We start from the raw sequence: 122,023 nt of genomic DNA on the forward strand, positions 1-122,023 counted from the left end.
CCTGATTACCCTTTTCTCCCTCTTGTTACTCTTTTTCCCATCAGCTGCCGGTTTATGGGTTTTTTCCTAAACACAGAGTGACCCCTGTTGGTGGAGGATATACTTGCAGGGAGTAATGGCACATCTTTCTCTTCTCTGGGGGACATCAAGCGTGAAATCAGCCTGGCACTGGCTACACTGTGACAGACCCTCTGTCTCGGGGCCATATTTGCCCCCTGCTCTCCCTCCTCTCGTGGGAAGTAGCACCAGTCAGCAGGTGGGGTTAGTCTCCTTGCTTCACATCTCCACAGCGTTTCCTTCTTCTCTTTTATATCTAATGTACAGCTGTCATTAAAAAGGCTCTACTCTAAATGTTGTAGCTGGAAATCAGTGCCTCCTCAGGTTTTTATTTTGGTCTCAGATAAAAAATGTCTATAAATGTGCAGTTGTGTAAGAAGAACTCAGATGATTCACTTCATTACCCATAATACAACGCATTAGAATATCTTTAACGAAGATATACTTGATGAATAATATAAATATTATGTGTGCACACTGGCTGTTTTTTAAAGAACATTTGTATTTATTTGTTTGTATTTCATGCAAAGCTGCAGCCCAAAAGATCAGACAAAAAAAAGCAATAGCAATGTAGGAGAAAACAAACGATACAATAATCACACAACACATAATAATGTTACCAGCAATTTAACCCAAATAAAAAGCCACATTAAAAAGATACCTCTTTAATTGATTTGCAGGCTTATTAAAAACCAATGTAATGCCACAATGTAAGCTGCAGTTGTGTCTTAATAAATTAATGTTGTTTTGTCCCTATCTCATAGTTTAATTTGTTAATGTGAAAGCACCTCTGGATAAACAATAATGTAAAATGGTGCCACCATTTTTGATGACTATTGGCTATAGCTTAGAAATTATTAAGTCTGTCTATGTGTGTGTCTTAAGTTCATTTAGCAGTACAGATAAACGTCATCTCGCTTTAAAGGGGCCCTATTCATCTCTTTGGAGTTTTCCCTCTTCTGTAAATATAGGTTTTTGTGAAATGAAATGGTTTGCAAAGGCTAAAATCCCTGTGTACCCTCCTTGGGGAGTTTCTCTCTCCCCCCGCCTGAAAAGCCTCCTTTGGACTCCTTTGTTTACTACCTTAATAGTGCTTCAATTGTCTCGCTCCAACTCATTGTACGTGATAGGCTATGGGGCGGGACATCTGTAAGCAGTTGACCAATCACAACAGAGCAGGCCAGCTAACCAATCAGAGCAGACTGGGCTCTGGTTTCAGACAGAGGGTGAAAAGAAGTGCTGCATCACAGGCAGTTTGAGAAAAATAAAGAGCTTTTTGAATATTATGAACAAAAATGCAAATATGAACCTGAACATTAGCATAATAGTCCAAGACTTTGTAGAATGGATTTACACTAATTCAAACAGATTGGACTTTACATTTGCTGCTGAAACCACTGAGTGACTCACACACTGTGAGAACAAAGTTGATATCATTGTATTTATCCTGCCGTTGCAAGTCAAAACAGAGAAGAGTGAATCATCTTACATTTTCAAAAACGCTTAAGTTATGATAGAGGCAGCACAGATTTCCTTTGAAATGTGGAGTGCAGGGTGCCATGCTGTCTACACTAAGTGAAGTGTAATTGGGTTTCAGTGTAGAAAAAATGTCCCGAGTTTGACTTCAAGTTTAATTTGCTACATAGTGAAAAGAATGAATAAGACGTATGCATGCAGATGGGAATGTTAATATGAACTAGGGTTTTTTTCTTGGCTTTCATCATTCACTAAAGGCATCATGACATTACCGATTTTGTCAAGTGGATTCAGATGTTTTCTTGAAAAAGGTGAGGAGAAGGTTTGTAGGGAGCATCTGATTTCAACAGCACTTCTAACTTCTATTAGGCAGGACTCAAAGTTACTTAAATGAACTTATTTCCTTTTTCAGAAGGTCAATTATTAAAAGGTCACCTATTATGCAAAATCCACTTGTTCATGTCTTTTATACATCACCACGTGTCCCCTCTGTGGAAAGAGATTCGGAAAGTTTCAGGAAAAAAGATTCTCTCTCTTTTTCTCCTGATCCATTTCTATACAAACTGAAAATGAGCTGATCAGATTTTGGCCACTTTATGATGTTGTAACGATGTGTGGGCTTGTGTAACCATTAGCCAATCAGCAACCAAGGTAACCCCCCCCCACCGTATCACCTGAATCTCCTCCTAGAGCACCATTGAGTTCTTTGTAACCAAATATCTCTCAGAGGGGCGTGGCTCCTTATTTTCATCTAAAGCAGGGGTGTCTAACTCAATTTAATCACGGGTCACATCAGCATTATGGTTGCACTGAAAGGGCCGGTTGTAACTTTAAGACTATATAAAAATACATATATAAATATATCATATATATAAAATAATGTATTATATTACATTATTGCCTCTGCATTGGATTATTATCGGATAGGGTAATAACTTCATGATTAACTACGACTGAAAGCAGAAGTATAGGGCGAATGTCACAAAATGATTTTAAAATAAAAGCCAAATTCTGGACAAAAAAAAATCACAATCGAAAAAAAGAAGTGACATTTTGAAAAACAACGTAACATTAAAAAAAAAAAAGTCTGTCAAATTCTGAGAAAAGGGCACATTTGAGATGCATTGTGCTCCATATGGGCAACGTGTCTCTGTAAATCGGCATGCAACCTTATAATAAATATTATATTCTTTGTAAGCTCTTGTGGGCCACATAAAATTAAGTCGCGGGCCGGATTTGGCCCCCGGGCCTTGAGTTTGACACCTCTGATCTAAAGTAACAGACAGAGAATCAGCACTTTGAAACAGGGCTGAAACAGAGGGGATTATGGGATGATCTGTTTGGTATTTAGATCCAAACATTTCAGAGACATGTTTTGTATATATCTGAGACCTATAATATATTATAGGGGACCTTTAAATAACATGCACCTAATGGGTTCAGTTGGAAGTTACTCCGGACTTCCCAGCTGCCACCACGCTCTGCTGAGACGACATGTTTTGTCACCAGATGAGACTCTCACAATCTCAATTACCTGACCTGATTTATTTCACATTTCATTTGATGAGACAGACCCTTCGCTGCAGCCACAGAGAAGACTGAGTTATAAACGTCAGCCATGAGATTTTGATTTAGGAAGATCCAAGTGATTAAAAGGTAATTGTTGAAATGTGTCACGGTGGAGGTTTAATTATGGCGAACGAGGCACTCATTTGGGCTCCGACTTTAAAAAGAGCTCAGCGGGTAACTAACACTGCGAGGCTCGCCTGTGTGCATGCGGCGCTGCTTTATTTACTTTTCAGAAGTCACCGCGATGACCCCTGGGGAAGACAATTAGGGGGAATCAACATTTTATGCCACACGTGACGAGCGTATCAACACAATTACGCTCTTTAGGAAATGGACAGAGGAGCTTGAAGCAGGAGAAAATGCTGATAACCAGAGTTACGCAGGTTTAAATTGCGAGGTATAACAGACAGTTTTGAGTATTCAGATGTAGCTTATCCCCAAGCAGCTGCTTACCCGGGATAATTAGGTCCAATGTAGTATCTGGAGGAGGAAGCTGCTGGAGTGGGAGTGCATGGATTCAATCAGCCTGCGTTTTTTACCGTATTGTTAAGCACTTGAGCTATTCCCCAGTTCCAGCCGATGTCACTGGGGAACCAACAGAACGCTCTACCATCTCCTTTAGATTTGTCGGGCACGTATTCACCGCCATTGATTTTTGTGTCAGGTCATAGTCCTCCATTGGCATTAATGTATTCCATCTTTTCCGCTGGATTTGAGAAGAAGAGAAGCTATGAGGAATGTTCTCGCTTCCCGCAAAGTTTGAACTGGGTCACGATAAAGACCCCGCAGGCCATTTCTCTTTGCATAAGTATTCCTTTAATGGCGTGCCAGTTACACAAGGAAAGTTCATTTTCATATGAACTATTGCCTCGTTTCTCTAAGCACATTCGACTATCAGTCAATAACGACACACAGCGTCACTCCAGCACAAGATGCCGAATTAAACAAATAAAATCAATGTACGCCCCTGCAGCTCTGAAAGCAGCGCCTCCTGCAGGCTGTGAATACAACCCTACAAATGCTGCTTTAGTTTCCTCTCAATATAATGCAACTAAAATAAAACTTATTTTCATTATCAGCCATTTTGGTTGAGTATATCCCTGGTTTAATCGATAAAACATTATACAAATTTGAAAAAAATTGTCCATATAATATGTATTCATTTCTGCTGCAAATTCAGAGACATTCAGTTAATAATTATATAATATAGAGCCAAGCTAAAACTCTGAGATGTTGGAGTGGCTGGAACCAGATCATTTAGTATCATAATTATTTTAAAACACAAATCTTGTTGGCATACTTTCTTTGTAAAATGACTCCAAAGGAATAGTGGAATATCATGAAAGCTGATTAATCGATTAACCAATTAATCTTCCATTTAATTAATCAACTAATCGAACAAGCATCAAACTTGGGACCTGTGCATAAAGTAAGCATATGAGAAGATGATGGACATTTCTACAATCATCATTCTGTGTATAATAAATAATGATGCTATGAAATTAATCTAGTACAAATCTGTTGTTTATAAGTACTATTATTAAATCTGAACCATCTCTCTCTATTAGCCGTTTAAGCTAACTCTGAACCTTATTGCAGATATTAGGAAATGGAAATACATGATAAATCACATTATATGAATAGAAAACCAATCATAAAAGTCCCAATTTGCATGTTTCAATGGCATGAAAACACAAACACACGCACATAAACTCATTCAATATAATTGCAAAGCTAATTTTATGGTGGCCATGGGGAAATACGAATTATTTTATGTGTGCTGTACTCATTTCACGCCTGATGGAGTTTCACCTTTAACCGGGAATGTGCATGTCTTTCAATGCAGTTTCAGGCACGGGTCTTTTAATAAATGAATAATGGAAGCATTCTCCCTTTTTAATTGGACATTGTAAGAATGACATATCAATCCTGCTGCCGAGATGCCCTTTCCATGTATACTGTAATTGAAGCGTTCCCCATTTCCCCCTCCAGTCCCGCTACACACGAGATCGAGACTGCTTATGTCTCGCAAATCCGTACCGTCGGCATGATTGTTTATTGTTTATTCTTTCTTTTCTGAGCGTCGTATCATTGTATCAATTTCGATTTATATTCTGACTAATATCTCGATGCTCATGTGATTTATACTTCTGGGTCGTAAACATTACTTGCGTAGAAACACATTAAAGTGCCATTCTATTTGTATTCCCACTGATATTAGCAAATGCTATTGCACGTTCATCCGCCCTCATATTATTTGTTTTCTGCAATTTTACATTTGAAAAACTCTGATTCCCATTAGCATTGTTTTTGCAATTATCCAAAAATTCTATTAAAGTTATTGGCAATGAAATGACAAGAAATCATAATCCTAATAAGCCCACGGAGCTGAAGACAACATCATGTGCACAGTATTGTTTGGTAATCATTTTCATTAGAGGGGAAAACTGTGAATTACTACCTGTGTTTAACCACTCAAATTCCATTTCAGGTATTCATGGCATGAGGCTGACAAGCGAACTGAAGCCGAGCAAATAAAAACTGGCAGCTGCCGGATAAATGGCTGCATGTTTGGGTCATGATAAGGAAGAATTACATTTTGTACACATCACTGAGGAGAGAAAACAAAGCCTGGTATGGGGTTAAAAGCTGTTTAAACTCTTGGATTGAACACCCAGGGAAAGAAAAAGCATCATTCTTTCTTAGCGGTTTAAGCCTTTTTCTCAGTGGAAGACAAGTGATTTAGAGCTCATCAAAATCACTCAGTATGACCCTCCAAAGCACACATAGTAAAAAGCATGATAGTGGTCCGCAGGAAGGGTGAGGTACTGTATCAATCTTTTTGGGGGGAGATCCTAATGGAGCTATTAACGAGTCACGAGTCATATCCGAAGAACTTCATCAATCATGACATAAAACACCTTCGTTTAGCACTAAAACTCCCAGCTTCTGTTCGATAAAACACCACTTGTTCATTAAAGACCATCAGTTCATGCTTTTACTCAGGAAGTCTGACTTGTATTCCCCCTTGCCCTGCTCAATGTCAATCTGCCCTTCACACATGTGTACAATTAATGCGGAAATTCAGTAGCAAATCATAAAGAAGCAATTCCAAACTCTGGCAGAAAATATGCCATCACATTAAATCCTTTATGCGTTTCAAAGTTTAGTAAAAAATGAAAAAAATACCCCAATAAAATTAAAGCAAAACATAAACGGAAATGAGCATTTAGAAATAATAAAAATCAATCTTAAAGGTTGACAAGGTACGCTTATCCAGTATCAACAACCAGTTAAAAACATGTATTTTAAAGCTAAAACATGTTATATTAGTTGTTAAAAAAGCATTTGATAAGCTGGAACCTTTATTCTTATCAAAATGTATTTTTATTGACTCAATTGTAAATTGAATTTGTTTGTTTTTTTGACTATTTCTCAGAAAACAAGACATACTGTAGAAAGACTCAGAAAATAGTGATGAATATTGAATCAAAACAATCCCCCGATTATCCTTTATTAAAAATCTTTAGCTGCAGCTCTAGTTTCGGTCAATGGTCATACAGGACAAGAGGGGGAGGCCTACTGTGCATGATCTCAGCCAGTTGGCAGCCTGGCTCCTGAAAGCCCACTCCCACTGGGTGTGAATCAGAAATCTAACAGCTAATGGCAACAGTCGCCCCATGGAAGCGCTACTGACAGCAAACTAATGCCCACACACACACACACACAGAGTGCAGCACAAGGGCTGTCAACACCCCACCATGACCCCGTGGGTATAAACTGGCAAAAGAAAGAAGGAGAAGAGAGAAAGATCAGCGTGAAAATGATGGATGTTATTTCTTTTTAAAACACCTCTTTAGTCTTTTACATCTAACAATCGTTTCCCTCTTCAGCGTTTGGCTTCCGATAATTATAAGTGAAAGAGGGAGCGTATTGAATTGTCGGGGAAGGAACATTTTAATATCAGCCTTGTAAACATAATTAAAACACTTATTTCAGGCTCTCGCAGTCATAAGGGCCATAACATATGATTCACATCATTTTTATACTCATACTAGTCAGTGCCGCCTCGTGCTCGGTATGAAAACATCTGTTTCTGTTATGTTTTGCCACTCTTTTATTCAGGTTTATGATGATTTGGACAGATGTTGCTTTAAGCACAGTTTGTTTAAATCTTTTTTATGACATCCCTCTGCATGTACCACATTTCCAAATCCATATTTTAGGTTTTATAGCTATCCAAATATTGTCCTTATTTACATATTTTGCTCCTTTTAGAACACTTGAGTGATGCCCACACCAAAGGCTTTGTTAGCGCTGAGTGAAAGCAAGACAATGTAATGTATGATGACCAAATGCTCAAGACCCTCTGTTACAAGCTTCCTTAAGGCTGGCAACAAAGAGGGAGGCTACACAGAGTTACTTCATATAGTAAACAAATCTCTTCACTCAGGTCTTTTTCCACAGTAATGAACAATTACAGGCCCATATCAAACCTCCCATTTCTAGGTAAAATCATTGAAAAAGTTGTTTTTCAACAGTTGAGTAATTTCTTGCATTTAAATAACTGTTTCGATGTGTTCCAGTCAGGCTTTCGTCCAAACCACAGCACTGAGACTGCTCTTGTAAAGGTCTTTAATGACATCCACTTAAACACAGACAGTGGCAGAACTTCAGTGTTAGTATTATTAGATCTCAGTGCTGCGTTTGACACTGTTGACCACAGCATATGACTAGACCGACTGGAAAACTGGGTGGGACTTTCGGAAACAGTTCTAAATTGGTTTGAATCCTACTTCAACAACTTTCTTTCTATAGGTAAATACACATCTGAGTTGACACATCTGAGGGTTCCTCAAGGCTCCATCTTGGGGCCTCTTCTCTTTAACATCTACATGCTACCACTGGCTCAGATAATGAAAAACAACAAAATAAGTTACCATAGCTATGCGGATGACACACAAATGTATGTAACAATTTCACCAGGAGACTATGCTCCAATTCAAACACTGAGTAAGTGCATTGAACAAATCAATGACTGGATGTGTCAGAACTTTCTCCAATTAAACAAAGATAAAACTGAGGTAATGGTTTTTGGAGCCAAGGCAGAACGTTTAAAAGTTAGCGCCGAGCTTCAGTCTGCAATGTTTAAACCAACAGATAAAGCCAGAAATCTAGGTGTAGTCATGGACTCTGACCTGAGTTTCAACAGTTACATTAAAACAGTTACTAAATCAGCCTACTATCACCTAAAGAACATATCTAGGATTAAAAGACTAATGTCACAGCAGGATTTGGAAAAACTTGTCCATGCCTTTATCTTTAGTAGACTCGACTACTGCAATGGTGTCTTCACAGATCTCACTAAAAAATCTATTAGAAAGCTGCAGCTGATTCAGAACGCCGTTGCTCGAGTCCTCACTAACACTAAGAAAGTGGATCACATCACTCCAGTTCTGAAGTCTTTACACTGGCTTCCTGTGTGTCAAAGAATAGATTTCAAAATATTGCTGCTGGTTTATAAAGCACTGAATGGTTTAGGCCCAAAATACATTACTGACCTCCTGCTAAATTATGAACCATCCAGATCTCTCAGGTCTTCAGGGACTGGTCAGCTTTCTGTCCCCAGAGTCAGAACTAAACATGGAGAAGCAGCGTTCAGTTATTATGTTCCAAATATCTGGAACAAACTCCCAGAAACCTGCAGGTGCGCTGCAACTCTGACTACTTTTAAATCCAGGCTGAAGACTTTTCTTTTTGTCGCTGATTTTAATTGAACTATTCACATCTTAAACTGCACTGTAACTTTTATCCATGTATTTTTCCTTTTAATGTTTATTTTATTAGCTTTTCTTTTTTAATGCTTAATGTCTTTCATTTTTTGTAAAGCACTTTGAATTGCCTTGCGTTGAAAAGTGCTATATAAATAAACTTGCCTTGCCTTATATGCCAATAAGTTACTTATTTAACACAATTAACTTAAAGTACCTCTTAAACCCCGGCCACACGAGGACTATAACGGTCGTATCTGCTACAGTTCACTATCAGATTGACAAAAGTTTGAGAACCACTGGTCTATCATGTACCCCCTTTGGAAAATAAAATCAGCCAAGTACCCCCTGATCAGCGCAAAAACAATTTGTTAAGGAAAAAATGCCTATATAAAGAGGTACAGTACAGCGCTGCACCATCAGTGTCTGATTTATTAAAACAACAACATTGTACATCAGAAACACTTAAATGCTACATTTCAAATATTTACAATCCATCACTAAATTCATGGCAAAACCAATTTTAACATCATGCAATAACACTAAGACGACATTAGTTGCATTGAACTGATCTTTTTAATAAGTTGTACTTACAATTTAGTGAGAAACATGGGCTTGTGCTTCACTGAGGATCTTTGTTATTCTGACAGGGAGGCAACTGCGGTTATTACACTTTGCGTTTTGAAATATGTGTAAGTCTGTTCATATAAAACCCACACTGCTCAAACTTCGTTACTTTTCCTAAAATTTGTATATTTATTTATTTATTTATTTTGGGGCGTGGGGAATGAAGAGATGAGATATGAGCATGGGATTTTGACCCCTCATATAAACATATGCATAATGCTATACTTTGCGGCCACACGCCGTTGCCAAGCAACGCTTATTGTTTTGGTCCTTTGATAAGCAGGCAGTCATATAATTAACTAGAACTAGCTAGATCTGATAGATTTGGACAAAAACGCGAGTGAAGTCTAACGGCCCGTCCACACTACAGCGTCGACAGCGTCGAAAACTCCAGTCTGCCCATTCACTTTCAATGGGGTGACGTCACGTTGCCTCGCTTTTTCGCCGAACTGAATTGTGGGTAGAAGAGCGGTCCGTCTCCGCCGTCTCCGGCGTCAGAAGTTGAACATTGTTCAACTTCTGACGCCGGAGTAGCCAGCGCCAGCCAATCAAATCCCGTTTTTGAAAATCTGACAGCTGAAGCCGTAGCCAATCAAACTGCGTCTAAGCTGGGAGAGATATCCCGCCGTTCATTTCTATATTTCAAAAAAAGTTGGAGGAGAAACTAACTATCGCCGTAGCAATCACCCGGTTTTGTATGACCAGACCCTCTTCACCTACCGGGATACAAACCGGAGGAACCAGGCATGGAGGGAGGTGGCAGAGACAGTGGGTGAAACTGGTAGGTTTTCGCCTGTTTGGGGAGTTTATATATATATATTCCTCCCATAAAATCCCCGGGGTTTTTTGCTTTGTATGTCGGGGGCGGGAGATTCATGTGATTGGTTGTTGGTCGTGTTGCTTGAATAAAATCCCCAAGCTCCAGACACGCCCAGCTCCAAGCTTTTTTTGAAGCTGTAGTGTGGACGGGCCGTAACCGGACGCGAGAGAGATCAGATATCAGATCAGCTGCTGCTGACGGAGAACAGGCAGCTCTGCATGATCACAGCTCCCCCGCTGTGATGGACCGTTGAGTGGAGCAAAACACACACTAAGAGTTAGACCTAACACACTTAGCTAGTTTATCTACTCTGGAACTAGCTAAACTAGTTATACATATATTTATTCTTTACTGTCGGGTCACTTATTACAGGTTCAGCGAGCTGCACGAGACTGACGGGCTGTGAGGAGAGGGAGAGGAAAAGAGAGCACCCTGTTTATTTTTCCCATTATATTATCCAGAATTACTGTAAACCTTTGAATAACGTAGTTCATCTACTATTAGTAGTTTGTTTAAATGCATTAATTATGTTTGTTTTTTTCATTAAAATAAATCTCACGTACCCCCTGCAGTACTCCAACGTACCCCTAGTGGTCCGCGTACCCCCATTTGAGAACCACTGAGATAGACGGTTCGGCCACACCGCCAGCGGCGCCGTCTGCAAACAAAATGCTCTGGGGGGGCAAACTGCTCCGTGTTTACGCCATAGACTGTGTATAAGGTTTACGCCACAATCATTTCCTGATAACGTTGAAGCAATAACCCCACCTCTCCTGCTCAGAGATCAGCTGCTGGGCTGTCAGAAGAGGGGGAGGAAAAGAGAGGCTCCGATTTTTATTCTTATATTATTATATAGAGTCGTTATCAATTTATTTTAAAGACCTTTGACCGGCACTTTTCAAATTTTGTTCAATGTTGACCAGCGGAAAAAAATCTAACTGAAACTCTGCCGCATGGTCCCCTTGTCCCTTGGAAGAGGCGGAGAGGTGGATGTTTTTAATTTGCTGGTGGACTACCGGAGAGATTTACAGCAGCAGGAGCAAACGCTTGCCTCGGGGAGGGAGAAAATGAGCCAGAGCGTCCACAGCGGAGAATAAACAGAAGGGCAACCATGGCAACCATGGCAACCATGCGCGGGAAGTCTTCTTCGCTGCTTTTGTGGCAGGACTACAGCGCCACTTACAGGCCTGGCATATGTACTACAGCGTCTCCAGCGCTTTCGAGCGGTCTCGTGTGAACGGACACGTTTCTGGTGCCTTTTGCGTTTGGACGGAAGACTTTTTTGATAACGATTGCGGTCCGTTTGCGTTATCGTCCTCGTGTGGCTCCAGCCTTAGTAAGTTGGGTATGTAAGAATAAGATTGTCAGTCGTTTCAGCAGTGTGTGGATGTGTGAAAGTGTGCTGTAGGCATGTTGGATGGTGCATCAAACCCAAAACAGGAAGAAAGCTGAGGTTGCTGCAGCTGGCCAGGATCAGAGAGTATAAACCTTCAAATTGGGCAGACCTTTATGCCTTCTTGAAGCTCCGCCCCTATATGGGCGGGCACAAACAGGACGACACTCCCAATACCTGCCAGAGGACAGCAAGGCAGGGAGCACAGACTGGCAGAAGGGGGAGGAGTCGTCACACCCTCTTACGTACATCTGACCTGTGATTTAACATGTGCCTTTAATTTGAGGATCGGCTGGTGCACAAAAAAGGGCTTTAGTCTAACCTTGTATCTCCGATTTGATGGTAACAATTCATATTCACTGTTCAATACATGGTTGGGGTCAGAGATAATGTTGGGCAGCCTTAATATGTTATTATTTTGACCATCTATATTGCATTTATTTTACAGGTGTTGTGCCGTAGATTGAAGGCTTGCCGTGGATTGAAGCCCTGTTCGCGGGGACGCGCAAGGCTGACGTCATTTCAATTATTGGCTGTTTCGTCTAATTTTCTAAGCGGAAGAACGAAATAAACTAGAGAATGCAATTCCTGAAGAAATTGCTAGTGGGAATGCTTTATGCTGAAAAGCTGACGCTGAATTGCTATGCTGAAATGTAATGTGTAAGAAGAAAGTGAATAATTTAGATTGAAATGATACATGAACACTGGGGGCTTGAATGTGTGATGAGAGAAGAAATTTACATTTATTTGTGTATTGTAAAGTGACATTGAATGTTTTGAAAGGTGCCCTCAAATAAAATGTATTATTGTTATTGTATCTGTGCCTGGTGTCAATAGGGAAGATCTGCACGGTTATCTACAGCCCATGTTCAGCTGAACAGTTGGAACCCCCACTATAACTTTGTCAAGGGTGGTCGTACTGTCACCAAATTCACACTTGTGTTTGCTGTTCACCTGTAGTTTGCTCACAAAAGCATTTTACTCTGTGCTCAGCAGGTGAAAAACTAAAGAGGGGCTTCCACATGTGGCAGACCAAGTGTTGGTGCTGCCGAATTTGGAACCCTCACTATAACTTTGTCCAAGATAGTCGTACTGTCACCAAAATCACACTGGTGTTTGCTGTTCACCTGCACACGCCTACCCTAACCCAAATTGTCTACATTTGTGGTATCTTCTCCATTGATTACATTAGGTTTGTAAAGCTAATTATAATACTAATACCAATAATACATTTGTATTGTTCTTAATATTAGTGTTCATCATTGTTGACATTGGTATTTTTGCACAATAATTTATTATGCATATGCTGAATTATTATCCCGGCAATCGTAAAATAAAGGTGAAATGTACATATTTTTTTTTGTAATTATCCTTTGCCTTTCCAAAGCATTACATCATTATTTACAAAACACGAAAATAACTTAATGTAAAGTATTTATTTCACCTTTACTCAGAACTGCTTAAAAACATGTTAGCCTACGTCATTAGTTGACAGCAAAACAATAAACAGCTGCACCACGTGTTCTGCTGAACATGGGCTGTAGAGAACCGTGCAGATCTTCCCTATTGACACCAGGATTAACCTTGTCTAAAAAAAAAAAGAACATTACCAGTGTGAGAGAGGCACAGATACAATAACAATAGTAAATCATTTATTTCGTTCTTCTGCTTAGAAAACTAGACGAAATTCCCAATAATTGAAATTACGTCAGCCTTGCGAACAGGGCTTCAATCTACGGCACAACACTGGCGTGCCCCTTTCTCTTATCATGACTTGCTTTTCTGGTACAACAAAACAATATTCAAAGATTATAATGTTTGTAAGCTATTGCTTATCGTGAGAGCAGAAGTAATAAGCTATCACAATGTATTAAAGCGTTGTTTAATCAACAACAAAGCTACTAACACTGCAGGCTTGTGACAAGCATTGACTGGAGTGAACAGCTGCATTCGCCAAGATGAGCAGTATCTCCAGCGTTCAGCAGCACCAGCTCGCCGACTGAGGTTTGTGTTATCAGTAACACCAACACTGAGCACCGTCAGCAACAAACAGGAGTCCTGAGGGGAACAGGCATCAAAGTAATCACCCGATGTGTGAAAGAGAGAAAAGCTGTCACACCAAAGAACAAATCCACCTCTTTTTCTCTATTTAACATCCATACAAACATTACTTATTTTGCCATAAAACACGATCCACCACCATGATAAACCCGTAACAATGATACAAGACCGAACAGGCATCAGCAGAATCTATCTTGAGCCGCACACATGGCACAATGCGACACGTCATGATTTTCAATTTTGTTATTTTTCAACGTGCACATAACGTGCGACTGAATCACCAGCACAATGTGAGCGAAACACTTCAGCAGAAACTCCAGGTTCTTTTTCCCTGAGATCCCAGCAGAGAGTGCATTAATCATCACAGTCTCCTTTCTAAGTGAAGACAGAGAGCAACAGCTGGGGGAGAGGAGCTCGGCTTTAAACAGTACAGACTGCAGGAGGTTCAGCCATCACTTCTTGTTGTGGATTCTGACATCAATAGTAATGAATACCTTGGAGCGTTGCCTGGCTGCCTGAGCATGAATTGCGTTCACACATGAGGCCGGCCTTTGGAAGCGGTTTTGTTTGTCGTCTTAGTGTGTGCCAGTGTCCATGTGTACTTGTGATGTGTGCACTGCTGTGTACCTGTACGTCCTTCTGCACTGTTGTGAGCGTGCGCCTTTGTTGGAGTGGGTATGAGTAATATGCAGAGTAAAAGGAAGAACAAATGACCTAAACTGATAGGAACAATTAATCAGAGCGTTGTTGGTGCTCCTGGACGAGGATGGACCTCATGCTGAGGTTACACCTGCAAGCCAGTCAACACACAAGGATCTCTTAATGATCTATGGCCAGCTGGACCACATTTGTTTCAAGCAAGGAAGCAAGTGTTTGCATTGTTGTTGAATAGATAAAGACTCAGTTCACTCAGGGTACAACAATGTATTTCCTCATGAAGAAAACAAGATTTGACATAGAAGCCACAAATGGGTGTAAGTTCAGAGGTTAAACATTAGAAAAATGTGATGACAATACACACATGGGCTACATGCATAAAATAAGTGGACACAGGGACATAACTTATTGGTTTGAGGGCTATGGATAAAACACTTGGTTTTGGCTTTTTGGCCATCACCATCTTGGTTTTTGGCCGTCGCTTTTTTGCAACCAGAAGTGAGGGCTGCTTGTTTACCTTTTTAAGGCAAACAAACACAACTTACTACCACAACTCTGTGGTAGTAACCTGACAATCACAAGGTTTTCCTGCCATAAAACACACTGTATGACGTTGTCGACTATCTATTTTACTCCAAATGGGGCCATAATTTACGAAATCAAAATCATGCCGTATTGAAAAACACTTAAAACTAGCCCCTCTGTACATGCTTATTCAAATTCCTTGCTCTATGATCGTCTTTCTACTCCAAATATCGTTAAAGTCAGCAACCATGAAAGCCATTCCTGTGTCAGGGTATATGCAGGAATCCTGAAGTCAAATTTAATACCTTTTAAGACCTTTTTTAAGACCCTTTCCATACATTTTAAGACCTCATCGCAACTTCGAGTTCTAACCGGTTACATTGGCGACACAATTTACCTCACATTTACTATATTGATTGTAAGATAGCACAACTAAACAGAGTGCAGACAGACTACTGAAGCCTCCTCTCCACATAAACTTCAACCTCTCGGTGAAGGTCAGGTTTAATTAGGGTGACCAGATGTCCCGCTTTACGCGGGACTGCACAGCATTTTCACGACTTTTGGTGCGTCCCACAAATTGAGACGATGTCCCGCATATTTCATTTTGATTGGCTAAAACGCTTTTCTAAAATCAGATGTATCCAATGGCTGTTGAGAAAGCAGGGAAGGCTATCATCACGGGGGTGTGTTTGCTGTCAATCAATCTGTAACACAGGGCGGGTGCTGGTCAAGTGTTAACCAATGAGAGTAACTCACTCACACACACACCCCCCTCCCGCGGCCCCGCCAAACAACAACAACGAAAGTCAGTCAATAATGCAGGCGACGCAGCAGGTTATGGAAAATGGAGGAAACTGAAACTAACTACAGCTAAGAAGAAAAGAAGATGCACATACAACAAAGACTGGGAAGACACTTATCCGTGGGTGCAGCCAGTGTAGGGTGACTCTCAGAGAGAGTTTTTTGCAATCTTTGCAAGAGTAATTTTTACAATTTCACATGGCGGTGAATACGACGTCAAAAGACACCGAGAATGCAATTCTCACAAGAAACGTGTCGCTCAAAAAGAGACATCCCACTCTATGGAGACATTCCTACTCAAACCAAAAAATGATGGCCACTCAGACAAGGTAACAGCAGCAGAAATAACCAGTGTTTACCACACAGTGCAACACTCCCATTCATACCGGTCAAATGACTGGTAACAAGCTAGCGCCGACCATTTTTCCAGACGCTGAGATAGTAAAGAATATGTTATGTGGTCGTACAAAAGCAGCTTGCCCCTGCCTCTGTGGAGAGTTGTTTGGCAGAGTCAAAGACACCAGTGGTTCTAGGTGGCAAAATAGCCCACACACTGTGGGGGGGGGGGGTACTAAATTGTTACTGCATTTTGACTTCACTTTCTGTCATTGTTTATTGGATGCTGTTGAATAGATCAAATGAAACAGAATAGAAATAGGGATTTTTTTTTCCGGGGGGGCGTGTGCTGTTGAGAGGGTGTCCCACATTGTCCCACACAAACATACTCCTTGTCCCACATTTGGTTTGTTGGGACCTGGTCACCCTAGGTTTAATGCAGTATGCTGCTTTGTTGCTTCTGTACTCTTTCATTCCAGTAAAACTCCTCAGAAACCATTAGAAACCAGTATTTGACCAATAAACAAAACAATTGACAAAACTTTGAACTATGAAATATATTAAACTTTGGTGAGCTTCAGCGGGGTAATGCCATATAGAGCTCCCTCACAAATAATTTGGCTGGGGCTGTCCGGGGCTAAGCCCGGCACATAGGACGATGCTCTGACGTCATCACCCTCACACATTTGTCATATGTTTACAAAAAACAAAATATATGTTAAGACTTTTCTCGTTCTTAATAGAGACTATATTTAGGGTCGATATGTGTTGACCTTACTTTAAAATAGCAGATCTCTGTGACCGGATATAGTTTGGCTTAGACCCCGGCCCCACGAGGGGCCTCATACAGTAAAACGCAAACGCAAAAAAGTCTTCCGTTCACACGCATTCGATTCATTAACGTGTCCGTTCACACTAGACTGCTGGAAATGCTGTAGTACATATGCCAGGCCTGTAAGTGGCGCTGCTGCCGCCACAAAATACACCAAAAGCAGCGAAGAAGACCCCAAAGCATGGTTGTCATGGTCGCCCTTCTGTTTATTCTCCGCGGTGGACGGCGTGTTCTCCTGCTGTATATCTCTCAGGTAGTCCACCAGCAGATTAACCCCCCCCCCCCCCAGAGCGGCGCAAGGCAACGAAACTTAAAATAAGAAGCAGCATTTTATGGCACGCTATGCATGGGGCCGCCTTGAGGGGGTTTCCCGACATGTTGTTTCAGTAAATTAAAGGGTGTTTCATGTTGTCGTTGCTGTGGACCTTCTTAATACCTTGGAAAATGGCGTTTAATACTCTTTAATAGCCTTAATTTTCGCTAAATTGATTTATCAACTTTTAATACTTTTTAAGACCCCGCGGACTGTTCCTGTTCTTGCTCTGAGGGTACATCAAACGGATCTGCATCACAACATGCCCAGCACTTTCATTTTGAAATGGACATACAGACACTTCAGGTACAAAAGGTTTTAGATTATATTTCTTCTGATTCAAAATCTCTATATGAAGAAATTGATCCGTTTTGTCCAAAGCTTGATTGTATTTTTGTTTAAGTGTATGCCTCCTGGGCAGTGGGCAATAGCTTTATATGCAACTACTCTTTGCAGGTTGACCCTTTTTGTTTTGGGGTTGGGAGTGCTGGCAATGTAGTGCCATTGTAAAACATATATATATATTGATTTTAGCACCAATCTTATTAAGTTACCTTTCTATTAAAGGTGGGGTAGGTACGTTTGAGAAACCGGCTCGAGATCGCTAGAATTTGAAAATACACAACCGGAGAAAATCTGCCCCTTCCTTACAGAGCCCCTCCTCCAACACACACGAACGCGCACATGACCAATGAGGGCACGAGATAAGTTTGTGCCCCGATGGAAGGCTGACAGGCAGGTAGGCCATCCAGTTATTTTAGCGGCCCGGCTAAACGGATTGGTTGTACTTTTGACAGTATTACGGCTTCTACAGATGACATTTTTTTATGGATTTTTTGTCAAAGCACTTCAGATATTCATTGCTATCGGGATGTTAAGAGCATTCCATGGAATATAACAAAAAGTGTATCTCGAGCCGGTTTCTGAAACTTACCTACCCCACCTTTAAGTCTGTATGATTGACAGTGTGGCAATGACTCGACATATGGTCAGTAAAAATAATATCTCAAAGAGGCACAAGAAATAAAAAAAAATGTAATTGATTGAGATTGCCAGTAAGGTATAAGCCACTCACATTTAGAGAAACCAGTCGGTGTATGTGATGTGAGGATTAATGAAAACGCTTCAAGAGTATATCAAAGCGGGTGAATGTCTATGATCAGCAGACTGCAGTATTCAATAAATTGCGATCACATCCTGCTCAGGGAATGCAGTTGTCACTAATCAAAGCAAATGTAATTAAGCATAGAGTTAAAAACCTGAGTCCTATCCATTCCACTGCTCTTTTGTCTGATCTTGTCCGATCAATCAGTGCTACAGCCACGCAGCTTTTATGCCTTCTCTGCAACCCCACACAATACCAGGGGGTCCTTGCTTGCTGATCTATGTAGGACAAGCAGAGGGTGTCTTAAGTAATAAATGAACAAGATCAATGTGGGGGATATGTTAGTTTGAAAGCTCTTGTCACTGAGGGTTTGTCGTCCGGCTGCACAGAGGGTGGAGCCGTCCTGTCTGATTTACTGCATTTAGATTCAAACACGGCTAAATTGGAAATCGTGAATCACTTTGACACCATTGGTGCAAGATGGATTACTCCAGTTAAAGGCTGCCTTTTCTTTACTTTGGTTATTTTTAAGGAAATCATACAAAAATTAATTTTGCTGACAGACGGATAACCCGGGCAGTCATCGAGAAAGAGAAAGCAAAGGGAGGCTATCACTGAGGCACTACAGCTGTTTTCTATCAGCACTGTCCCGGAGACATCCAAAAGCTCTCAATGAGCACAATGAGCCTGGCTGAATATTTGATCAACTGTCTCGGGTTTAACACGCCTTGCCAAACTACACCTGCCTGGAGGAAAAAGATATGCCTTTGAGAGGGGCAATGCCTCCCCCCAAGATGTTAAGGAAATAAGCGTTTGATGTTCACAATACCCAATCTGGACTAATCTCGTCCGATGTTGGGCACCTGGATTCTCAGCAAGGGTTGAAATTTGCATTACTGAACAAAAGCTTTTTGGATGCCAATGATGGCTTCCAATATAATCTTACCACACAATTATAAAACAATACACAATGCTAGCCGGAGCTTTTGTAGATCGGATTAAAAAAACTCACCAGTACAAAACTGATCGTGACTGGTTGCAGCTCATTGCCCTGCAGTAATATCAGGCCTTGCAGACACCTGGGGACGGTGGTGTGGCCCTCAGAGGAGGCAACCGCCTGGCAAATGGCTCCTGATTACTTTCTCCACTCTCCGGAACTCAACTCTGTATATGCCATTAACCAGCTGCACGCCGTGTGATCCCAACTCGACCATGCAATCAACCCAGTACACAAAGGGTTGTTTACAAACGTGCGCGCACACACACACACACACACACTCACACACTCACGTCTCACACACTCCCACAATCGTACTCACACAGAACTTCACAGCTTAACCAGAGGCATACTGAGACCACAACCATCTGCAGGCCAACGTCTTCCATTAACTCCGCATTGAGTGTAAAGTGTGTTCACATGAAGCGTGTGTGACATCTAGTGGCCAATTTATAGAACAATCGCGTAAAGGGTCGTTGGTTGCAGTGTGTCATGAATACAAACAGGTTAAAAAGGCTAAGAAGATGCCCTCAAATGTTAAATATGGAGGTGTTTCAATGTGATTTCAGTACAGTATGGTTTTGCATTACCCAGTTTGGGAGACAATGTGTTGGTATTAACCTTTAGGATTTGGTCAGATTTACTGTATTTCCTCTTTTCATGTGGTCCCATTGGCTCCATTCTGTATTTGTAAAAGTTATATTTAGGATGACAAAGTCATAAATGTTTTCAATATTGTATTTATGGGAGTAATTTATGTTTGAGTATGAGGCAGTAAGTAATTTAAACAAAGACATGTAAAGTGTATTTAGTGACGTGTGTGTGGGTTCAGTTACATCACAAAATAGTCTTACCCAATGTTTGACCTTTAATAATACATATGACTCATTTGGGTTTAATACTGGTAGTGCTTTGTTAAATAAAACTGTTGTCACCAGTAACAGATGGAGTTACCCTATTCAGAGCATTGTGTTCCTATGTGTCATCTGAATGGGTTGTTATTATTAACAATGCATTATTGTGTGTTCTTCCATGTTTGCCCTGATCCTGATAAACTCTGGGTGGAGCCACAGGTGAACTTAATCTGCTCTGAATCAGTGTTTTTATAACATCAAAAAGGAAACATTTTGCTTTTCCACTTTGTTTTTCCACTAACCCAACCTGTGTTCCATGCTGGTTAAGTGTGTCTAAAGGTGAGCTGTGGTTTATCAGTTTGATAGTACTAGTGTTTGTTAAGCCATTACTTAATGAGAATACATTAATTAATTAATGAACTACAGAAAAGATAGGGAGAAATCTGGTTTGGTTAACTAAGGCTACAATGTACATGTGATATGAAAATTTAACAAAATAAAATATAAACAAGTCACATGGCAGCTAATAATACGAATAATTATTAAGAAAAATTCACGTTTTTTTCCATAGGTCATACATAAACCCACATAACAATTATATAAGTTTAAAAAAATGTAGCCTGTTTGAGTTATGAAACATCTGATTTATTTAATCTTTACAACCAAAAGAGTGTTACACTTATAACCTACCTTTTTACACTGTATGGACAGTCGGAAACTTGTATTAATAGCGATCAAAATGGTTGAAAAGCAAGAAACGGTAGTATACAAATCATTATGTATCCTTGTATGGCCATTTTTATAGTTTCAAGAATGACATACACGAAAATGGCTAAACTACTGGTTTAATGAAATGCAGTTCACAAAGAAAGTTAAATAATTAAGAATAATTAGTATAGATGAGTTAATACATAATAATAATAATACATTTATTTTGGGGGGCGCCTTTCATAACACCCAAGGACACCTTACAGGGTTACAGCTAGAAACTAGAGACTGTGTAAACACATGACTTAAAGTTAAAGGGGGAAGTTCACATCAGGTTAAGTCCCTCACTCTCTCTGACTCTGCTTCAACATGTCTGACGCTTCCTCTACAATTACGAAACACCTCAAACAAACAGTACTTTAATCATGTGCTGTTGAGAAGTGGGTTGTTTTTTCCAACTGTTTAGAATACAATTTCTGCCAAAACACCTGCCACATAAAAAAGCGGAAACATACAATATTATAATTATGTTACCATTTTCATTTTAAAGAAAGGTGTATGACTAGATTGTGATGCATTTTTCATATATTTCTCAATTACTTTTTCTTAGAGTATAATTTACAATTACTATTTGTATCAATTTAAAATAATATAATATGTCTTTTTCACATTAACAAAAATCAGAATACTAACAAATAAAAAATACGTTGGATGGATTTTGTCACTATACCCTGAATCCACAAGGGGGCGTCGTATATATGTTTTTTCTTTCGCAATATGAAAAGTTGAAGAGGGGATTCACAGATATTTAATATAGAGGTTACTCTAAAAAAAACGAGAGAAGTTTTGTTCCAGTAACAAACTTTGAGCTTAACTCCAACACCACCAACCATTTTATAATATGCCCCAAACTAATGGTTCCTCACTTGAATCTTCCCATCATCACAAAGTTTAATCCATAAAAGAGGTCAATCAAAATATATTATAAACTAGTGAACATCATACATCCCAAATATAACCTCAGTATATTATATATAGTGTTTAATCTTTTTTTAATGATATTTAAATGAAATAAATTAGTTTTTTATATTTTTAATTTGGTCTGATGTGATTTTAATTGGGGTTGCTACATCTATAATACTTCAGATTCCTTGCTTTCATTTGTATTTTGTTTTATTCCGTATATCGCCTGAAGGGTCAACAGCAACAACAAAGACATAGTAAAACTACACACGCACGCACACACACGGAGTGAAAGGAAATAACCAGTGTACTACTGCGTTACTGACAGCCAAAAGGAAAAGCAGCACCTTATCTTATCTCTGATATGCAAATATCAAGGCTCAGCATGCCTCCGTCAGCAGGAGGAAAGGGGAAGAAATTATTCTCTAAGAGGGAGGCGCTACAAAGTCTGAACCGTGTCAAAGTTACTGTACATCCAAACACTAATGGGACTTGTGAGGGACTTCTGACTGACTGAGAGACTTCTGCGAAGATACAGGACACGAGGAGACAGACACGAGCAGTCAAGGTGAGTTTTCGGTTTAACTTTTGTTCACGGTATGAGATGTTACCCAGAATGCCTGCCGGTTAGCAGCGGAAATATCCCGTTGGAAAACGTACCTGAGTCAGGTAGATTCCTCCTTGTAGGGTGTGTATTTGTCGTTTAAAAGTATCATAGCCGAGAAAGGATACGGTGAAGCGGCGTAGAGTTCCCTGTTGTTCAGCTGTCACTTTGTAACATGAGAGGGAAGCAAGTTTTACAGTAAAGTCTAAGCACGGTCTAACAACTATTTGGTAGGTGATGTGAGCTATTTGCATGTTATTTTAATCTCTCATTCTCAAATGTGACAAAATACACTTTTTAAGACATAGACATACAATTAATTGTTATTATGTGGAGATTATGCATATTCGTACACCCACAAAATAACATAAAAGCCAATTGATTATTATCACAAGAGCATGAAGAAGTGATGGAAATTATTTGTAGACCTTTACAGGAAATTATTTATGGAAATACTTCATTTAAAAAAAAAAGAAATAATTGAAAGTATTAAGTGATATTAGTTTTATATTATGTTAATCAGCCTATTATGTTCTTGATCAATCAATAATATTTGTGTCTATACAAATAAATCTGTATCCTTGAGCCGGATGGTGACATCATGAAATGTCTTGTGTTGCTAAACACTCACAAACAAAATACAAAATGTACTTTAATATAATACTAAGAACATCCAAATCAAAATGATGATTAATGGACCTGGCAGAATTGGGGGGGGGGGGGGTGTATAACATGATACAAAACTGGATTCAGTCAAATAAACATTTAACCCTAATTAAATGTAATTTTCCTCCAGTCAGTCCATGAGTATCCACCACGTCTTCTATGCTGATGAAAAGAGGTCCAAATGCTCCAGGATGGATCAGACACTTCCCAGCCAGAGCCCAGCGTCCGACCTGCTGGACGCCGACAGTGAGGAGCTGAGTCTCAGAGTGGACTTCTTCAGGAAGCTGGGGTACTCCTCAGCAGAGGTTAGGGCTGCTCTGAAGAAGCTCGACCTGAACACAGACACTAACTCGGTGCTGGGGGAGCTGGTTCGGAGCAGGACCGGCACGGCACCCTGTGGCTCCGACAGCGAGGACAGGAGCCATAAAGACCCTCTGCTGCCCCCCAGTTGGGCTGTTGGACCCTCCCGAATCCCACAGAAACCAGTGGAGTGGAATCATTCAGATGCCGAATTGAGACCTATTGTTATTGATGGCAGCAACGTTGCTATGAGGTAATCTAAAGCTTTTTTCTTCTTTTATTGGATTAATTATTATGATTTAAATCCTAATTTACAAACTACAACATAAATATGACAAATAAAGCAAGTGTTGTTAACCCTCGGCCTGTCAATTGTTTGTGGAATTTAGTTGAATCAATCATTGCCTTGCTGTCATTCAACCCTGACCCTGAAACATGCTTTGTTGTGTCACTTTAAAATGGGCGTTTACCACCTTGCCTGTGCATGTCTTTTTTTCAAAGACACTGCTGCAATATGCAAATTCGAGGCACACACCTACAAATCTCCACCCTCCAATACGTTTTAATTGTTTTAAAGGAAGTTCGCTTCATGATAGCCCAGAGGGAAGGTTCCCTCTGAAAGAACATTTGAAGGCGTGTGGTGTTTATTGTTTCCACAGATCAACGGAATTTGTACTTCTCTCTTTCAATTTATTTATAAATGATGTGAGGTCATCCAACCCGACTTCTTTCTTTTACAGTCATGGCAACAAGGAAGTGTTCTCATGTCGAGGCATCCAGCTCGCAGTAAACTTCTTCTTGGACAGAGGTCATAATACCATTACCGTGTTTGTCCCAACTTGGCGCAAAGAGCAGCCCAGACCTGATGCCCCGATAACAGGTGAGGATCCTATAAGTGTACAACCAAGCAGACAGATACTACTGATGTTGATGTAGCCAACAAACGCTTCCCAGTCAAAGCAGAAACAATCGCATTGATTAAGCCATGACCAAGTAGAGGCTGACCTTTTTTAATTTGAATTGCTTGAACCTTGAAGTCATAAACTTTAGGGGCCAGCAGGTCAACTAGGCTAACTAGGTCAGGTTAGGCCACAGGACTGGACTTTGTACTCTTAGCATACAGGAGAGAGTAGAGGGGCACATCCTAAATCACTTCGCTCAGTCGACTCACTTGAGTTCAAAGATGTAGTCACTGTTTTTTTATCTAAGTGGCCTGATTACCATTCAAATGTACTGTTTTTTTTATCTAAGTCTGATTACCATTCAAATGCACTTGAGTGTATACAAAAGTAAACAAAACTCATCTCTAATTACCAAGGCCCAACATTTTTGCGGCTTATCTGAATTGCAGATTGTTTCTTTTCCATACTGTTATTTGGTTCAGTACAAAACTAGCTTTATTGCTCAATAGAGCAACAGTCTATTAATTTAATGTGTACCAAAGATTTTCTTCGGCTTAGTAGCTCTTTTGCTAAAAGCTACAGAGTTGCTCACTGACAATGTTGATCAATACAGTCGTTTCAAAATGTGTTCAAACTGATTTGTTCATACATGTTCTGAACATCCATTGGAGATAGTAAACAAATAATTAAAGTCTGTTCAGTGAGGAATACACAATCTAGTCTGTATGCCAGAGTGCATAGCTTGCACGGCGGTTAGAAATGGTGGTTATGCTTATATCAAATGTACCTAACGCAGACAAAATATTTTGTTTGTAAGTCTTATTGACTCACTGCCAATAAAAAGGCAGTCTAGACAAACCGCAATTTCAGTGATAATCCGATGTAAGAGCTGCGAAACGCTGGTTGGCTTAGGTGAGTACGGAGATGCCAAGCAGGAGAAAACTGATAAGATTAAGGTGTGAATATATAAATGGGATATTTTACAAGGGATTTAATCTCCACACAAGAAATAATTCAACACATAATCCTCATTTAAATGAATTGTTTTTTTACACTGTGTTTGGTTAGATTAAACAAACAATAAGTAATGAGTCAGGTTTAGTGTTGTTTACCCCTTCCTTTAACTATTCAGAAACGAGTTGTTCTTTTGCATTGTCTGTGTGATATACCAATACCAAATTATCCACAAGCCACTGTTTCAATGTTCAAAGTTAAAACACTGAACTCATGCCAAAGCCATTGGGCAACAGGTTTACCCAATTGGCTCCCAACTGATGTTTCCATATGCTGACAATTATTTGAAGCAATAGTTTCTTTGTGGGTTCATCTGTGTGATAATATCTTGCAGAGGAACACAGTGAACAGCTCTACATTTCAGACTGCTGAATCACTGAAATGTTTGGGTGTATCTTTACAAACCAGATCCATATCATAGCTACACTACCCCATCTCAAACTACAATAATAAAGGGTGGAACATCCTTACAAAAAACCCTGTGGCTCTCACGAGTTAGTAAGTGTGAGCCTGGGTGGAGCAATCCAAAGGTTCTATTTTCAATCCGTGAACAAGGAAGTAAAATTCAGCCTGCATTAATTCCTGGAAAAACCCCAACAGGAAGTACAGCTGTGTTTTTTCTTCCACACCTAGTGTACTTAAAGAGCTCAGTCTACCTGAGAGACACTCGGTTAGAAAAGTGGCTTTATTGTCTGAAAAGTAGTTGCTCAGGCATACAAAACATCCAGCTTTCATGAGACGTGGCCTCTTGTTCATTCATTCAGATTTGATGGTTCATTTAACTTTCGAATTACCTAAAAAGCACTTACGTATTGTGTTTTAACTCATATTTTGTACCTAGTCATATTACAGGTAGAGTAAAATGATATAATGTACATATTAGATAGTTATGTTTGTACAGGTGATACTTTGTTTGACGTCTTTTGTTTCCTATATTTCATTGTTGTGGCTTTGTAAAATGCTCAGTGGTTTATGTATCTTGTACGTGTGGTTTTGGAACATGGCAAATGTGTGTCATCATATGTTACAAAACAAAGCTATTCTCTTTATGTACCATTCAACAAATAGGGAAGAACATGTACCTGCTATATACTCTCCATAGCCTTTTCAACAGTGATTGTTTGCACTTTCAGATCAACACTTTTTGATGGAGCTTGAAAAAAGGAAAATATTGGTCTTCACTCCATCGCGCCGTGTTGGTGGTAAGCGGGTGGTTTGCTATGATGACCGCTTTATCGTCAAGGTGGCATATGAGTCGGATGGAGTGATCGTATCCAATGACACCTACCGTGACCTTCAAGGAGAAAGACCTGAGTGGAAGAAATGCATCGAGGAGAGGCTTCTCATGTTCTCCTTTGTGAATGACAAGTAAGCAACAGATAATCGTGCAGCACCCAGCTGATTTGTCTCAAATAAAGAAAGAAATCAGCAATTTATCATTTTTTCCCTCCAGGTTCATGCCCCCAGATGACCCTCTGGGTCGCCATGGCCCCAGTCTTGACAACTTCCTGCGGAAAAATCCTCTTCCTACAGAGCAGAAGAGACAGCTCTGTCCTTATGGTAAGATTTGATAAGCACCGAGCTCTGCTATTTTAAGATTTGGACAAGGAAGTAAGCTGTATCCTAAATTACATGACCTTTAACTTATTTTTGTGTATCTGTTTTTGTTTTCCTCAGACAAAAAGTGCACTTACGGCATCAAATGTAAGTTCTACCATCCAGAGCGGTCGAACCAGTCTTACCTGTCCTTGGCGGATGAACTGAGAGAAAAAGCCCAGATTTCTACTGGAAAAGAAGAAAGAAATGCCAGATTATCACCAAGACAGCACCAGTCCGATCCTGCTCATAATGCCTTTTCCTATCCTCTAGACTCTACCAAAGAGCACACAAGAGACAGGCAAAGTCCTTCACATCCCAGTCAGGTTTGTGAAAATACACTGCTGTACTGGGAGGATCAGAGAAAAAGTCCTAATCAAATGCCCTGTCCTGTAAGCCAGTGTCACACAGATTGGCCTGGGATGCACTCCATGCCCAATCATTACTATGCCAACGTCTCTCACGAGTACCTTGATTCTGGCCTTGGCTCTTATGACAGTCAGTACTCTGACTATTCGCATTGCCTCAGTAACCCCAACAGACCCAGGCCCCAGCAGCTAAGTGCCCTCGCCGGACCCAGACAGGCCCCAGTGCATTTAGAGAACAACAACAGCAGTCAGTCTTGCAGGTGCTGTTCCCATGTAGGCCCCTCAACAGTTTACCAGCAACCTCATGGAAACCCAGACTGCAAGGGTCATTCCCAATATGACAGCTACCCTCCTCAAATGTTCCCGCCTAGTGTACCTCCCCAAAAGAGCCAACAGCATTACGGTGGAGCCGCGCATCATCAGCAAAGTTACTGGTCGGATCCATTTCAGGGGTTGCCCCAAGCCAGGACACCGTGTAGTCTCCCCTCTTCGGCCCACTCCTCACACTCCAACAGCGGCTCTTACAAAGGCCAGCAGTACCACTCCTGGGGCCCAACGCATGGATCCCTTGATGCGTTTGACCCACAAAAAAGGATGGATCTCCGTAAGAAACTGCAAGCCATCTTCAACCCCAGTCAGGTGGATACCGTCATGAAAATGTATCCTCATGTGACGAATGCGGAGAAGCTGGCTGCAGAAATCCTCAAGCTGAAGGCTCAGAGAGGGATTTTCTGATAATCCTCTGATGATGTTCTACCATTGCTTTCTTTTAAGTCAGAACTACCATAACATTTGTGTTGACTCTATCAAAGCAAACAAGGATTTGCTTGAAAAGCTTAATTGTGTCTATGGATACGATACGATAATACTTTAATGGTCAGATCAAGTCGGAAAGTTGACTTGCATCACAGCAGCTCCATGTGTAACATCAACATAGACACATATCAAGACACAATACATGAAAAACATAAGAGCACAATCACTGAGAGAAAACATGTTCAATGTCCCTTTAGCGTGCATTTGATCTGGGATGAATGATCATGATCGTGATAAAGCGTTTGAATATATTTAGTTGTAAGTTGCCAATGCAGAATTGCAAATGTGCCTTCCTATTTATGAACAGTTAAGACATCTGTTCAATGTATGTGTATGACATTATAGTCAATGGATGAAATGTGTCACTTTACCAAAAAAAGTTAAGCCTAGTGCTTCTAGAGTTTTGACTGTTGATGCATATTGTGTCAAATGTTATATATTTTAATCTATTTCCAAAAAAAGGTCTCATGCAATAAGAAATGGCTGTTTAAAGTTTTATTTTTGTATTTTTCATTTCACTCTAGTTCTCCAGAAAATTGCGTTTTTCTATATTATACCTGAGAAATAAGTATGTTGTATTTGTTAAGCTTTAGCCACATTAGGCTGGTTGAAGCTGGACCCCGCTCCAAAATTGTATTTATAATAAATCATAAGGAACAAGGAAACTGTGAAGACTTTTATAGAGTACAAGCGAAAGTCATTTCCCTGTGTGTCATCAACCTTTCCTGTAAATCCGCATCAGTTTCATGAAACACTCCCGGAACAAGTGTTGTGTAAATATGTTCTGTTAGATCAATTTACAGTTAGCATGTCTTAAAAGAACATATTCAAAATAAAAACATGTCATGTATGAAATGGAGTGTGTCGTACTTTTTTGATCTTGATCTGTAAATAAAGTTTATCAGGAACTTAATATTGGCAAATACTTTCGCTTACATCATAACACATTGCCTAAGATCTTTCTACCAAACTCCCGTACTCAATTTCACAAGTAGGTCTCTTACTTCAATCATTTTCATAAAAGTCTGGAGTTTTACAAACTGAGTAATGTTCACTGATGTTGCAAGCTGAATAAAAAAACTGCCTGCGGGGGGGAGGTCAGACTGCGTGTGTGTTTCTATGTTCACTTAAATAAAATACTTATCGAATTAACACAGTTTATGGCTGCTCTTGAGTTCCTGTTGATTTATTACACAGTAAGCTTGACAAATATATGATTGATTTTGATTACATTTCGCACAGACATACAGACTTCAGTGACTTAATAATAATAATAATTCCTTATATTTATTATAGCGCTTTTCCAGATGCTCAAAGCACTTCACAAATACACATTACACATACATGCAATGGTCATGTACTGTGGACAATACCCACAGGAGCAAGTTCAGGTGAAGTGTCTTGCCCAAGGACACAACGGCTTTACAGACGCAGCAGCGGCGGGTTTCACCCCTTGATCTGATGATCATTGCACAGCGCACTGCGCCACACCGTCCATCTTCACGCCTCGAGGTCATCGAGGCGCTTTTACAAGTACACAATAGTATCATACATGTACTGTGGACAATACCCACAGGAGCAAATCCAGGTGAAGTGTCTTGCCCATGGACACAACGGCCTGACGCAGTGGGGCAGGAGCAGGTTTCGAACTGGAGTTCCCCAGCAGCCCCCTTGATCTGATGATCAGATGCACAGACCACTGCGCCACCCGTCCCTTCTGAGTTTACCTCTAGAAACACTGTCAGGATGGATTACTTGGAATTTGGGTGAACACATTCATGGTCCCCAGAAGAGGGATAGTAACTCTAATCTCCTGACAGCACTGGTGTTCAACCAAATACCCGAAACACTAATACGTTCCCATCAGTCCCTACTGTACTTCAGTGATATTTCTGTGTTTGGTAATCAGCACATTTGATCATGTTTTCAGGGTAAAATAACACAATTGTGGTAAAAATCCCTACTAAACACAAACATGTTGTTAACATTGTGAGCATGTTTAAGTGTTTAGCTTAGGGCATGAAGCACATTTTGTGCACAGTGCACAACCTGTTTGTATGACCTATGACCCAGGGCTGTCATTGTTGAAGTTTTTCAACCAAACATGTCTCATTTTTCAGTGGGACTAAGACACTTAGTAGTGAGAGGACTAATCCACCGACTAACTCAACAAAAGAACAGCCATTTATTTCTGCAAGTCCAACATTACTGGGTACCAAAGCTCACAAAACAGAAGTATTCAACAAGGTATTGTTATTGGGAATAAGACAATAAGACAATACACACTTTTTTTAAATACTTTGATACAAAGATTTATCTCTTTATAATACATTTTTAGAATGAATTAATGTAACTACTCTTTTGCTTTCTTGGCCCTCTTGCCATGCATCCAGTTGGCTCTAAATCAGGAGTCTGTACTTCTGTCACTCCCAGGCCATCAGTAGTTTGTGGAAAGGTACAAAGGCGCCATAGCCAGGATTGCTTTAAGGGAGAGAAATAACACATTTTTAAGACATAAATGAAATACAGACACTACTGAAAAATCATCAAGATATCGCTATGAAGACATTTTTCCATTACAGTCCTGAAGTCATACATTAAAAGTTAATATTCATGAGTTAATGAGCTTTAGTCACAAGAAGGTAAAGAAAAGGCACATCGACCTAGTTTTAAAGATATTGTTTTCAATTCCCCATGTGTAGTTCATGTGTTTTTTGTATTTCCCTACTGGGTCTTTGAAGAGAAGACCACATACGAAACCTGTCTCCATAGGAGAAGAATGTGTCACGCTACAGGCAAATTAGTTCACACTTCACATGACAGGTTTATGCTTCACCTCGAAAGGCTGTTATTGAGCAGTTGACACATTTACCACTAAGTGCAAAGAATTTGAGTAAGTGTGTCTGGGGGCAGCTGAATACCTAAGGGCTGTAGTCTTATGCCTTAACTCAACGAGCCAGATGTTCGACAATAAGAGTTACATTTAAAACCATCCTGCCAGAACATTTAGTTAATAGCAAAGATATCTGTAATGTGATATCCGAGTGACACAGTGGGGAACCCAATAAATCCCGGAGCAGCACTGAATGCCAGGTCACACACCCTGAGATGCAACGTGTTGCTTGTGTTCACACAGTAGATAAATGAGATCAGTTACCAGTCAAAGTAGCTGTGTCCCCTGTGGCTGCCACCATGCAATCCGTGATCAGGTGTCAGCAGCTGCACCCCCAGATGGAGCTCTGCCTCCCCCTGCAGGTGGCCCAGGTAACGGATCGTTCCCGTGCTGACCCGTCCCGACGGCAGCATGATCCTGACCCGGTGACCCAGCTCCAGGTCCATGGGGGAATGGGGAACAAAAACCCGGTGAGGACCTTTGGACGACCTCCATGACCTCACACTGGAGGGAGAGAGGGTTTACTTTTATGTCCAGTGAAATACATTTAAAAATATGTAACATTTATTAAATCTTAGACCACTTCACCTCAGCAACATCAGGCTCTATGCATTACATACACACAATGTTGACAATATCTGGTTTGCTTACTGTACGTATTTTATATTTTATTGCATTCTGTTTCAATGTAAATGACTGCTTTATATTATTATCTATTTTAATAAATGTTGTCTTTTTTTGTAATGTTATTATAGTGTTCTTAAATATAGTTTGCTATCTGTGTTTGTTTTTTTCCACAGATGTATGATTTCACTGCGTCCGTGGGAGCTCAGACCCCTCCTTAGGAGCTCAGCTCCCATTGGCTCCCACATAACTCGAACCCTGCAATAACCAAGGGCCGTCATTGTTGAAGTTTTTTCAGCCACACATGACCTTGCACCTACAATTCAGCATTTCTCAGTGAGACTAAGACACGTCCGTACAGCAAATGTGAAGCTGTGTACAACAAAGTAGTGAAATCCACCTCATAGCAGCTGGAAATCCTATAATTTGCATTATTCGCCTCTGTTAATCTGCACATAACTGAATAGTAAAACATGATTTACAGTAGGCTACTGGACAAGTTCCTGCCTGGAAGCAGGTATTAGGAAGCCTGAAAGTAATGCTCCCTCCCTCCTAACCAGGAAACAGTCCTGCACACAACCCTCGTACACTGTTGTTTTTTTGGGTGCAGTTTATGCAAATCAGGGAAAGAATTAGGTCACGCCAAGTAAGTTTACACAGACATGGAATTTACTTTAGGTGATAATGGTATATGCATTAATCTAGTAAGAGGAAGCAAGAAGTTAAGAGCAAATATAAAGTAGTGTGACATGTATTTTGTAAACATTTGGAACATTTAAAGTAAAGAAGAATACCAAAAATACAAAAAAGGAAAAACAGTGTGTGCAGTTTTCATAATTTAAAAGTGATATAGAAGTCGTTTTAAAGAAGTCAATAAATGAGTGACCTATAGAGGTCGCTGTTTCCCTTTTTCAGGTCACTGTGCTGAGATAATCTAACTATAGCTGCTGCTTGTTATGTGCTGTACAGATATGAGAATGGTCAATATTAATTTAAACCAACTCTCCACCAATCACTGTACCTGGAGGCTGAAGATGAGGAGGAGGAGGAGGAGGAGGAGGAAGGTCTTGGGCTCAGAGTCACTGATGAGAAGAACTGGCTGCCTGACAAACTGCTTACGTCGCCTCTTGTTGACACATCAGACCCTTCGTGTTGGCGCATCATTCTTGAGAGACCTCCTGTACATGGGAGTTGACATTGTTATTGAATTTAGAAAGCATACATCTGAATGAGCTCTCTGTGTTACTGTCATTTACTTGAACACTCCTCAAGTGTTTCTCCATTGTTCCCCACCGACTCTTCATCACAACCAGCCTCTCTCACCAACACAGCCCGAGAGGCCAGCTGGGGAGAGAAGAGACATTATTATTACCACTGGTGGGAAGTAACAAAGAACATTTACTGAAGTACGTAGTGCTATAGATACCTTCCAACTACATATTAAAAAAAACATACATGAAAATATGATCAGGATCTAAAATGTCATCATTGTTACTGATTAAACTGTGAAGTAGTTCAAATCAGCTCTAGATAGATAGATGGATAGATAGATAGATAGATAGATAGATAGATAGATAGATAGATAGATAGATAGATAGATAGATAGATAGATAGATAGATATCAAGTTATCAACGTAATGAAATAATAAAATAAAAACAATAAACAGTGGCAAATAAACATATCTACAGTAGAAAGTACATGAACCACAAAGAATACGAAACATAAAATGTTCAAGATAAGTTAGACAGTTCTATGAAAGACCAATATATATTATTGATTGTCTCACATTTGACTAGAACACTGACAGTAGCCACTCTGCTTTGTGAGTATTTTTATTATGGATTTTTTATGTTTAAAACTTCTGCTTCCAATACTTCTGTACTTTTTCTTACATGAAATTGTGGATGCAGGACTTGGAGTATTTTTATACTGTGGTATTTACTTAAACTTAAGTAAACCATTGAATACTACTCGCTACTTTAACCACCTGCAAACATACCTGATTACATAGATCCTCGTGCTTTCTCTGCAGCTGCGTAAACCTCCTCTCCCATGATGCTTTCTCACAGGCGGCCCTGGCCTTGATTGCCAGAATCTCTTTCTCGGTTTTTGTCAGCCTTTTATGAAGAGCTCCTTCGCGGTCTGGGCTGCCCGGTATGACTGCAAACCCTTTACTTTCAGAATCTGATAAATAAAGTTAAATTAGCTCAACACATCATATCTCTGCCTACACAGATGTAAAGTGTAATTATAGTAGAAATATGCAAATATACCTTTGGCCTCACAAACTTGATAAGACAATACAGCTTGTTGTTGGTTTACCTTGATATCTAATCTTTTTTCCGTCATTACATTTTAATTAGAGTGATACCAGAAGATTCACTTTTATTGTCTCCCATAAAAAACCATAAGGACCAATGCACATCCCTTTCATGCATGAATTATGAAAGCCTCACTCAGGATTTTGTTACCAAGTGTTTTTATTGCTCTTGGGGCATGACAAACAAGATTTGAACTTTAATTTATTTGTATCTAGTTTTTTCAAATTTAGAAAAACATTTTTTGGACTAATCAAAAGTGGACAGTATGCGTTAAAGTCTGAACTGAAAACGTGTACATTTGGAAAAAATGATAAATAAAGATGTGCAAACTTAAAATTACATTATAATAACATAAGTATATTGATTTAAGGCCCAAAAAGATATTGCAAATGAAGTATTTTCAAGAAGAACAGTAGCAGTACAGTATGAATTGTTGTTGAAATATAGCCAGTGATGCATGACGTCCACTTTAGTGGACAGGTGAAAAATCCTAATTTCCTGCAAACTCAATACTTTGACAATTTATGAATTATATGATTCCTTAGTTGTTACTTGGTGTCACCAAATGTTTTATACCTGCAGGGAGCGCTTTCCATAAAAGGATTGGCAGGATATCGGCAGGTGACTTGGTCCATCTGGCTTTCTGTCGTTCATCTTGGTTTAGAGAAATGTATCATGCACTTACAATGCCTTTCCACTGAGTGGCAGTGTATGGGATGCAATAGGGTCCTATGATGGCTGATGGTCCAACTATGCCATCAAAACACATGCATACAAGAACACACCTTTTGAAAAGCTGTCCACTGTAGTGGCCTCTATGTGTGAAAGGGTTTGCTTGTGGAGCTAAAACACATCAGCATCTCTGAATATATTTAAGCCTGCTAAATATGTTTTAATTAAAAGTAACGATTTTATTGGGCAGTGTTTATTGCTGAGTTTATGAGATCCTTACCCACAAGTTGTTTCAGCTGTCGGCTCGTTTGATCTTGAATGCGTCTCTCCCTAGGCAAGAATTTGATGGCATTATATGGGCATATCTGAAATGCAAATAATGACGGTTTATAGTCACCATAAAAAGTACAACAATTATCAAAATGTGTTATTGAGAGAACACTTAAAGGGCACATTTCACTTACCCAGAGGAACCTGCAGCTGCACAATATCCCCTTGAATGTCCAGGTAAACGCAGTCAACAGGATATATGAGGTCATGATGAAGCATGTTCACTTCACATTGTGCTGTTCTGACTGAGATACACATGATTACTGTTAATGTGATTTACCTGCTACAGCCAGTGGTGAACAGTAATGTCATACACTCACTCAATTGCTGTTCTTTAATACAATTAACAAGGTAATCCTACTTACTATCTATTTCCTGCTAATTTATACCTTTATAGTCAAATACTGTTCTTTTTACTCCTCTACATTTATTAGATAACTTTGGTTACATTGAAGATTCAGAATATTAATACAAAACATTCAACTCTAATGATCCCTTGGTCAAATTCACCTGGTAGAACATGTCATAAAAAAAAACTTAAACAACTGTAAAATTAAAGTGTTAAAAAACAATAATGCATCAATTATTCGATAATATAATTTGTATATGGACTGTTGTGTAGAGTGATTACTTGGTATTGCTATGCTTATACTTGTGTACTTTTACTTAGTTACATTTTATAATGCAAGACTTTCAGTTGTAAGTATGTCGACACTTTGGTAATGCCACTTTTGCTTAAGTAAAAGATCTTAGTGCTCTGTCCCCGCTCAGATTGAAGCTCATAAATAGGAAAGGTACTTAATCTAAAATTAGGTCAGATCTCTAAAATACAGTGTATTGATGACCAAAGTTGCTGTTTGTGGTTAGTTGAGTCTAGAGATCAGGTGTAGGCTGCGAAAGAAAAGTAGGCCGTCTGCAGCTTGGTGCTAACACGCTATGATCTTAAACACAAACAAACACACATGCAGGGAAGCTTTCTATGGGAATAAACAGATGGAGCTAAACACTGACCTTTGCCAGAAGCTCAACTGTAGGATGGGAGGAAAAATCCCATGTGTGGTCACAAGAAAATGGCGCCCATGTCTGCTCAATGCTGTCCTAGTCCATTGTGAATGCTAATGCGGCGCACAAGGCTAACTGACCTGTTGATATGCAAGTGTGTGTGAACCTGGCAGGTAAATCTTCTCTAATCCTCTTAGTCATGCACTGACACAGGCCAGTTGCATCCAGGTTGCTTAATTTGGGCTACTGAGCTATAAACAACGTATATAAGCCTCCACATGCAGTGCAACTGTAACTCCTGTTAGAGGATTCAGGGTCCTTAGGTTCAGTTGTAATAGCTGAAGACATACTATGCTAAATGTAGGCCAACAAATATGCTTCTTTTTTTAAATCTAGATTTCCCACTTATTTGTCAACATACTTGACGTACATTTTACAAACTGTGACATCACACATATGTTTTCTTCTGCCTGTACTACCTCGTAATTTGACTCCTGAGTCTTTACTCAAAGTCAAATATTAAAACCCAAAGGACTTTAGATTTTAGCCTTTCCCCAATGGTCATGGAGGTATGTGTGCATCGTTTACCATAAAGGAAAGATAACAGCTTTCAAGTGCAGTGGACAGTGACATTTGCTGTCCAGTGATAAGTTAAATGAAAAATATTAAGCCAGTAAAATAAAAATATTACGCCTAATATACTGTACTATTCAAGATGTCTTTGTGTTATGCTTTACAATTGTTCCTAAAAATCAACCGGAACTTTTTGGTACTTTTGTTCACTTGGAGATCCGAGTGTTAACAACATTTATACAAACAACATGAGGTATTTTTAAAGACTGAACTAATGCCCATTGCAGGGGAGTAGATGTTGTGGGGATTAATTGATCTCTAATGCTGTTTAAATTGATTGTATAATATATTTAGTTTTAAGGGGCAACATTGTTTGATATGATCATCTGTAAATCAAATGACCTCAACATCAGGGCTCAGAGACTTGAAGCTAGGAATGTTGTCTGGTTGTTTTTTGTTACTGCATGCATACAGTGTGTTTAGTGTGGATGTTAAACTCAAATTTGACATTGTAAACCTTGTATTAATATCCAAATTGCTGGAGCATGAACCCAAAATGTGTCTCTGTGTGGATACGGTGCTTTGCGTTTATTATTTCACAAACAATTATAAATGTATTATAAATGTATTGCCATTAACAAATCCTCATGTTGTGGTTTCGACCACAACATGAGGATTTTAGACAGGAGCTTAGTAAAGCCTTGTCATTTCTTCTCTTTCCTTTATTAGCTTCCTTTATTAGCTTCCCTTTTCTCAGAGTGCTGAATCTCGCTTTTAGCTTCCTCCTTTCTTGGCCATTACAGGATGTCTTTAAGTCACGTAGGGGGTCTAAAGACAACATTTCTTCATTCACTCTCAATGCTCTAAAGCACATGTGTCAAACTCAAGGCCCGGGGGCCAAATCAGGCCCTTGGTGGATTTAATTTCGGCCCGCAGGATCATTTTAAATAACTATTAGATCTGGCCCGCTGGTATATTGCACGCACACCTTCCTCAGCTCAGAGCCTGACCCCAAACATTGATGAACTTGCACCTAAGATGAGATGCCAAGTATCTGGCTTAGTGTGCATCACAGAGCAGCAAACTGCGTTTCAATGGATGTTTCCTTTTGCACTTTTTCTCTCACGACAACAGGGCATGTTTGTTTTTTTCTTTGAGGGAAATAGTTTTTTTGAAACTGTTGTTGGCCTGTGGAAAAATGTAATCATAAGAAATGACTGAGGAAAAGCTGCAGATAGAGCCATAAGAAATGAATGCTACTGATTATTTAATGTTGTTTTTATCGGCAATAATTTAAGCTTTGTTAGTTCCAGGTTTAATATGTGCAATAACTTCATCTCAATACGTTTTGCAATAAACATTGAAACAGTCCGGCCCTCGAGTACCGATTTTTTTATTTTGGCCCACTGTGTATTTGAGTTTGACCCCCCTGGTTTAGACCATTCATTTCATTAGTAAAAAGATTTGGATAGAGAGCTTCACACAACTGAAATAATGCCATAAAAATTACACTTTGTATATGACATTGTACAGAAAGTCTATAATTATAAGACCGTCCCCCAGAAAAAATATTAGCAGTAAGAATGCAACCCAGACTTACATTATACTAAAAACATTTACACATCTTGACCCTCTTTATTATAAACATAATAACTTTTTTAGCCAGTCAGAAACCTTATTAAAGATATGTTTTCATGTCTTATTGTTAGGAAATCAAGTGTGAAAAGGAGGCAGCATTTCTCCCTGGTTGAATCGTACAAAAGTCTTTGGTTTCAAAGTAAATCTGGGCATTCAAGTGAAATACGAGCCTGCGGACAATATCTGCATGGTTAATTGAATCGCCGTTTAAATTCAGCCCTTGCACGGTCAGCTTGTGTTCAGGTGCGCTGCAGCGTATGTATCTGTTGTCTTCATTCAGAGAGACGGAGAACACACTCGGTCATGTACTCATTCAAAAGTTAACCATTTGCATGCAAACAAATAATATACTGAAACTACATCCCAGGTGCAAACAATAGCAATGATATCTGAGTAATCTAAGCTGCTCACAGTCACACATTTGACAAAGAGTATGAGGCGAACTTTGGAAATGACATGTTGGAACTATGCTAATAATGAGAATAGTTTTTTGCATATGCTAGGCAAAAAAGTGCGCAGGGCTTTGCATGTATGCTTTGTGTATATGTGTTCAACAAATCTCCCTGTTGGGACATTAAAGAGCTACTGTATCTACTAGAAGACTAATATGTACAGTCTTGATAGGTCTTGCACTCTTGTGTTTAAAAAACAGGTTCAAATGTTAGAAGTCTGTCTTGACCCTTCTCTTGCGTTTCGGGTCAAAAGTGACCGAGTGACTTTGTTTTTGATCATAGATATTGTGTTTTTCATCCAATCGCCTCAAGACCGTATGTTATCCTCCACACTAGGCCTCTGAACATATACACTTGATGATCACCACTTGCATTGATGTTAACGTGATTTATTCAACAGTGAAACACCCTTGATGTTTTCGGAAATGAATGAGTATGACACACACACACACACACACACACACACACACACACACACACACACACACACACACACACACACACACACACACACACACACACACACACACACACACACACACAGACACACACACACACACACACACACACACACACACACACACACACACACACACAGAGACACACACACACACACACTTCTCGTGCTATGTCCCCCCACACCTTCCAGAAAAAACAATTTACAGGAACCTCTCACTTTCTCGCGCTGTATGATACAATGTAAACCTTCTCACAGGTGCGAGCTCTGTGCCCCTCTGTGCCACCTTCTCAAAGGTGCAAGCTCTGTGCCCCTCTGTGCCACCTTCTCACAGGTGCAAGCTCTGTGCCCCTCTGTGCCACCTTCTCACAGGTGCGAGCTCTGTGCCCCTCTGTGCCACCTTCTCAAAGGTGCAAGCTCTGTGCCCCTCTGTGCCACCTTCTCACAGGTGCAAGCTCTGTGCCCCTCGAGAAAGAAAAACCTCACACTTTCTCGCAGTAAATGCGCCTCCATTACTGTCTCTCATGCAGTTATATTTGTGCCTTGCTCACATTTGACTCATTGACAAAATGAGTAGGCGACCGATTAGGCGATTTTCCGTCAGAGAGGCTCTGGACAAATGTTTTGAACCAGATGAAGAGGAGATTGAACCAGACATAAAGGACAATGTCTCAGAAATGGAAGACAACAGCGATCCAGACTATGAGCCTGACCAACAGTCAACAGACCAGGAAGAGGCCACTGAGGGAGAGGCCCCTGAGGGAGAGGCCCCTGAGGGAGAGGAGCCCTGAATATTTATTTTTCTCTAAATGTTCATTGAGGAAAACAGTATCAGTGTCTTATTTTATATTCATCACAGTGAATGCAGTGAATGCTGAACTTGATGGGTCCGGACCACAAACTGTAGTTGAAATTACACAATGAAGCACTGACTTGCTTGTATCAAATCAATACATCCCATACATCATTGTAACGGTAAGAATCTCAGCTACAACACCAACTAAAGCATTTACATCTCCAGTAAACACAGCCTACATGGCAAGCATTTCTAAAATATACAGTAATGTACAGTAAGCACTATCTTTGAACTTACTGCAAAATAATAACTTGAAATTCACCCCTGGTGTCATTCTGTCTGTGACCCCTTGATTACACTTGCTGTGACTGTTCAAAGGAGATGTCAACCATCAAAATTGGATTAGGGGTTCCAGAGATATCACTGTGCAAAACACACCGGTCAATTTTGAACGAAAATAGTATGACCTAACGCAAGAGAAGGGTTAAAACAGTACTTATATGTTGAAGTATATTAAAATAGTTATTATTTAATTATTTAACTGTATTACAAACAGCAGTGTGGGCACAAACTGCTTCCGTCACGTAAAAGGAAACCTAACCTAGGCCTTTCACTTTACTTGAAGGGCCCAGACTTTTGCATAGAGGCAAAATGTTCCATCAACAAAAGTAAATAATCCTTTGTGTTTGCGGCGTGTGATTTGGATCTGGTCTAAAATTAAATGGGGTTTTCCCCATTGATTCACCTTACAACCAGGTTTCATGTAAATTGTGCTCATAGTAGTGCAGTCATCCTGCTGACAGTCACACAAACACACTGAACTTTACCTCATTGGAAGATGTAACATTACTGCTATACTGACATATATGAATAAACAGCAACGATGTACAGATGGTGCAGACACATTCTTTTGGACACATACTTTACATCATTTTTGTTATTTTTAATTATATTTGTATCCTTCAAGTGTTTTCTGATACGTAAAAAGCTTTTTTCTGACTGTTTACAACTCCAGAAATATTAAAATATCGTACATCAAGCCAGACTTGATTTTACTAACATAATTTTCTCTTGAACCTTTGTGTATCATTTGTATCAACACATTGAATAATCCAAACACCGCAGACACCATTTTGCGTGTCTCATGGAGCTGTGATGTAAAAAGGAAGGACTTCTGTCACCTGAATTGTGCCTTTTGTGTGGTGCCCAAGAATTCTACGGTCTTTAGTCCACAAAGAGGTAATTGTAGTGTGTGGGGGCTTTATGGCAGAGGGAGAGAGAGGGTCTGATTTCACATTGTGTTGAACAGAAACCAGGAGTTTCCTATACAATCACCCCACAGGGCAGTGAAATCTCACCTGTACTCGTATGGACTCACAAAGGCGTAATCCGCTGAGTTATTTGAGTAAATCTTTAAATGCTGGGTGCACAGTTTAAACAAACTAAAACCAAAGCAACCCAAACAATGCAAAGTACTGTCACCTAATATCTTCTTTTATGTTGATTCATACTGTACAGTGCCCTTAAAAGATATTTTGATCGCTGAAGGTAGAAACGTTGTTTAAAAGTGTTTATTCACCTGTTGATCCCATGTAGCAATATGAAATACAGCACATTTTGTATAAATACTTCTTTACAATATCAATTAATTGGTGTTTAAATCAAGCAAGTCATTCTATGTTCACATCAAAACTCATAAAAGGTCATTTAGCGAAAATTATGAAAGACTTTTTTTTTTATGATGTATTTTCACCTTAAAAAGTACTTGTTTCCAAGAATCATTTCCACATCAATTATAGGGCATCTTTAGACCCACCCAGCAACCGCAGGCCTTTAGTCTCCTCCTCTCACAACATTAAAGCTGTGCAGGTGAGATGTTCCTCTTATTACGTTGCCACTTGAGTGACGGCAGGAAGCGAAGGGGGGGTGGTGACAGAGAGCAACAGAGATAGGAAAGCCAGAGAGAGAGAGGTCCTTCACTTCAACCACAGCTGACAACAAAAAACCCAGAGATTTCACAGCAGGTGAGTGGTTCTGATTTTAAATGTTAGATTTTGTGAGCATGATTTGAATTCAGCTAAATAGAGCTTTGATGCTTGTGCACAGGGAGATGCTGGTCAGAAACACTGGTGCTATTGTAGCCTGAGAATGATACAGCAGCGGGGGAATTTGTGGCATCTGTTATGTTTTGATGCTTCTGGTACAAATGTTTCTCTAAAACAATAACTTATATCGAGAATTATTCATTTCATTTACAATCGTTTTCACTTCAGAGTAAATCTGTCTGTATTTCAGGCAATTTTAACATGTTTGGTAGTCGCTAAATCTCATAAGGATGAGTCATATCCTTAAGATTAATGTTTTGGCTGATTGTGACAAACTCAAAACGTGTCCGGTTTTCCGCTTATAGCCTTTCCTCATTTCAAAAATGACATAGACACAAATATTTACATTACATTTGGATTATGTTGAGGGTTCATTTTGTTTTCGTTTGAATAGTCCTGAAATTCAATCTTCAATCCGATCACCAGTACAACATAATTAAAATGCAAACCCCAGGAAGGTGTAATTAACAGCATGAAAATGTAACACCTGAACACACCTCTTGATGCTGCTCATCAATCTGAATATTCTCTTGGATATAGTATCTTCACTTTTTCCAATTAAACTCATACATTTTCACTCAGAGGCCAAAATGGCGACTGTTGTCACCCAGTTTCCAGGGTGTAGAGCCCATAGGAGGCCGGGCTGGGTTCCAGGGGAGAGCGGAAAAAACAAGCCGTGCAGCTCAGCAACTCTCCCAAGGGGACTGATGGAGGAACAAACACATTTTAATTGTCTTCAATAATAAACCACTGCAAACAGATATATGATATAATTGCAAGTCACTACACAGAATTAGTCATGGCCAAAATGACCTCATGCGGGGGAGACCATTGATGGAAATTGCTTCTCATGCTTGATTTAAAATGTTATGACTAAGCTTTTGTTCTAGATGCAACTAGGTGCAAAGGCTTTGAGTTCATATGCACAGTAGCTACAGTGTATAATGGCAAAGAAACCTCCAACAAAGCAACATAATTATAAAACAAATGGAAGAAGAAAACTATAAATATAATGCAAGACAAAACAGAGTAGTAAATAGTGCTGATAATGTTACAAGACCAATATAATGTGAGAAACGGTGGGTACAAATATAAAAGAATATTATTGTAGCTTTAAATCTCACATTTAACAATGTCTTATTGTCAACTAAACAATTATCAGATCAGTTTACCTGAACAATAAGAGGATTGTAAACAGATAAGCCTCAGCTGAGTGTCATATCAACCAGCTGGGATACAATGAAAGGTCATGCATGGCTAGCAATGGTAAACAATTTCCATTGTGCCCATATTACCATCCCTCACAAAGACCTATTGTCAGCACTCTTAATTCTGTTTGTCATAGGTAGCTCTGTTTATCCTGCAAGCAGACATTTGTTATTTTACGTCTGTGTACTAATAGTGAATTACTAGCAGAACTTTTCTCAGCTGTCATATAAGTTGTGTGTTTTTCTCTTCCCTTTATTATGATTTTTAGGAAATAACTTCAGTACACACTGGACAAAGAGCTCTCTCCATTTCTGCTAATGTGATGATGGCCTCCGCTACTTTCATAAAAGACACAGGTATGAGTGTGTGTTTGCTCATTTAAAATCACTGTCAGTGCTTACATACATGATAACACTTTGAGGTACATAGAAGAACGAGCCAAGCTTGTCAGTAAAGTTAACTTTGTTTGCGATGCAAGAATCGACACTTCAAAAGAAATACAGCAAAAAGGGAAAAACTAAAGTAGATATCGTATTAATGGAGTTGAGAATCAAAATACCTTTATTCGTCCCACAGAAGGGACATTTGCATTCAGGAAAAGAGCCAAAGACAGCTTCATGTTAACTGAGAAACATGTTAACTGAGAAACATTAAAGATTAGCCAAATTTAAAAAAGAACATTTTACACAACCTAAAATGTCTCCAATGATAATGTTTTAAAATCCGAAACATCTCCTTTCTATTTCTTGTACTGCTTGTTGTACATAGTGTGCCATGTAGAAAATGTATACACACTGTAATGGTTGTCTAAGTCAAAATACAGGTGTTTGTTAATAAATAAATGCAGTTAAAACCATTGAAACTTTGGGACTCAATTGCCGCAGTCCCAGAAGCAAAGTTGTCATTATGTAGCTCTCTCGTGAATAGATGACACATGCATGTCGGCATAGTTACAGTGCACAGCGCTCTGTGCGTGGGCAAAACAAGTGCAAGCATACATGCCTATTAGTTTATATTATGTCTATTTGAGCTATTTCTTTGCCGTTCTCTTTAGGAATCACTTAGTACTTGTATTGTTGAACCTACACGCCATTCTAAGAAAAATATTTGAGGGTCTATTTTTTTGGGGTAACCAGTGTAAAACAAATATAATACGTGCGAGCTCAGCTAAATAACAGATTTTCATTTCACATCTGGTTTCCATACAATAAAATACATATGTTCTTTTCCCCATAATACCAGGCTGCACAGGCATGCTGTACGTCCTCCTGTTTGGACTACTGCTGCCTTCAGTGTCAGCCCAATCAACTACTACAATGTCCCCGTCCTCCTCCACTACTGCCTCCATGTCAACCGCAGCAGCTACTACCACCGGCACCACCCAGTCCCCCACTGTCATGACCACTACAGCGACCCCAGCAGCCTCCACCAATGCCCAGCCCCCTGCCACCACCTCTGGACCCACAACCACGGTCCAGTCCATCGCCGTTAGCGCAGCAACCTCCACCGCCCAGCCTGCCAGCTCCACCACTGTTGGAGGTACACTAATTAGCAGCACCACCCAGTCCCCCACACCCACAGCAACCTCTGGAGGTACAGCATCCACCACCACTCCTTCCCCTACATCCACACCCACAGCAACCTCTGGAGGTACAGCATCCACCACCACTCCTTCCCCTACATCCACACCCACATCTGGAGTCACAGCATCCACCACCCAGTCTCCTACACCAGCAGCAACATCTGGAGCTACAGCATCCACCCAGTCCCCCACACCCACAGCAACCTCTGGAGGCACAGCATCCACCACCACTCCTTCCCCTACATCCACACCCACATCTGGAGTCACAGCATCCACCACCACTCCTTCCCCTACATCCACACCCACATCTGGAGTCACAGCATCCACCACCACTCCTTCCCCTACATCCACACCCACATCTGGAGTCACAGCATCCACCACCACTCCTTCCCCTACATCCACACCCACATCTGGAGTCACAGCATCCACCACCCAGTCTCCTACACCGGCAGCAACATCTGGAGCTACAGCATCCACCCAGTCCCCCACACCCACAGCAACCTCTGGAGGCACAGCATCCACCCAATCACCTACACTCACAACCACCTTACCTTCCACAGCATCCACCACCCAGTCCCCTACATCCACACCCACATCTGGAGTCACAGCATCCACAGGACCCGCCACCCAGTCTCCCACAACAACCTCCGGAGGCATAGCAACCTCCGTCACATCCACCACACAGTCTGGCACCAGCATCACAGCCAATTATGCATCTACAGCTGCTATCACCACTGATAATTCAATCAGTGCTAATAATCCAGGATCCACCTCTGCTTCCTCTACATTTGCTTTAACAGCCAGCACCATGTCCGGACCTGCCTCCTCCTCCTCCTCTTCCTCATCCTCCTCCTCCTCCTCCTCTTCCATGACCTCAAACTCTGGTCCTTGGACCTCGATGATGTCCACAACGCCTTCATCAAACTCTACTTGTAAAGCTTCCTTTGTTTCATGAAAAAAAAAGAATTGTGTTTCGTATTATGTTGTCTATCTTTCTGTATCTTTAATCATGACATCTATCTTTTTGGTGCAGGTGGCATGACTGGTATGAATGGAACCACTATGGTAAATGTTACATCGATGAGCATTGCAAGCCCACCTTATTTAGAGTAAACTGTAATGATGTTATGCGTTTTTTTCCCTTTAGCCTCTGACCCTCATAATATACTTTTCGTCTCTCTCAAACACAGATGTACTGCCCCTCATTCACCTGTAACTACACAGACTGCTATACGATGTACACCAGTCAGAATACAACGTTATGTGCTGATGGTGTCTGCTTGTGTCAGGTAGGGACGCAAATGATACTGAAAAAAAAGTTGAACAAAACGATTTGATGCATTGTCCATAACAAAGAACCACCCTAACAGTCTTTTGCTTCTTTTAGGAAATGCAGTATATCTTGCTTAGTGGTCAATGATATGTTCAAAAAGGCAAAAGAAAGGCAAAAGCATCTCAAATGTGTCTTCTAATATGTCATTCTTCACTGTGTCAGCTGATCAAACAGACGGACATGTGTTACACCGTTGGCTGCAGCTTGTCCTGTGCTGATAGCTGCGTCAACGCCTCTCAGACCAACTGCTCTGTGTCCTGCTGCAATTCTACCGGCTGCCTTAATAGCACTTTTGCATCCATGATGATGAATACAACCACAGGTACTCATCTTTAACGTCCCCATTTTATGACGGCTTAATGATGGTAATACAGCGAGGCAATTCAGGATTTATCTCGTGTATGATATTTACAGATGTATACTTGTAATTGTAATGTTGCAATTTTGTTAAGGGTTCATTATTTTATTTTCCTGGTTTTAGTAATGCCAACAACATCAACCAAACCAACAATGCAAACCACCATTCTTCCAACAACTGCAGACAAAGTAAGGACAAACGGAGGGATTTATTTGTGTTTGCTCGCATTTTCATAGATGCATATATGGTGACAGAAAGCTAAAGTTGTGTGTATCGCTGAAGTTCATTCCGTCTCCTCTTGTTTTTTCTCACTAACTGCAAACAGATGTGACTGTCTAAAGAAAAATGCTGCTAGTCATGTCTGGTGTGAGATTAGTATCATTGTTTCTTCTGTTTTCTTTTTTTCAGGGAAACAAATGCCACATTGGTTCATGTACCGGCACAGATTGCTACACAACTTTTCAAACAGCCCAGACATGCACCTCCTCACAGCCACACTGTCAGGTGAGAACTGCTCTGGCAATATTGAATGTCATATGTATGAATAATATATCATTGATTTAAAATGTTTAACCATCTGGAGTGCAGGAAGATTTTAGCCAGCATTCTATGCATTCATTGTTGGTTTTGTTTAGCACCTTTGAAATTGTCCTTACCCCATTGGTGTCTTTTTTCATCACAAACTCAATTAGACTGAGCCATAAACCCAAGATACACAAACACATGTGCCGTATGCCTTTGTATACTGCACACAAATAGTGAAGACAAATGTAAAGGAAACTATAATACAGTGTATTTTATGTGGAGCCATGTTACATCAACTAGTTGTTGTGCTTGTAAATCATTGAAAATATTAATAATTCATTACAATTATCTTTCGAAAAATGTTGGCAGCCCACAGGCTTAAATTATGTAAAAGGCTCCTATCAGCACTTTTTTTCTGCTTGTTTCTTTAAGATATTCTAATAAAGTTAAGTTTCTATGTATATAATATGCTCATTGTATTCTCGAATGAATAGACCGACAACACACACTTTCTTATTTAGACTTTCAACCACTTGTCCTTCAATGTTTTTTCTCACTCACTATTGCCTTTTCAGCTGAAAAAGGAGACAGAGGGGTCTGGTTTGAGGTGGACGGCAGGCTGCACCACCAACTGTTCTTACCAGACTCCATGCAAGGTCTCCACACTACCTCCATGTCACCTAGAGTGCTGCAACGCCACTATGACCTCCTGCCTGCGGTTGAACGGCACGCTGAATGTTCCTAATTTCTCCACAAGAGGTCCTCATCTCAACACAGAATTGGTTGCTTCCTTATTTTGCCTGCTCGCCATCACTTTACTGCTCTGAGTCTCTGAGTAGGAGCTAGCTCAGCTGCTCTGCGGGTCATTAGGTAATCAGAGCTTTGTGTCATTCCTCCAGAGAGTGCAGAGGATACCACTACTTCATTTATCTCACTGATATTCACATGTGATTGTAATGTATATATGTAAGGGAATGTTTAAAGCCTCAGTCACAATGTTGACTTTGTGTCTCCTTTTTTTTTTTACATTTCTAAATCCCCTTTTTATCTCTAGTTCAAGAACAACCAAAATGGCTTGAACAGTATTTGTAAATGAAAAATGATATATTATATAACTTCAGGAATCACTTTACATTTGAGGTGCAAATCACCTATAAAATTAACACAATCATTTTTTACTTTTTTTCTCAGTGGATTTTTAAGAAATATTTTTGAATCACCATGTCATTTCTTTGAGCCATGCACTTGCCCATAACTTAATTTCAAGAACTGTTTTCTTGAAGAAAGCTAAAACTGTTTTTGTTTGCACCTATCAGAATTATTGTAGACGTATTCGTGAGCGAGTGAGCCTAAACACGTTTTTTTGTATTGATGTGGTTAGAAATGTTTTATTACTTTAAACTCTCCCTAGATTATCTTCTCTTCAAGCCATTGTGAGAGTATCACAGCTTTGACTCTAAATGCACTTTATGAAACACACACATGTTGAGCTGTTACAGGGTGTTGTGAAGGTTTGCTGAAGGTTTAATGAAGTGTGCAATTAAGTACTTTGGGCTACTCTTTAGTTAATATTTTTGTGAATTTTGAGGTGTCTATATTGTGTGGTTTACAGAGAATATTTTAAGGTATAATGGTGTCATGTAAATGTTAAATGCAATCAGAAATGTTAAAATGTATTCTAGTTGTGTGTACTGTGTAAAATATGATTGTGCCTTATAATTAAATGAGCTATAATAAACTATATATCGTGAATATTCAATTAAATAATTCACATATGAAATTTTAGGTCCTGTCATTTTTGTCTGTTTGGTGTTTTCTGCAACCTTTTGCCTACTTAATCAAACGGTTAAATAATTGATTCCTGGTGTTAAAGTGGTGTGACGTAACTAAGTGGATTTACCTCTACTTTTATATAGTTACTGATGAATGTTAAGCGTAAGGTTTTACATAAAAAAACAAGATAGGGGATGAGCTGATCAAACAATACAATCCTTTTTTTTATTGTCAGTCAGTCTTATTTATGTTTCTTTTTTTAAATCTCCTTTATGTTAGTCCTCCAAAAAGACGGCCATTTGCAAATACAAAAAGTTCACTATTGTACTAAAAACTACATTTAACTCAAAATAAAAGTATATTTCCTATTTTATACTGAAAATATGTAATACAAGTTGTTTGCCTTTAAAACTATAAATCCATTTAAACCAATTTGACCTGATGGATCATAAAACCTCAGAAAAACATTGACAAAACTCTGTTTGTTGGGTTGTATCTGCTTCATAGTGAGACATAATCCGGTTATGATGAAACGCTTGAGGCCTAATCCAAATAGTTGATGACAGCCCAGATGTGACGTCAGAGCACTGATCCTGAACCAGTGCGTGGCAGCAGACTGGGCCGGACCAGCAGGAAGAAGAACACATCTGGATTTGAAGGGAATAATGTCGGATTACACGAGGCTCCTGAAGTGTCTCTCTTCCTGCTGTGCATTTACAGAGAAATAGCTCGAGTTTCTCGAAGCTCCACCGCGGATTTACGAGTGTGGGAAGTGTGGAGGCAGGAGTTGACACGCAAATCTTCACCATGGATCAATCCGTCGCAATTCAAGAAACTTTGGAAAGGAAAGAAAACTGCATTATAGTATCCTTTGCGAAGTTCCCGTGCTGTTTTATGGATTTTAAACACTTCAAATGAAGGATTTCCTGCTTCAAATTGAATTGAAAGAATATCAGAGCTCTGGGAGAGGCTTGTCAGATTAGGGCGCTGCCACTCGGTTAACATCTATTTATAGTTGGCCACAACCTCACTGTGATTTCAATCCGGGCTGTGCATTCACACTGTACGATGTTATAGTGTGTGTGGGTTTAGTTGGGTGTGATTTCCCAGGGATTTGTGCCAATGTATGTAGTGAGACCTTTCAGCCACAAGATGGCACTTTGTTTCACCAGCTGCTGCGTTTCATAATGTAAAGATAGTGGTGAAGCAAGTAGGGGTAGTAATTTACTTTCAGTAAACCTACAAAATAATTATTAAAAATGACTCATGACAAGTCAAATGTAATGGATTCATACATTTGATGAAGTCCTTGTATTATCATGAATATTATCAAAAATTAAAAGTACTTTTTTGCAGCAGAAAATGCTATATTCCGCTTTTTGATTATTATTAATAAGCACAAACATGTAAGCAGCAATGTAATGCTGCATCTGGTGGAGGGGAAGCTAACCGTAACAATTTTCTTTAGAAGTCAAACTTCACCGATCTTTTATAAACTGTTGATGTAATATGTAAATGATCATTTGCAAAGTAACTACAGCCATCAGATAAAAAGTGCGGTTAAAAAGTACAATATTTCTCTATGAAAATTAAGGAATAAGTATGAAATGGAAATACTCAATTAAAAGCACCACTTACTGTAAGAAAACACATTTAAAATGTTTGCCACTGTACAGAAAGAAATTAGTGAAAACCAGAAATATTAAATATTAAAGGTGCCACTGAAGAAACACAAGAACATGTTTCCACATTATCCTTAACTAAACTGTAAACATGCTGTCCAATGCGATGTCTTCTTTGATAACGGTACAGAGAGCAGACTGCTGGGATTGGTGGAGTCTACAAAAGAGCATGCGTAAGTCTTAAAAATATATGGTGCCCATTAGCTGCAATATGGCTCCTGTATATTATTCAAAATCATGTAGGCTAATTGTGTAAGGAGAGGGAGTGACTATCATGCAATCAACAACACAAACTGACACTAGGACTGCTCGATTATGGCAAAAATCATAATCTCGATTATTTGGGTCAATAATTGATATCACGATTATTAAAAACGATTATCCATTTACTTTGAAAACATCAATTTATTGGAGAAAAAAAATGTGAACAGTATGTTTTTAACAGTTGATTACCCTGAACCAGGGGTGTCATACTAAAATACACAGTGGGCCAAAATAAATAAATCTGTACTAGTCGAGGGCCGGACTGGTTCAATGTTTATTGCAAAACTGAAATTAACTTATTGCACATATTAAACCTGGAACTAACAAAGCTTAAATTATTGCCTATAAAAACAACATTAAACATAAAATAATCAGTTGCATTCATTTCTTATGGCTCTATCTGCATAGTCATTTCTTATGATTACATTTTCCCACAGGCCAACAACAGCTTAACAAAAACAATTTCCCTCAAAGAAAAACCAAATATGCCCAGAAGGAAACATCCATGTAAACTCAGTGTGCTGCTCTGTGATGCTAGTTCAAGCCAGATACTTGGCATCTCATCTTGGGTGCAAGTTCATCGATGTTTGGGCTCTGAGCTGAGGAACCCCTCAGGATTGAGTGAAGGCGTGCTATATACCGGCGTGCCAGATCTAATAGTAATTAGAAATTATCCTGCGGGCCGAAATTAAATCCACCATGTGCTTTAAACTTTAAGTATAATTCAACTGAAAAACCAATAAAAAAAAAAATGTAATAATAATAATACAAAATAATCGTTTTATTTCAATTACGTTGTTCTCGTAATCATTGCAAGCCATAATCGTGATTGCGATTAAAATACGATTAATTGAGCAGCCCTAACTGACACAATGACCAGTGAGTTGCATCAGCCTCTATAACAAACTGATATATGAAAAGGGAAGCATTTATTGCCACGTCGCAAGCCTGTACTGAAGTGGTTTTAATTGCATTCTAATAAAGGTGTCTTTTTATCTTGTCCACCCCTGCATGTGCATCACACTGCCATATAATTCCTGTTGTCATATTTTGTAGAATCTTTATTTATACCCATCGAAGGATGGCTATTACTGCTGATGACGTGTCGCTGGAGGACATCATACCCATCTCCCTCGACTTTGCTGTTGTGGAGGGTGAGCTGCTTCTCTATGTCGTACCTTATTGCAGATAATAATGCGTTCTCTAAATAGCTATGGGCTCTAGTGATATAATTACAGTCGTTTCTCAGACGTGCCCTCGCACACATTTCTCACCCTTCACTCTTTTTCTAGTTTCTTCACCAGAGGAACTTGCGGTCGTGGGTGAGTCCATTTTGCTTAATCATAATGTGCTAAATTACTGATCCACAGAAGGAAACTGAACATGGTATTTACTCCTTTGTTCTTCATCTGATTTCTAGGTGCTGATACTAGAGTGAGAGTAAGCTACCAGGAGGAGGAATTAGAGCTCCGACTTCCTTTTGGGTCCCACTCCCGGCTCTTCCTGAGTGAGGTCAACAGGGCGTGGAGTGGTAGGTCAGCCCTCAGAGATGTGGGATATTTTCACAGGATGTCCTGCTGTAATTGCTTCAAAGCCGTTGAAAATATCCATGAAGTTCTTGTAAATGTAAAAAAAAAAAAATGTCCTGATTCTGTACAAATAGTACATTTACGTGAACCCTCCCCTTTTTGCATACATTTGGGTTTGGTGGTTCATATTTTAAGATTTTATTTTCGAAACAATGTATTAATAAATGTTATTTCTATAGCGCTTTTCTTAAACCCAAAGACGCTTTACATTTGGGAGGGAGGGTAGACAAACAAAACAAAAACAAAAACAAACAAAACAACACAAAACAGAAAAGCAGTCAGGGGGAAGTTGGTTGAGAGGGGGGGGGGCATTGTAATAATAATAATAATAATGAGTTCCATTTATAAAGCACTTCATATTTGAATGCAAATCCCGAAGTGCTACAAGTAGTGAGCATGAACAGTATAAATAAACATTACACAACACGGTAGAATTAATTAAAAAGCAATAAAAAAAATTCAAATAAATAAAAAAAAAAAAAAAGTCTAGGCAAAGGCTCTTTTGAAGAGATGGGTTTTGAGGCCTTTTTTAAAAGCCTCCACGGTCTGTGGTGCTCTCATTTGGTCGGGGAGAGCATTCCACAGGCTGGGAGCAGCCGAGCAGAAGGCCCGGTCTCCCATAGTACGGAGCTTAGTCCTGGGGGGTTTGAGGAAATTGGAGTTGCTGGAACGGGTGGTCCGCAAGGAGGTAAGGGGGGTGAGGAGTTCCTTGAGGTAGGGAGGGGCAGTTCCATGGACACACTGGTGGGTGAGGACGGAGACCTTGAATTCGATCCTCAGTTCCACGGGTAGCCAGTGTAGTGCTTTAAGGATGGGGGTGATGTGATCATATTTGCGCACCCTCATCAGGATCCTAGCAGCGCTGTTCTGGATGTATTGGAGCTTCTGGATGCTTTTGTTAGGGATCCCGATGAGGAGTGCATTGCAGTAATCCAGCCTGGAGGAGACAAAGGCATGGACCAGCTTTTCGGCATCAGACAGAGTGAGTGTGGGGCGGAGTTTGGCGATGTTCCTGAGGTGGTAAAAGGAGTTCTTGCACAGCTGTTTAATGTGGGGCTCAAAGGTCAGATGGGCGTCCATTTTCACACCCAGGTTGGTGACTATTGAGGAGAGGGTAATGTCCTGGCCGGAGAAGGTGATGGTGGTGATGGTGGATGACCGAACCTGGTGTGGGGTGCCAACTATAATGGCTTCGGTCTTGGAGCTGTTGAGTTTCAGGAAGTTTTGCTTCATCCACGCCTGTATCTCCTCCAGGCAGGCAGTGAGTGTGGGTGAAGGCAGGGCTGCAGAGGAGGTAGGGTTGATCCTGAGGTACAGTTGGGTGTCATCAGCGTAACAATGGAATGATACTCCATGTCGGCTGATGATAGAGCCAAGGGGGAGCATGTAGAGTGTGAAGAGGGTGGGGCCGAGAACTGATCCTTGAGGGACACCACGGGTGATGTTGTGAGTGAAGAAGTACAAATAATCTGCTCTGACCATCTGTTTAGAGGAAACCTGCTCAGCCAGTCTTCATCTGCCCCGTGTGGACATTGTGTTATATAAAACCTGTATTTAAAGTTTATTGGAAAAAACATTTAAAAGCGGTACACAGAAATATGTCTGAGACGGATGATAACTTGAACTTGTGCCAATTTTAGAAGCACTAACAGGTTTGGTTACTTCATCTGTCAGTTACTTTATGTTGGACATGACACATGGCTGACAAAAAAGACAAAGATGCTGACAAAGAGAGAAGAGGTGGAGTCTGGATGGTGTGTGTAGCATTTGTTGGCAATGGCAGAAAATGAGAACAGTTTAAACAGAACATGTACCTTTTTTTGTTATGCTTCTCTTGAACACCTTTTTCCTTTCTTTACTCTGTTCCTCTGAATGGAATTGGTTAGGCGGTTAACAGACAGGCTGTTTTCTTAGGGGAGTGTCACTTTTGCCACTAGCTCACTATTTTTCACAGTGGAAACTTCACATGAGCACAGAGGAAGACTGATTTGCTATTTGTGTGTTGTGGTGACCACACTGTGTTAATCTGGTGAGGCAGACCAGGGATGGAAATGTGAAATGACCTGACACCTGTTGTTCTTAAAAAAAAGAGTGTGGGAAGTGGTAAAGGTACGCAGATAAAAGCGTCCTGTAACTTGGATTTAAATGTTAATCATTAGAATACAAATTGGGGAAATGGTCTCACAACCTCAAAGTAAGACCCAGATGTAAGAGCAAGAAATATAAATGCTTTAAGTTGAGTAAATGAATAAACACTCTTGTTTAAACCATTAATTATTCGGTTGCTGTTGCTATACCTTCTGTACTTTAGCCTGAAAACAAAGCAGGAGTTCAGATATGGTTCTTGTTGTATTGTTCACTCACAAAGTGTCTCTATGTCTGTCTTTCTTTAGATGTTTGCAAGTCGACCACACAGGCACCCAGGTTCGAGTGGATCAGCAAGTACCACAAAAACACCAGAGGCCAGGGAGTTGTCAAACAGGCCCCCTCTCCCCTCGGCTCAACACTCACTCAACTCAACGAGCACAAGAAAACAGGTTTGTCATCTTGTTTTTATTTGCAGAATTTCATTTCCTATCAAACTTCAATTATTTGGAATAGGCCTGACAGTGCAGTGGATAACAGGAGATAGTTATTTGTATTACTTAAGTGCTTGCTCTTTTTTGGCATAGATAGCCTCACAGATAAAAGTCTATATCAAAGGGTTGCAAGATATCCCCGGCGGTTTTGCAAGTACCACTTCCCTTAAATGCAGTTGGCCCAACCTATGAGCTGTATGAGCTGACTCAAAGAGCCATGTGGAGAAAGACGATAGTCACACATTAAGTTAGATTTGTTTTAGCAGAAAATTCAGTTATCATGACTCCATTTAATTTAGCTATGGTGATAGTGAGCCAGCATGTAAAACAGCATAGCCGGGACAAAACTAAATGCAGTGCACTTATTATGAATGTTTAATAATTCGTTTTCTGCTATTACATGCTAACATTTCTTCCTGAAAAGTAAGTTATTAATTTCTGGATTATACAATAGGCCTTCCTACAACAACAAATCAAAAATACAACATAATGATTTGAGTTATAAGTAAAAAACAAAGCAGTTTATATAAGTAGGTTCTAAGGTTTTCATGTTGAAATGTGGCACAGACTAAACTGTAAAAAGGGAAGGGAGATTTTTTCCAGAACGTAGACAGCAAATTGTGCATTGTTTTTACAATTACAACATTAAGTTGCCAGGCAAAGTAAGTACCTTCTAACCATAAAGATATTAAATAATTTACACAAAAAAGGCAACCTCATGTAAAACATCTGCAACAATATTCCAAATAAGGACACCTTTATTGTTGTGAAATGTCTAATTTGTATGTGGAAAGTCCATTTCACACAATTTACATGCAATATGTATTTGCATGCTAGATTAGACCGATGCAGTTTATAAAGTGCATGATTATGATGCATATATAATAATGGAACAAAAACAAATCTAATGTTTATGATATGCAAATCTTATCATCAAGCTAGTCCTAAAAGACTGTACATGTGCATGAGTTTAACTTCCTGATGTGATGAAGTATTTTCCGGTCGCATTTTCTGCATAGTAGATTATTGTTTGTTCAGGCCATGGTCCAGCCTCCTGTGTCTCTGCAGTAGGGGAAGCTAAACTCCTCCTACAACGTTAGCATGGGCAGGTCTGACACAAAGTGGACATTGCTCTTCTGCTCAGAATGCGTGGGAGCGGTGCATGGAGATGTCTAGGATAATGAAAGACTCTGGTATGAAAACTATTCTTTACACTGTTGTTCGAGGTGCTGAAACGAAACGCCATCGGACTACTCTGAAGCATTCCGTCTATGCTAATTAACAAGCTTCCCAGCAAATGCTAACGAGTAGCATCGATGGTAGTTCGTCCTAATAAGCTAATTTGAGCCATATTAGTTTAAGAGCCAAGCGGAATATGAGTTCGTTTTTACCAGTTTCTATTATCTGTTTACTCGATATGAAGCTACCGGGAATGTTAGCCAGTGAAGGCGGTTGTTACATTCATAACTTAAGAGCTAATGCGGTTAAATGGTCATGTTGCTATGTGAAAATGACACACCTGTTGTGGTTGGTGGTGCAATAACGTGTTTTAGTGACACGGAATTGTGTCATTAAGTGAGTCGTTGTTTGTGTCGTGGTGCTTGTGCAGTGTGCTATTTAAATAGTTTGGTGATGGACTTTCTCTTGTGGCTCGTCCTCTAAGCTAACTTAAGCCAGCTCAAATCAGTTGTCTGTAAACTTTCTTCCTACTGCCCTTTCAATGAGAAGCAGGTTTTTTCATTACTGTCTACTCACACGTTAGACAAGTCTCTCTGTCATTCAGCTGCATATTATCCTAGCGTATAATTGACAAGATCAGGGGTGGAAGAAGTACTCAGATCGTGTACTTATGTAGGCTAAAAGTAGAAATTGTATGAATACTCTGTTAGAACAAGTCCTTAATTAAAACATGTAACTCAAGTTCAAAAGTATTGGCATCAACATTTACCAACAAAGTACCAACAGTAAAAGTACTCATTATGCAGATTTCAGAATAATATGTATTATATGTTTTGATTATGATTATTGATGTACTAATGTGTTGTTCAAGTTGGTAAAGGAGCAGCTAGTTTTAATCACGTTGTATGCTGCAGGGTAGCTTGTTGGGGTATAACTAAAGTCTTATTTAAGTGTTGATTATTGTACATAATTTGCAAAAGCAAAGTATTCAAAGGTACTACATAAATGTAGTGGAGTAAAAATACAATATGTACCTTTTGAATAGTAGGAGTGGAAGTACAAAGTAGCATACACTGGAAATACCTAAGTAAAGTACCTTAAAGTGTTACTCAAGTACAGTACTTCAGTGAATGTATTTTGATCAAAGATGAATGAGATGAGAAAAAATACAAAAAAGGTTAATCATCAGTGACATTACCTATAGTTTTAAATCATGAGGGGAAGTCATGCAAAGTTGAACTTTGTGCAGATGCAGTAAAGCTATGACTGTTTTAATACTGAGAAGCCTGAGGCCTGATACAATTTGACATTTATGCTGACTTGTGATCAGCCGCAGATAGAGTGTGAAATTGCAGTTGGTCGGACTTCATGCAACTTGCAGCTTGGTGGTTGAAAGTTTAGTAAAGCTCATTAGCTGTTAACGAACACTAAAGCATGAGCAGGAATGTAAAATATGCCTTAAAGGTCCCATGTCATGGCCATTTCTACTGATCATATTTCCATTGTTGAGGTATATTAGAATAGATTTATATTGTTCAATGTTCCAAACTCACATTGGTTTCTCAAACAGCATCTCTGTATAGTGTATTCACTCGCTGTCCTAAACGGCTTGTCAGTGTGCTCTGATTAGTCGGGACGTTGCGAGGCTCGTTGCTCACTGAGCTGGCTTACTGGTGTGGTTTCCGTGTCGCCGATACAGCGGGACAGCGCAAAACTCATCCTGAGCACACACAAACACTCACAGCCGAAGTAAAAACAATAAGTGTGGCTTGATATTGAGTAAGAAAAGGTTTATAAACGCTGTGAGAATGGGTAGAGCATTTCTCCGCCATCCCAACTCGTCTATTACCAACCTGTTAGTTGAAAATGTACGCTAAAGGTCCCCACCCCTCCTGGTGTGTGAAGTGCTCCACAAATTGGTCCATTTTGGTTCCGGGAACCACATGACGTCATGCGGGTCCCGGAAGAAACAAATGGAAAAAGAGAAATGTCCAACGAGGCGTTCTGGGGCAGCATATAGACAGGTATTTTCTGTGTTAGAGTTTTACTCGCTACACGGTGTACTTTGAGGGTTTTTGACTCTGCAGACCGTTTACATGCATAAAAACATGCATGACATGGGCCCTTTCAAATAACCCAAGCTACTTGCACTCAAAACCCTTGGGGGCCTTATTGAGGTTGCAAGAAACGGTGGTTATATTCAATAACAGAGTGCATGCAGCAGGGAACAGTCACTCACTAGACTAGTGTATTTAAAAACCCCAAAAGTTATATTCACGATCTGAGAGATTTTCTGATAATAACAACCATTTGTAAATTCAAGACAAGCCTCAAGATTTATATTATGTCTTATTTGCCAGCCAGTTTGTATTGTTTCATGTACTGTACTATGAGGTTAGCAACGCAAAAAGCAGAAGAGGATACACTTGGTCTATAATAGTTTATGGTTTAGCCAACAGGAGTCCTTGCAATCCAAGAGTTGGGGTTATTGATACTCATGATTTATTTGTTCATATTTTACCTGAGAACTCTTCAGTAAGACAGGTGTGTTTGGTGTGGGTGCATACGGAGATGTTCACCATCTGGATGAAGTATTGCACAGTCAAGTATTTCACAGTTTGCTGGCGATCAAACAACCGGCCATGTTCTTTCCCTTTCCCTTTTCAAGCAAATGCCAAAGATGCTGATTTGGAATAAAATGTCAAGCGTTCCCTCTAGGATTATAAAAGTGGTGCTTATTTTTGACCTTGCACACCCTAACCTTGTTTTGGTTCTCGATTGTCTTTTTTTCATTTTCACACCAAATGAAACAAAGAGCGTAAGCATTTCTGACACGTTGAAGTTTTCTCAGAACTTGAACACACAAGCCAACGCTTTTGTTTTTCGTAGTAAAGTTTGAATGATGAGAACGTCCCTTTTTTATTCTTGTTAGAAAAAGGCTCAGACTTGAGTGTTGCTCGACACAGCCTTGATGAAAAGCACACCTTTCTTACAGAAGTTGGGCTGATGGACAAAGCTTTGTCAGTCAGACTATTTTAACTTGAATTTGCATTCTTGAAAAGCATTTGTTAAAGGATTTTCCCAATAACCTTTGTTTCACATATTTATTTCCTTTCCCTTTTATGTATTTACCTCAGTGCCCTCGTTTTGTAAATTGTTGTATATTTATTTTAGCAATAGTACTGTTGATATCCATGTCTAGTCACTTAAAGTCAGTGTATTAGAGCCGCAGGGTTCTTAAGTTAAATGCAGGGTTCGTACGGGTGCTGGAAATCCTTGAAAATGCTTGAAATGTTATGAGGTGTTTGAAAGGTGCTTGAATTTTGGGAATGGTGCTTGAAATTGTAAATGCTTTACTTCGCTTTTTAGATTAAAAGTAAATAAAGAGGTCGGAGCGCTTAATTGCTTCGCTTTTACATACAACAGCTCCGCTCCGGCCTTCCCGCGCTATGCGTGTGACCTGCAGGTGTTTGTGTTACGTGTGACCTGGGCATTCTGATGAGAGTGATGGATGACTGTGTGCCAGGAGGTTGCAGTTTCAACGAGCGTTGGCTAGCAGAAGACAAATACAAGCCATGGCTAAGACGAGGGTCAAGCCCACGAGTAGCCTCCTGCCCTAAAAAAATAATTTCAGTTGTTCACGATGGGAGAGTCTGCGCTGACGAGCCACATGAAAGGTACGCCGTAGTAGAGCATTTTAGATTAGGCTAACGTTGCATGTTACGTTTGTTTAAGCTAACGTTAGCGAGCTGAATAGCGAACTCGATGAGGGATAATAATAATAATAATTGCAGGGGACAATCATTTCAGAGGAGCGTACCTATGTTACTATGTGCGTTACAGTCGCCATCCTGTGGTGTTCAGAGGATGAAGCACTCACGGCATTTCGTGTTATAGTCACGAAATATAATCTATTGATTCGACACAGAGCGATTTTGAAAGCAATGTATTTCTACTGGTAGTATGTTTCGTGCCTAAACCAAATGTGACTTGCGCTATCGAAATCAGTCACATTGACCCCGAAGACACATTTTCGTTTGTATTACTGGTCTCGGGGAAGCTCGCGAGTGTGTTTGTGTGTATTGTGTTTGTGTACCGGGGAAACACTTACAAGAAAAGTGTATAAAGTGAGTCATGTGAGTCATGCCAACTGGCGACATTCTATTATTTTCGTCATAGGAATCCCGGGCGAGGACCCATTGTTGACTTACCAGGAAATAATAACATGTCGAAATAATAACATGTCGAAATAATAACATGTCGATCGCCTCGTTTGTCGTTTACGTTCATCTTTTGCTATATCTGCCTTCCTACTTATACTTATACTGCAACAGCGGCTGTTGTTATGCTTCTAGCATTTACATGTAGAAAACCTAAAGCTTTACGAGAGCAGACGTCAGGGGAACTCAGATCATTGTGACAAAGATTGACATCAGGACACAGGTCAGAACTAGGGCTACAGGATGAACATGCACATTGCCCGATATCATCAGTAGTAATACAATCAGAGCACGGCCCAGAGCTAGCAGTGAGTCACAATGCCTAGTTTGTTTTGTGTGCACATTGCCAGTGGAATGTAGCGTAATCATCTTGTGTAGAGACCTCATAATCACACATGATAGTAGTGGCGGTTCACATTTGTTATACGCAGGAGGGGGTAGGGAGGCGGCAAATAACGCAAGGAAAAAGCAGTACAGTTTGGGATTAGCTATTGTTAGTCCAGTGAAGGTAGGAAGCAGCACTCACCCAGAGGTCAGCAGTCCTTGGTTGTCCAAGTCCTTGGTTGTTTATAGCATAAAGAACATCTGATTTAATGTGAGCTAGGGAACTAATCATTTGAGTATATAAATATGTAATTTACATCAGCTTGAAAATGCACCTTAAAAGTGTTTGAATTTGACTTTGGAAAAGGTGTAAGAACCCTGTAAATGTTGCTCACAAACTGGAAAGAGAGTCAAGCTGACTTTCAGTTTTCCAAATACAGTCATGTTATAAAAAGATTACCAACATAAAAGCCTGTTGTGTATCTCGTATTCTGGTCAGGTGCACTCTTAATGTGGCACGTTATAACTTCGTAGAGTTTAATTTCCTGCTCAGAAACCAGGGCTTCCCTTTCAGAGCAGCCAGCTGTGTTCCCTGCCAAGCTGCAGGAGACAGGGGCCATGCTGTCTCATACCTCACACCCGTCCATTAAATCAGCTACTTGGGATGCATTAACTGTAACCAACTGCAAAAGGCAGCTACAGTCGATTGACCACGACAATTTAAACCTGTCTTTGCCCTTTTATGGCCGAGTGATTATTAGTTAATGTTCTCCCGATCAGTTGAAAAATGTGTTTGCTCAGGGTTGAGTTCTTCTTTCTCATAAGAGTGATTCGTCCCAGGCTGTCAATACCTGGGGCTGAGTTTAAGATAATGTTGATGGGAAGGACTCCCTGCCGCTAGCACGACGCTTTGACAGTCTTAACTCGCAACCGGCAAAGAATATTGCAGTTTGGGATCAACGTGCAGGAAGTTCTGATGGACGAAAAAAGCTGTGCTCCAATGCTGACCTTTTATGTTAATGATCTGATAAACATTTGAAACCAATGAAAAAATGAATTTTCCTTTTCGCTCCTTCTCTTCCCGAACAGAGAAACCATCAGACCAAAAGGGATCTTTAGAAAGGGACAAAGGGTCTTCTAACAGTGGCACGCAGAAGTCCAGAGCATATTCCAACCAAGAGAGGTAAGGCCTTTTTATGTATTCACATGTGAGAGCGCTCAAGACAACATTTCTTTACACAACTATGTTTTTTTACATTATGGTTGACTCATATTATTATTATCTCCTCCATATTTACCTTTGTCCGCTACCACTGACTTCCTCTATACATCCATGGCCATTTCCCTGCTGGGATAGTCTTTAAAGCCTCTTTCAAAACGACTTTTCATTCACGCTCCCCTGAGTCCTGTCAGTGCTTGTATTTTTTTACATTTAATACAAGTACTTATAGAAACCCTTAATTTAAGGGGATCTGAGGCTGTGGCAGGCCTATACATGTTTATTTGCACAGTGCAGATACTCAGCAAATGTTAAACGAAAACGGTAATGGTCTTCTTTGGGTTCTTGTTTCCAATGTTTAAATTAAATATCTTCTGATTGACTCGTATGTTATTGGTATGACTTTGTTTTGAATCAGTGATGATGAGAGTTTGTTGGATTTAGTTCTTGCATTTTTTGAATTTGTTGAACAGAATGTGTCACTTTGCCTTGAATTAAGATCTGTCCCAACATGTTTTGCCTATTTTTGTATGTTTAAAAGTAGTGGGGAAACCTACCAGTTCTGCTTGGCAGGCGTTTTTTGGTTTCTTTGAAGGTACTTCAAAAAGTACTTCATCTTAATTCAGTGTGAAGTGCCTCCAAGTGTCCCATGTGTCCCATGTGTCCTGTTCTTTTGGACTGAGCGGGCCCCAGATCTCACATCCATATAAAGATCTTGGTATATTTCCATAATCCAAAATGTTTGCCCAGATTCTAATAGAGAGTTTATGTTTTAAAACGTGTTTATTTTCTTTACATAATCCATGTTTAGCTGTCTTCCTTGGTACATGACCTCCTGCTGTAGATCCGTGAATTGGGGACAAACTCAAAACCTTGCTCCATATCACAACTGGAGCTCAAACACTTCACATTGTGCCTCTATAATATTACTCAAAAAAGCTTAAAAGTTTACTTTTGAAGATTAAAGCCTTAAACTTATACTATGTTGTTAGTAAGTGAAGTATGAGTGTGTAACAAAGCAGAATTTTGTTGATTTGATCACTTACCCCAACCAGTTTTACCACACACACTGCGTACTTGCCTGGCAGCTGCTGAAGATGAGTTTAATTTATTTAAAGTTGTCAAAGTGCAAATTTGCTCACTTCAGTACCTGGAAACTATTGCTGACACTTTTAAGATGCTTTTATATGCTTATGTAAGATGGATTTTAGTTGCAGCTTTTCCCTGGAAGATTACAGGGTTGGGTCCCATTACATTTCTTCCTCACCCCTCAGCTTCATTCCACATTGGCAACATGGAAATAGAGCTTTACTTCATAGATTGAGTTCTTTTTATCACTGCGAGGCTCTACTGTACATTAGTCTGGAGCAGAGTGAAATGCTTTCTGCTTTGTCATGATTTTATTTCCAGCTTTTTAGGGAAGCTATTGCTTGATGCAGTAAGGTTTGCATGTAACTGTTCACATTAGGGTACGTGAGATGACAGCAGCCTGATAATATTCCCCTGTTTCTATCTTGGTCTGTCTCAGCTCCGCGCCTCACTGTTCTCTTCTCTCTCTTCTCTCCTGGTGTTCAGTCAGGGCCTCTCCAGTCGGGAGGACCGGGATGACCTGGTGCGCTCCTCCAGCCACACCACGTCCAACAAAGCACAGATACTCGCCATGCCGCAGTTCGGCCTGCGCGACAACCTCATCAAGTGTGAGCTGATGAAGAATGAGGACATTTACACTTACCTACAGAACTTCAGGTAATTTAACAACTTGTTTTGAATGTGTTGCATAAACATACATGTGCTTGGTTCAGGCATGTGGGTGGAATGTGTGCCTAATGTTTACTTGCACACAAGACTTTAGCAAAGAATAAACAACAATTATAGATTTAATTGGAATGAAACAAGGAATCTTAGAGACGTTTTAAACTCTGTTATAACTCAATAGGGGCATACTGTATAAATGCTATTTAATGTAAAAGGTAAGAGCTGGGAATATCAAGGAGCCGTTTGTGTGGCGTTGGCAGCATGTCGGCTCAGTGGGTGATGCCCAGAAGTTTCCATGTCTTGTTCCAACATTGCTTTCTGGGTGTAATTTGCATGCTGGGTACACGTTTCCCCTGGCTGTTTTGATTTCCTCCCACACACCAGACATGAAGCTCATGATAATTGTGGTCTTTAAATTGTGTGTATGTGTGAACCTGAATGTGCTTGTGTTAGACAAGTGAGTGTGTTGCAACATCTCTGATACCTCATTCACACCAACGGTGTTTCAGGGCCGGTTCGGAGCTGGAGCTTGAAAAGCACCCGGTTTTCCTGTTCACACCGCAGCGGAGCAGCCTCTTGGCTCCGGAATCCGGTTCGTTTCAAGCACCAAAAAATTGTCCGGCGAGAGCAAAAGCACCACATACGTCACGCTAACGTCGAGGCGGGGGCGGGGGCGGGATCAACTCCTGAACAACTACAAAAAGCCGGCGTTTTATCCAGTTTGTACACAACGATGGAGAAACTTAACAAGCAGCAGTGCTCCACTGAAGAGACCAGCTACCTTCTGGGAATCTGGTCTTCCGAAGAGGTACAGAGGAAGCTGGAGCACAATCGGCCATTGTTGTTGTTGTCGGTGTCAGCTGTGAGGGGTTTCTGCGCGGTTTGGCTTTATGAAGCAGGCACGCAAACGGTTACGTCATGACGCAAACGATGACGCAATGACGCAGCACCAGTCGGACTCTGGGCGGTGTGAAAAGAGCCGGAGCTAAACCGAAGAACCGGTTCTGATGAAAAGCTCTAGCACGGAGCTTGAACCAGAGTTGCGTTGGTGTGAATGAGGTGTAAGGTGCGTGTAGTGCTCCTGACCCCGCATGACCCTTAAGGCAATACACAGAAGGAATGACGCATTATGTGCCGTTTGTCTTATAATCCTGAAAAGTTTTTTAATCGGAAAAAGCTAAGTTTCTGACTTGACATTGTGCAATCATTGTGGAATCACGTGCAAGGCCTGCTTTCCTTATATTGCAGTACATACTGAAAATACAAATATGTACGTCATGAAAACAGTACTCCCTAGACTATGATATAAAACATCTTCAGCATCTTTCAAGCTAAGGGAGGTGCCATTTGGGCAGAAAGGGTTTTACTGTGCCATGGTAGTCAGCACAAAATAAAGAGCTCTTGCGCAGCAGTGTGAGCAGCAGCTGCCTGAACGTCAGAGAAGAGGGCTATTGAATGCAAGAAGGCTGATCTTTAATGTAGAGAATACATCTCAATGGGAAGGTAAATGAAAAGGTCACAATTTAGGTGCTTTTCCAAGTCCCTTATGTTTAAGTGAGGCTGCTCAGAGGTCTCTTTTTATTCTATTCTGTTTCCTTGCAGTGTAGACAGCTCCTCTGTTGAGCTGTTTATTAGTGCAAGTGTCTAGGTATAAACGTCTGAAATCAAAAGTGTTTATAACCGCTACTTACAAAAGGGCTGTGAAAAGTAGGATAGCAATTAGCAACACACATATTCTGACTGTTTCTCCTGGAAGACAATCATCGTGTTGCATTTGGTCGTACACAGGAAAAGGCACAGATAGCTCTGGCAACATTTAAAAAGAAAACCGAGATCTTCAAACCCTAGTTCCTTGTAGAAGTTGGTCTGAATGTTCTTTCATCATTCGTTTGAGAAAGTTACAGATATGGTTGCATCCAGCCATCAGACAGGGCTTTCGGAGCTGTTCACTTTTCCAACAAGCAGTTCTGACGTATAATAATATAAAAGTATAATTTCTTGAGATGAGCAATGCAGGAAAGCACCAAGGGGTATAAACAGAGATTGAGGTAATTGTTTCTCTATTTAAATCTCCCCTGATTTGAAATAAACAAGAGACAGGCTTTGCTACAATCCGTAACCATCTGGAGATTCAACTCAAAATAGTGTGCAATCAAACTGTGGCTTTGTATCCAGGGTGCCCGTTGGATCTTAAGTATTACAAGTTGATAAATCAATTTAGCGAAAATTAGGACTATTAAAAAGTATTAAACGGCATTTTCCAAGGTATTACATTTTGTAGCTTGTTTTCAATAAGTATATACATTGTCCAAAGAGGTTGTATTCTACAGTGTGCCTGAATGTAATCATGGCGTAGGTGTGTAGTGTGATTCTGTGTAGTTTATTATGGCATCCCGTTGGGTTTGACGTCATCTGAACAGGACATCACACGCTCACTGCTTGATAGCGCGAAGGTCCGTTAACATCGTTATGGGGAAATGCAAGTTTGCGTCCAAATGGTTGGAAGATAAGGAGGAAGGACAATCAATACTGAATATAGTGAATGTGAGGTAAAGAGTGTCGCCAATGTAACCGGTTAAAACTCAAAGTGGCGATGAGGCCTTAAAATGTATGGAAAGGGTCTTAAAAAAGGTCTTCAAAGGAATTACATTTGACTTCAGGACTCCTGCATATACCCTGGTATTCCTCTCCTTTGTGCTTACTTCTCACCCCTTCCCATTTTGTTTCAGTTTTTTTCTCGGCACATACAATGTGAACGGACAGACACCGAAGGAAAGCCTCTTTCCTTGGCTGCACTGCACTTCAGACCCTCCTGACATGTACTGCGTGGGGTAAGTCACATCCACCCTGCGGGAGAATAGCCTTTCAATTCTCCCCTTAATCCCATTACACTGACAGATACTGCTCACACCTCTGAATGTACCATTGAACTGGTGGACGTGCCCACAGCTCGGTGTTCAATCCTGCCTACGTTTCAGTTTGCTACTTTCATGTGAAACAGTTTCAAGAGTAACAAAAACGTTGTCCTTCTTGATAGTTTTCAGGAGCTTGACCTCAGCAAAGAGGCTTTCTTCTTCAACGACACTCCCAAAGAGCTGGAGTGGACGAAGGCCGTGTCCGAGGCCTTGCATCCAGATGCCAAGTATGCCTTAGTAAGAAAAACCTTTTTTAAATTCATTTTTATCCTTCCTGAAATATTTGTATAGTTATTTCTATTGATACTCAATGTCACTGAGAGATTGCTCAACCGGGTAAAACTAGTTTAAACTTGTGCACTCAACAACAACGGCGGTATTTACTTGCAATACCATTTGTTTACAACAAAAACAATAGTGTATGCATGGCTACTCGGTCAAAGACTGTGTGCTCACCCCAGCCCCAATCACTGCCGCCTGGTGAGCTCACTTGTATCACCTCTTGAACCAATACTCCATCCAAAAAGCAACAACAACATATACGTATTGTTATGGTAGAAGAGTTATTAACCACACCTTTTTAGACTGGGACTGTATATATTTGCTCCAAAGCTTGTTAGACCTTTCTTACAATGTGCGCTGGTAACATATGTTTTCTTTGATTGTGTTACAAGGAACTGGCAGATGGCTCATGCAGCCTGTGGCTTTAGTAACTGCTTAAATTAACAGTGTACCATTAGATTATGCAGAATGTTAGACAGGAGCTTAGTAAAGCCTTGTCATTTCATCTACTTCCCTTTTCTCAGAGTGCTGAATCTCGCTTTTAGCTTCCTCCTTTCTTGGCCATTACAGGATGTCTTTCAGTCACGTAGGGTGTCTAAAGACAACATTTCTTCATTCACTCTCAATGCTCTAAATGAAGGATGCATGGCTGATCTGTAACTGACACTGTATAGTTCAGGAAGCCAAAGAAATGGCTTTTTACCTTCAAGTTTGAATTATGATTTGTCTAGGTTTGACAGGGAGGGAGGCTTACCAAACTGTGTGCTTCCCCCTATGCACGGCTGCTTCGATTCTGAGAAGTGCCGTTTGTTTCTGTTTTCTGCAGATAAGATTAAGATGCTGATTTAAGCAGCAAACTGTATTCCAGCACTTGCCTTGTTTGGCTCTACTGCCTGCGCATTAAAGGAAATTACCCAGCAAAGTCTGCATTTCAATGTGCATATGTTCCCTTTCCTGTATAAAAATGACATTGTTGCTTGTACTCATCTTCTCCAGGTGAAGTTGGTGCGTCTGGTCGGCATCATGCTGATCTTCTATGTGAAGAAGGAACATGCGGCGTTCATCTCTGACGTGGAGGCTGAGACAGTAGGCACAGGCATCATGGGGAGGATGGTAAGGACTGCATTTGAAGGGCTTATTCTTTAAGGTCTCCATGTTGTGAATATTATAATATTTACATTCCGATCTGGGAGTTGTTGAGCAGCTATGATCCAAGAGAGTCCATGCTTCAGGTGTCCCTCATCTCCATCTCTTTCCCCTGTTGCTGCTGATTGAATCACTTTTATCTTCATCAGAGATTTCATAAAAAGCTTTTTATTCTTGGAGACTTTCAAACCAAGTTTCAATATCAGTTTTAGTAACTTCCCTGGTTTTGTCTTCATGAAAAGGTCTTCCATTGCCATTGCCATATAAATGCATTAGTTATAACCAGTGTTTCCGCCAGACCAGGGCTGAGAGGGCGTCCACCCCGAGCGCGGGAGGTGTGACGTCACGTCATGTCACGTGACTTGAATTTTGACTTGAGACGTCCCTTTATAGATGCTATCTCTTTACGTATTAGTGATGGGAATCATTTGGCTCGGCTCACTAAGAAGAGCCGGCTCTTTCGGCTCCCAAACTACGCCCTCGGCTCGAGTTCAGGGCGTTCCGAGCTGAATAGAGAGGCGAAGTCCCTCCCCTTCCGGGGGAGCTCCATGGGACCTTATTTCGGAAAAATCATGCATTGAAGTCAATGGAGAGAGAAAGATTATCTTTTGATCCCGTTTGAATTGTGCCACGAATTACACATATGATGTTTGTCAAAAAAATACAAATGTGTTGTAAAACTGTGGAGTAACACATTGTTTTGTGTGAAGCTCTCAATGAACTACAACTCTGGTCTCGCACCACACACCAAGGCGGCCGTCACGTTGGCACATTTTACTCCTTTCTTTCAGAATGAGGCGAAAAGTATTAAAAGAGGTGAAAATCACTCCAAGTCTGGGCACGTTGAGAGCTGTGCATACACACAAGGGGAGTTAGTCGGTTCCGTAAGAGCCAGCATGCGGGACCGGGACTCTGGGATTTGTAGTCTTTCTAGTTGGGTATTTTTCATAGTCTTATATTTCAACAGTTTTAAGACAAACTGTGACTTTTTTGACGTGGAAATGATTTTTTAAGATTGACAAACATCATATGTGTAATTCATGGCACAATTCAAACGGGATCGAAAGATACGTTTACTCTCTCCTCTGACTTCAATACATTATTTTTCAGAAATAAGGTCTAATGGGGCGGAAGTAGATGGGCGGGACTTCGCCTCTCTATAAGGGCGTCAAATGATGGCATGACGCCACCCTGGCGGAAACGCTGGTTATAACACACAAGTAGTGTGGCAATCCTATCAACAGTAGCTTCACACTTTAACACCAGGTTATTCAAGCAAACGTGCGAAGCAGAGAACAAACATTGGGATAATACAATGACTGTGTTGTTTCTCTGCAGCTAATTAGCACTCTTTATTCTGCTGTAATGACAAACATTCAAATCTTGTCTGCTTCCTCCGTTTACCTGTTTGCATACACTTTAACTCCTCCTGCAGAATAGATATTGTTTTATGTGCGGCCATGCTTAGCAGTCCCTGCAGTGCAGAGCTGGCTGGTAACCAGTGAAACCTTTGTAATGTTGCGTTGCACCACACACCATCTAAAGCATGCCAAGTGTGCTTGATTTGGAATATAGAAAACTTAACTTCATAGAGACTAAAACATTGTGTTTGTCTAAATCATTTCTCAGGATTTAGATTATGTTGCTCACTTTATTCTGACTAAATGTCTCTTTCCCCCTCTAAATGTCTCATTTACCTGCAGGGAAATAAGGGTGCTGTGTCCATCCGTTTTCGCTTCCACAACTCTGATATCTGCGTGGTCAACTCTCACTTAGCTGCCCACATCGAAGAATACGAGAGACGTAATCAAGACTACAAGGACATCTGCAGTCGTCTCCAGTTTCGCCAGCTCGACCCCAATCAGCCTCCACTCACTATCATGAAGCACGAGTATGAAACCAATGAACTATTACAGACTTAGTGTCGTCATATGCATTAAATGTGATCATAAAAATGCTTTTGCTTTAAATCCACATATGTTTGTATACAAGTGTTAGAGTAGTATGTTATTTGTGTTGTAGTTGAATGAGATCTTTATATCCAACTGTGACAATTTTGTTATACATATTTAACTTTTATTAATGTCTGTCTCTCTGTTCCTCAGTGTGATTTTATGGATTGGGGACCTCAACTACAGGATCACTGAACTTGACGTCTCCAATGTGAAGGAGCTAATCAGCAACAAGGACTTTGAAACGCTGCACAATTATGATCAGGTAAGGTAAAGGAGGGTCTCTTTATTCATGTTTATCAGCAGTGTGCGATACTGACCGGCTCTCTATACTTCTCAGCTCAAGAGGCAGATCGATGAGGAGGCCGTGTTTGTTGGCTTTGTGGAGGGAGACATTGATTTCCAGCCCACCTATAAATATGACACCGGCTCTGACTTGTGGGATACAAGGTAAAGTGATATGAAGGTCTGACTGTAAATGGCAGAATGCATATGTATAGTAGAGAACATTTATCACAGATATGTTCATACATCTCTCCATTTGTAAGTTCCACCAATGTCTGTTTTTCTCTTTGTTAAAACCACTTTTATTCGAGTATTCACACAAAGATTGCCACTAGAGCAGTGTTTCTCAAACTTTTTCATACCAAGGACCACTTAACCAATAAAAAAACACTCGTGGACCACCTAACTCCACAAATATCCAAAAACACATCGTTTTTTTACAAATCGCCTGAAAATGGTACAAACAAGTGGCAACATGTGTGATGAAGGTGTTTATCTGGGCTATATCATGCAATCGAAAGTGAAACTTAAGCTCGCTCCATTGCGGATATATTCCCGCGAGAGTGCGAAAAACTTAAATAAATAAATGTATTTCAAATGTGAAATTGTACCAATATACTCACGGACCACTAGGGTCACTCACGGACCACCAGTGGTCCACGGACCACACTTTGAGAAGCACTGCACTAGAGGATCTCCCAGTGCCTATGATTGACATATGGGGTTCAGGGAGGAAAGCTGATATTGTAATGTAATGTAAATACAATACAAACGGGAAATAGCCTCTATATTTGCGCCCTGAAGCAATGTTAAAAAAAGTTAGCTTTACATGATTCCCCTGTTAAACATATTAAAGGGGTTTCTCACTTTAAATCTTAAAAAATCAACAACATAATGGGCCCAGGCAGGAATAACAAATCTTTTTGGCACCCTGTTTTTAGGCTCTTAAGATTATCAGTAACTGTGCCTCATAGCTCATTCAGGAGTATAGTTGTCTGGTACCTTTTACTATTTGTATGTGCAAATACACTTTAGAAAGTATGTAATGTTCACCGTATTGAGATACTTTAGTTTAGGTAATGCATAACGTTATAAACATGCTTGAGAATGAACACGTTTTGTTTCTTCTGCCTTTAGTGAAAAATGCCGCGTGCCAGCATGGTGTGACCGTATCCTGTACAGAGGGAAGAACATCGTGCAAAAGCATTATCAGAGTCACATGGCTCTGAAGACCAGTGACCATAAACCAGTCAGCTCCCTGCTCCAGATCGGGGTTAGTGATTCAGCCTTCTACGTTGTTTCATCTTCAATGTCTTTCATTTTGTTTCTGTGGTGAGATAGATGTGGAATCCATATGAAATCAATAAAATGTCGCTTAATAGGCTTTTATTTTTTTGCAAATGTCATATAGGGTATTTTTTGTATGACTTAAAGGTCATAAAACAGATATTTATGCTGCACTGTTACTCTGCCTCTTACAAGTCTGTTTTTGTACTGTTCCCACAGATTAAGAAAGTAAATCCTGATGACTATAAGAGGACCTTTGAAGAGATTGTACGCAACATAGACAAAATGGAGAATGAGTGTATTCCATCTGTAACCTTATCTAAGCGTGAGGTAAACATTTCACATCAATTCTCGTTTGATTACAGTGTAGTCAGGGCCTCTCTGATAAGCCCTGCACAATTCCTTTGACTCCTCAAGTAAACTACCACTAATGAATGTGTGTATTGATTAAGGGCTGTTATCCTAATGGATACAGTTACATTACATGGAGTAGACTTTTTCTCTCGTGCCTCATGAACCCTTTCCTCTTCTCTCAGTTTCACTTTACGGATCTGAAATACATGCAGCACCAGGCCGAAACTTTGAGCCTCTTCAATGACGGCCAGGTCCCGTGTCAGTTTGAGTTTATCCAGAAACCCAATGAGTCCACATACTGCAAGGCCTGGCTCACGGCCAACCCCTCCAAAGGCTTCCTCGCCAACGGTGAGTAGCACATAAGTACAGAGTTTCATCCCAGAGTCACATCTATTTTTCTGATCTACCATCTTTCAGTTTCCTGCCTTAAGGTTTGAGAAATGGTGACGTACTTTATGAGCTGTGAGGCCAGATCTCTTTGGTTTTGACTTACAATGGCAGGTTTTTGTCTTGCAAGATAAGTCATCACTAAATCAGGCATTTGGTGAAAAAAGTTTTAAATGCATTTTTTTTTCTCTGGATAAATGAAGCATATATTCTTTGCTTCTCATCTCTCTGAGTGTTGCTGTGCTGGGCGCATAAAAAAGGCGCTGGGTAAATACAGAGCTATGAAGTACAACTCAGTATTTCAATTATCCTGGAATCAGGAGATCGGTATGGTGGCTTTAGAGCAGGGGTGTCGAACTCAATTTCATCCCGGGCCACATCAGCATTATGGTTGCACTCAAAGGACCGGTTGTCATTTTAATGCTATATAAATATACATATGTAAATATATAATATATATTAAATAATGTATTATATTACATTGTTGGCCCTGCATTGGAATATTATCAGTTCTGGTAATATCTTCCTAAATAACTACGTCTGAAAGCAAAAGTCTAGGGCAAATAATTGAAAGTAAATATTCAACAATTACACCAATTGTATTGTATATTATATTCTTTGCAAGCTCTTGCGGGCCGCATAAAATTAGGTCGTGGGCCGGATTTGGCCCCCGGGCCTTGAGTTTGACACCCCTGCTTTAGAGGTTGTGGGTGAAACTCAAACATAATTTACTAAGATAAAGATTCTACGTGACAATTAACTTAAGTCTTGGTTATTTAATAGCATCTTATAAATGAAACCATTTGTGAAATGGCAAGAAATAAATGACTTTGGGCCAGTAGATTTCCCGTTTATTTTACCCTTTACATAAATGTGCATCTCTCTCGACCTCCAGGTGGGACTGTGGACATTGACTTTGAGGTTTTTGTAAACCGTTCAACCGCGCCTGAACTGAACTCTGGCCAGGAGCAGATTGAAGACATCCTGGTGCTCCACTTGGAGCGTGGAAAGGACTACTTCATTTCTATCTCAGGAAACTACCTGCCCAGCTGCTACGGTTCCTCCATCCATTCATTGTGTCAGCTGAAGGAGCCAATCCAGGACATGCCACAAGAGACTCTTCGAGAAATGGTTAGTGCTCCCGTGTCCAGAGCAGTGTCCTTGAACTATCTCTTCTCCATTCAGGGTTGTCTTATAGGCCACAGCATAGTAGTTTAAATGTATTGGCAGTGCATGTTTGATTTTAAACTGTTGAATCCATTTTGACTGAACTGTTTCTCTTTGATCGGTTTGTTTTTCACATCAGGCGGAGAAGTCTGGAGATGGGAACGCTGAAAACACAGAAAAGCCTCTAGACATTCCTAAAGAGCTGTGGATGATGGTGGATCACTTGTTCCGCAGTGCACTCAAACAGGTCAGAAAACAAAACAAAATGTTCTCCTTTTAATAAAATCAAAGAACACTATAGTCCGATTTGGTTCTTTTGGAGCATTTTTTTTGTATGCGGGATTATATCCTTAAATTGGATTATGTTATTATTATACAAAAAAGTTTTAAAGATTTTCTATGAGTCCACAAAAAATGTACAAAACAAATCGGAAGAAAAACTGATGCGTAGATCTTTGTTTTGAGTGGTCTTCATGTGGTCAATAGAATTCATCTTTATTTCTACTAACTAATTTAAACATACTATTTTCCTTTTAATCCTTTTAATTAAGTCTATTGCAGCTCCAATACACCTCAAAAACAAAGTTTGAATGTTTCTGTCCTCTATTTGCAGGAAGACATATTTCAGCAACCTGGGCTCCGGAGTGAATTTGCAGTGATAAGGGATTGCCTTGATACTGGCATACCAGATTCTCTTCGTATCCTTCAACACTGTTGCAGTCTATTGATTACTATCAATCGAAAAACAGCCTTGTGTATGTGTATTACATTTGAACAGTGTAGCACAAAAGGGACATGGGTACTTCTGCCAAATTTAAAGCACTTGCAGTTGCAACAGTATTTCTTACTGGGTTGTTTTCTTATTCATGGTGAGGCTGGACTTTTTAAACAAATGGAATGTAACAGTGTATTACACACTTTTTTTGCAGCTACAAATAAAAAAAAAATGCAGACTGCGCTAGTATTTTATCCTTGACTCTGTATTGTCGTGCAGCGGGCAGTAACCACTCGGTAGCAGAGGCCTTGCTTCTCTTCCTAGATGCCCTCCCGCAGCCTGTGGTTCCTTTCTCCTTTTACCAGCAGTGCCTAGAAAGCTGCTCCAATGCCAGTCAGTGTGAGAAAGTGAGTAAGACCTCATGTGGTTAATCTCTGATCACTATTTATCAATTACTATATGTTAAATTATGCAAGTAAATCATTATCCTTTTTAAAAGATGCTTTTTCTGTCTTCAGATCATTTCCATGCTACCTCAGTGCCATAAAAATGTGTTCAACTATTTAGCTGCCTTTCTCCGTGAGCTGTTGAAGAATTCCGCTAGCAATCGATTAGATGTCAGCATCTTGGGTAAGAAAAGGAAGCGGGTCGCATTTCAGTCTCTTTCACTTGTGCGTGTGTTATTTTTGAGCTGATGCCTTTTGCTTTAGTCAGCATGTTGAAAAAGTGAAATGAATGAAAATCCTGTTTTTAAAGGGGACCTATCATGCAAAATGCACTTTATGTCTTTTATACATCTATGTGTCCCCGGTGTGTCAGGGAACTCACGCAGCGTCAGAAAATAAAACCCTCTCTCTTTTCCTCCGTACCCAAATCTCTAAAAACGGAGCTGATCCAGATTTGCGTCCGATATGACGTAATATCGGAAATGTGGACCCACGGCACTATCACAAAGTTGCCATCAGAAACAATGCCCGACTGTTTTGGACGTAATATGGTCGGTGTTCACATTAGCATCGCTAACACTCAGAGCTAACCTGTACTGGAGAGCATGTGTGTGAAGAAGCAGGAAATATAAAGGAACTCACCTTGTGGTATAACCGGCAAGAGAGAAAGCCTTTGAGCTCCAGACTGTTTCAGAGAGAATCCTTGATAATCCATGATATGGCGTTTCATCACGGCAGTATTTAGTTTAGACAGTAGCTGCCGGGTCCCGCATGAGCTCAGCCCCCTCCTTTTTTATTTCTTATTTTTTAAAAGCTTTATACCCAAAATTAGCACTTTTGAAACAGGAAGTGAAATAGAGGGGTATGAGGCATGGCTAGAATGGGTGATCTGTTTGTTATTTTGAGCAAAACATTTCATAGACATGGTTTTTTATATATATCTGAGACCTATGCTATTGCCTAAAAATAGCATGATAGGTGCACTTTAATATTATGTTTTGATTATGACTCAAGGACTGTTTGCACTAAATATGTTTTAATACTTAATAGTAAAACAATTAGTTTCTGTTAAATAGAATGTACGTTTACCTAACCTACCCAAAATAACGGTTGATTATGAAATAAACTATAGAACAAAATTAAATGTTGCAACATACATATGATATTTTTATTTATTTATCTAATTAATAATGTATTACATCGACTTTCTTCATATCTCTCTCCACAAAAAAAAAGAATCACTGCTAATCAAGATATTATATTCTGGGATGCAATATGAATAATTGTTTTTCTTTCTGCATAGCCACCATTTTTGCCTCCTTGCTCCTGAAGTCGCCTACGAAGCAGGATTTTGCAGAAAAGAGGAAGACTCAGGAGTTCTTCCAGCACTTCCTGGCCTAAGGCTCCTCCTAGATGGAGGACTTCTCCTTCTTGCCCTTCACGCTGAAGCTGAACACTACAAATTGTACAGTCCCGTATTGAAATAACAATGGAATAATTTCTTATATTCTTAGATGGCTCTTTGTATAGATATATAGTATAATTATTGTAAGTGACGGGTCTTATCTGATATAAGCTTGTTTCACAGATGGAAATGTTTGTGATATGTTGGCACAAAGTAAAATGTATATCTGGCAAATCTGTAGAGACCTAACCTTTTTTTATTTGTATTTTTTATTTAAAAAATAATGTGTATTTGAATGTTTCTGATTTCAACAGCATATTGTTTTATATATAAAAATGTTGAAAGCAATGTCTCTGGTGATTTTTTCAGCAATAGAGAACACTAAAATAATAGGTTTAGTTATTTCTTAAGGTGTGTTTGTCTGAGGATACACTTCTCTAAATGTAGCCAATATAATCAAATTTGCCAAATAAAAAGTGAAAAGTCACATACAAATATATGCTTTAGTTAAACATTAGTAATGCTATTTTAATTTCCCATGATTCATCGTGAATCTGTGACGTTGTTTGGTATCCTAGGGAGGAGATAGGAAGAAAGTGCTAAACATCCAAAGCATAGGGATAAGGCTTACATTTTAACAGGTAAATATATGTTATTGTAATTTCCTTTTTGAGACCACTAAACTGAAGCGTTAGCGCAGTGCTGTGTGTAGTCAGTTTAGCACTTGGTAACATGATACTTGTTCTTTTTGCTGGGAAGATGGGTTATGTCGACTGGCTAACGTTTCTAGCTAACTGTCTAGCTTAGCTGTGAAGCAGAATGTAGCTCTCTGTGTAAGGGAACGGGATACAGTGTTGGAGGCGGGACCCCGTTAATTCCTATGAAAGTTGCTCATTGACGCTTGAAGCCAAAATGTGGGCCCATGGAGCATGCGCACTCGAGTTTTCCTTAAGCCCCGCCTCCGATCTCCAGCTCTCGGTTCAGTCAGATAAATAGAGAAGTAAAATAACTCTGGATCTCCGCTTTCAGCGCTACTTAAAAGATTAGCCCCTAGTGATTTAAATAAGGGGCTATGAAACTGTTCGTGCTGTTAAGTGTATTTGGTTAAACAACATATATTCGCTGATTTACAGACGTCTCTTTCCCAATGTAAGTCAATGTGGAAAAAGTATGTATGGGTGAGTTGTAGTACCACCGTTTGGCCACTACGAATATTTGCTTCAACGTCCGACGCACTTCCTGGGGGCTTGATGTGGCTCCCTAGCTTAGCTGTACGTCAAAACTGTTGCTAGCTAGGAAAGCTATGCATGTGCAGAGAAAAACAGGATAACTTGGCTAACGTTAAAGCTAGTACGTATATTTTGCTTTCTGGAGCGCGCAAGCTAAATACACAACTGTTATGTGGACTGTGCAAAGAAGTCGCACAACGTTAAGAAGTGCTAATAATAATATTATTGAATCTACACGACCTACTGTTTGATATTCGCAGCAGGAAGCTAGCGACATATCTCTGAGGCTAGTAACCAAGATGTACTGTGTGAGACAACGTCAGGTCAGTATCAAACAGCAGCTTTTTGTATACAGCCTGTTAACAGTGAAGGCTATTAACCTAAGTGCCGTGACATTAAGTTAACATTACTGTATTGTCAGTCTATAAACCTGAGAATCACTGCGTGTTTATCAAGCTACTGTTGTGTTTTTAAACGTTACCTAGCCATGTCAAGTACTGAAATGTAAACTGGCATTGTCGTGTGAATGTGACATCTTTCAGACTTATAACGTTTTATAAAAAGGTAACCTGAGGAGTTTTAATTGATTAGAAATAATCATGTTTATTAGTTGGGTTTAGCCGCTGCTGTAGTCTCGTGACTGTCACCGAAATCAGAAAGTTCTAGATCTCGGTTTGGTTTCAGTAACGTTTGTTTCCCCTAAAATGTGTCCTAATAATCGCTGGCTTACTATGGACTATTCCCCCTTTTCCCTACTGGAAATAGTTAACCTTCTTTTGATTGACACTTTGACGTGTTTACATTAGTGTTGAGTGTATTATCAAAGCCCTGCACTAGACATAGCAAACATCTTTTAGGATGTGTCTCGCCAGCAGTGGTGTAAAGTAACCAAGTACGTTTACTCAAGTAATGCACTTGTATACAATTTTGAGGTACTTGAGTAGGTAATTTCAGAGGTAAATATTGTCCTTTTACTTTCCTACATTTATGTAATGCCTAAAGTTAGTTTACAAATATGGGTTAATGATATAACACATAGTCAACACTTAAATAAGACTCTTTTTAAATCCTGCAATGAGCCTCCTACACCACATTGTGTATTTTAAGTACTATTTTAATGTTTTCATATGTCTTTCAAAAGCTTCCCATAATTCATATATAATAATACTTTTTCAAATGTACATTTCAGGCTGTAACGTCTACAGTGTGAGTGTGCAGTCCTCCTTGCCAAGGAAGGAGAGGCACCAGGGACCATGAGTGAGAATGGTCCTCATACTGAGGCGACGATGTACTTTGAGGTAGAGGTGGAACACCTGGGGCGGGATGATGAAGATGAAGACGAAGACAAGATCCACTTTGACAAAGATGATAACCTGCTCGGCGAGTCTTCATCGTCATCTGGTCGGGTGTACGACCGCACCACAGTACTCATTGAGCGGGACCCTATCCGGCTAGATGAGGAAGGTGAAGAGGAGGGTCACTGTGGAGGGGAGGAGGAAGGGGTCACCTTTCTCACTGAAGGGGAAGCAGATGAGGAGGATGGCTCTATGGTTTTTATGTCGGACCCTGTTGGGATGTCACAGGGTTATGTGCACCACACTATTTCTCCAGACCAGATCCAGTTCACGATAAATCCAGGCTCCACCCGTATGCCACGCAACATCGAGGGGGCCACCCTCACGCTGCACTCCGAGTGCCCGGAGACCAAGATGAGAGAGGTAAGCCCTAAAAGTGCATCTCCTCCCAAGAATATAAGGCTAGTTTCATACAAATGTTCTGCTTGTTGGGAAGTGAGGCCTTTCCTTTTGAATGTTCAGACTGAACACAGCTGCACAATGATTTAAAAAGCAGTTCTTCATTTTGTACCAAGCTTGTGTGCTGCAATTCAGTAACACATTATGTACATTTATTTTCCCACCTGTTACAACACAGATGAGGGTAGAATGAGGGCAGCTGGATCATTTCTAGTTTGGTTAGTTATGTGGAGGGTCTTCGTGTCATTTTAGCTAACTGCTAAACAGAACAGCAGATGCTTTCAACTTTAAAGATTAATCATGTCTATACACTTTGAGATGCATAATGTAACAATACAGCAGGTGTTATTATTTCTATGCTTTTCCCTGGTGGAATGCAGAGAACAATTGCAAATATGGCTAAACAATATAAGAATGGCTGATTGCGATATAGCTCAGCCCGTGTCTGCTAATGGTGTCGCCCTGCTTGCCCACTGCTAGTCTTGAGCTAAGCCCACTCAGTCACAACACACTGCATATTCTCCGTGTTCTTGTGGTGATTTGACATATTTGGACAGCTATCCCAGTCTAATTATTGCAAGTGGACTATAAAACCATCTGGGAGTGTCAGCAGTTGGCCCCAGCTGAGTAATAGTAAGAGTGCTGAAAGAAAAAAGCCCTGTGTTTTTAGTTGGTTTGCAAAGGGGCGGTACATTTCCGATACATTTCCATGGGAAGTTATGCTGGGAATTGAGGTTAAAGTAATCAAATTGTGTCTTATCCAAGCATAAATATAAACATTTAGTTTTGTCATAAGAAAACATCCATGCAAAATTATTCATTAAAAAACATGACATTTCAACAGATGTATTTGTAAGTAGAACAGAACCAGTTTTAATTATTTTATTGAACAATCATTTGTTTCATTGAAGAAGATAAACATGAATGTTGAGTTAAATATGACTTCTAGAAATCACGTGTGCATGTGATGGAGGAATGCACAGTGCCTGTAGGGGGTGTGCTCTCAATGGCCATGCAGTAAGCAGTGTGCTATGGCATGGATATTCAAGTGTACTTGAATGGAATCCGTTTGTTTTAGTCAAGATTATGCTCAAATATACTTTCCCCAACTATATTTAAGTTCCCTACGAAGAGCCAACCTTCAATTTTGAAAATTCCCAGTTTATTGCAACCCTAGTTTTTAGTCCGTTGTTTCACATTTCAGATGAGGCACATTACATTCCCATCAAGGAAATGCTACATACAGCAAAAGTGTGTGAACTGACCAGTAAGCTGCCTCAACATCAATTGTTAGGAAGAGTTTTTAGAGGATTCTGATCAATCTGGTTACTCATTGCTTTTAAAATAAAAGTTATAAAAGGAGGATGCTAGGATATCCTCCAGGAAATGTCATCTTTATTTACCTAAACGATGCGCTCGTGTTGTTTTTGTTATTTTTCAATGTGTTAATATTCTAAGACTTTATTTCAATGGAGAGATTTCTACAGTTGCATGTGCATAGTATAATCATCCTAAAGGTGGAGTGCTGTGTTTTTATCCAATGTTAATTATACAGAGCCCCGACAAAGGATCACTTTCACTTCAGTGCTGATTGAAATAGTTTATTTTCTGATGACCTAGCCAACGTTGTTTGATCAATGAAGATGAGAAAATGAATTGTGCATGGGACCTATGGGATTCTTAGTTGGTGTCAGTCAAGTTTGAAGCACGGAGAAAACCTTTTTGCCATAGCACGGAGAATGAATATTGACATTGTGAAACATTATTACACAGCCACGGGCGGTTATAGGAACCTACTTTTCATGAGTGTGATTTGTGACAATGACGGACAGTTTTGTTGATGTATCACAACCTCTTTTCAGTGAAAATAAGGTTGCGGGCAGAGTCCTGTGTGTGTGAAGCAATGTGGCCGTAAGGCTTTTTAACCCCCCAGCATAATATCACTAGGATCGAAAAAATGCAAACCCCCACCTCAGTAGAGTGTGGCCCGTAGTTGTTGGTGTTACTGTTGTATTGTAGTGTTTGTTTGAATCTGAATGTAATATTGCATTGTTGTTGTATCTATTGTTGTGGTTACCACCAGTGTCATTGGCTTGATTTGCTAGAAACAGATTCAATTTCCAAGAAGACAATGATCTAAGCTATTCACCATACTTCACTGTCCATACACTTCACTGCACATGCCAGACATTAGGAGAACTAAATGAAGCTCCATCTTGCTTCTTTGTAAAATATTATTTAGATTTAACACATAAAAGTGCATTTTCCTTTTGAAGGAGTCTCCCAGTGTTGCAGGCACAGGCTGATATGAATATAGAAACACTGCATTGTGGTGCAACTTGTACCGTGTGCATTGTATTCAGTTTGTCCCACACAGAAGGGTTTAAGCCTCACTTTGACAAGTATGACGAGTGGAGAGGATACAAGAGTGACCGTGGAAGATTCCAGCCTCCTGTTCACCAAGTGTCGGAAAACAATGCCATTGAACATCCAGCACTGAGTGATTTCTCTCTGTAAATATACTCACTCTTTTCCCACTATGTATGTGCGAAACCACCGCATACAATGCTCTCTCACAATGATTGAAGTGATGGTGCACTCACGATGGTGTGGGAGATGAATACAAGTGACAAGCTTTAGCAGGCCTCCTACAGGAGCTCTGCACGGATGTTTGCTTAACAAATCATCTCTCCCACATCACTGCAATCAGAATGAATGGCCGTAGAAGATTACCCATCACTCAGATTAGTGATTGTTATTAAGACTGCAAGGAGATTGAATCAGCTCTGTGTCACTTTCACTGCATGAACTTGTCCTCCTATTCATGGTGTGATTAGATTTGTTTAAGATTGTTTTCTGATGAAAAGCATTTCAAACGAAGGATGATCAGGGTAGGGTTTATACCGATGTGTCGTTATTTACCATTCAAACACATCCTCTCATCATGGTCATCATGCAGTAGCATTTAACTGCTAAGTGTATTATCCAGTCATAACATTCACAGTCAGAAAACATGTAATTTCAGTTTCCTTGCTATCTTTGAAATTGTGTGCCGATATTTAAAATGTTTTTTTTATTATTACATTCTGTGACCATGACATATTCTCTTTCTTATGTTACACTCAGCAGCCTGTTCTAATATGGTCAGGGGTAAAAAGCAGTGTGCAGCTATCTCTGTCATCTTTATGGGTAATTTTATGGTGGATTTATTCATTCATTCAAGAGCAGTTGCAAGAAAGATGTCAGCTGATAAAGAGGACCCTTTTGTGGGCCCGCCACAAGCTTCCTCCTCCTGACTTTGTGTTCAGCAGCATTTTTTCAGGCAGAGAATGAACTGCCTATATTCACACGGCCCCGGGGGCTTTTGTGTGAGGAGAGAGCAGGAGACCGCCACACTGCAGTGGAGATGGGCGCTGTGAAACAGAATTGAGTTGGGTGTATTGCAGTGGGGGTTATTCATCATGACTGTCCTTTGTGTTCACCCGCTCCATGTGCTGAGTCACTGAGTTCAAGTAACGACTGAAAGGTCACACTGACACTTTGATGCTATTTATACTTGGATGGATTAATATTTCACATTGCTTTCACTCACTTTTACTTGCATTGCTTTTAAATACAGGCTTAATACGATTTGATTAATTTTTAAGAGAGGACATTCGATTTGACTCCTTAGTTTCAGGATGATTGCATACACTAGAGTTTTTATTGCACTATTTCTATTTTATTTGTATTTACTTGCACATCTCAAAACATTCTCTTGCACTATTTTCTCTGTTTTATTTGTTCTATATAATATATTCATGTTGCACTATTGGAGGAATCTGGGAGTTACGTTTTTCATTGCCATATCTAGACTGTAGCTAATGTGCACATGACAATAAAGCCTTGAATCTTGAATTCATCCATGGCACTGATATCCCCTGCGTCTTCTTCCTCTTCCAGGTGAAGCGCTACCAGTGCATGTTCGAAGGCTGCACCAGGACGTACAGCACGGCGGGAAACCTGCGAACGCACCAGAAGACGCACCGGGGCGAGTACACATTCGTGTGTAATCAGCTGGGCTGTGGGAAGGCCTTCCTCACCTCCTACAGCCTCAAGATCCATGTCCGCGTGCACACCAAGGAGAAGCCGTTTGAGTGTGATGTGCATGGCTGTGAGAAGGCCTTCAACACGTTATACAGGTACGCCTTTACACAGCTGAGTTATGCTTTATTTCTACTCATGGCTGCTGCTCAGATCATGATGAGTAGTATATGTTCTGTAAGCAGTGTTTACAAACTAGACACTGCTTACAGAACAGTTGATTGACTTGTGTTGCCACTTTACTGACATGTTTAACTTTGCAATATGCAATATGAGATTGACACAATACAACATTAAATATAATTTAAATGTGTATACTGTTGCCATACAGACACATTGTTGACCTTACAAAACACATGTTGTTCATATTTAAAGTATTCATAAATGCTGTGGTTGTAAACGGACACTTGACTGGTTGAGAGTCATGCAACCTGCAATGGGGACAATCCCAGTACAAGATTCTGTGTATCATTTATAAATGAGGAACATCTGTTTTCTGAATTGTCTGAATTTGAAACTGCAGATAATGATGCTACATAAGGCCCAATTACAATTTCATTCTATATTTGATTAATTTTAAGCCTATTTTTATAGCATTTTAACAGTTTAAATGTTGCTGTGATCTTGTGTTGTTCACTCTCTAGTTTACTATGGGGGGTGGGGGGGGGGTATTGGTTCAGTTTCTATGGCAACATGTCTGTGGCTTGGTGAAGCTGTGCCACTGCTGTCAGATAGTCGTACTCAGGACAATGAACCAAAGCCACACATGGTGGTGGATTCGGTTCTCCTGCCAATCTTCAATGCCACTCATATTTGAAGCTTTCCTTTTTCATTGCCACTGTGTTTAGTTAGTTTCTCTCTGCATGTTTAATAACACTTAGCACGTACTTGTCTCTGCAGACTGAAAGCACACCAGAGACTTCACACAGGCAAGACATTCAACTGTGAATCAGACGGATGCTCCAAGTACTTCACCACACTGAGCGACCTGAGGAAGCACATTCGCACACACACTGGGGAGAAACCGTTCCGGTGAGCATTTCCATCATCACACCAGTTTTAATCCATTAGTAGCTATGATACTAATAGATACTCACAGACAGCTCTTTTAGTCGGTTTAATGTTTGCTGATTTATACAAATACAATGTTTTTTTCGTATTTAAAAGTTTAACTAAGGCCACGTTTACACGGAGACGAAAACAAACCTTAGCATTTTCCGTCCACACGGAATTGGCTCAAGAAACGTGTCAGTCCACACGAGACCGCTCGACCCACTGGAAACGCTGTAGTACATATCCCGGGCCTGTAAGTGGCGCTGTACTTCCGCCACAAAATACACCAAAAGCAGCGAAGAAGACCCCCCCCCCCCCCGAGCATGGTTGCCTGGTTGCCCTTCTGTTTGTTCTCCGCGGTGAATTTAGCATGTAGTTCATGTAATTCTCCATGTCCACTTGTTGCTGATGGTTGTGGTAGAGGAGCTGTAGATGTTGCACTAACATCTGTAGCATGGTCAGTAGCGTCTGGAGCACGAAAGCAACCCTGTGATCCGCCATTGTTGTTGTTGTTGTTGTTGTTGTTGGTGAAACAGATCAGCAATGACGCGGGGGTGAGCAGCAGAGGTGGGGAGAGGTGGGGCTATGGCTTCATCGTTATCAGGAAATGATTGTATAGGACAGGGGTACTCAAACTTTTTTGTTAAAAGTCCACTTGTGAATTTTATACAAGGTCAATGGTCCGGATCAATGCCAGTAAAGTCCCCCCCCCACCCACCCCCGGAGCGGAGCAACGAAACTGAAATTAAGAAGCAGTTTCGACGCGCTATGCGCTATGCAGCCCTGGTATTCAACACATTTATTTAGTGATAGTTCGCTATATCATGAGTCAAGTTCTTTTAATTTGAGCAGGTGCATTGAAAAATCTGAAAAAATTATCAAATGTATGTGTTATTTATCGCGAATCTGACATAAGAGGCTTCTCAATACTCAAATTTCCCCTCCTCGACTCCTCGGTCCTCCGGTAGTGACCCGGAAATGAATTTCAGCGCGCCATTTTGAAGGACGTCTCATTTCTCTAAATGCACACCGAGGACCGAGCATCGAGGAGGCTCTCTGGAGGAGCTATAACCGAGGATACACTGATGGTTCCTCCACGGCTCCTCCGCGGATGCATTTCCGGGAACGGTGGAGGCGTGACGCACGGCCGGACTTATCTCAGCCAATGACAGCTCTGCATGCAACCCCTGGATATTATTTGAGAACCTGCTCTCATCGCAACGCGATGTTTACAGTGAGAACAGCTGTGAGGCCCGTGCAGAAAGCAGAGCAGTGTGTAAAATATATATCACTCAGTATAAGTTATAACAGACCTACTCTCTTTATTTGCTTTAGTTTAGTAGATATCTACAAAGAGTCCATATTTTTCTAAAACCATTTAGTGCTTCACATAATAAAATACACAACGGCTGTAGCCTGATTATGCTTTAACAGCTGTAGGTGTGTGTGGTACAGTGTGTAGGTGTGTGTTGTACAGTGTGTAGGTGTGTGTTGTACAGTGTGTAGGTGCGTGTTGTACAGTGTGTAGGTGTGTGTTGTACAGTGTGCAGATGCCGCGGACAGACGGGTCTTAGTTGGTTTGATGTCCTTACTTTTAATACTTGCAAATACAACTTTTGGCCCGTAATTTCAATTCCCCATTTCAGCGACTAGAGAGAGGGGGGGGATATATCCAGTCTCTGATTATGTTACGTTATTATGAGAGTGCTCTCATACTTTAAATTGTATATATTTATATAAATATATTTGTGTGTGTGTGTGTGCATCTGTAGCCTGTTATTGTCTCATTATACCGCACTCTCAATGAATTCAAAGTAAATATGTGGGGGAACAATGTTCAGCTGATCTAACAGAGATTATAAAATATGACAAAACACTCGACAGCTGATGCAGCTGTTGCCACGTAATAATGAACGGACGTCGCTTTAATATGACCGCTCAGAGGAGAGGAGTTCTCATTTCTTTAAACGTCTGCTGCTTCCCCTCCTCTCTCCTCGGTTCCCCTCCTCGGTCCTCCGCTCGCATCTCCTGTGGGCGGGTCTAAGTATCGAGGAGGGGAGTCGAGGAGGGGAAATTTGAGTATTGAGAAGCCTCTATAATGTTCCCTCTTTTCCCTCAGGTGTGACCATGATGGCTGTGGTAAAGCCTTTGCTGCGAGTCATCACCTAAAAACACATGTACGGACACACACAGGTACATATTCCTCATTTGTTTTATTTAACCTTGAATATTTTTGAACAAGGACATGTTTGTTTGTCTGTTCAGCTCTGCCTGATTTGCATTTACATTGTTTCCAAACCCTCCCACACACAGTTGGTTTGAATTGCCCGACCAAATATATGCTAATGTCTACCTTTTCAAATGTGTGTGTAGCATTTATTTAAAGGAGCAGCCATTAAGAAGATTCAAGGCTCAAGGCTTTTATTGTCATGTGTGCATAGCTACAGTGTAGTTATGTCAATGAACACCTCAGGCTCCTCCAACAGTGCAACACAATAACACAGATGAAATAGTGCGAGTAAATACAATAAAATGGAATATAATAGAAATAGTGCAGAATAGTCGGAATGGATGTTCTTTCAAAAGTTCAGGTGATCAACAGTCTAACTTGCTGACTTAGTTCCTATATTCTGATCTGCCTTTCATGTCCCACCTATGTATAAATATGCTAAGGTTACTCCTGTGGTTTCATTAAGCTGTATAGATGAGCTCTTACCTCTCTTACCCCCCCCCCCCTCCTCTTCTGTAGGGGAGAAGCCTTTCAACTGCACCAATGACGGCTGTGAGAAGACGTTCAGCAGCCAGTACAGCCTGAAGAGTCACGTCCGGGGCCACGACAAAGGACAGCCTTTCACCGTCACCCTCACACATCCGCTCTCTGAAGTGAGTCATGAGCGCAACATGACTCTGTGGTCCTCATATTATTCACTGCATTCAGATGTTGTTTCTTTCGCTTCTATATTTCTTTTGATGTGGGGACATCACGTGCATGTTATCACATACACAGTACTTGTGTTATGCTCTCAAGCAAATGTGTCAACTTTTGCTACTAGATGTGAGGTATTCTAGACATGAGCTGGCCAAACAAAACTCAAACCTGTATACCTGCAAGATGTCGCCATAGTCTGAAAAGGAGTTTGAGATGTTTACACCACACATTTTAAATGGAAAAAAGGATTTAGATGAAGTCACTCGTACTAAACACATGGACACGGCTTTCTAAAGAATAATTGTCATTGATTGGCATTAGCTGCGAGTTTAGCTTGTGTGGTAATTACATTATTATTCAGCAGGTGTTGCATTATTTTACAATTGTGCTAAATACAACAACGGTGTCGAGTTTAATCGAGTCTGCTTCATGTTTTAATTACAGGATGCAAATCACTCGCTGTGCCTCAGTGACCTGAGCCTCATCTCGACAGACTCAGACCTCCGGGAGAACATCCATAATGTGAGTCTGGCCTTCGCTTCAGCTTTGACAAACAGACATTCACGCAGCCCAAGAGTTGTCGAGAGATGCAAGAATCTGGCATCCATATTGGCAACAAGATCAGCTGTCTCTGTTTTAGGAATTATGAGTTTATTAAGTTTTCATTTCATTACAGGCTCATTTGGACCTGAACAATGTGACCCCTGTGAAAATCTTTGAGCTCATGTTCCAGAGTCCTGAAAATAGTGTCAGCCAAGATGATGCCCATCAGCACGGTGAGTACATTTCAGAACCTGATGAAGTCGTTTTGAATGTTCTTGTTTATTGATGTGTGTTTTTTCCTCCCTCGTCAGAGAGCCTTATTGAGTCGTTCAGTCTGGAGATGACGACCCCGCGGGGAGGGATTGACGGCTCGTCTCTCATCTCCTTCTCTCTCCATCCCACCTGCTCATCTTCCTGTTCACACTCGACTGCTGTCCTGGAGGCTCCTGCACGGCTCATCCACAGTTCCTCCTCTCAGGCCTCCCGTCCCGCCCCCGTCCCTTCCACCGTCAGCTCCACACCTTTCGTTCAAGTGACCGGGCCTCAGCAGACCCCTGATGTACCTGCGGGGGCACCTGCCAAAGCACCAAACAATGCCCCCTCCCAGCACTTTGTGGCAATACCACCCACATTCCTGCAGTCGGATAACGCCATCACGCCTGCTCCTCCACCACCAGCCGTCTCCACATCCCCTCCTGTGGCTCCATCGCTGCGCCCCGCAGCACCACCAGGCCCCGTGTCTGTGGCTGTTGCCGCTCCACCAGCAGACACTGCTGCTGTGACAGTGGCTCAACCTTTGCCTTTGGCCAACAACCCCGTCTCCATCCCCGTCCCCAACCCTGGCTCGGGATTGGCTCCCACCCCTGCCACCATCACCATAGGCTCCACCTCCAACCTGCTGCAGCCCAGCCTGGTCATGTCCGACCAAAACCTGCAGTGGATCCTCAGCACTGCTGCCAACAGCCAGCAGAACCCCGACCAAGTGAGTAATGCTCCCACAGAGGTTTCATTTGTACCAGTTATGATTGTGCAATGCGTCCTTAAGTTTAAAAACACATTCCTACATGGATAAAATCATGGATCATTTGCATTTTCCCTTGTTATTGTGAGAATGTGCATGTAAGAGAATTACACTTTGCAACACACAATGCAGTTTGCAACTAAATTAGAGTATTTAACAAATCAATTGTTATTGTAAATGACTGTGTAGCAAAGGAATGAGTGTTAATTTGATCAATATTACTTATGATAAGGAAACAGTTAGACCACGCAGACGGTCCTTTAATAGAAGTATTGTCCGTATGTCTCTACAGTAGTCCCTGGCTTTTTGATCCTGATTTAACTGTTTAATGTTTGTTTCAGACACATCCAGGAGGTGCAAAAGTAGAAAAGGTTTTCTTCACAACAGCCATACCAGTGGGAGGAAGTGCGGGTAAGAGTTCTGAACCATAATTCCTGTGTCGGACATTGAACAAAAGGCTGTCATTGAATCACTTGTTTGTTTTGACATGTAATGCAATTGAGCTTTAATGGGAAAGATAACAGAGTAGATCGGTGTCCTGGGAGCTCCACTAACACTCTGTCACCGTATATTTAAATCACACATGCCCAGAAGCTTTTACTCTATTGATGCACAGTGCTAGAACAGTTCAACAGTATCCCACTAAATATTTTATAATTAACATTGACTTTTGATCTTTGCTTTTTCAAGAGGTCTGGGATATTGTCCCTCTGCTTTCTTCTCAGTTTAAAACTGACCGTGACATTACACAAATACCAATATTAGGGATGCGCCGATCGCCAATTTGGGGCCGATCGCCGGAATCAGTATCGACCGATACCGATGGCCGATCCGATCGAGTGGGCGGGGCCTATGGGGAACTTCCATTTAAAGTGATGTTTAAAACTCAGTTAATGGGGCTCATTCACTGGCGCTTCCACAAACAACATAATTATTACATTCAACTGAAGTACATTATTCAAGTTTGCATTAACTTTGGAGAATAACACGGGAGAAATGAGCGGAAGCCCTCTCTCCCCCCCCTCTCTCCCTCCTGTCAGTATCTCATGCAGCTCACTGATCCAGTAATGAGTGACCCGACAGTGAAGAATAAACATATTTATAACTAGTTTAGTTCCAGAGGTAGATAAAATAGCTAAGTGTGTTAAGTCTAATTCTTAGTGTGTGTGTTGCTCCGCTCACCGGTCCGTCACAGCGGGCGGAGCTGCAGGATTTCTGCTTCACACACACGCTGCATACCGCTATTTTACTGTCTTTTTCAGACAGCTTAAAATACTGCCAGACCGGTGAAGCCATTTTGGCGAGCTTGTTTTGCCGCGCACACAGTCATGTATTTTACGTCATGTGATCGGCTCTCACGGTCGCCTTTTATAGAGAGCACCGATCGATCGGCAGAGAGTGAATATCGGCCGATATCGATCGGAGCATCCCTAACAAATATCCATATCATGGTAACAGATGAAATCATTTAGATTTCTTTCCATTCTCACCATATATTATCCATCGGTGTTATTGTTGTTTTTGCTTTTTTACTTGTATGGGTACAGACTCTACACCTTCCTACACTAATTCATAATGACATAAAAATAAATATGTTAATATTATTACATTTAGTATAAATACCTTGACAATATATTTCTCATTTGTTTTGGCCACGATAATCATGTAGTTAAATCTGATATTGAGATACCCCCTGTCATTTCATCCTAACTATTGTCCTTTTCTTTTCATATGCTTTACAGGAGATTTGGAAAGTTGTGTACTTCTTGTTTTCAGTGAATTTGTGTTTTCAGGCAGCTCGGTCCAGCAGATCGGCCTCAGTCTGCCCGTCATCATCATCAAACAGGAGGAGTCCTGCCAGTGCCAGTGTGCCTGCAGGGACGCTGCGAAAGAAAGGACTTCAAAGAGTGCCTCCTCCATTGTTTCAGCCCCAGCACAGCCGCAGCCCCCACCTCCTCCCCCTCCTCCTCCCCCTCCCCCGCCTTCACAACCCCCAGAGCCTCCGCAACACCCACCCTCCTCTATTACTTCTACTCCAAGCACCGAGTCTTCCTCAAAGGTGGGTGAGGTGATACCGGAGGCCCCCACTTCTGCTTCCTTCTCCAGAGCTCAGACTTTTTCCTCGATAGTGAGCAGCACGGCCACGAACCCTCCCTCGTCTGAAGGGTTAGCCAACATGGACGTGTCGGACTTCCTCTCCCTGCAGAGTCCGGAGACGGAGGACACCATCGAGGCTCTGCTGCTACAAGCACATGACTTCAGCATGACCACTGATGGCAATCCTTAGAAGAGCTGCGTCTGGCACCACGTGTTCCCCGCTGAGCCCACTCATCAACAGGCAGCCAATCCACCCACTTCTCACTGTGTGTGTGTGTGTGTGTGTGTGTGTGTGTGTGTGTGTGTGTGTGTGTGTGTGTGTGTGTGTGTGTGTGTGTGTGTGTGTGTGTGTGTGTGTGTGTGTGTGTGTGTGTGTGTGTGTGTGTGTGTGTGTGTGTGTGTGTGTGTGTGTGTGTGTGTGTGTGTGTGTGTGTGTGTGTGTGTGTGTGTGTGTGTGTGTGTGTGTGTGTGTGTGTGTGTGTGTGTGTGTGTGTGTGTGTGTGTGTGACCCCTCCCCTGTACCTGCAGTGCATTCAGTTCTGTGTGGCATTTCGCAACATATACATGAACTATAAGTGATCTGTTTGTGTTGAGTCTCTTTGTAGTCGTTAAAAACAGGATTAGTTTGCTTATTGAGATTTAGCAACGTTAATGCTAATGATTGCAGGGAAAGGCAGTAGATCCTCTTGTTATGAACATAATCAAAGTGTACATGATAACCCTCGATATTCACTCGATCGAAACAAATGAGTGTTGTCCAAGCACTGATGACTTAATATTTCCATGTCCCTGGCTTGAAGGTCAGACACCGGAGCAGGAAAACAAAGCGTGTCTGTCTATCCTTGTACTGTACGACAGGTCCTCACGAATGCTTCTAGCTGGTATGCAACGGACCAGAATGCACTGTATATTAGAGGGATTCAATTTGAATAGGCAATGCTCCCAGTAGGAATTTGACGGGGTTGGCCACACACCCCTCATACTCAATATGAAGTAATTCCTCAGTGTTTTTGTTTTCTAGGAAGACTAGTGTCGTCCAGAAAATGTGATTATTCCTTCTTCTTTTTTTGACAGTTATTTACCAATTGAGAAAATAACCTGGGATCCAATCTGCCTGTTTTTAAGTGAAATGAATACTTCATAAGTTGCCTATAACTTAAACTAATTTAAAATTGTACATGTTAATTTATTTAAACCTGATTATTTCATTATACTGGCAATTATCTTCAAGATAGCAGAGAGAAATCTAATAATTTATTCCAATCAATTGTTGTATTTTTGTGTTGAGCTGTTTTTGTGTTACTGATTTGATGTTTTCCTACTTCTCTCTCTGTTGAGAACGTAATGGGTGTTGCTAAAAGCAAGCTAGAGAAAACAGGCCTCTATAGTAGACTGCACAGTAAAAAAAATGACTCAAGGATCCTCTTGTTTGCAAAGATTGTCCACATGAAACAGTAAGGAACTACTGTCAACATCCCATATGTTCTAGGGCTGTGACCCTCTCAGGGATGCATCAAGTCATTAGTGATCCTGGTTCCCTTCATTTGTCCCTCAAACGCTCTCTCACCAGACGCCCCCCGCTCGCCTTCCTTTGGCTGCACTCTTCCCTGCTAATGCACACTTGTAAAGTGAGTGATCTGACAGCTTGTTGGCTGAGGTGCAGAACCACTACGGACTTTTTTGTACACAACTGCTGTAAAGTAGCATTTAAAAAAAGATGGTGTCCTGGCGACAGTGTAAATACAGTACATTTTAGTGTAAACATCTTTGAGAAACTTGTAGATTATTCTAGAATTTGTATTTTTGTATAGACTTTTGAATTACTTACTCAGAGTTTGGAGCTTATACCCTCTATCCTATCCTTGCATTCACACGGTCACATTTATGCAGAACAGTTGCTGCTGTGTTTAGTTGAATCAAGCAGCTGGGCTTTATGTACAGTCCCCATATTAACTAAATATATATGCTCAGAGTATAATTAACAGTATTGTTTCACACGGGACACAATGCAATGATAGAACGTAGGCATTATGCCCTGTATACTAGAGTGTGGAGCTACTCGGCCTTACAAACTGTCCTGTGAGCCTCCTTGCCTTCACAGTCTCCGCTTCAGACAGACCTGCCATTGAAACGCTGACACGCTCATCTTCATCGAGTCTCAGGCAATCACACAGCAGCAGATCACAATGAGGCAAACGAGACGGGAAAGCTTTTTGTTTGACTAGAAACAGCCGTCTGTTGGGAAAGTCATCACTGGATGTGCAGCGTAACGAGTGAAGATATATTGGGTCCGGGTTGTAGGATCAAATGTGCATGTCACATCGTTTGTCTTGCCTTTTTTTTCTTTGTTTTCCTGCCAAACTTTTGAACAGTGAAGCTTTCCTTCGATACAAATGTGACAAGAAGGCAGTAAGACATGTTGTGAAAGGCTGCAGTCACTCATTGTGTGCTCTAAAACCATTCCACGTATGCAGTATTAGAGATCAGGAGTTTGCACTCGGTTCCATTGGATTACAAAATTGTTTACTCAACATTTCCCTGTTGAAGCACTCGGCAAAATGACTGCCAGTTCATCCCATCAATACATATGATCACAAATGCATACAGTCAAAGAACACAACTATGCAAGTTTACATGTGGCATCCAGTTCAAATAAAGATTATTTATTCCCCCCCCCTCTATTTAATGATATCCTGCCACAACCTTATAGGCAGCACAATGTTTATTGAACTCCAGTCAATTGCATTTCATATTTGGAGTTGTGTTTAAGGTACTGATCCTTCGACATGCTGTTCGAACCAACTGGACTTGTTTGAAGGAGTATTTACTGAATGAATCATTAAATTCTGTTTTAAGAATTATTTTCGGTCAAATGTATGCAGCTTATTTTTCTGTTCTTACTTTTACACTTTATGCGTAAACATGTTTTTTTGGGCTCACGCCATTAATGTAATCATCTCAGCTTTTTTTTGCCTCATCACAAATAAAAGTTCGACAGCTGCCCTTATTTGTTTAATCAATAAGCAGATTTATAAATGACATGTGGCCCAGGGTTTGTTCTGTTTAAGTTGACCTTAATGGCAACGAGAGAAATCACTGGGGGAGACAATTGTTTGGAAGCAACTTGTTAAGTGTTTTTGGAAATAGACTTCCAGATTCTTACATTTCTCTATTTGGGCAAAATAAAGAAAAAAACCATACGCTTCGAAATAAATGTCTTGACACCCAAAGAGCGATGAATTGTTAAGGATTTGTATTTTTTTTTAAGAGAATGTATAATGTGAAAATGTTTGCTTGTTTCGTACAAAGTAATATTATAAATACATTTCTGGACTGAGAGCAATATAATACAATAAAACCTTATCCTTGTCACTGAAATGTTTGCTTCTCCATCTCAATGAAGTCTTACTGATCAAATTGATATTGACATCTTTATTTATTAATAATTTAAACAAATTAAAGAGTTTCACTTCTACTCAGTCCTCCAGAGGTAATGTCACATCCTGAAGAGATTTTCTCTGCGGAAATAAAGAAAAAGTAAAAAACATAATCTGCATTAAGTCACATAAATACAAAGAGAAACGAGGGAGTTTACCACTAGGATGTCACTTAGTTCTTTGAGGTCATTCAGGACTTGGTTGCATATTGTAACATGATCTGAAAGGGTCACCAGTCTGTCGCTGACATCCTCCAGTTCCTGTGGTGGAAAACCTGTCGATAAATGAGTTCCTTTTTGGGCAGAGAGACATCAAAATCTCAGATAGTGGCTCACCTGTTTGTCCGGTGCAACGCCTTCATCTGTCTGCAGGGCCAGGGGGCCTTCTGTACCACAGGTAACTTTTTAAAAACATACTTCGAGACAACTTAATAACATTAAAGTATGCTGAAAAGTGCATGTTTTCTTACCTGTGTTTGAATCCATGACTAAAACGTTATTTCATGTCCTGTAAACTGTCGACTTCTATGTTGACTTTGCTTTCAGATGATTTAAGTCAATGCTCGCAGGTGCCTTAAATTATCCTAATTAATGAGTGAAGCAAGGAACACACCTGGAAGCATACAAATGGAATACATGTGTTGAAAAATGGGCTATGTCTGGACGGTTTGAAAAAGTTCCAGTAAATACCAAGATTGGTAATTGTGCCTATTATTTAAAGCAACACTTTTTTATTAAGTTGTCTACATTTTAAAATGGGTTCTGTTTGACGGTGCTTCTCGGCATACAAGTTTTTACTATGACGGTAAAAAAAAAACACATCAACAGATAACAAAAAAAGCACAAAACCTTTAAAAAAAAGATATTCCAAATAATTCAAGGACAGCTGTACAAAAATACACTTTTCAACCGATCCATGTTTGTATCAAATGTTTCCTTTAATGTCATCTTTGGACTCATTACAATCAAATATAAAAAACATATAATTCACTAAAACCTTTTTTTCTGAAGCAACGTGCTGCTGGCCCTTTAAGAAAACCGCGTCATTGTGTTGGGGGCGTAACCCGGAAGCACTTTCGTTATTTCATCAGGCGACAACATGCTCCCTGGCTGAAATGAGACATCCACCGCTGTAGCTTCGCTTTTATGAGGCCTGTTTGTAACATCGCTGTTGAATTAATGAAATCCAGAAGAGCTCACAGTTCAGCCGCAGCTCTTAGACTCAGAGGAGAGATGTGTAAAGAGCTGAAGACCAAAGTGCTGCGACTGTTACCGCAGAGCTGCAGCGGGCCGTCTGTCCATCAGGAGGGCTTCACAGGTCGGCTTACATTCACATCAGAAGTGCATCCCTGTTATAACATCAGTTTGAGAATTTGACAGCTATTTTTAGCCACTGAAGAAGCATTTGCACGCGATGCTTGTCAGTGAGTAACGTAAACATTGCAGCATGTTACATCAGATTCCTGTCATGCATGACTTGGACAGCCGAATACACACCTACACAGATCCGATTTCATAGTCCAATACCTTCGACTGCAGTGCTACTAATTAAAACATAATGTGTGTTACACCTTACTTTATTTTCCTTTTTTTACCACAAAAATTAATCAAGAGCTTTGTTATCTGATCATATATTTGAAGACTTTCCTTTATTTTGGAAAATGTGGTGCTTGGTTTCTTCAAAATCCTGAGTAAAGAAGAAACATATTTAAGCATAATTATTGTGCCAATACAAACAACGATAAAACAAACGTATTATTTAGTTTTTCTTAAAGATGTTGAGGAATATGCCAAACATAGGGGAGCTCTAATCCCAGGTAGGTTGAGCTCCAAAATAGCTGAATTCTACTTTTTCCATAAGGTTGAATATGACTACTCTAAGGACATAGGCTTTCATATGTATAATCAGTAGTCTCCTTTATATGCAGATCTTCAATAATATATCTAATTCATGTATTTCTTTTAGCCCTTCATTACCCCAAAATCCATTTCCAATCGACAAATTATTTCATTATGTGTGTATTGTGGTGAATGATGCCTTATTGACCCCTCCTTTTTGAACTGCAGATGGTGCTGAAGTCCTGAGTTGCACGGTGAAGGCTCTGAAGGAGGGTCATGTGGTCGCTGTTCCCACCGACACCATCTACGGCCTGGCGTGTCTGACCCAGAACTCTGAAGCGGTCAAAAAAATCTATGACATCAAAGGACGAAATGGAAATAAACCACTGGCCATCTGCGTCGGAGAAATCCAGGATATCTATAAGTAAGTGTTTGTCCTGCTGCTTTACAACTAGAGATCGATATGGGGAGATTCTGTTGTTTGATGGACATGATTGTTGTCAAACAGAGCTATCATTTGTTAGTGTAATTAACAAAAAATCAGTTCCAACTGTATGTGTCAGTCCTTCAGACGTGTGATGGTTTCTTTGCAGACTCACAACACCGCACAAACATGTCAGTCATCCACAGATGAGTCACACACAGAAGAGGAAGCGATGTGTTCTTCACACCAACAAGACACATTTTACATTTCCAGTGACCGATACACCTGCTGTCACAGAAAGACACCATATTCATGAATTAATTTGTTGGTAGATCACAAAGTAATACAGAGGAGACAAGGCAGACTAAGAAATGTCACAATAGACGCTTTCACACCAAGTACTTTGACATACTTAGTTCATCAGAACTTAGTTCATCAGAACTCTTTAGTTCTGATGAACTAAAGAGCAGATCGCGTTCACACCGGAATAAGTCCCTGAGGGAGGATTAGGCAAATGAAGCCGCTGACGTCACTTCTTCTTCTTCTGCTTTGGGTTTACTGGCAGGCCGCAAGCAACTTCACGGCGTATACTGCCGCCCGAAGTCCCCGGAGTTGGGGACTGGCTTCAGAGCCTTGTTGTCGCCATTAACAGCGACATCTCCTCATCACTCCACTGCTCCCACATTTTAGTTTGTGTTGCCATAAGTTAGTCTCTCTCCGTTGGTACGCTGGGCTAATGCTAATGTTAATAATGCTAATGCGAGCAAATAAAATGGCGGCTTCACAAAACGTTTTGGGAGTTTTACGGGGCGTGGTTTGCAATTCGCCCAGCCAATCAGAAATGAGAATCTTTTTCTCCCACGAAAGTAGACTGAAAAGGGGGTGAAAAGGTTCTCGTGAACTAAGTTCTAGTTCCGGATTTTTTTGGTGTGAACGCACATTTTCTGAACTATATCGGAACAATACTGGAAAGAGTACTCCGGTGTGGAAGCGTCTCATATTGTCAGAATTGCAATGTGGAAATTTGCAGTAGTATCTAACATTGCATAGATAATGACTTGTTTTCTTCTAAACGTAATCATTGTTTGCTTCCATGGTCAGGTTCTGTAAGGTGAAGGTGAAGGAGGCGCTGCTAGCCGACCTGCTGCCTGGTCCCGTCACTCTGGTGTTCGAAAGATCTGAAGTACTCAACACAGATCTCAACCCCTTTACCTCAGTAGGTCCACTCTTTGAATCTGGATTTGACTTTTAAGGAAAATGCAAACACAAGTTTTATAGATGAATAAATGTCCATGTTTATTTGTCCTCAGCTTGTTGGCGTACGTATCCCAGACCATGGCTTCATGAGACGCCTCTGCCAGATGTGCGCTGAACCACTGGCACTAACCAGCGCCAACATCAGCTCGCACACCAGTACTGTGGAAGTGCATGTAAGTATAAACATTTATGATTTTTCTTCAGTCTCACATTTAATATGTTTAAAAATGTCCCCGTAGGTTTTCCAGTTGAAAGGGTGTCCCTCACTCAAATCTCTTTGTTATTGAAGTTGATTAGTTAATGCTGCTGTGTTTCCTTTTTCTTCTTGAAGGAGTTCCAGGAGCTCTGGCCCAAACTAGCAGTGGTGGTGGACGACGGACCAATAGGAGACCACAGCCGCCTCGGATCAACAGTGGTGGACCTATCGGTACTCGGCAAATACCGCATCATCAGACCAGGCTGGTGAGTTCATACTCTTATTGACTTAACTTACACTTTAGCTGCGGCTAGACGTGCCCTCTCTGTATGAAATCATATGGTATACAGGAGCACTTAACCTTTACAAAACACAAATAACTATTAAAGGTTTATTACAAATAATACAAACTTGGTCTTATATGCAGTCAGCTTTTCTTAAATTGCACTGAGCAATTACTTTAGCATTTAGGTGGCTTTACATTTAACCTATGATATAGGTTTTCGGCCTCTTGACTATTTATTACTGTATACGTTCACAAAATAGATTTGAAAGAGAAAGCTCACATTATACTTCTATGCAACATCACGAAAACAAAGGATGTGATATGGTGGATCAGGGTTTTTTCCTAAATATTGATTAGAGCTCTCTGTATGAGGCTGATGCTGCAGTTTGTTATCTGGTCATGTAATATTGCACAACACTACATCATTGACAGAGTAATGATGTGCATTTTCATAATATGCATATGCAGTGTCCTTACATTCTGATTCTGAAGCAAATGGGAAAGGTGACAACATGTACTATACTCAAAGCAGACAGTATGCATATTATACTAAATCCAGTCCGTTTTGAGTACTAGTTTGGAGGATGCTTACAGGTGGAAAATATAAAAATACCTTTTAAAGTGGTGGTTAAACGGTTCGAACAAAATGTTTGACTGTTTCCTGATTTGCATACTTACACTTGATACTATGAGTGCATTGGTGTGTTAATACCCACAAGTATGGCAAAGTGTGGGGTACTTATAGTGTCTTACCATCCAGAGCTTTAGCCGTGTGGTAGGGCTGCTCGATTATGGCAAAAATCATAATCTCGATTATTTCAATAATTGTAATTGCGATTTATTAAATGCGATTATTCATTGACTTTGAAAACATCCATTTATTGGAGAATAAAAATGTGAACAGTATGTTTTTAACAGTTGATTACCCTGAACTTTAAGTATAATTCAACTGAAAAAAAAATAATAAAAAAAGAATCGTTTTATTTCGTTGTTTTCGTAATCGTCGCAAGCCATAATCGTAATCGTGATTTTAAAATACGATTAATTGAGCAGCCCTCCCGTGTGGCGGTCGCTCCGATGAACACCAGAATCATACAGATTTCAAGTAAGCAATATTATGATATCAGATCAAGGGGTGAAACCCGCCGCTGCTGCGTCTGTAAAGCCGGTGTGTCCTTGGGCAAGACACTTCACCTGAACTTGCTCCTGTGGGTATTGTCCACAGTGACCATTGCATGTATACAACATATGTGTGTAATGTGTATCTGTAAAGCGCTTTGAGCACTGGAAAAAGCGCTATAATAAATGCAAGGAATTATTATTATTATTAATATATATATATATATATCATAATGGAAGTGTCCTTTCTAAAGTGTCAGTATTGAGACAGCATTGTTAAAAAAAAAAGGGTATTGTTTCTTTCCATAATAAAGCTTGGGTAAAAATGTTTTACATTTCTTTGAAGTGAAATCAACAGTAGCTTTCCAAAGTTTCAGTATTATTGACAACTGATGTTATACGTATTGCATCATTGGTGAATTCAATATGAACTGCTGTAACAAATATACAAGGAGCAGTATGTAGTGCATGTTCTGTATAGAGTTAGTACTTACTGTAGTATGGATGTGAGGCCCTGGTGACTGCCTATGCACATTAGCAGGGAAAAGTTGAGCAAAGAGGAAACGTATTCTTACATTTGTTAGTCATAGCGCAAGAGACAAAGCAACTGTATGCAAACTGAAGAGTAATAACATCCTCAGATTTTGCAGGTAAGTACATTTACAGCAAAGGGAGAAGTACAGGCTAATTTTCTAGAAAGTCATTTTTGGTTTATTGCTGTGCTTTCTATTAAAGCAACACTGACTGTCATCACAATGTGCTCCACCACTGGGCGGGGGGGGGGGGGGGGGGGTGCACCTGCAGCACCAGATGTAATTATGAATCTCTGGGAAACTAGTAAACCAAGCGTGTGGATTCAGGATATGTAAATGCCGTAGTAATTAATGGTGTTTCTGCATCAGATTCAAACATGGCTCTTCAGGACGCTCGGTACATGAAATGACTGTGATTCTGTCTTCAGCGCCCTCTCTTCTACGGTTGATGTGCTGGAGCACAAATACAGACTGTCAGAGGACTCGGGGAAGAATGACCTTGTCTGAACTCTCCACACTCCACAAGCTGAGACGCACAAACAGCGCTGACCCCGGCTTCTCCAGAATTATTTTCATGGTCACAATCGAAATGGATCTTTTGCGGGAAGGACTCAAACTCAGGAAAAAACGTGATGGCAGATATTTTTCTGGTGGCTGCTTTAAGGTCTGGAGTAACTTCTCTTCTCTCTATGAACACAATTCATGCCTTGCTTATTATGTTGGGGTTTCACAGTCTCACATTTCTGGACCATTCATTCAGAAAAAGGTCAGTTACATAGTATGGGATTTGAGGCACTTATTTTATGGTTTGAAATAGTCTTTAATAAAATAAGGGATGGGAGAAGTTCTGTGAATGTCATGGATTATACATCTAACTTGTTGAGTCTAGATTTATTTTGTATTAACTTATGAATCCCCTATATTTATTTGATCTGCTTGTCAATCTAACATTGACAGACTTACACTATCATTGGTATCCTGCTGTTGTAGCTTAAAATACATTGCATTTACCTTTTTTGAAAATACTGTACAATTTCATCCAGACTACTGTTGATTGGCATGTTGAGCATGTGGATAAACAATAATACAACTGCCAACTTGCTCATTTAAAACTTATTTTTTAGATTCTCATCGGCCGACGTTAACTTGTTTTGATTGATTTTAAAATCTCGGCATTGCCACAATAAATATTTTTTTCAGTATTGAAGTCTTATTCGTCATGCATGAGAAATATGTCCGCATTTTATTTCTAGGGGTGTTTCTCAATGTCGAGGAAAGCTGCTCTAGAGCCACTATTTCAAGGATGCTACGTCATCGAGTGCCGCCAAAGGACTGTTCCAATGTCCAGCATACTTGGAGTTCTACCGAGGCCGGCGTACTTCGTTGCGGGAAATTTCGAGGCTGCACATGAGTATCCTCCGCGGTCTTAAAATCCCCACAATGCTTTGCACACTGACCAATTTAAGGCGGGGCCTCGCATATGACGCACACCTGTTAGCCTGTTCCACAATTCTTCGTTTTCCGAGGCTAGGAAGGATTCTTGCATTGCTTCTGAAGGACCTGACTCGGAGGGACTTGTCCTTCCAAGGAAGCGTCCTCGACATTGAGAAACACCCTAGGTGTCTGGAGGTTAGTCTTTTTGAAAAGAGAGAAAAAAACAACCAGCAGAAACCACTCAGTACCAGCATACTTTTATTTAAAGTACCCTTTTACTTTAATAGACAGCAGGCTTTTATCAAACGAGTCCACCGTGACCGTGTATGTCCACCAGGAATTGGTACATTTCTATTCATGTATCCACTTTTAAACATAGAGCCTTGGCCTTAAAACTTCCCATTCTGTTGTTGTTATTATTAAAGTAACCGAAGGTAATGTTGCCCACGATAAAAGGAAATTACACCAAATCTCAGATTAGCTAACTGGTACATCTGTAAATATTAGGGAAATGTTGCTATATTTGGACTGTTTTTGCAGCCATGAAGCTGTCGGATTCACTTTACTTCCAGATGGATTGATTTATGCTGATGTTGATGCTAATCTGAATGCTAACACTTTAGGGTATATTATTTTACTTGCCAACAAACGTACTTTTTCTGAAATGTGTATTAAGCTCATCATTAGTTTTAATAATGCAGCCTCTTTAAACAAATTTGATAAAATTGTAAATAACTACAAAAACAAAAATTCAAATAATACAAAATAACAACTGACTCTGAGGGGCATCTAGATTTGAAAATGAGCTGTAAAGGTGCTGGTGGTCAATTAATTGACATAATCATTGGACATAACTGAGCTGTTTCCCTTTTTCTTTATGCTAAGCTAAGCTAACTGGTGTCCTATTTAACAGGCAGATATGAGAGTGGTATCAATCTTATCTTCTGCCAGAGAGGGAATTAAAGTATTTGCAAAATACTAACCTGTTATTGTCACTTGCTTAACCCTCACTTACTGCTTTTTAAACTGCATGTCCTCACCATTTGATCAGTCCTGCTGGTAAACTGGAACATCTGTATACAGAAACAGTGTCAATTGGGTTAGACGTAAAGTGTGCATTAAGTGTCGGGGGATTGTAATGGATTCTTTATTTTATGGTTACAGTTTTCTTAGTGTGTTTGTTTAGTTTTATTAAGTTGCATTAATTTAGAAAAGAGCAAGAGACGGCTGACGAAGCATTTCAGAACTCCCCCAGAATAACCCTTTATTACAGCTTTACCCCAAAACTCAACCAGGACAATTCGTACTGAGGACACAGTGTCCTAACCTGCCAGATCAGCATGTGTGCACAAACATATGCATGCACAGAAACTCGCGCATCTGGTCTTGTTGAAGGTCATAGCATGTCCTTATACACTCGCATCTCAACAGCTCCTACATTCACCGCCCTCTCTTTCTCCTTCATGTGTACACTACACACACTTCACGATAGCATGCCGTTTCAAGTCTGTCTAAAAGCTCACATGAGCCACTGCTGCTTCTCTTTGTTGAACTGCTCTGCCCAGCGACGGGTCAACTCCAGGTAGTGATCGGGTCCGTGTGGCTGGTAGTCCAAGTAAACACGAGTCACAGTTTTTTTGGGCATCGCTCTCTCTATCTGCGTCCCCTCGTGCCACTCATTAAAGGAAGTGATGGTGACGATTTCTGGCCTGGCATTGAGCGCCGCCTGCTGGGCCGTCTCAAAGTAGCGACCGTTCACCCTGTTGCGCATGTTGTGGTTGTTCCACGGCCGGATGCTCGTGTCGATATAACCGGGTCCAACGCTGGGGATGAAGATGAGATTATTGCCGTCACAGAAAGCTTTGATTGCCTTCCAGTTCTGGTGAGAAGAGCCGAAGGAGAAACCGTTGGAGGCAAAATAAGTGTACATGCCATCAAAGCCCCCGGCGAGGATGTCGTGCTTGTGGCGCTCCTCCACTATCAGGGCGATGAAGATGGAGTCGTAGGCTGAGTCTCGCACACTGTGGGCGCCGGTGGGAGTCAGGAATTCAGACCAGGACTCTGGAGGAGTCAGGTACGAGTCGTAGATGTAAAATAGAGGAAGGCTCTTCCCTGTGTTGGTAGTATACTTGAAGAAGGCTCCATGGTCACCATACCTTTTTTAAAAGACGACAGTTACATAGTTTGTCAGTGTCAACATAATCAACCTTGTTTGTTTACAGAGATTCAGTGATAGGATAGGTTTGACAGTAAAGTATCTGTGTTCAAAGTGTATATCCCTTCTCCTGGTCAACACGTGTCGGCACAATCTGCCTGGGTTTGTTGAATGTGGAATACGAGGAGTACAGCAGAGGAAAGCTCATGTTGGAAAATGAAGAGTTCATCCTCTGGGGACCCTGAATCTTATTTATTATATCTTGGGAACAAGTGGATATTATTTTTGCCTGATGGCACTTCAAAATCAATCAACAAGTTATTAGCCACCATGGGCAAGTCTGTACTAACAGACTAACAGACTAATATATAATTGTAAAGTGCTTTGAGCACCTGTAAAAGCGCTCTAATTAAAAAATGTAATTTATTATTATACTATGCAGCTTATTGTTGTGTTAGGCCAACAGGGCTTTCTTTTATGTACTAATTGAGATTCAAAGGTTTCTAAATATGCCAAATATGTCTGAATACATTTTGGAAATGATGCACAAGACATAGAGAAGAATGGAGATGCTTTGAAGTGAACAAATCCAGCTAAAATATAGTACATATTGGCTTGTATTAAACATGGCTCTGTAACTGTTTGTTACATTTGAGTAAAAAAGCATCTGTCCGAAGTATGTTTATTTCAATGGCAAGTAAATGTTGAAGTTGTCATCAAAAGTATTTTAAGCTGCTGTCAAATAGCCAGATAGGGTACTTACCCTCTGGGCACCATGAATGTCCAGCAAATTGTTTCCAAATCAAACCAAATGGAGGTGCTCCAAAACATTTAATTTTGTAAATACACTAAGGGTAATATTTCTCGTTAAAATGTGTTGGAAACTGGATATTTTTGGAGTCATGATTTCGAGTCCATTATGTCAATGTGCCAGAGTTAGCCATACTGGCTTATTTTAATCTGCAGTACCTTTTCAGAGCAACCTTGATACTAACATTTTGCTTCAAAAAGTCATCCATAAGTCATGAAACTAGCCTTATATAATCAGAAATGCTTTCAAGACGTATGTCTGTTCTGTAACTAATGTTCCTTTAACTGAGCATGAAATATGAATGACTTCCTTCTTAAGTTGAGTCGGTGATGGAGAAGTGCAGCCTACCTGTCAATGATATACTTGATGTTGTCGTGCACACTCTGGTCGTTTCGTTCTCTGTATGTTTGGATGTGAAATGCAACCTAGGAAAACATGCAGAGAGAAAAAACCTGGTTAGTTTTTTATGTATCATATTATTTCCATTGCATTGACACATTCAGAGGGGGAGACTTCACAGGGCCTGACGATGGCAATATGAATCTGGTTTTAAATTGAAGTTGCCAGGAAAGAAATAGCTCAATAAGATGCACACTATATGATAGCCAAAGGCCGTGAGAGCTGATCGGACTGCAACATCTTAAAAAAATGGTTCTACCTTTTCAATTCCAGTCAGTCTTTCTGACCTTGTGTTTCACTACAGTTTGGCATGATAGCAGACGTCTAGTTTCTCTGCCCTAGTACCATGTTACAGATGACCATATTTACATCTTTTCTTAAAAGCCTTTGAATAAGACTGACCTAGAGAACAGCACACCACAGTTAGCCACTCAAGCAGATCCTTTCAGACGGGTTGTGACAAAAGATGTTTTAACCGCTCCATTTTCATGATGAATTCTGTCCGTATGTAGATGTTTTTCACCCTAAGTGCTGCCCCCCTGGGGACTTTTGTTCATGCCTCGCCAAAGAAAACGTGTATTTGCAATTGACGAACAAACGCAGCTAAGGAACAAGGGACCTGAAGTGACAAGTACACAAAAAGTGCTTAGGTTGAATATTTCAACGAATGGCCGGAGAATTCAGAGAGTTGAATAATGCATGATCCGAGTGAAACACTTTTCTCTTCTGGACACCCATGGGGAACAATGTGAAAGAAAGGGGCTTTTTAACATGCTGAAGGCCAACGGTAGCTAAATGGATGCAAGGATTTCATCTAGTAAGACACATCGCCTCTCTTGTATAACTCCTCTCTTATTCTTGATAAAAAAAAACATTAAAGTCTGAATTTAGAACATTGTTTTGCTTCAACTAGAATAGGACGGATTAGACATGACATGTTTGACCTGGTGGACAAGTGATGACCAGAGTTATTGCACTTCATCCGCAGAGGGACATGCATCTGTGAAGCAAATCTCATAGGAACCAATTCAATAGCGGCAGAAATATTTCACTTTGCAAAACCATTAGATGTCTGTCTGCTGGTGGTGCTGGAGGGAAAGTCAAGGGATCAACAGTCTTCAAGTCTTTAAAGGGGCCCTATTGGGATTTCCCTTTCCTGTAGTTTGATATGTTTGTGCATGTAAATGGTCTGCAAAGGCAAACATTATTAAGCTCCCTCCAGAGGTAGTTTCTTTCATCTCATCAACACATTGTACGTGATAGGCTAAGGGGTATCTCTAAGCTGTTGACCAATCACGACAGAGCCAGCCAGCTAACCAATCGGAGCAGGCTGGTTTCAGGCAGAGGGTGAATTGTGCCATGAATTACACATATGATGTTTGTCAGTCTTAAAAAATTATTTCCATGTAAAAAAAGTCACAGTTTGTCGTAAAGCTGTTGAAATAAAAGACTATGAAAAATACGCAACTAGAAAGACTACGAATCCCGGTCCCGCATGCTGGCTCTTACGGAACCGACTAACTCCCCTTGTGTGTGTGTACAGCTCTCAACGTGCCCAGTCTTGGAGTGATTTTCACCTCTTTTAATACTTTTTACTTCATTCTGAAAGAAAGGAGTGAAATGTTTCAACTTGACGGCCACCTTGGTGTGTGGGGCGAGACCAGAGATGTAGGTCATTGAGCGGTTTCACACAAAAAAAGTGTTACTTCACAGTTTTACGACACATTTAAATTTTTTTGACTTGAAAAATTATCCTTTAAATTGACAAACATCATATGTGTAATTCGTGGCACTATTCAAACGGGATCGAAAGATAATCTTTCTCGCTCCATTGACTTCAATGCATGATTTAAAAAAAGGTCCCATGGAACTCCCCCGGAAGGGGAGGGACTTCGCCTCTCTATAGAGTGCCTCTAATCATAAATCTATCGATTAGATTTATGATTATAAAAGTAGGGTAGACATGTGGATATTATCCGGCTGAACAAAACGTGATCTGTCTCTTCAATTTGTCTCAACCACAGACCTTATTTCGAGCTATTTTCCAAAATCCTACGGAGAAATTGCATTGGTTTTTGCCGAAGGAACCGAACGGGGTAAAGTGCTAAGTTACTTCCGGGTTTTAGGACGCGTCACTGTGGCACTCAATGACGGATAACCTAAAGGATTAAAGTCATGTTGCATGACTTTTTTGAGTCATGCAACATGTAAGTAAGTTACACATCCAAGTCATAATAGTGTGCTCAAATGTTTGTTGGGAAACTGTATTGCAAACAAGTGCTTTTCCACAGACAGTTTCCTTCATTTGCTGTCACTATGGCATCTACAATAAGTGCACTAATGGTTTAAAGTGATGTTTTTGAATTGGCTAAGCTTAGAAAATAGTTTTAAACTGCAAATGTCTATACTTAAACTGTCAAGACTGAAGGCTAGAAAAACGAAACCACTAATGCAGATGCTAAGTGCTTTTATGCACTACAAAGCATATCTTTTGATGGGGTTGGATGCACTTTGCTGACAAGATATCAAACTTGAAGAAAAAGATGAGGAATATCCTTTGCATCATAGTAAACTTTGAGACCGTGTTTACGAAGCCATAATACTCTCGACTCTCTCTGGAAATTGAGAGCAAAGTAAAGGGAGCTCAATATAAACCTATTTGTAAAAAGGTTTTAGCCGAGGTGAAACCATATCATTCACAGGGTGGAAAAAAGCTGCTATGGTGTTCTGATCAGAGCAGCAGGCCGCGAGAGAAGCTCATTTTCCAAACACACTGCCCATTACTCTGTGGTAATTTCGAAGTAAATGAGACGTAGTGGACACATTTTAATACCTCATAAACCCTGACGACATGAGCCAGAAATAACCCAGCCCGATAAATGCTGAGCAGAGAGGAATGTCGTGCCATGTCATGCAGAAAGCAGTAAAGGAGGCATGCGAGCCAACACAAAGATAAAGCTCCAGTTATAACAATTCGATCCATTTCCCAAAAGCTGGGCGCATTTCCTTTATGAGAAAGTGTCAGTTTCACTCAGTGGTCAAAGAAAGTGTGGATGATGCCATCACAGGGCACCAATGGGCCTAATTCCCCCTGTGTGCATGGCCTACTTACTGGATAGGACGTGTGCAGCCCCTCAGGGTGCAGATTGTTCAGAGAGGCATACTGAGTCATGGGACCCATGATGCACATTTCCCCTCTGCTCCAGCTTCCAATCACCCCCCCCATCCCCCACCCTGTCCCCATGCAGCCGCCCCCACCCTGTCCCCATGCAGCCGCCCCCACCCTGTCCCCATGCAGCCGCCCCCACCCTCCCCTGGGCAGAAGGACTATTTCAGCGCCTCTTCAATCTGAGGTCGAGCAGCCGCTCTCCATGTGATCCGCTCTCCAGCTTTGGCGTACAAAAAAAACACGAGCTGTGTGTGTGGGTGCTGCTGGAATACTGTTCAACTTATATAAGGAAAAGTGCATTGCTTTCTTGTGGAGCGTTACCCAACAAAAAGCATCAGTGTGTTTAGCTGGGTGCTGTGGGACTGCTTGTGTGATGGAAGTTGGATTTGGCGAAAGATAGCTCAGTTCCTGTTTCCATTCGTCTGGATTCTAACTTATAAGCACGCAGTCATTGCAAATGTGCAATTTAGAGTGTATCTTCAAAGCTATCATGATTTGTGCACAAGCTCTATAAACCATGATATATTGATCTCTAGTGGCGAGGCTGCGTCAGATCAATTAAAATGAGCGTCTGAGGTCATATGGATGGGTTCGGTCCTGAGCTAGTGGGGTTTATACATAACTTTATCCAATTCCGCTTGAGAAGACCACAGATACAGTAGATCAACTCGACCATCATACTTGATACACATTAGCTTGTCGTTCTTTGTATCTTGCAAAGTAGTTTCATAGTGGGGAGTGAGTGTTGAGTTTTTTTCAAGAAGAAGAGCCGTTTAAGGTCAACAGTCCTCCACTACCCCAAGTTGACACTTTCCCAGTCTTGTATACGAGTAAACAAAACATGTTAAGGTATTGTGTTAATAACACAATACATTTGAATAAAACTTGCATTGTGAATACATCAAGTTGAGACTAAAACGGCACATTTCCACATTTATAGACAACACAATTGATGTATAGTGAAAGCAACATGTTGGGAGCTAGGTGCAGGCCTGGTTAATATGTGCTCTCAATCCAAATGTGCATTCACTTAAACAAATTCAAGCAGTTCATCGGGCCATGCATCTTGTACAGGTTAACGCCCCAGTGAGCAACTTAACTCCACTGGAAGAACTCATTCAAATGCTGTGTAGCAGTTAGTTAGGAAGACTGCCATCCTCAGACAGGAGGAGACAAATAAGATTAGGAAACGGAGGATAAGGAAGGAAATATATAAGCTGGATAACGGAGTGTGTATGGAGAGGCATCCTATCCCCCTTTCACAGTAATAGATTGAATTTGTTTTAAGGCATGCATTCTGAGAGCTCTGCCTTTGCCTCATCTCGGTATCGTTTGCTAATCTTTTCTCTGTGACATCATGTTGTTTTTGCATATTATAAAGACTCTCCAAGGGCCTGCTGTTTCAAAACAAAACTTCTCATCCCTGGCTGGTGGCCACCTTTCTACTAAAAGCTGATTGCTGATATGTGTGTTTCCTGAATCCTGATCTGATGGATTTTTGGCTGTTGCCACGGTGAGACCATCTGTCCTCACTTCGGCTTCCCTGCCTCCCTTTGAGTGGAGAAGAGCGAAGACATTATTTAATGTTGTTACTTTAGATAATTATAACTGATCCAGCATTTTACTGAAATGATGCAAGAAGAAGAACTCCAAAAGATGAGTGTCCTTCTGTGCAGTGCTGCTGTAACCATGCTGCGGTACACACACCGTATATTCTGTCTCTGCTCTGCTGTGACCTTTCCACGTGCTTTCATAAGTCATCACTTCCTGCGTATGTCAGCGAAGTTCCTAAATGTGAGGTTTATTTGTAGAAAGCCTCGGTCTGTCTTTCCACGCGAGCTTCCGCCACGCTTTTTATGAAAATGTCGTGCATGCTCGGTCACTCGTGAAAATAAAGCATGGCATTCAATTCAATGTATTAGCGTCTCTCCTGACAGCATTATGTGTAAACCCTCATCAGCTCAGTGTTGCATGTCTAATCCAGGCTTTCTTGTCTTGCCTTTGCAAAGATACATTATGTCTGCCTGCAGCCAACCAGAACATTAAACAAATGCAATATCAAATCTGACAGAGTGGCCTGACAGACTTACTGCCTCTCATCAGAGTTGTTTATGGGAAAGACGAGGCCAATATGTGGCACAACGCAGCGGGAAAATAAATTATCTTTACCCTTCACATCAGGATACAGACCGTCGTAATTAATTTTGTTACGATTTTTACAATGACTTAGCTTTGTCATTAACCTTGGTAACAACTTTAAGAAGTTGTACAAACAACGCGTTACCTTAAGTCACTGATTGTTGGTCCTTTACACTAAAATAGGAACATAAAAACACACTGGACACTGCACTAGGTCAGAAACCAGAGGAGACTGTGAAGTCCACTGCAGACGGACCACTTTTGGACAAAATGTCCTCTCCATTAAAGGCAGCTCATTGTGGAATAGCCTCCCAACTGAGATACGGGATTGTCCCACTTTCAATAGCTTTAAAGGACAACTTAAAGAATGGTTGAGAAACAAACAAAAGTGCAATCACCGTTAAATGCACTTTAACGCAGGGGTATCTTCTGTTGCACTTTAATTGTCGTAGCTGCTATAGTGTACTGCCATGTGGTAAATACTTGTGCATGCTGCTCATGCTCTTTCTGCATATCATGTATTTATTTTTACTATGTATATAAATGTCATGTTCTTAAATGTTGTATGTGAGGGACTACAGATGGAAATTAGCTCTGGCATATTTACACTTGATGCAGTATTTGTTTAAAGTGTTCATCAATGTGCATTGTCCCTATTCAAATAAACCATGAAATGAAAAATAACATCAAGCCATGGCTTTTTGTTGGCCTTTTATTTCCTATGGATGTCATAAGGGTTGTTAGTAACAATATACATGAGTGGTTAACTCCTTCTTTAAATTATTCACAAGTCAATAAAATACTGATAAACAAAAATAATGCCCATCGCAAATTCTGCATTTTAAATTACACTACAAAGAAAAGCAGACGATATTAATGTTGGAGAGGCTACATAGAAGAGTTTATATTAATTTTTGCTTTAAAATTCTTAAAACCAATAATCAAATCATCAAAATACTGACCATTCACCTGAAAGAAATGCTGATGCTTTGATCTTGTCGGCTGGCTGCTTTTTATTTTCTGTAGACACTCAGTGTTTGGCGCAAATGCTGTTTTGAATTATTCACTGCACCTGCTTTGACATAAGAAAACTCTTAAGCGCCTGTCTCTCTTATGTCATTTCAAATTCATACAGAAAGCTTCTGAGTAGCTGTAAATATGAACAAATCCACATGATGTATCTTTGTCAACACTCGTTTTGGAGAATTTCTATGTGAAAGTCGGACAAAAAACACCTCCAACTCTGATCACTGTGTCATGGCCTCTTCTGTTTCGTTACACTTTCACTCGCTCTTTATCCGGGGAGAATCTGACATGAATTGTATCGCATTACCCGCAAGCTTAGCCCGTAAAAGTTTAATAAGGCCTTCAATACAGAAACAGCAGGCAGATAGGCCAACATAGTGGGTGGTTATTCCCTTGAATGTGCCATTTTCCAGCCTAATTGGCAAATTGGTCCTGTGGTTTTGCAACCCCCCCCACCTCTCTGCCCTGCTGATGTGCTCCCGAGCTCATTCAATCCCCTACTGATCCAGCAGCAGCTATTTTACCTTATTTTTCTGTAATTCTCAAGATGTCACTGCAGCTGCAAACATCAAATCACTAAGAAGCACAGATAGCTTTAAAAGAAGCACCACGCCAGGTTCTAAATCTCTGATACGTACTAACTTTCTAAAAACAAACCGCGGCTTATGTATACACAGGGTATTTCTCAATGTCGAGGAAGGCTGCTCCAAAGCCACTATTTCAAGGATAGTACGTCATCGAGTCCCTCCGAAGGACTGTTCCAATGTCCAGGATGCTTGGAATTCTACCGAGGCCGGCGTCCTTCATTGCGGGAAATTTCGAGGCTGCAAATGTGTATCCTCCGGTCTTAAAATCCCGACAGTGCTTTGCGCACGGACCAATTTCCAAATATTTGGCGGAAATCACGCTCCATTTAAGGCGGGGCCTCGCATATGACGCACACCTGCACACCCGTTAGCCTGTTCCACAATTCTTCGTTTTCCGAGGCTAGGAAGGATTCTTGCATCGCTTCTGAAGGACCTGACTCAGAGGGACTTGTCCTGCCAAGGAATCGTCCTCGACATTGATAAAGAACCACAGCACCATGTCTGTGTTGAGATTACTACCATGTGCAGTTTTAAGCTCTCTGCTCACCTCTGTGAAGCATCATTCATCCTTTTTCTAGCCCCTTTGTCACTGTGCTCTTAGTGAGATAACTGGATGGAGAGATAATAGACAGATTGTCAAATTTAGACATCGATCTGGCAATGATTCAGAAATGAAGTGATAGGGATCTGTCCAAACATTGCCATTGAAGTGTATCAAGCTGCTTGCCATATAGCACATTGTCTGTGGAAGTTGTTGCCTTGTTTTAGGTTGTTGAGTTGGTTGTGTTTGGAAAAAAAGCAGAATTATTGTACACTGAGCAAAAATATAAACGCAACACTTTTGTTTTTGCTCCCATGAGATGAACTCAAAGATTAACTCAAAGATCTAAAACATTTTCTATATACACAAAATAACGATTTCTCTCAAATATTGTTCACAAATCTGAAAAGATCTGTGATAGTGAGCACTTCTCCTTTGCCGAGATAATCCATCCCACCTCACAGGTGTGGCATATCAAGATGCTGATTAGACAGCATGATTATTGCACAGGTGTGCCTTAGAATGGCCACATTAAAAGGCCACTCTGAATCGTGCATGTTTGCTTTATTGGGGGGGTCAGTATCTGGTGTAGGGGTTAGGGTAATGTTGTGAATCGACTGGCCCATGGTGGTGGTGGGGTTATGGTATGGGCAGGCGTATGTTATGGACGACGAACACAGGCCACTCGATTCACAACATTACCCAAACCCTAACCCTACCCCTACCACTCACACCAGATACTGACTGGTTTTCGGACCCCCCCAGACCCCCCCAATAAAGCAAAAATGCCCGTTTCAGAGTGGCCTTTTATTGTGGCCATTCTAAGGCACACCTGTGCTGTCTAATCAGCATCTTGATATGCCACACCTGTGAGGTGGGATGGATTATCTCGGCAAAGGAGAAGTGCTCACTATCACAGATTTTTTCAGATTTGTGAACAATATTTGAGAGAAATGGTTATTTTGTGTACATAGAAAATGTTTTAGATCTTTGAGTTCATTTCATGAAAAATGGGAGCAAAAACAAAAGTGTTGCGTTTATATTTTTGCTCAGTGTAGTTAATGGAGTTCCTCAAGGTTCTGTGCTCGGCCTACTTTTATTTTCTCTGTACGGTTTAGGCTTTAATGTGCATTTAACAAATCAAATCTATGCATATGATAAGATGCTTAGCTGTGGTTCTTCTCTACCAGATACACTTAATGAATACAGTCAACCCTTAATATTTGGCGATCTGTGATCACTCAATATTAAGGGTTCAAAACTAGTACAAAACTCAATAAAAGCTCACTTTTACATAACTAACCTAACTACGCTAACTATGTTTTATAATGCTAAGGGAAAGACTTCATAATGTGTGACTTGTTACAATATATAGATATGTGGCCTGATGTGTGTCTTCTTTTAAGCAACCTGAGACTGAAGTTATCACGTTTTTAAGACATCCGGTTTGTCCATGGTATATATTTTTTTTTAACCCATTCTGAGTTTATTACATATACAGTGGGGCAAAACATTATTTAGTCAGCCACCAATTGTGCAAGTTCTCCCACTTAAAAAGATGAGAGGCCTGTAATTTTCATCCTAGGTACACTTCAACTATGAGAGACAGAATGGGGGGAAAGAATCCAGGAAATCACATTGTAGGATTTTTAATGAATTAATTGGTAAATTCCTTGGTAAAATAAGTATTTGGTCACCTACAAACAAACAAGATTTCTGGCTCTCACAGACCTGTAACTTCTTCTTTAAGAGCCTCCTCTGTCCTCCACTTGTTAACTGTATGAATGGCACCTGTTTGAACTCGTTATCAGTATAAAAGACACCTGTCCACAACCTCAAACAGTCACACTCCAAACTCCACTATGGCCAAGACCAAAGAGCTGTCAAACGACACCAGAAACTAAATTGTAGACCTGCACCAGGCTGGGAAGACTGAATCTGCAATAGGTAAGCAGCTTGGTGTGAAGAAATCAACTGTGGGAGCAATTATTAGAAAATGGAAGACATACAAGACCACTGATAATCTCCCTCGATCTGGGGCTCCACGCAAGATCTCACCCCGTGGGGTCAAAACGATCACAAAAACGGTGAGCAAAAATCCCAGAACCACACGGGGGACCTAGTCAATGACCTGCAGAGAGTTGGGACCAAAGTAACAAAGGCTACCATCAGTAACGCAATACGCCGCCAGGGACTCAAATCCTGCAGTGCCAGACGTGTCCCCATGCTTAAGCCAGTACATGTCCAGGCCCGTCTGAAGTTTGCTAGAGAGCATTTAGATGATCCAGAAGAGGATTGGGAGAATGTCATATGGTCAGATGAAACCAAAATAGAACTTTTTGGTAAAAACTCAACTAGACGTGTTTGGTGGAGAAAGAATGCTGAGTTGCATCCAAAGAACACCATACCTACTGTGAAACATGGGGGTGGAAACATCATGCTTTGGGGCTGTTTTTCTGCAAAGGGACCAGGACGACTGATCCGTGTAAAGGAAATAATGAATGGGGCCATGTATCGTGAGATTTTGAGTGACAACCTCCTTCCATCAGCAAGGGCATTGAAGATGAGACGTGGCTGGGTCTTTCAGCATGACAATGATCCCAAACACACCGCCCGGGCAACGAAGGAGTGGCTTCGTAAGAAGCATTTCAAGGTCCTGGAGTGGCCTAGCCAGTCTCCAGATCTCAATCCCAGAGAAAATCTTTTGAGGGAGTTGAAAGTCTGTGTTGCCCAGCGACAGCCCCAAAACATCACTGCTCTAGAGGAGATCTGCATGGAGGAATGGGCCAAAATACCAGCAACAGTGTGTGAAAACCTTGTGAAGACTTACAGAAAACGTTTGACCTCTGTCATTGCCAACAAAGGGTATATAACAAAGTATTGAGATGAACTTTTGTTATTGACCAAATACTTATTTTCCACCATAATTTGCAAATAAATTCTTTAAAGATCTGACAATGTGACTTTTCTCATTTTGTCTCTCATAGTTGAGGTATACCTAGGATGAAAATTACAGACTTCTCTCATCTTTTTAAGTGGGAGAACATGCACAATTGGTGGCTGACTAAATACTTTTTTTACCCACTGTATATCCCTAAAAAAAACAACCTGTAAGACATATAGCTCCTGTCTGTTGTAACATTTGTTTTGGCTGCTTTCAATCTGTTTTTAGTATTATGTGTTTTTAGTATTGCTTTATCTGTGTTCTCTGGTCTTCATGTAAGAGAGGCTGGTTCAATGTTTCACACCTGTTTATGTAAATGTTAAATAAATACAAATATAAAGAAAGATACGATTTGGAATACCCACTACAACGCCCATTGCAGCATTACTCATGGAAAACCAACTTTTCTCAAACCGCTGCTGATTCAAAATGGACAAATCATTGAAAAATCAACACTCGGTTCCCTGCGTCGATGTCATGACTCACAAAGGATTTGATGTATTGCTCTTCATCCAGCCTTGGACTCTTTCCCCACTTTGTTTCATATCTGACGCACACACACTTTCCAACACACTCACTCAAAATGTGCTGATGCCTTTTACCTTGAGGTTGTGTCTATATGCAGCATCCAGTACAGATGGTACCAAATCCTCAGTGGGTTCCCCGTTGTCGTCAGCAAAGCCCGGAGGATACCAGGACAGGACCAGAACCCCTGGAGACGCACAGAAACTCATGAGTCTGATCATCCTTCCTCTACGTAACACACTGGTAATACCTCATAGAGCGCCTACTGCTGATGTCCAAAATGCAAATTAACCAATAAGTGTTATTGGTTCATTTGCATTGTTTTAATGACGTATGGATTTCATGCTCATTGTAAAAAATGCTGAAAACCCTGTGGGGAGGAACCTGAGCCGACAAATGTTTGCTTTTATTAATCTACAAGGAGGTTTTCATGCCACCCTTTACACAGTTTTACATTTGAGACCACTGAACGAACACATTCAGTTGTGCTCTTATTGAACACACTGGGCGAATTCTGCCCTGGTAATCCATTAGGGTAATTACAATCTAAGGGTAGTTATCATGTTTTATAGGAGCAGACAGATGCTGGTAAGGTGTGTGATGTGATGCTGTAAGCGTGGATAAAGTATACGACTGTGGATCCTTAGGCACCCATATGTAACCCATCTAAAAAGGAGCAAAACGCCACAAAAAGCAAAACATGTCTATTTGTGATCGTATTGGGTTTCTTTGTGGCCATTTTGCAACTCTTGGTGTTTTTCAACCCTGCTTGTTTATCGTCTCTCTGTATAGTGTTTTTTTTTCTCTTTACCTTTATTTGTGTTGGTTGTTGCTCCAATGCTGTTGATGCATTAATTATGAGACCTGCTTTGACATAGGAACACTCTTACAAGCCTTCAGTTTGTTGTCCATAACAAAAGTTGACATTCACTTCAAATAAAGCCAAAGCAGGCCAGATCAGTAATCCATTCATGGCTGTACGGAGGAGAGTGAATGCCTTCTTTCCACTCATCCAGTGCCTGATTGATGAATACGAACTGTCAACTTTGAACTATTTATTATCTTTTGTTTTAGTGGCAATCTCTCCACGCAGTTTGAGTTTATGATGGCTCATAAATTCCAGTAGTGAAATGCATCCTCATGCTCTGACAGAGAAACATCTTGGCCACAATGGCGACTGAGACTAGAGAGGATTTGGCACATCAGATGCTGCACTAAGAGCTCAATCATTCAATGTATGTCCGTTTTCTGTAAGACTATTAGATTACAATACCCAACTATGTCTGTGTGTATTAAGAATATGGCCGCTGCTATTCATTTTATTTATGGGCCTTCTGAAGTGGTGGGGAATCAGTCATCAAGCCAAATGGAAGTATTTAGAGTTTGGCAGACTGCGGTGTCTAATTAAATGGATTATTTTTACTAAGCATTGTGGGCCAGCACTCCCATGATCCATCTGTCAGGGAGTATATGTAACAAAAGGGATGGTTGGCCTGGTCATTACGCATGGTGTACAATAACCTCGTGAGCCGCAAAACTGAAACATCAGGGCCTATCAGGGCCTGCAGACAGCTGGGTACACCCGGCTGTTACTCGACACCAGGCTGCAGGACTTTGCTCTCTTTTAGGGAAGCCATATGTGTTTTTGAAAAGACAACAAACGGATCAATATGTCAAGAGATGTCCAATGATGGGATCTGAGCCTTAAGTTCTCCAAATGCATCAAAATGTCTCTTTGCACTATTCTATTTCCCTTTCCCTATTTAATATCTTTATTTCTTTGAGTTCTTGAGTACAGTATATTTCGTCGTTGAAAATCATGTTAAATATTTGAAATGTTAACTTTTCCATATGAAAAAAAATGTAAAGTATTTTGAATCCTGATATTACCAGCCCAGGGTTATGCTATGCTGAAAAACAGACTAGAATTGACTAAATTGAAGCACACTTCTCTTTTTTTTATTGTGATAGCCAGGAAATGTAGTTTAGACATACTATAGTCTTAAGGAGTTAATATATTGCTTACTGTAGCTTGTAAAGCCATAAAGTGTATCCCCGTGCAGCAGAAAACGTGCATCAGCAGGTTTTTCAGGACTCTGAGCTGTCCACTGGATGTGGTGCTGAAATGAGTTTAGCCCTCAAGTAGCTAGAGAGAACACACTCTGTTTTTCTTTATCTTTTCAAGAACTTCATGGAGTCCATTGCTTCTCTGAACTGTATTGTACCTGCAGCAGATGCCCCGATCTGCTCCATGTGGGACTCCAACACGTCCGGGTCCCTCGAGCTGTACGGATTAAGTTCGGGGTAGAAACTGGAACCGATGTCCTCGGGTGGCATGTGTCTCCCTCTCGGATAGCTGGAAGCTACTTTGATGTCCCAGTGAGGAACCAGTATGTGGTCCCAATGAATGTATTTACCGTCCAAGTTTGGGTTACCGTACCAGGTGTAGTAAAATATATGAACATCATAAAATATAGTCCCCTCGGGTCCGGAGTTGGACAGAGCTGCTTTGGTTTTGCTAGCTCCCGGTTGGGCTTCACCAGGAGCAGCGTAGGCGTCACGGGACACGGATCTCCGGTCCATCTTCCCCCCGATCATCGGCAGGAGCTCCACGCCCGGAGACAGATCCGAGAAGCCGTCCGTGGGCTTCAGGGTCCGCAGCCCCATCATGGCTCCAAAGATAAAGAGCGTAAAGAGAAACAAAGCTATGCAAGCTTTCCTCCGTAGTCTTGCCATGTTTGTCCGGAGTAGCAGAAGCTGCAAACTGCGTGGATGGGAGCGCAGATAAACCTCTCTTTACTGATTCTGCTTCCTATAGTTCACCTCACAACCTACGGGCTACTCTTCAAAGGTGTCTTGCATGGTAACTGCAAATGTCATATTCTGCTGGATGAATAACCAAAACAAACTAGCTACATGTTTGCAGTCTAGTCACAGCAGACTATCTGACGCAGTTTGCTTTTAGATCTCTAACTTTCTTCTGCAGCTTCATGGTTTGCATTCTGCTAAACTGCGTAGTGAAGCCTGTGAGGAGACTCACTTTGCTAAGCGCTTGTTACGCACTTTACAATGGGAATAAATAAGCAAATCTATAACGTGTTCTCTCTACAGCTGATGGGAAATGCTGTATTTTAACGATGTATCCGGACAGAAGTTGCCGATGCCGTTTCCATTCAAACGCTACACTCACTGATCTCCAAACTGTCAATCCTCCAGCTGGCTGCAGAGTCCCACCCAGCAGCTGATCCCGGACAGGCGACCGGTGTTGGGATGCAGACTTTGAGGCTCTCGGGTGATGCTATCCGGTGATCCTATCCGGTGAATGATGCTATCCGGTGATGGTGTCCGGGGGACTGTCCAGCCTCCGTGGTTGGTTAGTTTCTGCTCCACACAGTGCGTTTAGGATATCAAACAGGCGGGGCTCATCTCATCTCTGGTTTGCTTTTTGTAAGTGGCTGCAAAACCATGCGCATACATAAATCTATAGAAACAAAAAATGTAAGTGTTGTCTGCGCACAAGCTACATGGTACTTAGTACCATTATGACTCTGAACAGAGAGTAATCTCTTTAGCACATCACACGCTGTCAATTGTGAGAATTGGTTTTCACATTTATGTGTTGACTACACAGTGAGTTCAGTTATACTGACATCTAGCGGTCAGTTCATAAAACACAACGATCACTTCACAGTGTTGCCTTCAGGTACTGCCGGGATATAGAACTCTAGATGCTGTGATGTTTAGTTTAATATGCAGAGAGAGAAGTACTCAGATCTAATGGGAATACTCTCTCACAACTAAAAGTCCTTCAATCAAAATGTGTCTCAAGTACAACAATTGGCATCAAAATCTACTTGAAGTACGAGGAGTAAAAGTACTCATTGTGCCATTTCAGAATACTACTATATTATATATTTTGATTATAATTATTGATGCATTAAAGTGTTATAAAAGCTGGGAAATGTGCAGCTAGTTTTAATGACTTTGTATACTGCAGGGTAGCTTGTGAATTTACTCCAGGCGTTATTCAAAAAAAGTAACTAAAGGTGTTAAATAAATGTAGTGGAGTAAAAGCACAATATTCACCTCTGAATTGTAGTGAAGTATAAGTACAAAGTAGCATACAATACGGAAGTAGAAAATCTGTGTTGAAAATGTTACTATTAGTAGTTTCAAATAATAAAAATATTAGGAGTGATGCAAGCGTCCGAGATGGGTTTTCTCCGCTGGCTGGTGTCTCCCTTAGGGATAAGGTGAGAAGTTCGGTCATCAGGGAGTGACTCGGAGTTGAGCCGCTCCTCCTTCGCGTCGAAAGGAGCCAGTTGAGGTGGTTCGGGCACCTAGTTAGGATGCCACCTGGGCGCCTCCAGGGAGGTGTTCCAGGCACGTCCAGCTGTGAAGAGACCAAGGGGTAGACCTAGGACCAGGTGGAGGGATTATATCTCTTCGCTGGCCTGGGAGCGCCTTGGGATCCCCCAGCCAGAGCAGGTTTATGTGGCCAGGGAAAAGAAAGTTTGGGGCTCTCTGCTGGAACTGCTACCCCCGCGACCCGACCACGGATAAGCGGGAGAAGATGGATGGATGGACTATTGAGTGATTTCAAATAATGTTATTAATATTATTGTTATTATCATTAATTTTTTTTGTTGATAGAAAGCATTTCTCAATGTATTCTGTATTTATGACTTCTCGCAGAACACGATGCTGGAGTTTAGAAGGATTCCTAGAAAGTAACATCGGCAGAAGGACCTGCGGTTTGCTCTCATTCATATTGCCTAAAAGGAAAGCAATGTTAGTTAAAAAAAAAAAACACTTGATTAATTAACAAGAGACAGTCATCTTTGCAGTTCATAACTCGTTGAACCCTGGCTGGAGTCCAGCAGGGAGAACTTGGCTTCAAGCCAGAATAATCTGAGGCAGCACTTCAAATACTAACCTCTCCACTGAAAATGATCCGGCTCATGATACTTCATTAGAGTGTACTTAAATTGTCTACTGAGCGGTTTATTATAGGCATACAATGTTATATATTCGTGCAACCAACGTTTTTAGTGTATATGGTGTAAGGCGTTTAATTACATATAAATGACTGACATTTTCAGAGGTTTTTCCAAAAAACTCCATCCCATTGTCGAGCAAATTGTTGATGAAGGACACATGAAGTATACCAAAATGTATAATAATGTAGCGTAAATATACAGCTTTTATAATGTGAAGTTTGGTCTTACAATTCTAAATTATGTATGTTTATCTCCAAAAGATGCAAAAATGAATAGATTAGATCGATCGTTTTTTTTAATCTTCTTTTAAAAAAAAGATTTAAAAAACGATCGTTGTTTTATTATTATTATGTTTTTAATTGTTTTATTCACAGAGGTACTTTTAAAGCTTCAAAAACTGCAGGATTAACAAGATTTTTATAATATGCCCATCGTTTTTGAGATTTAAAAATACCATATGAAAAGAGCTTTTTAAATGTCACGATCTCATAATTGAATGCCAGTTTCACAAACTCATAAAAACGACTTAATTTCTGGTACAAATCTATATGTTGATTTGCGTGGTTATAATCGGCTAACTAACAAACTTGTTTTAGCTTAAATCTTTATAGGGAAGCCTGTTTATAAACATATTTGTATTCAAAGATGTTTGTATTTTTCAAGAGAGTTTATTGGTAGCACTACTTAACACTTTGGCGTTGTGCATTTCTTTGATTTATACTTTTGTCATTTATCTAATGTGGTAAATGTAGTTCTGTGGATGATGTAATATTTGGAGCCACAGATCGGTGTTTTGCGGGTCCACAAGAGGTCGTTGTGTACTTGTGATGAAATCGACAGGTCACCTCTGAAACACCCATCAGGCCGCACACAGAGGTGGAGCTGTTTTCATTCACCAAAAAATATATTTTTTAAAAGACTGATAACTGGTAAAGTTAAGTAAAAATAATTGTATCACGGCAGCTAATTGTAACTAATTGAACTGAAGGTCTTTCTCCTTCTAACAGGAGGACAATTAGGCTAAACTTCTTGTTTAATAGGATTTAATTATGCCACAAAAAACGTGGCTTATCCTTCTTACGTGTTTTGGTATAATCAGAACCAATTAGTATTCCCAAAAATATGTATGTTTCCTATCTTGCTTTATATTTCCATTTTATTATAATTATTTAATGCCAGCTATAGTTGTTTTTAATCAGCTCACTCTTATATGTTTTAGTAAATGTAAAACATTTTAGTAAGGGCTACATGTTGGTTATTTCGTAGCTGGATGGTTTTCTTTCAAGCTTGGTTGTGAGATCACTTTCCTGTGTCTTTGATTCATCCATCACTCCACAAGGACACGAGTCAACATCTTTACGTGATGCATGTAATCAATCACTATCGATCCATGAATTCGTTTGGCCAGCTTGGCTTGTTTACATGCTGCCATCTTGTATTTTGGGGAGTAAAACAAAATATCAGTTATGTATTCGTTTTTGTCTTGTTTAGTTCAAGTTAACTTTCGTTTTCTTGTAGGCTATATTTGAAGCTCTTGGCCTCGGAGGTTTGAGTCGGTTTAGCT

The 122,023-nt window shown here is 40.5% G+C and overlaps 5 protein-coding genes and 1 long non-coding RNA gene across 9 annotated transcripts; 4 read left to right on the forward strand and 2 right to left on the reverse strand.

Moving 5' to 3' along the window:
- Positions 1-22,307: 22,307 nt before the first annotated feature.
- LOC117461456 (endoribonuclease ZC3H12A) lies at positions 22,308-28,989 on the forward strand. The gene is made up of 6 exons (XM_034103325.2): positions 22,308-22,436; positions 23,269-23,691; positions 24,179-24,318; positions 26,488-26,722; positions 26,808-26,914; positions 27,032-28,989. The coding sequence occupies exons 2-6, from the start codon at positions 23,276-23,278 to the stop codon at positions 28,051-28,053; spliced, it is 1,920 nt and encodes a 639-aa protein (XP_033959216.1). The 5' UTR covers positions 22,308-22,436; positions 23,269-23,275; the 3' UTR covers positions 28,054-28,989.
- A 20,668-nt stretch (positions 28,990-49,657) lies between these two features.
- inpp5b (inositol polyphosphate-5-phosphatase B) lies at positions 49,658-76,272 on the forward strand. Of its 2 annotated transcripts, XM_034102689.2 has the most exons (22): positions 49,658-50,633; positions 51,781-51,878; positions 52,017-52,046; positions 52,145-52,255; positions 54,707-54,850; positions 61,705-61,798; positions 63,410-63,580; positions 66,319-66,420; positions 66,627-66,741; positions 67,783-67,899; positions 69,636-69,823; positions 70,038-70,149; positions 70,225-70,334; positions 71,307-71,442; positions 71,676-71,786; positions 71,993-72,158; positions 73,093-73,328; positions 73,504-73,611; positions 73,978-74,062; positions 74,359-74,486; positions 74,598-74,709; positions 75,829-76,272. In XM_034102689.2, exons 2-22 carry the CDS (start codon positions 51,806-51,808, stop codon positions 75,924-75,926), a joined length of 2,547 nt encoding a protein of 848 aa, XP_033958580.1. In that variant the 5' UTR covers positions 49,658-50,633; positions 51,781-51,805; the 3' UTR covers positions 75,927-76,272. The 2 variants fall into 2 exon arrangements, with proteins under 2 accessions (XP_033958580.1, XP_033958581.1); XM_034102690.2 differs by lacking the exons at positions 49,658-50,633; positions 51,781-51,878; positions 52,017-52,046; positions 52,145-52,255; positions 54,707-54,850 and adding an exon at positions 55,971-56,085.
- Positions 76,273-76,518: 246 nt separating this feature from the next.
- mtf1 (metal-regulatory transcription factor 1) lies at positions 76,519-90,928 on the forward strand. 3 transcript variants are annotated; one of them, XM_034102569.2, is made up of 11 exons: positions 76,519-76,571; positions 78,349-78,877; positions 82,856-83,094; positions 83,897-84,028; positions 86,169-86,242; positions 86,799-86,932; positions 87,423-87,500; positions 87,655-87,754; positions 87,833-88,503; positions 88,884-88,953; positions 90,336-90,928. In XM_034102569.2, the coding sequence occupies exons 2-11, from the start codon at positions 78,413-78,415 to the stop codon at positions 90,827-90,829; spliced, it is 2,457 nt and encodes an 818-aa protein (XP_033958460.1). In that variant the 5' UTR covers positions 76,519-76,571; positions 78,349-78,412; the 3' UTR covers positions 90,830-90,928. The 3 variants fall into 3 exon arrangements, with proteins under 3 accessions (XP_033958460.1, XP_033958461.1, XP_033958458.1); XM_034102570.2 differs by lacking the exon at positions 76,519-76,571 and adding an exon at positions 77,224-77,280; XM_034102567.2 differs by lacking the exon at positions 76,519-76,571 and adding an exon at positions 77,232-77,482.
- A 3,119-nt stretch (positions 90,929-94,047) lies between these two features.
- Positions 94,048-94,763, reverse strand: LOC117460974 (uncharacterized). Its single transcript, XR_004553662.2, has 4 exons — positions 94,546-94,763; positions 94,412-94,461; positions 94,235-94,336; positions 94,048-94,157 (listed from the first exon to the last, which is right to left on the reverse strand). It is a non-coding gene; the product is annotated as an uncharacterized lncRNA (long non-coding RNA).
- A 382-nt stretch (positions 94,764-95,145) lies between these two features.
- Positions 95,146-100,931, forward strand: yrdc (yrdC N(6)-threonylcarbamoyltransferase domain containing). Its single transcript, XM_034102634.1, has 6 exons — positions 95,146-95,393; positions 96,143-96,338; positions 97,440-97,554; positions 97,649-97,768; positions 97,927-98,057; positions 100,158-100,931. Exons 1-6 carry the CDS (start codon positions 95,222-95,224, stop codon positions 100,234-100,236), a joined length of 813 nt encoding a protein of 270 aa, XP_033958525.1. The 5' UTR covers positions 95,146-95,221; the 3' UTR covers positions 100,237-100,931.
- A 529-nt stretch (positions 100,932-101,460) lies between these two features.
- Positions 101,461-119,023, reverse strand: LOC117460254 (glycoprotein endo-alpha-1,2-mannosidase-like protein). Its single transcript, XM_034101548.2, has 4 exons — positions 117,685-119,023; positions 115,537-115,646; positions 104,478-104,554; positions 101,461-103,319 (listed from the first exon to the last, which is right to left on the reverse strand). The coding sequence occupies exons 1-4, from the start codon at positions 118,193-118,195 to the stop codon at positions 102,683-102,685; spliced, it is 1,335 nt and encodes a 444-aa protein (XP_033957439.1). The 5' UTR covers positions 118,196-119,023; the 3' UTR covers positions 101,461-102,682.
- Positions 119,024-122,023: the final 3,000 nt, after the last annotated feature.

Source organism: Pseudochaenichthys georgianus, chromosome 16 (genome assembly GCF_902827115.2).
Source record: "Pseudochaenichthys georgianus chromosome 16, fPseGeo1.2, whole genome shotgun sequence".
In the NCBI taxonomy this organism is placed as follows: domain Eukaryota; kingdom Metazoa; phylum Chordata; class Actinopteri; order Perciformes; family Channichthyidae; genus Pseudochaenichthys; species Pseudochaenichthys georgianus.

Excerpts from the sequence above, each read along its gene's own strand:
- LOC117461456 (XM_034103325.2), top strand. The coding sequence starts at position 23,276 with ATGAGTATCCACCACGTCTTCTATGCTGATGAAAAGAGGTCCAAATGC. Across the intron at positions 23,692-24,178 it reads GGCAGCAACGTTGCTATGAG|TCATGGCAACAAGGAAGTGT; the intron begins GTAATCTAAAGC and ends TTTCTTTTACAG. Across the intron at positions 26,915-27,031 it reads GAGACAGCTCTGTCCTTATG|ACAAAAAGTGCACTTACGGC; the intron begins GTAAGATTTGAT and ends TGTTTTCCTCAG.
- inpp5b (XM_034102689.2), top strand. The coding sequence starts at position 51,806 with ATGGCTATTACTGCTGATGACGTGTCGCTGGAGGACATCATACCCATC. Across the intron at positions 66,742-67,782 it reads CAGATGCCAAGTATGCCTTA|GTGAAGTTGGTGCGTCTGGT; the intron begins GTAAGAAAAACC and ends CATCTTCTCCAG. Across the intron at positions 69,824-70,037 it reads CTCACTATCATGAAGCACGA|TGTGATTTTATGGATTGGGG; the intron begins GTATGAAACCAA and ends TCTGTTCCTCAG.
- mtf1 (XM_034102569.2), top strand. The coding sequence starts at position 78,413 with ATGAGTGAGAATGGTCCTCATACTGAGGCGACGATGTACTTTGAGGTA. Across the intron at positions 84,029-86,168 it reads ACTGGGGAGAAACCGTTCCG|GTGTGACCATGATGGCTGTG; the intron begins GTGAGCATTTCC and ends CTTTTCCCTCAG. Across the intron at positions 86,243-86,798 it reads ACATGTACGGACACACACAG|GGGAGAAGCCTTTCAACTGC; the intron begins GTACATATTCCT and ends CCTCTTCTGTAG.
- yrdc (XM_034102634.1), top strand. The coding sequence starts at position 95,222 with ATGAGGCCTGTTTGTAACATCGCTGTTGAATTAATGAAATCCAGAAGA. Across the intron at positions 95,394-96,142 it reads CCATCAGGAGGGCTTCACAG|ATGGTGCTGAAGTCCTGAGT; the intron begins GTCGGCTTACAT and ends TTTGAACTGCAG. Across the intron at positions 97,769-97,926 it reads CCAGTACTGTGGAAGTGCAT|GAGTTCCAGGAGCTCTGGCC; the intron begins GTAAGTATAAAC and ends TTCTTCTTGAAG.
- LOC117460254 (XM_034101548.2), bottom strand. The coding sequence starts at position 118,195 with ATGGCAAGACTACGGAGGAAAGCTTGCATAGCTTTGTTTCTCTTTACG. Across the intron at positions 104,555-115,536 it reads CATATAGACACAACCTCAAG|GTTGCATTTCACATCCAAAC; the intron begins GTAAAAGGCATC and ends ATGTTTTCCTAG. Across the intron at positions 103,320-104,477 it reads ATCAAGTATATCATTGACAG|GTATGGTGACCATGGAGCCT; the intron begins GTAGGCTGCACT and ends CTTTTAAAAAAG.